The sequence below is a fragment of the Myotis yumanensis genome, unplaced genomic scaffold (genome assembly GCF_028538775.1).
Source record: "Myotis yumanensis isolate MYYU_CA2020_CCGP unplaced genomic scaffold, mMyoYum1.0.hap1 SCAF_17, whole genome shotgun sequence".
Classification (NCBI taxonomy): Eukaryota; Metazoa; Chordata; class Mammalia; order Chiroptera; family Vespertilionidae; genus Myotis; species Myotis yumanensis.
This window is the reverse complement of record NW_027223768.1, coordinates 22,177,004-22,299,099: the sequence shown is the minus strand read 5'-3', so window position 1 is coordinate 22,299,099 and position 122,096 is coordinate 22,177,004. Positions and strand designations below refer to the sequence as shown.

General features: G+C 39.8%; 3 protein-coding genes and 2 pseudogenes across 5 annotated transcripts; 3 read left to right on the top strand and 2 right to left on the bottom strand.

Annotated features, from left to right (window-relative positions):
• Nucleotides 1–4,694: 4,694 nt before the first annotated feature.
• On the bottom strand, nucleotides 4,695–46,766 carry TDRD5 (tudor domain containing 5). 2 transcript variants are annotated; one of them, XM_070396126.1, is made up of 18 exons: nucleotides 46,694–46,766; nucleotides 46,009–46,246; nucleotides 45,005–45,412; nucleotides 43,290–43,480; nucleotides 38,514–38,597; nucleotides 36,180–36,236; nucleotides 33,084–33,237; nucleotides 28,537–28,745; nucleotides 27,242–27,462; nucleotides 22,546–22,758; nucleotides 21,954–22,020; nucleotides 19,283–19,483; nucleotides 18,642–18,797; nucleotides 16,132–16,293; nucleotides 14,043–14,222; nucleotides 13,101–13,241; nucleotides 11,305–11,515; nucleotides 4,695–4,942 (listed from the first exon to the last, which is right to left on the bottom strand). In XM_070396126.1, the coding sequence occupies exons 2-18, from the start codon at nucleotides 46,238–46,240 to the stop codon at nucleotides 4,695–4,697; spliced, it is 3,135 nt and encodes a 1,044-aa protein (XP_070252227.1). In that variant the 5' UTR covers nucleotides 46,241–46,246; nucleotides 46,694–46,766. The 2 variants fall into 2 exon arrangements, with proteins under 2 accessions (XP_070252227.1, XP_070252228.1); XM_070396127.1 differs by lacking the exon at nucleotides 16,132–16,293.
• Nucleotides 46,767–54,055: 7,289 nt separating this feature from the next.
• On the top strand, nucleotides 54,056–68,862 carry NPHS2 (NPHS2 stomatin family member, podocin). Of its 2 annotated transcripts, XM_070396420.1 has the most exons (8): nucleotides 54,056–54,341; nucleotides 56,594–56,697; nucleotides 58,281–58,353; nucleotides 59,423–59,505; nucleotides 62,714–62,917; nucleotides 65,217–65,272; nucleotides 66,610–66,688; nucleotides 67,826–68,862. In XM_070396420.1, the coding sequence occupies exons 1-8, from the start codon at nucleotides 54,056–54,058 to the stop codon at nucleotides 68,102–68,104; spliced, it is 1,164 nt and encodes a 387-aa protein (XP_070252521.1). In that variant the 3' UTR covers nucleotides 68,105–68,862. The 2 variants fall into 2 exon arrangements, with proteins under 2 accessions (XP_070252521.1, XP_070252522.1); XM_070396421.1 differs by lacking the exon at nucleotides 62,714–62,917.
• A 3,034-nt stretch (nucleotides 68,863–71,896) lies between these two features.
• Nucleotides 71,897–121,565, bottom strand: AXDND1 (axonemal dynein light chain domain containing 1). Its single transcript, XM_070396356.1, has 25 exons — nucleotides 121,490–121,565; nucleotides 120,027–120,199; nucleotides 119,494–119,597; nucleotides 116,247–116,367; nucleotides 115,424–115,509; nucleotides 113,605–113,661; nucleotides 112,041–112,143; nucleotides 110,097–110,218; nucleotides 108,055–108,195; nucleotides 107,249–107,353; nucleotides 99,932–100,052; nucleotides 97,861–97,962; nucleotides 96,289–96,452; nucleotides 94,896–94,971; nucleotides 92,070–92,304; nucleotides 89,167–89,368; nucleotides 88,044–88,137; nucleotides 86,344–86,543; nucleotides 85,339–85,435; nucleotides 83,036–83,146; nucleotides 80,464–80,571; nucleotides 78,492–78,596; nucleotides 76,989–77,071; nucleotides 75,537–75,760; nucleotides 71,897–72,137 (listed from the first exon to the last, which is right to left on the bottom strand). Exons 1-25 carry the CDS (start codon nucleotides 121,563–121,565, stop codon nucleotides 72,052–72,054), a joined length of 3,096 nt encoding a protein of 1,031 aa, XP_070252457.1. The 3' UTR covers nucleotides 71,897–72,051.
• Nucleotides 81,058–82,303, top strand: LOC138996095 (mitochondrial import receptor subunit TOM40 homolog pseudogene; annotated as a pseudogene).
• On the top strand, nucleotides 90,471–90,952 carry LOC138996441 (small ribosomal subunit protein eS24 pseudogene; annotated as a pseudogene).
• Nucleotides 121,566–122,096: the final 531 nt, after the last annotated feature.

The window sequence follows — 122,096 nt, the reverse complement described above, 5'->3', positions numbered from 1 at the left end:
TCATTTCTGCAGAATCATCACAACAAAAAGCTAATTAAAAAACAAACAAACAGCCTAGACACTTTTGACAAAACAAATTCCAACTTCATAAATATTTAAATAAAGCAAGCAAAATGCTGTTACAAACGCCAAAGATTAGGTTAATAATAATTCCTTAATCCCAATAACGATCTGTTTGTTCTATAACAAAAGTTTAGAGAGCAGAGATTCATGAATTTGGTTTCCTCACCAATTTATCTAAATTGCATCAAGAATATTAAACACGTTGTTGTATGACCATTTTTCCATAAATTAAAAAATATTTTTAAAGACTGACTTGCCTCCAGTCACACTGCTTAAATTCCCATATCTGCTGACTCCCAGCTCAGTGCCTTCTCCACAGGAAAATACTTTTTAAAACATTTTAAACAATAATATAAAACAAAATTTAAAATAAAACAGAAAGCTAAAAGCATTTCCTGAAAACTATGTTTATAACCAAGAAAATTTAGCTGTGTATAAATTCTCTACTCAGTTTTGGGGCAGATCAAGTAATTTCATGTGAAAAGTGGCACACCAATCAGTCATGGTTCTAAATATCAGAGCAGTCCTTGACTGCGAAGTTAAAACAGTTTCTGTGTACGTGGTTCAAATAGCAGAGTTTACACATTCTGGTTCCAATTGGATGACTCCAAAAACTTAGTAGGCTGACTGGTGACTAACTGTATGAGACAAATGAATAGGGCTAAGTTCAAAGTAAACAGATTTAGTTGATATGCGCCTTGGAACACATCAAGATCTGAATGGCCTATTGGAAATGAAATTTTTAAATGTCTTAGTCAGTGGTTCTCAACCTTCTGGCCCTTTAAATACAGTTCCTCATGTTGTGACCAAACCATAAAATTATTTTCGTTGCTACTTCATAACTGTAATTTTGCTACTGTTATGAATCGTAATGTAAATATCTGATATGCAGGATGGTCTCAGGCGACCCCTGTCAAAGGGTCGTTCGACTGTCAAAGGGGTCGCGACCCACAGGTTGAGAACCGCTGGTTAGTGATGACTCCTGCAAAACTATGAATAATACTGTCTGTGGCACTGCATATATAAACATGACGAATTTAAGTCTGAAAAGACATGAGAAGTTTGTTAGAAAAGCCTTGCCACACAGTATAAACATTAATAGGAAGCTACAGGAAGATGGCTTTATAAGATGTTGGTTTCTCATCCCTTACAATGCCCCCTGCCAGGTTCTTTTTAAAAAAATACATTTTTATTGATTTCAGAGAAGAAGGGAGAGGAAGAAATAGAAACATCAATGATGAGAATCATCTATCAGCTGCCTCCTGCACGCCCCCTACTGGGGATGAGACACACAATCCAGGCATGTGCCCTGACCAGGAATCGACAGTGACCTCCTGGTTCATAGGTCGACACTCAACCACTGAGCCATGCCAGCCGGGCTCCTTCCAGGTTCTTCAGTAGAACTGGCCCACTGCTATTTAAGCTATCCATGTTCAAGAATGAGCTCTCAGCAAATCCACCCTGCCCTCCCTTCCAAAACCAGGGGTGTTTCTTCAGCTACCAGGACCACCTTTCTTCTGGATGTACCTTTGACACACTGTCTTCTAGCATCAAATCATTTCAACTTCACAAGAGAGTTACACTATTTTCCTGTGGAGAGGGCACTGAGCTAGGAGTCAGTAGACATGAGAATTTAAGCAGTGTGACTGGAGGCCAGTCTTTCTAGGCTTCAAATTTCCTCATCTAAGATCCCTTCTAGATCAAATTTCTATAATCCTAAATCTCTCAGACATAGTCTGACTGCAGGCTGAAGTCTCTAGTTACCCCCCTTGTAATGGACAACTGGCACCTCAATGTGTGAGACTCAGAGGGAAGAGGCATGGCTGGCAGTAGCTGGAATGACCCCTTTTTTTGATACTCCATGTGTTTTTAGAAGGAAGAGGGGTATTGGCGACAAGCTACTAGAGTCAAAATCTGAGGTCTATCAGTAAAGCCACTCCCTCTTCCATTCCTAAAGAGTTTATAACCAGGAATTTCCTGTACGTTCTCACCCCCATTCCCTCTCACATACCTCTGGCTCCTACTTCCCAGCCAACATTTCTTGGGGACCTCCATTATTTCTAATAGATCCTTAACATGAAATATGTGGGAAGGGGGGCCATTCTAAGTACAGTAAATGTCAACCCATCTTTCAACAATAAAATATAATTTAACCCTAAACCACGGAGCATCTACCTATCTTCTGAACAGTTCTTTGTGCTGTTTCAGTTAAACAGAGACCTATTTACTCGTCTTCAAATGACCTATTAAATTTGTTTCATGCTTTAACTACCAAACAAAGCCCACCTTTTGGGAGAAGACAGGTTAAACAGATAGGCAGATTGACTGTCCTAGTCAAAGCTAAGTGGTGAAAATATAAAGCCACTCAAAGGTACGTTCTTCACTCTGCTAACTCAAGCAGGATGTTAACTATTATTAAATGGGTTTCTAAGTGTGTTGACAGACAGTGTGAGATGGCACTGTCTAAATGGTTCTTCTCTATCAGGGCATTTGCAATTGGATAGGATTCTCAAAGAGCCTTCACACAGGGATTCCCTAATCCCTATCTAATTGGCAAAGTGTAACATTAGTCACTGACAGGTTACTCAGCATTGAAAGAGTTCCTGCTGGTAGCTGAATGATTTTCAGAGGAAAATGTAAATATTACTCAAAATGTAAATATTGCGTCTACCAAATTTACCTGGCCACACACCCAATGACTGCCCATCTGGAGAAGTGAAGTATGTTACTCAAACTTGGTGTCTTCTTTAAAGAAAGAATTCTAAGATAAATTTTCTTCTTTAGAAACAAATTTGTGAATAATTCCTAAACTTACAGGAAAAACAAAGCTTTTCCAGTCCATATGACAATATCACATATGCTATTTAACTGCCATATTGAACGTTTATTGACCCTCCATGTAACTCTTCAAATGTCTTCTCCAACAAAAAAATGTCTTTTTTAAAAAAATATATATTTTATTGATTTTCTACAGAGAGGAAAGGAGAGAGATAGAGAGTTAGAAACATCGATCAGCTGCCTCCTTCACATCTCCCACCGGGGATGTGCTCGCAACCCAGGTACATGCCCTTGACTGGAATTGAACCTGGGACCCTTCAGTCCGCAGGCCGACGCTCTATCCACTGAGCCAAACCAGTTTCGGCTATAAAAAATGTCTTGATATAAAATCACAAAAATCCAAATGAGTAACTGTTCTTTCCAGTGGGTCAATGATGTTTCCAGATTACTATTTTTTGGGTCAATTGTCATATCATCATTCTTTGAGATAACTCGAATGAAAGGTGAATCTAGATTTTTAAATTTTATTGCAGTACACGTTTTTTCTAAGGTCCTTAAACCAAAAACTATCAGCAGTTAGCAACTCTGGGTTTAACTTTGTTGTATGATTACTTACTTCTAAGAAATAAGTTTCAGCCAATAAGATTATAAATTTAAGTGCATTTCCGTATCCATTGTCATCTCACTCCCTTCCTCAGTGGACACTGTGCTGATTAAGTAGCCGAGAAGGAAAGAGGAGAGATTCCTTATTGTAGGAAGAGAGAAAGGAACTAGGGGGCAGCTCTGCTGTTTAATGTTAAAACAGGAGGCTGTAGGAGAGGGGCTAAGAAGGTGAGAACCTAGGTACATGCAGCATGCCAGTAACTCACACTTCTTTCTCTGACTTTATGTCTAAGAAATGCTTCTGTATAGGGTTTTTATATTTTGGGGATAAGTCTGGTATTTTACCACACAAAAAATGAGTATCATTCAGATTCTTTAATTTCACCTTTGTAAAGCTTTTCTTTCCTCTTGATGGTTTATACTATGAGCTTAATAGGTCATATAATATTTCACACAATTGGACTTCAGAGAACATTACGTTATATAAATGCTTAAATACCACGGTTGAACTACTGTGACATTAAGGCTCCTGGGAACTGTGATGACTAAAGAAATGGCTCAGCTCAGTTTCAACAGTCAGCCTCTAATTTAGTCATTTGTCTCCAAAGAATTGCCTATACTGAGAGACAGCTTAATTTTTTTAATGTAAAAGTATCTCCATGACCAAAGCTTCAGATGTGGATTTTCTTACTGATCCTAGTATTTCAAAGAAATACAGATGGTAAGAATTCAAGCCCTGAATTCTTTCTCTGATATAGAAGATTGCAAATGAATAGAAAAAGCAGCTTTAAGATTCAGACATCCTTTTTCGGGAGAAAGAGATGTGAGATAATTTTTATCTTACTAAATATGGATCACAAAACAGTTTTTCAGTTTTCATTTATCAGTCATGATATGTATAAGAAAAACATTTATATGTAGCAACATAAAGAAACAACAAATATAAAAACTCCATTAAACTACTACATTAAACAAAGGTGAACAAAACTATACAGAATAAAAAACAACATCAATGAAAACCTTAACAATAAATACCAATACTTACACAACAAAATGGACTATTAGCACAATAAAGATAACACACAGTCACACAGAGAGACAAAGGCCTCAACTACCAAAATACTATTTTGTCTCAATATGTCCTATTTTTGGCCTGGAAAATCACCAAACCCTAAGCAGTGGGTTTATTTTCTCCCCTTCTCCCTCCCTCCCTCCCTCCCTTCATCCTCCCTTCCTTCATCCTCCCTCCCTCACGCTTCCATCCTTTTCACACTGGGGTACCAGTGTAGGAAGCTCCTGGATGTGGCTAACCGGGCAGCAGCTCCTAAGGCAGCAGTGGCTGTACTTCGAGGAATGTAGAATTTCTGAGAAATCTGGTGCTCAGGAGACAAAATCAAAGAGAGCTGGTCCATGGCTCCATAGCTCTTATCTTTGAACACTGTGATAGCATGGCTACTAGAAAAATCTTCATTCTTTAGGCTCTCTGGAGAGCTTTCCACTGAAAAAGAAAGAAAGCACAAGTCTTTTCAAGGGATTCTCACACTACCTTCTCTCTCCTATTCTAGATCTCTACTGTGTGTTACAAACATCTTCTGTTAGGTGGTGATAAGAACCAATGGCAAATCAGAGAGGATCAGACTTAGAAACTAATCAACAAATGGAAAGGAAATGAGGATGAGGAATCACGCTTTGAGATCAAATAAACTCCTGTCTGGATGAGGGCAAAAAGAGAGAGTGAAAAAATGCACCCTGAACAAGGAAAGGAAATTTTCTTTCTAGGGCATCTCACATGAAACAGATTGGGTATAATTCCAATTCCAGGGAAGAGTCCTGAAGTGCTCCTATTTCCTTCCCTGGGCATTGTCTATTGCCAAAGCGGTCCCAATTCCAAGTCTGTGGCAGTGTAAAAATAAAACTGATCAAGATTGTGGTTGCTATGAAGTTCTAAAAACCAGTTATTAGCTGTAACATGAATTCTTTAGGAATTAGTATCAATTAAGAAGAAAGAACCTTTTTGGTGAAGGGATTAAGCAGTAAAAATTGGCAGTTGTAGACTAATCACACAGATGTGGATTGCAGCATGGAGAATATATCAATGATGGTGAGATAATGAGGTGAGGGGCCAGGCAGGTACTTAGGGCAGCAGGGACCACTCTGTAGAGTGCATGGTGTTCTGGCCACTTTGTGGTACATCTGACACTGGTGTGAAATGGTACTGAATGTAAACTGTGGTTGAAAATTATATATATCTATATATATAAAAGCCTAAGCAAGTGGCCGACCGGCTGACCATCCAGTAGCTATGACATGCACTGACCACCAGGGGGTAGACGCTCAACGCAGGAGCTGCTGAGCGACAGCAACTTTGCAGAATGCCCTCTCACACTCCTGGACCCCTCAGGGGATGTCAGACTGCTGGTTTCGGTCTGTGCACCGGACCTCCGACATCCCCCGAGGGGTCCCGAATTGCAAGAGGGCGCAGGCCAGGCCGAGGGACCCCACTGGTGCACAAGGGGGAAGGAAGGAAAGAAGGAAGGAAGGAAGGAAGGAAGGAAGGAAGGAAGGAAGGAAGGAAGGAAGGAAGGGCCTTTTGAATGAAATAAATTGCTGGGAACTCATATTTTTCAGAGTTCCAATATCCAAAAAAGGGAATGCTGGGCATTCCCACATGTGTACTCTAGACAGTTCTACTAAAAGTAGCTGCTCTATGAAGTACTTATCACTTGCCTACCATGAGAGAAGTAGCTTTTTCCAGCATTCTGCTTCCTTTAAGAAAGTCCTGCTTTAGAAAAATAAAAATCTACGTGAGCTAGACAAGGCTCTATTGTGCAGTCCACTATATAAACTTTTCACACACTGGCATCAGTATGCTGACTACATTTTGAAAGCACTGCTCTATACCTTAAAAACAGAGATTTTAAAAAAAATTCAGAGAAGCCCTGTTTACTCAGTGGATAGAGTGTCAGCCTGTGGAATGAAGGGTCCCAGGTTTGATTCCGGCCACAGGCACATGCCCAGGCTGCGGGCTTGATCCCTGGTGGGGGCATGCAGAAGGCAGCCAAACAATGATTCTATCTCATCATTGATGTTTCGATCTCTCTCTCCCTCTCCCTTCCTCACTGAAATCAATAAAGATATATTTTTAAAAATAATAATTTAAAAAATCAGAGAAAATAGCAGGTATAATTCAGTATTTTATTCACTTCTGCATCTTTAGCACTAGCTACAGTAGTAGCATGTGGTATATGTTCCATACATTTCTGATTAATTAATTATATTCAAGATTTGACATGTTATTCTAAAAAGTAAAACTGCAATCATTAAAACTATAATTGATGCCCACAAGAGAGGAAAAAGATGGTGTGTTCTAAAGCAAGAATGTGGCTTGACAGGAGGTCTTCGGTGAGCTCAGGTTTCCAAAAGTATAAAAATATCAAAGCAGGGTCACGTGATCAAAAATTTAAAAGAGCAGCAAAACTTCTGTTTCCAGACATGATGTTAATTTAACAAGGATTGAAATACAAACTTCCTGCTTTAAACAACTGGAGAACTGAACAAAATATAGGAAAAAACAGCTTTCGGACCTGAACAACAAATGTGCAGGACAGAGATCCTGAAGAGGAGGTGAAAAAACAAAGTGAGCCCAATAAGTGCCTCAGCTCACTGCAGACGGCTTCCAGGCTGCAGTACAGGAGGAAGAATCCACACTGAGGCTGGAGGTCTTACTGGGCTCAGAAGACTGAGTCTGGAATTTGGGAGGAAAGTATCAGAGATGGAGAGAGAAGCAGCTGGCAGCCTGCGAGAGGTCCCTTTGAGTCTTAGGCCAAGCAGTGATCTGGCCACAATGTAAAATTAATAGTGTCTACCATCCAATAAAAAATTACCAGTTATGCAAAGAAGCAGAAAAAATGACCTGGTATCAGGAGAAAAATCAACCAATAGAGGCTGATTAAAAAAATGACAGAGATGCCAGAATACAGAAATGATATATATGCTAGAATCGCAAGACAAGGGTATGACAATAGCTGTTATACGGAAATGCCAAGTTTTCAAGAAGGCAGAGGAAAAACATGACTATGATGAGGAGAAAAATGGAAGATATACAAAAGATCCAAACCAAACCTCTAGGGATGAAAAACATAGTTTCTCAGATGAAAAATATATTGAATGGGAAAAGAACATATAACACATGGAACAAGAAAAAGTTAGTACACTTGAAGACATAGTAATACAATCTATCCAAAATGAAACACAGAAAGGAAAGACTGGGGAAAAAGAAAGTGTATTAGTGAGCTGTGGAACAACATCAAGTGGTCTATCACAAGTGTAATGTGAAAACGGAGTAAAAGAAGGGGGGAGGGTGATTGAAAAAACATTTAAAGTAGTAATGATTTAAATTCTTCCAAATTTAATAGAAACTATAAACTTACAGACCAAGAAGCTCAATGAACCCCAGGCAGAAGAAATAGGAAGAGAACCACACCAAGGCACCTCATAATCAGATTGCTGCAATAATGAGAGGAAAATCTCAAAGCATCCAGAGAAAATACCACATTACAGTAGTGTCCCCCCTTAACCATGAAGGATATGTCCCAAGAACTCCAGTGGATGCCTGAAACCACAAATAGTACTGAACACTATATATGTGTGTGTGTATGTGTGTGCGCGTGTGTGTGTATAATTATGACAAAGTTTGATTTATAAATTAGGCACATTAAGAGATCAACAACAAGAAATAATAAAATAGAATAATACTAACAACATACTATAATAAACGTTATGTGAATGTGGTGTGTGTGTGTGTCTTCCTCTATCTCATAACGGATCTGATAACGCAGATGGCTACTAAGTCATTAAAGGGTGGTTAATGCATACAGTGTGACTGTGCTGGAAAAGAGATGATTCATATCTTGGGCATGAAGAACCAGGATGGCATAGGATTTCATCATGCTACTCAGAACAACATGCAATTTAAAACTTATGAATTATCTCTGGATAACTGAAATCATAGAAAGCAAAACCACGAATAAGGGAAGACTATTATACAGAGGAACAAAAATAAGAACAACAGACTTCTTGTTAGAAACAGTGACAAGCAGAGTGACATCTTTTAATGCACTGAAAATTTGTCCACCTATAACTTTATATCCAGAAAAATAATCTTAAAGAAATTAAGGAAAAATAAAGACTTTTTGTAATGTATGAAAGCTGAGGGAATACACCAGTAGCAGACCTGTACTACAAGAAAATTTAAAGTTCTTCAAGCAAAAAAAAAAGAAAAACAAAAACGGATGGAAAGTTGGATTTACAACAAGCATTGGCAAACTACAGCCGGTGGGCCAACACCAGCCTATCACTTGTTTTTTTAAATAAAGTTTTATTGGAACACAGCTATGCTCATTTATTTGCATATTACCTATGGCTTCTTTGGGGCTATATTACAACATAGTCCATATGGTCTATGTAAATATGGTCTATTTACTTTCTGGCTCTTTACAGAATAGGGTTGCTTTAAAAATCAAATATCCTAATTTACACAATAAAATAGAGAATACTAGATATAACAGACAAATGAATGAACAAAAAAGAATTTTCTCATTTTCAATTTTTTAAAAAAGAAAATTGTAGCAAAAACAGTAAGAATGGAGTTTGAGACTTACAATATATGAAGAAGTAAAATATATAACAATAGGTCAAAGGCTGGGATGGGAAAAATGGAAGTATGCTATTATAGTGTTTTCATACTATTCACATGATAATAGACACTGATCCTTATATCACACCATTTGCAAAAAATCAATGAATTGGATCACAGACCTAAATGGAAGGTCTAAAATTATAGAACTTTTCTAAGAAAATATAAGAGAAAACCTTACTTGGGTTAGCAAAGATTTCTACAGAGAATGAAAAAAAAAACTCAAAACTTTAAAGAAAAATAAATCAACAAATCTGACTTCACCAAAATGAAAGCTTTTGTTCTTCCCAAGATGCTAATAAGGAAATTAAAAGGCAAGCCACAAACTGGGAGACAATATTTCCCATATTATATTTGACAAAGGATTTATGTCTACAATAAAGAATATTTTACAAATCAAAAAAAAGGAGATAGCCGAAACCGGTTTGGCTCAGTGGATAGAGCGTCGGCCTGCGGACTGAAAGGTCCCAGGTTCGATTCCGGTCTAGGGCATGTACCTGGGTTGCGGGCACATCCCTGGTGGGAGATGTGCAGGAGGCAGCTGATCGATGTTTCTTTCTCATCGATGTTTCTAACTCTCTATCCCTCTCCCTTCCTTTCTGTAAAAAATCAATAAAATATATTTAAAAAAAAAAAAAGGAGATAGTCCAATAAAAATTAGCCAAGCCCTGGCTGGTGTTGCTCAGTGGTTGGAGTGTTGGACAGCACACCAAAATGTTTTGGGTTCGATTCCCAGTCAAAGGCACATGCCTGGGTTGCGGGTTTGCTCCCTGCCCTGATCAGGGTGCATGTGGGAGGCAACCAGTTGATGTGTCTCTCTCACATCCATGTTTCTCCTTCTCTTTCCCCTTCCTCCAGTCTCCCTTCCTTTTCTTCACTCCCTCCCTCCCTCCCTCCCACTCTCTCTGAAAAGCAATGGAAAAATATTCTCATGTGAGGATTAACAACAAAAAAAAAAATCAGCCAATACTTGAACAGGTAATCCACTAAAGGAGATATACAGATGGCACATAAGCACATGAAAAAATTGTCAAAATCATTGGCAAATAGGGAAATGTATATTCAAACCACAATAAGATACCACTACACACCTACTAAAATGGCAAAATTTAAAAAGATTGATGATATCATGTGTTGGCAAGGATGTGGAACAATCACAACTTTCATACGTTGCTGGTATAAATACAAAAGGTACAGCCACTTTGGAAAACATTTGGCAGTTTTTAAAAAGAATGCAGTGACCATATGTAGTGGAATGGTGCAGCTTGACCACTCTGAAATATGTACTAAAAAGAAATAAAAAACATTATATCTACACAAAGAGCTGTATGTGAATTTCACAGCTGCTTTATTCATAATGGCACAAACCCTGAAACAACCTAAATGGCTATCATCTGGGGAAGAGATAAACAACCTATAGTATATCCAACACACTTGGTTACTATTCAGCGATAAACAGAAACACACTTTTGACACTAGTAACAACTTGAATGAATCTCTAAAACAGTGGTTCTCAACTGTGGCTGCACATTAGAATCACCTGGGAATCTTTTTAAAATCCTGATGTCTGGGCCTCATCCTCCAGAAATTCTGTTTCTTTGTTACTAATGTTGTGGCCCCACCCCATAAGAAAGAAACAGAATTTCTGGAGGATGAGGCCCAGACATCAGGATTTTAAAAAGATTCCCAGGTGATTCTAATGTGCAGCCAAGGTTGAGAACCACTGCTCTAAAACATTTTGCTAAATGAAAGAAGTCACTTTCTTCTTCTTCACACATGAAAATTATAAACTTGATGAAATTCTAGAAAAGGAAAAGTAACATGCCAGAAGCCAGCAAGGAGGGGGCGGGAATGACTGCACAGAAACACGACAAAACTTTCACATTGATGTAAACATCCCATATCACAATTGTGGTGGCAGTTATGAGACTGTATACATTTGTCAAAATTCACAGAATTGTATAAATCAGAAAATTTTACTGTACATAAACCTGACACCTCCCGAACTGCAGGAAGAAAAGAAGAATGGCAAAGTGAAAGGGAACAACTGAGCCCAGGACTTGAGACAAATGCTAAAGTCAGCATTTTCCAATTCATGTTCTGGGACAGATACTTTTTTTTTAGCAACGTGGTGAGTCACATTTGTCAGTTTTATGTAAACCTACCTGAACCAGAGTGTTTTTCTGGGGAATCCACCATGGTCGGGGGGGAGTCGAGTGCTGCTGCGGAGAGCTGAGCCTGCTGTGGCTGCGTTTGGACGCTGTGCAGCTCGCCCGGGCTCCCTTCTGCTGACTGCTGGGGCTGGATAAGAGAGATGTAGAACTCTTCCAACTTGGGCAATGGGGAAGAAGAAGAAGAACCTTCTGAATTTGGTTGCTGCAGAATGGGAAAAAGGACGCAAAACCATGGAAAGTAACTGTTAATATAATGGAAGGATTAAGCCTGTTTTGTTTCCTTATAAATAAAAAATAAATATTTTTATATCATAAATTTTAAAAATCATTTTTAAGAATCTAGATACTTTCTGGAAAAAACAAGTCCACTAACTTAGTGACCATCAAAACATTCACTGAACATATATTCTGAGCAAACATGGCACCTACCAAGCACTGCCATACACAGCTAAGGAAGAATGGCAGGGAACAAGAGGCAGTGCTAGGTTATTTGCAAATGTTTCTTCATTTCAACATCGCAATGACCACTTTTTGGTTAGGTGTTATGTGTTTGTATTACAGAGAGCTAGAGTAAGTTATCCAATGTCAATCAATAAATGACAAGACAGAGATTTGAACTCAGTCCAGTGTGTGCTCTCTGTGCTCAATCACATCACTTTCCAGGAAGATGTAATCCTAAGGAGCTCACAGTCCTGTTAGGGAAACGGTGTGTGCTGCAGCTAGCCATGAAGATGCATTAACTGCAACACAAAGCAGTTAAACGGAGGGCTCCTCAGAAGAAGTGACACAATGGAATATTAAGAAACCATGGCTTCCAGAAACACCAATCAGAAAGGATATATGCACCCCTATGTTCATAGCAGCACAATTTACCATAGCTAAGATTTAGAAATAGCCTAAGTGCCCATCAGCAGATGAGTGGATTAAAAAACTGCGGTACATCTACACAATGGAATACTATGCCGCTATAAAAAAGAAGAAACTTTTACCATTTGCAACATCATGGATGGACCTGCAGAGCATTATGCTAAGCGAAATAAGCCAGTCAGAGAAAGATAAAAATCACATGATCTCACCCATATGTGGGATATAATGATCAACATAAACTGATGAACAAAAATAGATCCAGAGACAAATGGCAGGGGTTGGGGGTGAGGGTTAGAGATCAACCAAAGGACTTGTACACATGCATATTAGCATAACCAATGGACACAGACATTGCGGCAGTGGGGGCTTGCCCTTGGGGGTGGGAGGGAGGGGGAGGCCAATGGGGGGGAAGGAGACATATGTAAAACTTTAGAAAAAAAACAAACCATGTCTTAAGAGAAAAAGACGAATGTCCCAAAGAGAGACTGAATTTGGGCTAAGTGAATGGAGTACCAAATTTTCACATACAAAACCACAAATTGTCCTGCTGTTTTCAGGAAGCTCAAAACATAGTTGAGAAACAAATGTATTTTGTTCCGGGGTTAGTGCGCCTGCCAAACAACATGAAAGAAAACAGGCCTAAATAACAGGACAGATATAGAGCTTAAAATTTACAGCTAAGTTATTAAAAATACCTGTTTATGTATCCCTAACATAGATGCTTAATCAATCTTAATTTTAGGCTCAGGATTTTCTTCTTAAGTATTAAGTTCACTGAATTTTTAAAATCAACATACATTGTATATATATGTATTCTATAAAATGCTAAGGGAGGGATCATTAACCAGAATTTTACTTTCTAAAAATGAAAGCACTTTCCTCATGCAAACCTGTGAAAATAACATTCACTAGACATTTACCTTTTGAGTGCTGGTTGTCCCAGTATTTTTTTCCTGAGCACCCAGTCCTTCTTGTTTTTGAGCTTCTACTTGCATTCCATTCACAAGGCCTAAAGGCTGACATGAATCATCCCATGTGTCTTGTGTAGAAAAACACCAATCCTACAGAGAAAAAATTGCAACAATAAACTGAGAAATAGTGACACATGGCCCAGACAGAGGATAACTTGGGCAAAGTAAAAACAAGGAGTCAATGTATATTAAACAAGAAAAGGTACTTATTAATTTTCTGTATCAGTATGACTTTTTCTCCTTTCATTATTGATTGATCCATACCCAGTATCCTGAATTCCTCTGAATACACAGATCTCATAAACACAAATGAGTTATTTGCAGTATTTTCCTCAATACTGTTTTCATGGCTAGATGATTTTTCATGATCATATATTACTGAAATGGCATAAATTAGAAGGAGCACCTTAACTGCAGATATTCTTTTTCATAACCGGTGGGAAATAAATGAAAATTTAAATATCTAGTTACGACCAATATTAGCAAATGTTCTCTCACTGCTGACATCCAGAAGTTAAGTCTAATTCAGCAAAAACAAAATTAGGGAAAACAGTTTACTTATAGACCCTAAGGCCCTAACCAGATGCCAATGATGAAACAAAAATCATGACTGAAAGGGCAGATAGGCACAATAAGTCCATGGTTTATTCGTCCCTACTTCATTCTATCCCCCTTCCTACCATAACTAACTACCAGGACAGGGCATCAAAAGAAAGTCAATTTTATTGTATGCTGGATTAAAAAAAAACTGTGTAAAAGAAACTTTATTTTTTTAAATTATCTTCTGATAAATCATTTTGAATTGAAGAATGTATGGCTTTCTTGAGGTGTGAGCAGTTGAGTTTACATGTGCTTTTTCAATGATTCACTTTGTTTTCTCAAGGATCTAACCTTCTCTGGCATTTCTTTACATGACAGGTATGGCTTCTTTCCACCACGGCTGGAGGTAAATAAGTGGGAGGCATCACCCTCTTTTCCCATTTTAGCTCGCAAAGGTAACCAGTTTTCATCCCAAATATCATCACCTATGGTCACTGACTCCAGGCATGGCATTCCAGTGGGGATCTCATCCTAGAAAGTATCGGAAGACAGAAAAGCTTTAATTTATAATTCCTATATGAGCACATTTTAAAATTTAGGTTTATAATTTTTTCTGATTCCAGGTAAAGATGGCAGTTTGAATACACAATTTATTACTCTCTCCCTCCTGAAATATCACCAAAATAAAATAAAGAAATTTAAGGTATAAACTCATGGTCAAAGGGAAAAAAAGAACAGAAAATACCATCTACATTCTAGATACAGGAAAGCAGACAAGTGACAGCTGATCAGCAGTCCTGAGACAGTAGAACCCTGAGCTTGCAGTGGAAAAACTAAGAATAAACCCAAATTTATACCACTGATACCACAAAAGTGCAGGAATTGGCACACAAGTTTTTTTTTAAAGGGGGTAATGTGGAAAAGAAACAAAAGCACTGGTTGAAAAATCTGAGTAAGAAGCAATTAGATTCAAACAAAACTGAAACAGACTCATAGACACAGAGATCTGACTTGTGGTTGCCAGGTAGTCTGGAGTGTGAAAAAGATGAAGGGATTAAGATTACAAATTGGTAGTTACAAAACAGTCATGGGGATATAAAGTACAGCACAGGGAATATAGTCAATATTATTGCTATAACTATGTATGGTGCCAGGTGGGTACTGGAAATATCAGGGGTACCACTCTGAAAAGGATATGACTGTATAACCCAGCGGTTCTCAACCTGTGGGTCGAGACCCCTTGAGGGGTTGAATGACCCTTTCACAGGGGTCGCCTAAGACCATCGGAAAACACATATATAATTACATATTGTTTTTAATCACTGTGCTTTAATTATGTTCAATTTGTAACAATGAAATTGGGGGTCACAACATGAGGAACTATATAAAAGGGTCGCGGCATTAGGAAGGTTGAGAACCACTGGTCTAACCATTATGCTGTACACCTGAAACAAATGCAAGACAATACTGAAAGTAAACTGTGATTAAAAAATGAAAAACGCAAAAAAAAAAAAAAAAAGCGGTAGTAGTTAGAGCACCAGATTCAAGGACCCCCATCTCAAGGACCCAGAAAGCTACAAGTCTTCCTCCCTCTGGAAGGCCAGAGGGTCTTCAAGAGTAAAACTGCGGATGGAGCACAAAACTATACATGTGTTAAAATCGACAGGACAGGGCATCAAAAGAAAGTCAATTTTATTGTATGTTGGGTTAAAAAGAAACATTAACACAAGAAAATAGAAGCTATGCAGGGAAGGAAAAGTTGCCATAACAAACTACTTGGCTGTGAACAGCATTTACAGAGTCATAACTGTAAATAATGAATGGCCAGCTAACAGAAAGTTTGTTAACTGTATTAGTGAGATGGTGGGGGGAGGTAAAAAGGATATGGTTGTGTGTGGTCCATACACACACAGTTAACTGAAAAATCAATAAATAACATAAGCATGTTATGTAATGAAAGAAACAGAGGTAAATTCCAAAAGCAGCAGCTGAAAGAGATGAAAATGATTGCTCTGTGAAACAGGAAATGTAGGGGGAAGAGTTATGGGGGACTCGAAGCTGTGTGTTCATAAACATTTGACTAAAATAAATATGTCCTCCAAAAAAGTTACCAGCATTTTTTCCTGATGCGTTTTCCTAATACTGTTTCTCAACTCTAGTTTCTAATCACTACGTAATTCTTGAAGATTGCTCAAAGCTACGGGGTAGTGACGGACACACCAAAGCCAGATAAGGCCCTTTCTTTTTTGTGATCAAGACTATGTTGCTTCTACTTTGGTCTTGGTGACTGCTGAAGGGAGAATTTATAATTCATCTGTGGCAGATGCTCTGACTGCACTGAAAGCAACAGTAAGGTTTAAAGAGCTATTTCATTCCAGCCCCCTTCACTTATGGATTATTTGTATTACATTAATTACATTAAAAAAATCTTTCCTTCTACCTCATTTTCTTCCTTCAGATCCTTTAGCTTAGGGATAGAACACTTTGTATCTTCTTCATAGCTCTTATCTTGAGTTTTCAAAGAGCTGAATTCAGAATCCTTTAATGGCTTCTTTGACTCATATTCAAAGTCAATGACAGCCTTTCCATCATTAATATCTTGCTAGTAGATATGAAAGATAAATTATTATTATTTTTGTTAATCCACACCTGAGGATATTTTTCCCATTGCTTTTTGGAGAGAGTGGAAGGGAGGGAGGGAAAGGGGAGAGAGAGAAACATCAACATGAGAGACACTGGTTGCCTGCTGCACGTACTCTGACGGGGCAGAGAGCAACGCTCTAACCACTGAGCACACAAGTCAGGGTTATTTTATTTAATTTTTAAACTAATGCTGTTTCCAAAAGCTATTTGGGGAGGGGAGGAATATTTTGCTGTGGTTCACACAAATGCTACATTGTTTTCTAACTTTATTCATGACCCTTGGATTTCCCATCCTGCTAAACTAGTTCACGCCAATAAACATTTATTTAGTACATATTATGAAATGTGTACAAGGGAGCTCTGTGAATTTAAAGATGAGTGCAATAGGTTCCAGCTCTAAAAGAACTCAAATGTAGCAGGAAACACACAACTGGATAATCACAGTACAACCAATAGTGCAGATCCCTCTAAGTGCTAGAACTGAAGTATTATCAGGGAAGGGGGATGTTTTGAGAAGATGCAATAAAGAATTTAACACAAACTGTTGGAATCCTTAAAAGAAGAGAGGGAATTACAGGGAACTTGGTGTATGTGTGTAGCATAAAAGAGTATTAATATGTTAAAATATAGGCTGGATGGAATAGGGGAATTTTAAGACTTCTCTCTTTTGCAGAAAAGATGGCCTTATTTTATTTCTAGGGCTGAACTATGATTATTTGAAGACATAAACAGAGTGACGATAGTATATTCTACATATATTAGAGGTTGAATTCAATTCATTATTTAAGAATCAGGAAGTATAATTGTTCTAATCAAGTAATAATGACTAAGAAAACTTCAGGCTTAAGAAAAGTCAAACAAGCCCAATTAATTTTAACGTAAACTAGAAAGAAAAAAAAAAACACTTTATATTGCTTTAAACATGCAGCAATAGCCCTCGCTGGTTTGGCTCAGTGGATAGAGTGTCAGCCTGTAGACTGAAGGGTCCTAGTTTCAATTCCAGTCAAGGGCGCCTGCCTGGGTTGCGGCCTTGATCCCCAGTATGGGGCATGCAGAGGCAGCCAATCAATGATACTCTCTCATCACTGATGTTTCTATCTCTCTTCCCTCTCCCTTCCTGTCTGAAGTCAATAAAAATATATTTTAAAAAACATGCAGCAATAAACTTTCACACATATTTTTCAAAGCCAGTTAATCTCCCCAGTAGTCAAATTTGCTTTTTCTTTCTCTTTTTGCAATAACTAGTGTCTACTAAAAAATACAATCATAGCCCTAACTGGTTTGGCTCAGTGGATAGAGCTTCAACCTGTGGACTGAAGGGTCCCAGGTTCGATTCTGGTCAAGGGCATGTACCTTGGTTGCGGGCACATCCCCAGTAGGGGGTGTGCAGGAGGCAGCTGATCGATGTTTCTCTCTCATCAATGTTTCTAACTGTCCATCCCTATCCCTTCCTCTCTGTAAAAAATCAATAAAATATATTTTAAAAAATACAATCATATTAATAATTTTAAAGTCACAGATGTAAAACATACTAATATTTTCATATTTTATTAAATGAAAATAAGTCTATTATGTCTAGAAAACCACTTTTTTGGCGCTCCAATTTGAACACACCCTATATTCTTAGCCCAGTCCTTGCTGTCAGGAGGAATATAAGACTCAAAGGACATGTTTATTTGTTCACTGGTTGAAAATCATTTAAGTTCTTACTATGTGCTTCACTTATATGTAAAGGGGAGATATGAAGTACCAACCTGGTAAAGTGGTTTTAAAGATAAATTAACTAGTACATGTGAGTACTTACAACAGTGCCTACCACACAGTATGAGTTCAATAAATGTTGTTGTTTTATGTTATTACTGCTACTGGAATAATAATAATATTTGTATTGCTGTGGGTGGGAGCTGCACAAAGGTTTACAGAGAAATGAAAACATAAGAACACCCGAAGAAGCAGCTGAGGAGTGTCAGCATTTGGACTGGTGTAGGTGAAGTCACAATTGCACCAAGGCAGCAATGGAATTGAGTGGAGAATTCGTGCAGGAGGAAGCATTACTCAAGCAAAGGCTGAAACCAGAAATTTATGAAAAGTATCAGTAACTGTCTCTCACTAGGTATTTCCTAGGTTTGGAAAGCCTCAGTTTCCTTACCTATAAAATACGATTATTATAGTAACTACGTCACAGGGACTTTATGAAGATTAATATATCATACTTCAAGTTCTATATATAGTGTTTGGCATATAGTAAGCACTAATTAAATGTTAACAATAAAAATAATTATAATCATATTTGCAAAAACCTATTACCAGGGTATATAAATCACTCTCTTTTGACTGTGGACTTATCTCTCGGTCTTCATTAAAATAGTGGTTCTGGGAAGGACAACCAAGTGCTGTCAAGACATCCTCTGGCCCTTCACTGGATTTAGTGTATAAAGTTAAAGGATTGAGTTCGCTGAAACCCTAGGATAAAATAAAGAAGAAAGTGTTTAATTACTCAGAGAAAAGTGAAAAAGTTAGCACTTAATAATTTTCAATTGTTGTGTAAATGTATTATCTTCTAAAATTAATAGTTAAAAATAATGAAAGTTTTTCCTAGTCAGAAAAATTCTCAACATCAATATTAATGGTAATGCAAATATTGCTGTCGATAATTGCAAGATAAGAGAGTACTGTTCTTCTCTAAGTACACCTGAGAGAATTAATACTTCAGGGTAAATTCTCAATTATTTAAAATACAAGTATTCATAGTCTAAAGGACAGGAAGCTAACTGCAGTTGTTTGTGGTCATCTGAAAATGAAGAGAGTGCTCTGCATTGAGAAGGCAGGAATCTCACAGGTATCTAAGACTAGAGAATAAATCAAGTAACCTTCTGTATTAAATTGTCTTATAAATTCTCTCATACCTGTTGAGATTAAATAAAACAAATTACAAAATACTGCTCCACCTTAGAAGGGACATTTTCTCGGCATACAATAGCATGGCCCTCTGTTCTCAAGACATGATGGAAATAGACGTCTTCGTTTGAGGATGTATCACACAAAAAAATGTTAAGGATCCCATCTATGTATTCATCTACTACCCCAACTAATGGCTTCAAACCACACAACTTCTGGAACTGCAGAATGGCTCTGGATGTCCAACATTCCTGAAATAGAACCAAGATATGAAAATCACATGTTAAAATCAAACATGAATTACATATAGTAAGCATATGCAAAAGTGAATTCCCAATGAACTAGTTTTTCTTTTTTGTCTCATACCTTGAGGTCCCCGTCAAGCCCCGCCGGGCAGGGGGTGTGGCCTGAGGTACCCCAGCCTGGTGCCAGGGCAGGGGGCACAGCCTGAGGTCCCCGTCAAGCCCCGCCGGGCAGGGGGTGTGGCCTGAGGTACCCCAGCCTGGTGCCAGGGCAGGGGGCACGGCCTGAGGTCCCCTGTCAAGCCCCACCAGGCCGGGGGCACAGACTCAGGTCCCCTGCCCCGGCCCAGCGCCACGCAGCTTCAGGTCCCTGCTGATTGCTCATGAAAGCTCGTTACGGGAACTCGGCCTCCGCTGTGGGCGTAGCCATCTTGTGTTATGGAATCCCTGCCTCCGATGTGAACGCAGCCATCTTGACCGTTATGGCATGATGGTCAATTTGCATATTCACTCTTTATTAGATAAGACTAGAGGCCAGTTGCACGAAGAGATTTATGAAATAGGCCTTCCCTTCCCCTGGCTGCCAGCACCGGTTTTCCTCTGGCACCCAGGACCCAGGCCTTCGCTCCGGCCGGAGCCTTCAGTCTTCGCTCCGCCACTTCGTGCCTACGTATGCAAATTAACCGCCATATTTGTTGGGTTAATTTGCATACTCTCCCGATTGGCTGGTGAGCGTAGCGGAGGGATGGTCAATTTACATGTTTGTCTATTATTAGATAAGATTTACTAAGCACAAATCATGTTCCAAGCATTGATCTATGCACTGGTGAACTAGTGAACAAGATAATTTCCCTGACCTCAGGAGCTCACACTTTTGTATGTGAACAAATAATACCAGATAGTGTTATGAAGATAAAATGAAGTCACCATGAATGATGGAAGTGGAAAGGTGCACTTTAAATTGGCGGGTCAAGGAAGTCCTTCTTGGGGAAATAACATTTGGGCTTAAAACTGAACTTTTAAGCTTTAAACTTTAAAGTTTTAAAGTTTAAAACTTTTTGTTGACAAAAAGGAGCCAACCATGAGAATTCTTTGCATAAACTATTCCATTGATCAGAAAGGGCAAATCCCTAAGGCCAGAAGCCCTAAGTTCAGGAAAGAAATAAGAAAACAAAGCAAAGAGAATCAGTAATGGTAGTGATCTGGCAGATATGAGAGTAATGAACATTGGCTACAAGTGGGTCACGAATTTAGTGCTGAGCTTCATGATGTAAGTCAGGGCTACAATGCACCCTTAGAAAACAATCCTGAATATTGACTTGCACAAAAACCATACACTGCATACATCATTTGTAATACTAAAATATCAGAAACAGATTGAATGTCTAACAATAAAGGGATACACAGGCCATGATGCACATTTACCTAACAGATTACTGTGAGTCTATTAAAATTGAGAATTATGGTAACATCAACATATTTATGCTATCATACAGAGTGAAAACATGAATTATGAAATAACAGGACTACTATTTTATGAAACGCTCAAGACTACAAAAGTCCTCACCACAACAACCAATAAGCTAACCTGAAAGAAACATACACCAAATTTCTAAATTTAATGTGTTTAGTGGTAAAATTATACATAATTTTTTTTCCTTTTTCTTTCCTCTTTACTGTGTTTTTTGGATTAAAAAGAATTTTAAAGGGAAAAATCCATGTATATGTAAGCAACTGATAGACAAATATAGTATAATAATATGTATGATATGTACAACTAAGAGTTCCGAGGGAAAAACATATATAAGGTACATAAATATAACTATATAACAGTTAACAAATTTAACTACCTGGGTGAAAATGCCTCCTGCTTCCATCCCACTACAATCGTTCCCACAAAGATATTACTAGAGAACCTTTAAAAAACATAGATTGACTGTGGCAGTTCGCCATGGATACCCTTTAGCTGCTCCCCAGCATTAAAGGACAATGTCCAGATTCCTGAACAGGAATATGGATCCCCCTTAGGTTTCTGTCTATTTCTCTGACCATCATTTGCCATGCCCCAACTCCAGCTCATTCCATATTACGTTGCCAAACAGAACCACTTCAAACTTCTCCAATTTGAGATGTTTTGTGCTGTTCTCATTTTGCCTGGAATGTCTTCTCTTTTTTGTCCAGTTATAGTCTTAATCTTCCTTCATAATTCCACTCAAACACCACCTATATTATGGGGCCTTCCCTAATTACCTTGAACAGAGATGTATATTCTTCCTCATACACCTCTACCATACACAGCAGAAATCTCTATAGCAAATATGGCACAGTACAATTATTTTTATCTACACATCTGTCCTCTATATTTTCTACAATGATTTATTTGAGGGCTTATTCCATGTTTTATTTTTGTATCCTGAGAAACTAAATCTGTTCTTGGCATCACATGTTTTCTGATTAAGAGGAAAACAAGCAAACATACCTCTACTGGTCTTACCCAAGCCAAAGAACAAGGGATAGCCTGAGCTGGAAGCTTTGTGTAGCAGCATCTGCAATTGATAATCAAATATATTAATATTTAATCATGTTTTTATACTGCATGCTATGGAATTTCTAAGCCATTTCTTGATTTTAGCTATTCACACCATTTCAGAGTATTTTATTCAGGCATTTTAAAATTAATGTCTTCTACTTTAAAGCACTCTAAGAAATACTAGTAAAATCATTAAATATAGTTTTTAAAAACCATGCAAATTGGTAGGAAGAGGAAATCTTCATGCTATATAAATGCAACTCTTAGCATAACTCAAAGAAACATTTTCTTAATAGGAGGTTGAAATTCAATCTCATAGTTCAGTCAGATTCACAGTCATGTGAAAAAAGACACAAGAGATTATAATCCAACTGTGAACCTAAATGACCATTTGCCAAGTCTGCACTGAGAAGAAAGAGGGATGGTAAGCAAGGAAGGCTAGAGAGAGGAAGGCAAAAGAAAACAGAGGTCTCTTAACCACACAAAGCTTTGGCATTGTGATTCAAAAATTGAGTTGTCCTCCTTAAATATGTTAACTCACTTGAGGAACCTCAAGGAGGACTTCTGAACAGTTCCAATATTTCCAAAGTCTGGGTAGAACACTTCAACTTCCTGTTTCCCAAGAACTCGATGGATAATGACTCGATACCACCACTTATCCTCAGAAATCTTTACACAACAGAGATGTCCTGGTTGGATAAAATATTCTGGCATTGCATATCGATCAGAAACCAGTTGATTAGAATAACAGCGCCTGTGGAATTCCGTAACATGGGAACATAGGGGGAGAACAATTTTTATTAGTGTATCAAGAGCAAGGAAGTCTGGGCAAAAAGCAAAGGAAAACATCCTCATTTTTTCTGATTTGTTAATGTGTTATTAATACCAATTAGTTTAATTTTCCTTTTTCTTTTCTAAATCCCTTCTCTTCTTCAACAAATATCTTTTTTTTAAAAAATATATTTTATTGATTTTTTACAGAGAGGAAGGGAGAGAGATAGAGAACTAGAAACATCGATGAGAGAGAAACATCGATCAGCTGCCTCCTGCACATCTCCTACGGGGGATGTGCCCGCAACCAAGGTACATGCCCCTGACCGGAATCGAACCTGGGACCTTTCAGTCCGCAGGCCGACGCTCTATCCACTGAGCCAAACCGGTTTCAGCAAATATCTTTTTAAATAGGAAACTCATACACTCATTTTGCCTCACATTCTCTGCTGAAGAATGCAATCTAACTCCAGTCCCCAGAACTTCCTAAAATGGACATTGTAAAAATATCAATGGTCTGTTAATTCCCAAATCCAATAGCCTTTCTCCTCAGCTTTCAATATACTTGCTCTCTCTGCAGAATGGCCCTGATCCTTTCCTCTTTCAAATTCTATCCTACTTAGTTTCCAAGACACTCTTTTCTCCTACTATCTCCTTGTCCATAATTATTCCCTTAGTGGCTCTGTAATTGCCTTAAAAGTTTGGGTTCCTCTGGGGGCTTATCTTTAAGGCCTGTAACATACTAAAAGCTCAGGCTCTGAAACCAGGAACCTGGGTTCACACCCATCATTTACCAGCTGTGTGATGATTTTATCTTCCTGTGCTTCCGCTTACTTGCTGAAGATGGGGATGGGGATAATAAAGCCTTACTTACAATATGTGAATGTTCAGCAAATCCAAATATAGTAACACCCAAATATTAACTATTTATTATTACCCCTGCTGTATAACATCTCATCCATTTTTTAAATTTTTTGGTTTTTTTTACTGCCTCATCCATTTTCATACCTTATACTACTACTGATAAATTGATGATTCTCCATTTCTATGTTTAGACTCTGCATCCCTTCTGCACTTTATTTTTTTAAAATATATTTTATTGATTTTTTACAGAGAGGAAGGGAGAGAGAGGGATAGAGTTAGAAACATTGATTCAGCTGCCTCTTGCACGCCCCCTACTGGGGATGTGCCCGCAACCGGGGTACATGCCCTTGACTGGAATCAAACCTGGGACCCTTCAGTCCACAGGGAGATGCTCTATCCTCTGAGCCAAACCGGTTAGGGCCCTTCTGCACTTTAAAACTTTACTTCCAACTGTATGAAAAAGATGCTAGTTGTTGCCAATTTCCATTCTCCTCTTTTTTTTTTTTTTTGTAGGAATAGCATCCCTATTTTTTTTTTAAATTATTATTTATCCTCACTGGATGACATGTTTCACTGATTTCTATTTTTCATTTTAAAAAATTATTAATTTTTTATTGATTTCAGAAAGGGAGAGAGAGATAGAAACATCAATGAGAAGAGAGAATCATTGATCGGCTGCCTCCTACATGCCCCACACTGGGATTGAGCATGTGCCCTGACCGGGAATTGAACTGAACCATGACCTCCTGGTTCACTAATCAACGCTCAATCACTGAGCCATGGCGGTCGGGCTGTTTCATTGATTTTTAGAGAGAGAGGGAGAGATAGAGAAACACTGATGTGAGAGAGAAACACTGATCAGCTGCTTCCCATACATGCCTAGGTATGTGTCCTCCAGGGAATTGAACCCATAACTTTTTGGTGTATGGGATGGCATTCCAACCGAGTCACCTGGCCAGGCAATAGAATCCCTATTTTTAATTGATTTCCCAGACTCCCTTTCATCTAAATGTGTCTATGTGAATACTAAGTTCTGGACAATAGGATGTGAGATTGTGAATTAATGTGTGTTTTACCACAATTTTTTAAAAAGTAAAGTGTGAAAATCCACCTTGTGTCTTTCAAAGAAAAAGGGATGTCTCCAACCCTCTACCTCCCCCACTCTTCCTTCCTACTGGCTGGAATGAGAATCTGGTGGTGAGCTACATCCTGGACCATGTGGGTGGGCCAATAATTATCTTGGGCAGCAAGACAGAAAACACTGTTGTCCCTAACACCTGGAGCTATCCTACCGGCATGTATTACTTATACACGAACTATTATGAGAAGAAGAAATAAACTTTTATCTTCATGCTACTACAGCTAACTTAGGTCTTTGTAACACTGGCTAAACCCTAATCCTAATATTACCCACTCAACATTACCAATTCAGTATCTCATGATCACCTTAGATTCACTATTTGTAAACTTCTAATTCCAAGTCCAGCTGAAACCTACCTAATCTCTAAAGTCAGCACAGTTTTCATATTTTCCTTTTCTCTCATCCTTTTCAACCACATTCTTGTTATCAAGACTTGACAATTCTATTTTCCTAATTTCTCTCCTCCTTTCCACTCTCTCTCTCATCAACACTAGCCTATAATGGATCTTTTCCCCTTCACTCCATCCATCCTCCACACTGCAACTAGAGTTAGCCTTCTAAAATACAAACCTTGCCCTGACCGGTTTGGCTCAGTGGATAGAGTGTCAGCCTGCGGACTGAAGGGTCCCAGGTTCGATTCCGGTCAAGGGCATGTACCTTGGTTGCGGGCATATCCTCAGTGGAGGGTGTGCAGGAGGCAGCTGATCGATGTTTCTCTCTCATCAATGTTTCTAACTCTCTATCCCTCTCCCTTTCTCTCTGTAAAAAATCCATAAAATATATTTAAAAAAATAAAATAAAATACAAACCTGATGTTCTTTCTTTCTTAAAACCTTTAGAGGTCCCTCACTGTATCCAGAAGAAATAAAATTCCCTTCCCATAGTGTCCATACTCTAGCTCTTCCCTAGCCTTCCAGTTTCACATCCAGTCATTGTCCCCCCAACCTCACCCAGTGGTGACTTCAATTTCCTATTTGTTGTTCTCAGAGCACAGGGCTCACTCCTTTGTAATGTTGGCCTTGGTGCCAGTGACTGGACCTGTACCCATCCACTCACACCTCCTTGTCTGGAAAATTGTTACTTATATTTGAGGCCTAGCTCAAGTGAATCCTTATGAAGCTCTCCTCCACCTTGCCCAGGCACAACTTCTGCCTCACACAATATCCCCCTTATCCCTCATCTATTTTCCTAGCTAATCATAGTATCACAAAGGCAAAGACCATGACCCTCTTCTCCTTGTACAGCCAGTGCCTCAACATCCCAACACCAAGGAACAGCAGATACAGTATTAACAATAGCAGCCAACATTTGAGCTAGACTCTATTCTAAGTACTTCCACATTCACAACTGGTGAGTTAAGTACTATCATTATCCCTATTTTGTAGATTAGAAGACCAGACACAGAGAAGTAAAGTAACTTCGAAGTCACAGAACCAGTAAGTGTGCTTTAAAATATAGGCACACTAGCCCTAACCGGTTTAGCTCAGTGGATAGAGCGTCGGCCTGCAGACTGAAGGGTCCCAGGTTCAATTCTGGTCAAGGGCATGTACCTTGGTTGCGGGCACATACCCAGGAGGGATGTGCAAGAGGCAGCTGATCGATGTTTCTCTCTCGTCGATGTTTCTAACTCACTATCCCTCTCCCTTCCTCTCTGTAAAAAAATCAATAAAATATAAAAAAAAAAATAAAATAAAATATAGGCACACTAAAATGGACTACACAAGAATATATTTACCAAGTGATTATTATGTGACTTACATTATTACAGGTATTCTTGGGTGGGGCAAGTACACAATGTAAAATTAGAAAAAAACATTAAGTGCTTTTGAAGAGAGACAAAATAAATAACAAAAAAAACACTTGTATGTGACACTAATATAAAAATTAGACATTACTGTTCATGAATAAATCTAAAGTGATTGAAAATGTATACATTTACATGATGTTTATTAATAAAGAACATTTTTCAGTAGAGAGAAGAGATAACTTAGAGCAGTAGTTCTCGAAGTATAGTTCATGACCCCTGGAATCCTGTTAATATCCTTCAGGAAGTCCATAAGAGCAATGCTATTTTAGTATTATTATGAAAATAGTTATTTTCCCTTTTCACTGTGTTAATATCTCAACCAAAACAACATATCTCAAAACAGAAGCAGATATTAAAAAATCCAAGTTTCTTCTCTTAAGCTAGATATTAAAGAGATCTGCAAAAAAATGTAAACCATGCCACTCTTCTAATTTACAAAAATATTTTCAAAAAATGTTATTTATATTCACACAATTGGATTTACTAAATTTTTAAACAAAAGATATTTTTAAAATCTTGTCATTTTAATTTCTATATGATGAATATAAATAAATGAAAGCTCTCATGGGTCCTTAATTTTTAAGAGTCCTGAAGCCAAAAGATGTGAGAAGTGCTGATTTAGAATGAGATACACTAAAAACAAGAGACTCCTACCGCATTTCAATCATCATGTCTTCAAGTAACTCTGATGAATCCCTGCTATAGATCTGGATGTAGAATTGACTAGGAGAGATGATATTCTCCACAAAGACTCCCACGAGGGTACTGGTATCCAATGGCGGCAGTCTGCATAATTTCTTGTCCCAGGCAGCATCTGGTGGGATATCATGATTTGCCATTGCCTGACTGAGCTGTGATTTATCAATTTCTACTTGCTACAAGTTAAAAAAGAAATCAAAGAAGCCACAATAAATCTTCGGGTGACATTTCAAACTTCATGACAACATTTCTCCAAGTATATTTCATGAATCCCTTTAAAAGAATCACCTGGGAAATTATAAAAATGAAGATTCTTGGGCTTTAGTGCACACTTACTAATTCAGAATACCTGGAAGTGGGGCCCACAAGTATGCATTAAAAAGAATTCCCTAGGTGATTCTTACCTATGGTAAAATATGAAAACCTACTGCCTTATGATATTAGTTAAAGAGTTAAAAGTGTATTGCTCAACTACCCTATACAACACTAAACATGGTACTTCAAATGTTCAGGTTGATCCTCATCTTACCCAACCTTACCAACAAAGGTAACCTGAAAGGTATTTCAAACTAGTCTTATAATAAAAAATAGGGTTTCTCAAACACTCATTCTAAAATATATTATTTTCTTTAGGCCTTCCTATTGTCCTCTAGAAAACACAGCAGACTCTCCTAAAACAATGTTTTCCTTCCATGAAAGAAGCAGGGATAGAGGGTAGAAAGGAAGGAGCGTAAGTAATTAATTCCTTAATAACAACAGAATAAGTAATAGGAGATGAGAACACAAAAGGGGAAAATTTGTGCAGAGATGTAATGAAGGAGAAAAAAGAAAAGCTCCCTATAACTGAGTATAGGTTGGGGTAGTCTGCAGCAGCTGTTGAGGCATACAGCTAACACAAAGCTTCTCAAGTCTTCCTTTCTAAAGCAGTCCAGGGTTTTCAAGCTTACATTTTGAAAAACCTGGACAGAGAATCAGCAATGTCATCTTAAGAGAACTGTCATATCTTCAAAGCCATCTGAAAACTTGAAAATGAGACTTGAGGGAAAGCTAGTAAAAAAAAAAAAAAAAGGTTGAAAACCAGAATAAATGCTGCATAAAGTGACTTTAGACCAAAGCTCTAGTCTCTTCCAAGAAATCAAATACCCAGAAATAAGACTTTCTAAAACAGAATTTTGGTTTAAGGAAGCAGTCATCCAGTTACCCTCCATAATGCTGAATCTCCAGTGAACAAGTCTGTAGACCTCACTCACCAGCTGTAAAGGCTTCACCACCAGATTAGGCTTCTTGTAAATTCTCTGTTCTGGCTCTTTATGATTTTTAAAAGACCAAATCCATGGGGTTTCCTTAATAGTAGCAGTAGACAATGCATTTGTAAGAGGACTGGAGACATAAGTTTTGGCTTCTATTTTCTTATCTGATTGAACTAAATATGAACTTCTTACTGATGAAACAGCTCCATCTGAAATGAACAACAGAGTAGCTTAAGTATATCTGTTAAAATATTTTTATAACTGCTATTTAGCACATTCTATGTGCCAGGCACTGGGTAGATAGTGCTGAATAAGAGATATGAACCTGTCTTTACAGAAGTTTTCAGTATGGAGACATATAAGGGAAGTTCTAGATGGGAACAAATCTTAATTATGTTGGGGAAAGAGGTTAATTCTGATAAGGCTTCTTAAACTTTGGTGGAAGGTTTTTTAACTTTCAACATTTTTATTTCAATTTATTTCTCCTTCAACTTTAGCAGTGAACATTCATTGTTGCTTCATGTAGCATGTCTGTGACTACTTAATAGTCCATAATACGATGCCTTAATTTTTAGGGAATTCCCAAATCAATCACATATTTTGTTGAAGTTTACATGTGTATGATGATTCAGGAGTTTGGCACATTAAAACAGACCCCAGATACATCTAAAACCATAGTGACTCCTAAAAAATAAAATAAGTGCAAAAATAAATACAATATTTATCACTGTAGTTTTTCATAATTGACATGTCCATTAATAGGAGATTAGTTAAGTGAATTATAATATAGTCACATAAAAGAATTATATGTAGTTAAAAAGAATGAAATCAACCTGTATGTGCTGACATGGGAAAACATTCACAATATATGAAGCATAAAAAACAAGGACTAATACAATATTTATATATATTGTCTTGTGTAAGAAAAGTTTACATACATTATATAACTACTAGAGGCCCAATGCACAAAATTCATGCAAGAGTAGGCCTTCCTTCCCCCAGTGCTGGCACCAGCTTCCCACCAGCACCGGCTTCCCTCCTGCACCCGGGCTTCCCTCCGGCTGCCGGCAGGCACCCGGGACCCAGGCTTCTCTCACAGCCCGGGCTTCGTCCAGAAGGTCGTCTGGTCTAATTAGCATAATATGCTAATATTATTATAGAGAGGCCCGGTGCACAAATTCGTGCATGGGTGGGGTTCGGCTGGCCCAATCCGATCAGGGCCGATCGCGTCAGGCTGGCTTGGTAGAGGGGCCGTGGGCAGTTGGCCAGGAGGCCCCGCCCCCTGGTTGAACTCCTGGTCCAAGGGACAATTTGCATATCAGCCTTTTATTATACAGGATGTTATACAGAAGAAGTCCATAAGTAGACCCTCTAAAACTACTAACACTAGTTACCACCTCTGCATTGTTGGAAATGTTTAAAGAAGCAAACATTATTTTTGTAATATTTTCAAAATCTAGCTATGCTTACATATACGTTGAAAAAAGTCTGGCCCTACCTGGTTTGGCTCAGTGGCTAGAGCTTCAGACCGAAGACTAAAGGTTCCTGGGTTCGATTCTGGTGAAGTGCACATACCTTAGTTGCAGGCTTGATCCCTAGCCTGTCAGGGCACATTCGCGAGGTAAGCAATTGATGTTCTCTCTCACAATGATGTTCCTCTCTCCCTCTCTGTCTCTCCTCCCTCCCTTCCACACTTTAAAATTCAATGGAAAAAATATCCTCAGATGAGGATTAATAAAAAACAACAACAAAAAGGTCTGGAAGGCTATACAAAAATTCTAATAGCACTTCAGTGGGGGTAAAATGATGAGAAATGTTCACTTTCAACTTTCTACTCATCTGTGCTAGATGAATTTTTTAGAATGATCATGGGTTATTTTAATCAGAAAAATGTACAAAGAAACATTGATACTTTGGAAAAAAATAGCTGTCCATTGTAACCATTTGCAGAAACTTATCTCTATATAAAAGGCTAATATGCTAAGTGTCCTTCCCACTGTCCGACCAGTTGCTATGATGTGCACTGACCACCAGGGGGCAGATGCTCAACGCAGGAGCTGCCATGATGCACACTTGCCATTTACAGAGAAACAGCAGCAAGGACCTGGCCAACAAAGAAACACTTGGCTTTCCCCAAGGGGGACACAGGCCCCACCACCATCCCAGAGTGACAGCCCACCAAATTGCAGCCAACACTGCGGAGATCCCATGGCCAGCCCAGAAACAGTCACTGTGGGCGCCAGGTAATGACGTCACATAGCAACACCTGGCTTCCTCTCCCTAGCGACTAGCCTCCTTGGAATTTTTTCAGCCAGGAACACTACTTGCTTTATACCCAGGTGGAAACATTTACACTTTAACCAAATGTCTGTGAAGCATTTTCCCATGCCTCGTCTCATTTGATCCTCACAGAAGTCCTAGAGTAGGTAGACAGGAGACTTGGTAGAATCCTATTTTCTTTTCATTAGCCAGAAAACGGAGATTTAGAAAGCTTAGAAACTTGACCCAACTGAAAAGAAGTAAGAAATGGTGGACCTTGAAAATGACTTCAGGTTTTCTCACTGCACGGAATATAGTCAAACACTGCACACTGCTGCAGTTAAATATTTTACCCTTTGTTCTCCCTGCATGATCTACAATAATAATCTGCTTCCTGTTGATATTTACTGCTGTGTTGCTGACAATTACCTGAAAGAGAACTGGGGTGCTTCACTGGGCTGGAAGAAGTTCAGCTAAGTCAGAAAGTAGGTCTAATTAAGCAAGTTTATTCTATATCTATAAAAGGCTAAGTTGACGCGCATGCACAATACATATAAAGCTCTCACTGGTGCCAATCACACGTGTGTGTTTCCATCTGTCATTGTTGATTGTGAATTTGGTTGACACTACTATTATAGAGAAAGGGCAGATAGCAATATTAATACATTGCGGACGGATCACATGAATTCTCATGTTTTCTGTTCTGAGGTTTGTGACCAATCATGAGAATTCTTTAAAAAGATATTAGCTTGTAAGAACATGTAATAAATAACTTCCAAATGCAATGGGTATTTAATTTTAAAACATGCCTTTAACATTTATGTAAAACGTTTTTTGTACTCATTCAAAAGAAACTTATCTGGCCACTGGGTAAAGCTAGCAATAAAACTACTGGTCCGCAATGTGTTAAAATATTTCTTCTAATTAATTTCCTTCCAATGTGCAGGAATTCATACATCAGGCCACTAGTAAAAATATAAGTACGATATTGTACTATTGGTTGGAAAGACATTACCAATGTTGGAACTGAGGAAAGAGTACATGGGATCTGCCTGTATTAGTTCTTAATAAGTGTATCTGAATCTACAGTAATGTCAATAAAAATTCCAAAAGAAAAATATTAAGCCATATTAAAAACAAGAATAAAACAAACAAAAACCAAGTGCCTTAATTGCAATGTGGTGTCCTGAAGTGGATAGAAAAATAGAAAAAGAACAATTTTTGAAAACTGGCAAAATCAGAATAAACTCTGAAGTTCAGTTAATGTAATGTACCAATGCTAATTTATTAGTTTTAATAAATGTATCATGGTAATGTAAGATGTTACTATTAGGAGACACTGGATGAAGGGCATATGGGAACCCTGTACTATCTTTGCAACTTTTCTGTAAACCTAAAATTATCACAAAATAAAATGTTCATTTTTAGAAAAGCACAAGTGCTGGATGCCAAGGCACATCCATTTATTCTGATTTCCATGTACTTCTTTTTTTAAAAAAAATAAGTTAATTGATTTTAGAGGAAGAAGCAGAGAGAGGGAGAGATAGAAACATCAATGAGAGAGAAACATCAACATCTATCGGCTACTGAGGATTGAGCCTTCAACCCCAAATCGAACCAGTGCCCTTTTGGAGCAGGGGCTGATGCTCAACTACTGAGCCACACCGGGTGGGCTGAATCGCCATGTATTTCTAAATAGCTTTCGATATACAGCCAGAGTTAAGAACTACCTAGTGCTTCCCCATCAGATCACTGTTTCAGAAAACCGTTTTCTTCAGAATCAACCAAAAATCTGGACAATGAAGAAAGTAAATTTTTTAAAATTTATATATATATATATATATAATAAATTTATATATATATAATAAAATTGGGTAATATAAATTGGGTAATATAAGTGTATCTGAATCTACAGTAATGTCAATAAAAATTCCAAAAGAAAAATATTAAGCCATATTAAAAACAAGAATAAAACAAACAAAAACCAAGTGCCTTAATTGCAATGTGGTGTCCTGAAGTGGATAGAAAAATAGAAAAAGACCAATTTTTGAAAACTGGCAAAATCAGAATATTACTATTCAGATAATCTTGAATAGTAATACCGGCTAGCCTATTATAACAAATATCACCAGAAATAAGGTCATTATATATAAAACATTTTCAAGGCTAATGTGTGATCTGCTTGGTTATAACAAAGAATCTTAAACATACAAATAATGCTTTCTTTTTCCTTGTCCTTACAGGGACAACTAAAAATCAGGTTTGCTTCATATTGTAATTAAACTCACCACGTGGTAGAGGCTTCATATCAGCATCAAACACCAGTAAGTCTTGCTCTCCTTCCCTGAACTCCACATGGAGAATGTCACTGAGAGCTCCAACGAGTTCTATCACATTTAAGAAGCCCAATTTTTTTGGTGAAAGTTGTTCTTTAAAAATTAACTGTCATACATACATATACACACACACATACAAAAAAAAAAAAACAGGAACAACATGAAACAGCAATGTTAGATAACAGGAATATAATATCTATAGATACCTTGGACAGTGCTTTAATTTGGATTTAGCCAAGCTAACTCTGTAAGGATCAGTGAACTCAGGTACCACAGTAAAGGCTTGCTTCCATACAAGTCTAATACAAACCAAGAGACCTATATAATCCCTCACTATAAAACCTATAGGCCAATTATGAATATCCCAAGAAATAAAGAATTGGTTGAGGACACAGGAAGGGTGGTGGTGAATTAAATTTAGTATCTTTACTTCTTTGTACCTTACATATGTATTATGGTTTCTTTCCCTTTTATGTTCATTAGTTACTTTAATGGTTTCTCTACCTTCTCTGTAGGTACCTAGTACTATGAAAATGCAATTCAGTAAGCAAAAGGCTAGTTTACAAAGAATTTTTTATTTATTTTATTTATTTATTTTAATATATTTTATTGATTTTTTACAGAGAGGAAGGGAGAGGGATAGAGAGTTAGAAACATCGATGAGAGAGAAACATCGACCAGCTGCCTACTGCACACCCCCACTGGGGATGTGCCCGCAACCAAGGCACATGCTCTTGACCGGAATCGAACCCAGGACCCCTCAGTCCACAGGCCGACGCTCCATCCACTGAGCCAAACCGGTTTGGCTACAAAGAATTTTTTAATATGAATTCTTTAAATAAATGATATTCAAAAGTCTCAGAAAGCTACAGAGCAAAAAACAGTCTCCATCCCACTCCCATGCACCAGTCACCCAAGAGATCACCTCCTGGGATGTAACCCTTTTCACCAGTTTCTTGTGCAATTTAAATTACCCAATTTTATTATATATATTGTCTGTGAATTTTTGGTTTTGCTATCTGGTTTCTCTCTTCATCTTTCTGTGGAGCTGCAGGAAGATCCCAAAACTGCACTGCTGATATATTATCTTCTCTTCAATTAGCAATTTAACAAGGGATGTTGAAAGAATGGCAGAGTGTTGACCAGGTAGTTCAAGAGAAAAAAAAATCATACAGGTAGCTTTTATATCATGTTGGATAAAATAAAGAGAAGGGTTGGCAGTGTTTCCACAATTTAGAATAAAAGTTAAATTAAATCTATACTCACTATATATTTATAATCATAAAATTGAATTTCTGCCTAAGTCTATTTATTAAGAAAGGCAAAGAGCTTCCCTGAAACATTAAGCGACTTATTTTAATTTCTCCTTAACTTTTATAATCTTAACACCCTGAACTTTTATTACACGAAGTACATTTGCTAAAATGTTTGTGGTAGAAAACTACTCACTCTGAGCTGTGAGTCTGGCACAGAAGGTTGATTTTACCCATAAATTTTATATTACTCTCTGACTTTATTCTGTAATTTCACTGATAAGTGACTGTACTTGTTAATCCAAAACACATCAGAGCCTTTGTTTTAGCTTCTCCCTTTGGCCTACTTGAAAAACACTTTGTGGTTCTAGAAGATACATTTCTTTAAAACAAGATGAATTTAAATTTCCTCCATCTCTATCCTGAGGGAGGATATGTATTTTTTCTAAGTTTTCTTCTTTTAACATTTACTGAATAATTACTATATGGCAGGCACTGATCTAAGTACTTCATTTTTTTATTTTTTAAAATATATTTTATTGATTTTTCACAGAGAGGAAGGGAGAGAGATAGAGAGTTAGAAACACCGATAAGAGAGAAACATCGATCAGCTGCCTCCTGCACATTCCCCCACTGGGGACATGCCTGCAACCCAGGTACATGCCCTTGACCGGAATCGAACCTGGGACCCTTCAGTCCGCAGGCCGACGCTCTATCCACTGAGCCAAACCGGTTTCGGCTAAGTACTTTATTTTTAAGTCATTTAAACTTCACCAAACTATAGTATTAGGTAATATTATCCTGACTTTACATATCATCCATAAAATAGGACAAAGCGATGTATCTTACCCGTTATGCTATAGTATCTCGCAATATCTGTATTCATATCTATAAATGTATGTCAGTTTCTATGGCATGGTAGTTAAAAGGTAGGATTCTGAAACCAGACTGTCTGGGGTTCAAATTTTGACTCCTCCATACTCGCTATCTGGCCCTTAGGCAAGTTACTTCTTTGTGTTTCAGTTTGTTGTAAAAATCTAATGAGAGACATTCAGAACAGAGTGCTGCACACAGCTAACATATGTATAGGTCTTAACCATTTTTTAAAATTGGCTATATGGCAGTATCTGAACTATCATTCTTCAACTTGATTTTTTTTTCACCAAACATGATGGTTCCAAAAATGTTCCAGGTTTCAGAACAAGTCTACTTCATTTATCTTATCTACTACATATTATTGCATTGTATAAATGTCAATCCAAAATTATTTATCCATTCTCCTATTGATGGTCATGTAATCTGTTCCCAATTTTTTTACTATACTGCAATGTGCATATGCCTTACGAATGTCTTCATGTACACGTGTGTAAGAGTTTTCTCTAAAGGGCGTGTGTAGAGTGTAGCTGTTGGATCAGTGGGTGTGTATCTCAAGCTTTATTTGGTACTGCCAAAACACTCTCCAAAGGGGATTTGTCACACAAGCAGCATAGAGGTATTTTGTATCTCTACAACCTCTCTGCTTACTTGGTATTATCAGATATGAAAAATAACGTTTTTTTCTAATAATATTGTAACAATAAACAGTAAAAATATCCTTCCTATGCATCATGAATTATTTATTAAAAATCATATTCTTAACTCTTTTAGTAAAGAAAAGGAAATCAGAAATCAAAACAAGATGTTTAAGCTCTAGAGCATAGACTTGGAGGGTCCAAGTAGCAGCAACAAAATTTCTATCAATCAGGAAAACATAAGCTATAAAAAAACTATGGTTGATGAAAAAGGAAACACTCACCTCAAACTCTCTAAGCAGTTTAGAAATAAGTAAACCCTCTGGAAACCTGGACACAACCTAATAAATAGAAAATGAAATATAATATAAATAGTTACCATTGGAGTGTTGGGTGATAAAATATAAGACAGTATAAATGTAAATATTAACAAAGATAAAAGCAGCATGTTATTGAGTGAATGAAATAGTCACAATATTTTTCAGTTTCCAGTTTTAAAAAACATTATAACAACAAAAAGCAGTGACTTCCAACATTTCCAGAGTTGAGAAATCATTCTTACACAACATTGCAATTCCACAGCTCTCCACAAATTCCTATCAGTTCTTTAGCTAGATAGCATACCATTAGTTCACATTTTGAAAAAAAATCTAAAAAAAAATTCCATAGCATAAGTTCAAGCATTTTAAATGGTAGAAAAGAAATACAATGGTCATTATAAAAAACTTTGAAAAATACAGTACAGAGAAAATATCCAGTTAGCCATTATTGTCTATGTACATATAAAATACCTATATTTAACATAAAATAGGTCATTATTTCTATAATCAGTTTGTAAATATCAAACCAAACACATCTTACCATGTCAGTAAATATGCATCAACATGTTTCTGGCTTGAGTTTTCAAAATATTCAATACACTTAAATTTGTTTGCTCAATCCCCTAGAGCTATTTCCTATTTTTCATAACCACAAACACTGAAGTAGTTATCCTCATAGTTGCACCTTATGCACTTGTCCAGTTATTTTTTTAGGATAAATTCCTAGAAATGGATTCAGTCTATCCCAATAAAGTATAAAAAGTTTTGCACTGGCCATGGCCAGGTAGCTCAGTTGGTTAGTGTTGTCCTGATACTCCAAGAATTCAGGTTTGATCCCCGGTCAGGGCATATACAAGAATCAATCAATGAATGCATAAATCCTGATACTCCAAGATTTCGGGTTTGATCCCCGGTCAGGGCATATACAAGAATCAATCAATGAATGCATAAATAAGTGGAAGAGCAAATAAATGCTTCTCTCTATATATATCTTTCATCTCTCTCTTTAAAAAATCAATAAAATTTTTTAAAGCTTTGGATTTTCCTAGATTTTTCAAGATACTATATATTTTATTTAAATTTTTAATTCAAGTTTCAGAAAAATGCAAAGTAGAAATGATTATAAAATCCTATGATTCAGAGATAGTTGTTGATGCATTTCAGAAACCAACTTATGCAAAAACATATTCACATTGTTTATGATTTACATTAAAGGATAACACTAAACATGTCACTCTATAAAATCTGTTTTTAGAGTCCAACAATATGTCAAGGAGATAATTCCATGTAAATTAACTGAGATACACATAAAAACTTTCTTATGAGCCACATGATATTCCCTAGTTTGGGTGGATAATTTAACCAATCCTTTATCAATGAATGCTTACTATTTCCCTAATATTTTGTTACCATAAAAAAGTCATATTGAACAAATGTCCAAACAAGAAGACAGGGCCTCAATGCCCAAAAGTTTTTGCATTTCTCCTAGTAAAACCACACAGCTCAAACGAAAGTAAAGCAGAAAGGCACTCTGACTATTCAAATTACATTTAACAGCTACCACCAAAATTTTAAGTGCACAAAGAACTTTTACGAGTTAATAAGGAGAAACAGTAAATTAGGCCAAAGACATAAGAAATATAAATGACTACTAAGCATATGAAAACATGCTCAATGTAAAAATCAAGAGATATAAGTTAAAACAACATAATTAGACAGTAACATTTCACTGTCAGTAGGAATGAAAATCTGTTCAAACCTTTTAGAGGGAAAAGTAGTAATATTTATCAAACTTAATCAATACCTCTGTCAATTCCACTTCTAGATAAATGTTCAGACATTAACTACAGCATTTTTTTAATAGCCAAGGCTAGAAATAACCCAAATGTTAATCAATAATAAATCTCATTAAGTGAAATATTGTATACCAACACGATGGGATACCATACACAATTTAGAATAATATTTGACATAAATATATAGAAAACTGATATTGGAAAGAACTTGACAATGATTCATTAGGGTAAGGGCAAGAAAACTGGGAAGAAAGCACATTTATGAAGGAACTTAACATTTTCTAAAGAATTTTTTTAAAAATTTTAAGACTCTGTAATTTATTTAGTTTTTTTCTGATCTTAAATGAATAGCCACTCTATTTGCAATATATTTGAAAAGATCAGGCATAAATATAAATATAAAATTAATAAATACTCTTAAGAAAATTAGCTTGGCCACAAATGATATCTAATTGTATAATCAAGTATTCTTATCCATTTTCCAGAAACAGAAAATACTTACAAATTTTATTTTATGCTTTAGTTCTGGATTAATAGTCCCACCAGGTCCAATCTGTGCAATAACTGACTTGAAGGTGTTCTCCAACTATGAAAAAGAAATAAAAGTTCAAATTATAGGAGATCGAAGATGGCGGCATAGGTAAACACCGGAGATTGCCGCTGTAAACAACTACTTCAAAAATACAACTAAAAGTCGGAACGGACATCAACCAGAACCACAGGAAGGCTGGCTGAGGAGAGACTCTTCAACTAGAAGCAAAAACAACAGCATTCCGACACTCAGAGGAGGCGTAGTGTGGAAAATTTAAAGGTACGGTGGTGCGGTGGTGAGGTGGTGCGCGCGCAAAGCGGGCTGGCGGCTGAGGGCGCGGTTGTCGTTTTCAATCAGGAGTGAGTCTCAGACTCTGGGCTACAGATCCGGGCGAGTCTCTAGGGACCCAGACTCAAACGGGAGAAGCGGGACTGTCTGGCTACGGCCCCTCCGAGGTTTGCAGCGGTTGCTGGGACAGAGAGGCAGAACCCCTGGGGACGAACTGAGAGCGGCCATAGCGGCTCCCTCCCCCCGCCCTGTTGATCCCGCCCGCCCAAGCCCTGCGCACAGCCATTTGCCGATCGCCTCAGGCAAAGGCTGGATTAGCGCCTCCCCAGAAGACAGACGTTTTCCGCACAGCTGATTCCTACAGCAAGTCGGCCTGGTGGTCAAATCCCTCTAGTGTTAACTACAACAATTAAGGCTTGGCTAGAACAAGACTGCGCACAGAGACCACAAGGGGGTGCACCAAGAAAGCATAAAAGATGCGGAGACAAAAAAACATGACAGAAATGGAGGATATGGAGCTAAGAATCGCAATTTTGAGGGCTTGCCATAAATTTGTGCAGAGCCTCACGAAAACTAATGAGACCCTCGATGCTACGATAAAGAAATTAGAAAGTGCCAAAACCGGTTTGGCTCAATGGATAGAGCGTCGGCCTGCGGACTGAAAGGTCCCAGGTTCGATTCCGGTCAAGGGCATGTACCTGGGTTGCGGGCACATCCCCAGTAGGAGATGTGCAGGAGGCAGCTGATCGATGTCTCTCTCTCATCGATGTTTCTAACTCTCTATCTCTCTCCCTTCCTCTCTGTAAAAAATCAATAAAATATATATTTAAAAAAAAAAAAAAAAAAAAAAAAAAAAAGAAATTAGAAAGTAAGCATACACGGACTGAAATAAAGAATATTATACCCAATAGCAGACCAGAGGAGCTCAAGAATCAAACCAAAGATTTGACAAAAAACACCCAATTGGAAAAGCAAAATGAAAAAAGAATCCGAAAGTGTGAAGATAGTGTAAGGAGCCTCTGGGACAGCTTTAAGCGGACTAATATCAGAGTCATTGGAGTGCCAGAAGATGAGAGACAGCAAGATATTGAAAACCTATTTCAAGAAATAATGGCAGAAAACTTCCCCCACCTGGAGAAAGAAATGGACTTACAGGTTCAAGAAGTGCAGAGAACCCCAAACAAAAGGAATCCAAAGAGGACCACACCAAGACACATCATCATTAAAATGCCAAGAGCAAAAGACAAAGAGAAAATCTTAAAAGCAGCAAGAGAAAGAGGCTCAATTACCTACAAGGGAATACCCATACGACTGTCAGCTGATTTCTCAACAGAAACTTTGCAGGCCAGAAGGGAATGGCAAGAAATATTCAAAGTGCTGAATACCAAGAACCTACAACCAAGATTACTTTATCCAGCAAAGCTATCATTCAGAATTGAAGGTCAGATAAAGAGCTTCACAGATAAGGAAAAGCTAAAGGAGTTTACCACCGCCAAACCAGTATTATATGAAATGCTGAAAGGTATCCTTTAAGAAGAGGAAGAAGAAGAAAAAGGTAAAGATACAAATTATGAACAACAAATATGCATCTATCAACAAATGAATCTAAGAATCAAGTGAATAAATAACCTGATGTACAGAATGAACTGGGGATTATAATAGAATCAGGGACATAGAAAGGGAATGGACTAACTATTCTTGGGGGGAAAAGGGGTGTGGGAGATGCGGGAAGTGACTGGACAAAAATCATGCACCTATGGATGAACACAGTGGGTGGGGAGTGAGGGTGGAGGGTGGGGTGGGAGCTGGAAGGAGGGGAGTTATGGGGGGAAAAAAGAGGAACAAATGTAATAATCTGAATAAAGATTTAAAAAAAAAAAAAGTTCAAATTATAGTAAAAAAAAAAAGTCAAAGATAAATCTGAATAATATGCAAAGGAAGTATCTATCAAAGGAAATGTATTTCAATCAAATGGATAAAAAACTGTTCTCCAGAGTCACTGTAATATTTCATACATACAAAATACATTTATAGTAGGTAAAATATTTATTAAAATTAAATATTCTTAAACTTTCCAGAGAATTAACATTCTCTATAACAATTAGATTCTAGAGCAGGGGTGGGCAAACTTTTTGACTTGAGGGCCACAATGGGTTCTTAAACTGGACCGGAGGGCCGGAACAAAAGCATGGATAGAGTGTTTGTGTGAACTAATATAAATTCAAAGTAAACATCATTACATAAAAGGGTACGGTCCTTTTTTTTTTTAGTTTTATTCATTTCAAACGGGCCGGATCCAGCCCGTGGGCCGTAGTTTGCCCACGGCTGTTCTAGAGTCTTCAATTACTCAATCCCATACTCTTATCCAGAAGAAAAATTTGTTACCAATTTTCTTCTCTTTATAAAAGTATTCAATGTTTATTAAACACACACTTAGTGTTTGCCTAATGCAGGGAAGAGATGGGATGGTGAAAGGTCCCTGGGAGGCAGGATTCAGTGTGAGCCAGGGCACTGGTGGAATGACTGGCCATAAAGGGCAGAAGGAAAAGCTCTTCTGCTGAAATAGAAATGAAGGAGGAAAGAACCAATAGGGATGCAGAAAGATCTGGGAATGTGGGGTCAGAAAATAGAGTTACTATCTAGTGTATTCTGAGTTTAGAAGCAAGGCTCCCTAAGGAAAGAGGGAAAGGGGAGGAAGTTCACAAAGTTGAGCAAGTGGAAAAATAATGTTAAGGAAATAACGGATGATTATCTGAACTCAACAGATAGAGAGTAAAGACAGGAGCGGCCCAAGTTAAGACAGCAGGGATCTGAGGATTTTGGCAGAGAAGCCAATGGCAAAGGGAAACCCCAATAAAGTAAAAAAATGAAGAGACTATTGCAGAGAAGTGGTAGAGAGGGCAATGAAGGTAGAAGGAACTTCATGAACAAAGAAAAAAGAATAGTTTTCCTGAAGGCATTAGAAAAGTAGTAGAAGAGGAAACTGAAAAAGGTAGACTCAAGTCATATTACAGAATATGCCAAATGAAGTTTTTCAAAAATACAGACTTTTCCACAAAAATCAGATTAAAGAAATGAAGAGACAAGCATAGACCAAAGAAAATATTTCTCTGATAAAGGACTATGTCTAGATTATATAAATAATTCTTCCAACTCAATACAAAGACTACTTAATTTTTAAGAATGAGCAAAAATATGAATAGACACTTCAAAGAAGATATACAAATGGAAAATAGTCGTATAAAAATATGCCCAACATTTTTCATCATTAGAGAAATTTCAATTAAAACTAATGAGATCCCATCATACACCCACTGAAATGGCTAATAGTTTAAAAACTGACAATATCAAATGTTAACAAAGCTGCAATGTAGCTCATGAGAAAGTAAAATTGTACAGACAATTTAGAAAACAGTTTGGCAATTTCTTATAAAGTTCTTAAACACACACTTAGTGTATGACCCAACAATCCTACTCCCAGGTATTTACTCAAGAGAAATGAAGTCTATATTCATACAAAGTGTATGTAAATGTTCATAGCAGATTTATTCATAATACCCCCAAATAGGAAATAACATCTAATTGAAGTATGTCAATACAGTGGAATGACATTCAGCAAGAGAAAGGAACAAACGACTGATATATGCTGGATGAATTTCAAAAGCATCATGCTAAGTTAAAGAAGATAAACACTAAAGGCTAGATGTTATTTAATTCCATTTATATGAAACTCCTGGGAAGTCAAAATTACAGTTATAGAAAGCAGTAATTGTCTGTAGCTGCAGGCGGAAAAAGAGATTAATTACAAAGTGGCATGAAGGAACTTTGGGGGGGATGATGGAAATGTTCTGTTTCTTGATTTTTATGGTTCTTGCATGACTAGATACAGTTGTCAAAACTCAAACTGTCCATTTAAAATGTGTAAATTTTATTATATATGTTACTAAAGCTAGTATTTTAGTTATAAAAATAAGGCACTTTTATGTTTCAAATTTAATTTCCATGTGCTTATTTTGAGCTCAACTTGTTATCTTGCTAACTTAACCAGGCCTTTGTTGATTATATTTTAATAGTTTTTATTCAAAGTCCTTCAGCATTATAGTCACACAAAAATACCAGGATTGTAGTGCTCAGGGGCCAGCCATTCAGGTAAAAATATTCCTGAGGTAAGTTGTAAATATGCTTCTATAACTTTGGTGAGAAGCTGGAACTAGAGATACAGATCTGGGAATCATCTGCAGAAAATAGTAGAAACCCTGGAGTTGACAAAATTGTACTCTTTTCTTACTGTCACTTCTCATTTCTTATAATCCAGAGAACCATAGAAAATGCTTAAGTTACATCTGAAATTAGTGAATGACTTGAATTTTAAAAGACCAGCTTTTCCATCAGACATAATAACCACTGAATTTAAACACATTTTCAGTGTATTTATATCTCCAAACTCCAGTATCTCACCTGGTTTAATTTTTCAGTGTGATTCAGCCTTGAAGTCTCCACTACATTTGACTTAGTCTTTTCCATGTTCCATATTTGCTTCAATGGCTCCATGTTTGAAGTGGGTCGTGAAAAGCGTGTCTTTGCTATTGGGAAACTTGGAGAGTATGATCCTTCTTGTTTCATTCTAAAAGGCTGAGTGAAAATTTTACCTTTTGTGAATAAAAGGAGAGAAAAATTGTCACTAGAAATTTCTAGTTTATCTTCTGGTGGTTATATACGAGGCTACCATGAGCTAAATTGCCCTCAATTTAGAACTAAAAATTAATGCAAGTAAGCTTACATTTTAAACATTAAGTCAATAAAATGTACATGTAATGGAAGTGATTAGTCATCAATAGAAGAAAACCAAGAGATCCTAAGTGTGTTACTGAAAAAAGGGACATCTAAAACTCCACTTAAGGCAGTGGCTCTCAACCTGTGGGTTGCCAACCTGTAGGTCGAGACCCCTTTGGGGGTCAAACGACCCTTTCACAGGGGTCGCCTAAGACCATCGGAAAACACATAAATAATTATATATTGTTTTTGTGATTAATCACTATGCTTTAATTATGTTCAATTTGTAACAATGAAAATACATCCTGCATATCAGATATTTACATTACGATTCATGACAGTAGGAAAATTACAGTTATGAAGTAGCAACGAAAATAATTTTATGGTTGGGGGTCACCACAACATGAGGAACTGTATTAAAGGATCGCGGCATTAGGAAGGTTGAGAACCACTGGTCTAGAGAAACACTATACAAATGATTATACTGGTTTCTGAGCCTTTGAGAATGACAGTGATTGGGAAGGAGAAACAATGAAGGAGCAGTAATAAGAACTGGGTGTCTAACTTGGCTCTACCACTTTTCCAACCATGTGACTTTGGAAAAGTCATTTGGCTTTCCTGAACTTTGGTATCCATATCTATAAGACAGGGATACTCACACTACTCGTCTATGGTATGGCAATGACAACCCAAGGTCAAATGCTATACAAATAAGGTGGTTATCATTACACTACATAAATTAATGCGGTGCCTGCTATGACATCAAAGATCAATGACGGCAAAGATCAGATGGCAAATACTACTAACTAGTATGATTTTTAAAACTTCATTTTCCATGTTCCATCTTCCTTACATGAACACATAGAACTAATGTTCATTTACAGTGAGAGAGCTAATTTTGTGTTTTTAAGATAGACTAGAGGCCCAATGCATGAAATTTGTGCAAGAGTAGGCCTTCCTTCCCCTGGCTGCTAGCACCGGCTTCTCTCTGGCACCCGGGACCCGAGCTTCCCTCTGGCCACCTGCAGGCGCCTAGGACCCGGGCTTTCCTCTGGCCCTGGCTTCATCGGGAAGGATGTCCAGTCTAATTAGCATATTACCCTTTTATTATTATAGACACTACTTCTCATGACCTTACTAAATGCCAGGCACTTTACAGACCTCATCTCATTTCATCCTCAGCACAATTCCAAGGTGCAAGTATTATTGCTTCTAGAGATGAGGAAACTAATGCTTAGATGTTTTAAGTAACATGCTTGACATCACCCAGCTAGTGAATGACAGAGCCAACATTTAACTTCAACAAATTGGTGGAGCTTAGCCATTACGTGCCTCTCTCTCTGTCACAAGTGCTCCGAAATTTGTTCACCCACAATAGTTAGCAATGCTAACGTGCATACCTGCTGGCCACCCTCTCTGCTTTTCTTCTGATATGCTCTTCTTTAACGTCAACAAAGAACCTGCTCTGGTCTGCTCTACAGAAATAACATCCGAAGCCGCATTCAGCACTTCAAACATGGACAGGAACCCATATTGCATGTACTGGAATGATCGTCCAAATCGCTTGGCAAATGCCTTTTCGAAATCAGACAGGAGAACAGGCGATAACGCCAGGAGGTCCTTCAACTCACTCTTCACAACAGCTGGAAGGATAGGGGGCACCCTTCCTCGGTAAGGCACTCGCCGGTGAAAGCTTGACCCAGAGCAAACACTGGCCCTTCCCTTCTGCATGGAGTTTCGGACCTTATGACTGCTCCTCTGTTTTGCAACTAAACTTGCGATTCCTCTGGTGGATTCATCTGGAATGGCTGAAAGGACGAACAAAGAAATCATATGTAGGTGAAAACTTACTCCCTTCGTTACCCTTTGTATCTGTGGTTGTGTAGTCATTCTTTTAACTCTCCGTGTAGATGTGTCTCTGGATAGCATGATAAATATGAACCCCTGGTTCTTTTAAGTTTTTGCATTTTGGACAACAGCTGATTAGTTCCTCTACCAGAGGATGAGGAGAGAAAGGTAAAATCCAGTATGTCATTATTACTGCTAACTGACTCCTTGAAAGGTTTGAAAATCTTGAGATGAACAACAAACTTCCCCTCGATTTTGTGTGTATGTGTGCCATGTGGAATGAAAAAATATGATTTTATAATAAAAGTCCCATTGCTATGCTTCTCCCAACGGAAGGTGCCATCATCTGAAATCATATGCAAAAATGCAGTTTTTGTCAATGTACATTTTGGGAGGGGGGGGGTCTTAATTTTGCGAAAGCTCTAACTTAGCCCACAACCTCAAAGGTAGTTGCCTATAATCACTCCTCCCTGCCCCCCCAAAATGAAAACACCCTGCCTAAGGTGCAAGATAACGGCTAAAACTTTACGACGTGGTTACTGATCACCGAGTTTACCTTTCAGTATGACAGTCCCATCCCCGCAGGGGCAGACACTGACAACATCAGGCATGTCCAACACCAGCTCCATCGTGGACCGGTACCCAAGGACTCGGAGGGGCAAGTGGTTGCCAACCATCAGCAGGTACTCCTTCTCCAGCTGCTGTGGGGTCAAGCCGTCTTTGGTGGAAATGAGAAGCGACCTTATCTCTTTCCTCAGGCATTCCAGGATGCGCTCCTGCTCAGACATGGCACCCTTCGGGATTTAAGCCAGAAACACGGCCCTTAAGCTTAAAACGACCAACAAGTGAAATACAAACAAGGGAGTTTTAAAAGTGTCGAAGGCAGCCGTGACCGGTTTGGCTCGGTGGCTAGAGCGTCGGCCTGCGGACTCCAGGGTCCCAGGTTCGATTCTGGTCAAGGGCATGTGCCTTGGTTGCGGGCACATCCCCAGTGGGGGGTGTGCAGGAGGCAGCTGATCCGGTGTTTCTCTCTCATCGATGTTTCTAACTCTCTATCCCTCTCCCTTCCTCTCTGTAAAAAATCAATAAAATATATATATATTTAAAAAATTGTCGAAGGCAGAGGCAACATCATGGGACTCCTCTGAAACTTGCGCTTCACCAAGCCCAGGCTCCCCTCCCCCACCTGCAACTCAAACTCAAAGTCTCAATAAACCTCCAACAGGGTTGATGTCACCCACGTGTGTCTCCGGGCATCCCTGCCAGTGGCTCCTGTGTGCGAGGTCCGAGTTCTGCAGCCTTAACGCGGGTCTCCCTAGAGTCCATCCACTCGGAATGGACGCTGGGAACCGGGACTGGGAACGAGGCCCACGCCACGCCGCCTGCCCTCGGGGTAAAGACACTCTCACGCCGGACACTTCCTCCAGCCCAGACCCTCCAGGGGCTCCCGCTGCCTCTCACCGAGTCCCGGGCGCCCGCCCCGTCCCAATCCGCGGGGTGAGCGGGCCCCTTCCCCGCCCCCCAACGTCTCACCGACCCTGGCGCGCGGGCAGCGCTCCTTCCAGCTGTCCGGGGCTGCGCACCACCAGGGCGCAGAGGCCCCGGGAAGGGCAGGAGGACCCCGCTTCGCTGCCCGGCCTCGAGTGGCCGCCACTCACCCGTCCGGCCCCGGCGCTGCCGCCGTTGTGGGCGCGGAGGGTCTGAGGCGCTCGGTTCCGAAGAGCTGCTACGGAAGAGCGCGCTGGAGGCGGCCCGCGCGCTGCGCCTGCGCACCGCAGCCCCACGGACGCCGGCGCCACGTGCCGGCCCGAGGGCGCGCGCCCCGGGGACGGTTGGGCAGGGCTGACCGCTCCGGGGTCCAGTCCGGGGCCTGCCCCAGAGGCGGGGCCGCTAGGGCCGACTCCCAGGAGCGTCGTGGCTGCCTTCTGGGGTGGCCGGGGCCTACCTTCTTGGACGTGGTTGCTAGATGCAAGGTGGGGATGAGAACCTCTCCAACCGCCGCCATCCTGCCCTGGGGTCGGGCAGCCGGGAGGAGAAGGTGCAGAGGTTCTAACCCTGGGTGGGCCTCAGAGTCACCGGTGGGGCTTAAGAGGGACGGGGAGTGCGGGGGGGGGGGGGGGGGTGACGGGGGGAGGGGGTGTGTGGGGAAGACATCCGGGTCTGATCAGCAGATGCTGATTCGGTGGGTGCGGGTCTGTTAGGGATAATCGCAGGCAATTCTGATGCTTCCGGGAGAATCGCTGCAGAGCTAGAGGAATGCCCGGGGTGAGGAGGGCTTCCTGAATGAGGGGACATTCCAGGTGCCACTGGGGATAAAGGAGCTGGGAAACTAAAGATGAGGCTGTACTTGGGAAACTAACCTAGGGATGTATTTATTGGATAGGTGGAATGAGCCAGATTTACTAGTATAAGGTCCTTGAAAACCAGAAAAGAGTAGAATAGAGAGGCATAACCTATTACCTTAAAATGTAAAGATAACCAAGGAATTTGAATCAAGAAGGAAATCTGAGCACATACATGTACCTTACCTTCTATCTAAAATTCCAGAGCATAATAAATCCAAAAGAAACCCCAGAGAACAAAATGTTCCAGGAATGAGCCAGGAATATTGAAGAATCCCTTAAAGACAGAAAATAGGAATGATGAAATGATGAGCTGGTATACAGCAGAATGGATAGAGCTAAATAGCAAATAAAACGAAAAATGATGAGATGGGAAGAATGGATCCAGACATTCCAACATCTGAATGACAGGTGTTACAGAAACAACAAAGAATGGTGGTGAGGGTTGGGGGTTTAAAAAGAAGAAAATGTTCCAGATTTGAAGAAAAAGACAAATTTTCAAATTAAAAGGACCCACTAAGTCCTTGGAATACTAGTAACTAATGAAATAGGTTACCTACAAAGCAATGGAAATTAGATTGCCATTGGGTTTCTCAAATGACACAATATTTTCAAAGCTGAAACTGGAATCCTATACCCAGCCAACTCCATATTGAAGTGGGAGAAAAGACATTCTCAGCTATGCAAGGATTCAGAAAGTTTAACATCTCACCGGAGAATGACTACTGCGAAATGAATCGGGAAAAACAACATTATCCCAGATTCTCATCCCCAATCATCTGAGATAATAGGTAACACATATCGAACATTTACTACATGCTCTTTACATAAAAAAATTACCTAATTTCCCAATTACACTGTGGGAAGATACAATTATGATCCCCATTTGAAAGTGAAGAGACCGATGTACAGACATAAACAAGGATATAACAAAAAGTGATAGGCAATAAACTTATCTTGAAAAAAGAAGTTTTTTCAAACTTATGCTTGAAAAAAAAGAGGATTTTCAAAAAAAGATATTCTGGAGCTAAATCCCAGATCAATAACTGCAAACCAAGTGTCAGGGGTAGTTTGGGTTGCTTCAATAAGAAGACCCCATTTGGAAGAGGCGCTGCAATTGGAGCCCTCACATGTGTTTACCATAGTGTACTACCATTCATTCTCCATGACCGGCAGTCTTTTGTGGTGACTGACCCGGGAAATGAATGGGAATGAGGTGGGAACGGTCACACCGGCATCTTTCACACCGTTGATGGTCACACTCACCTCTGCAATTCTTCAGGTATGTGGTAATGCTTTTGGTGTATTATTTTGACACTCCGGTTGGCATTTTCTACCAGAATAGCCCTTACCCAATGAGTGAACTCAGCAATGAAGAAATTCTGTCAGTTGCTAAGATGACCTATTCCAGCTATTCACTTGTCAAGTAGGGTACATAACCATAAGATGCATTCAGTACCACCAGCCCTACCCAAAGGTGAACTTGGGCCAGAATTCAGTTATTTATCACCTAATCCCTATATAAGCTCAGAATGTGGATGGCAAACCATGACATTTTGGCACCAGAAATTAGTGATAGTCTGTGAGCAGTTTGGGTACTTTCTTTTCTCCAAAGCAGTTATCCATAAGGGATCACACAAGGTCTTTGGGGAAAGGCTGGGACAAAAGTTTGTAGTACTGAGGTGTTTTAGCAACATCCTTCTTTAAGAATATCTGGGCTACGCTCAAGAGGCTCTGGGTCTGGGATCTGAGTTAGCTCTGTGAATGGGGTGACAAGTCATGTCGCTCACTCTTGAGATGCCTCGGTTCCCAGACCTAGAATTGTGTTTTCTTGGTTTTTTGCTTTTTGTTGTTACACTGAGTTGTTAAGTTCATTCCTTGGATCCTACAATTAATTAACCACAACCAGAGAGCTCTGTGAGTCAAGACCAGGGGGGGGGCAAACTTTTTGACTCGAGGGCCACAATGGGTTCTTAAACTGGACCGGAGGGCCGGAACAAAAGCATGGATGGAGTGTTTGTGTGAACTAATATAAATTCAAAGTAAACATCATTACATAAAAGGGTACGGTCCTTTTTTTTTTAGTTTTATTCATTTCAAACGGGCCGGATCCGGCCCGCGGGCCGTAGTTTGCCCACGGCTGGTCAAGACCAACGTGTTTCCCACCCTGCTGCCTATATGATGACTAGAGCCCATTTTCTTCTGGTAATTAACTATCTCCACCTGGTCTCCTCCCATCCCTGCTTGCATAGGGGAGTATATTTCAACTGCAGCTGCTCCTACCAACATTCCTGCCTTAGAAAACAGCCAGTGAGGAGAGAGAGTGTATGTGTGTGTGTTTAAGCTTCTGAAGCTTTAATATATGACTTATTACAAGAATGAGAGACTCTTTTGAAAAACCTAATGAGGATTAAAAAAAAACACACAAAAAACACATTGCCGCATCCACCTGCTCTGGAACCACATGTTGAGAAACCAATGTCATAGAGGTTAAACAAAAGTGTTATTCCTATACTCCATTTAAAGCAGCCCCTTGTCACTCCCTTACTCTGGTTGATTATTCTTAAGAGCACTTGGCCTTACTTGATATTATGTATTACATACAATTTTAATGTCAATTATACCTCAATAAAGTGGGTAAATAAATAAGTAAATTAAAAATTTTTTAATTGTGTGAACATATTTCTCATCAACAGTAACAAAAATTTAAAGAGCTTATCATTAAAAATCCTTGATTAGACATTTCATGTAGCCATTTCAAACATGAAATTATTTTTGTGGAAGCTCAATATTTTTCCCTCATTTAAAGTGTAATTTTTGACTTATGTAACATTAATGTCAGGTGAACAACATAAGGATTCGATATTTGCAAATATTGCAAAATGATCACCACAGTAAATCTAGTTAACATCCACCCCCATACATAGTTACAAAAATGTTTTTTTTGTAATGAGGACTTTTAAGATCTCTCTCAGCAACTTTCAAATATGCAACCCAGATGCTTGAGGTCAGTACAATTAGGGAAACTGGCTCTGCCAGAGCTCTGCAGTTATAACCAACTGCTCTGCCTATAAAGGTAGCAATTTCCATCAAGTCCTCACCCCACCTCCCATGACCTCAATTAGTCACCAAATTCTATTGATTCTCCATCCTATCTAATAAAAGGGTAATATGCAAATTAACCATCACTCCATCACAAACATGGCCGTGCCCATAGCCACAAGATGGCGGCGCCCAGTCCCCTCAGTAGTGCCAGAGTCCCTCAGTCTTAGGGGGGCGGCCACTGAGAGCAGGCAGCGTGAGCAGCCTGGCGGAATGCTTGCTTCGTCACCACGGCGATGATGCAAGCGTCCCGCTGCGGCTGCAGAGGGCCTCTGGGCCGCGGAGAGCCTCTGGGCAGTGGGTGCAGAGTGGCCAGGCCCCGCAGAGAGCAGAAAACCATGGGGAGTGGGTCTAAGCCGTCACAGCTCCCAGATTGGAGAGGGTGCAGGTCCGGCTGAGGGACCTACCCCTCATGCACGAATTTTGTGCACCAGGCCTCTAGTCTCAGAGATATTTCCTAAATCCAAGCCATCTCCACTCGGACCCAGCTCTCATCGGTATCAGTTTCCTGGGCCACTTCTGTGCACTCCTGGTTGGTCTCTTTGCCATCTACAAATCGAGAAAGTCAAATTTAAGTCTCCTTAGTTTCTTACAGCTCTAAAATAAGATTTGCAATTTTATCTAGTGACAATAAATTCCAGCCTTTTCATTAAGTAATTCATATAAATCAATATTCACTCCTTTATTTTTCCAAAAGGATATAACATTTCAAAACAATAAGTGAAATAAATATAATTTTTAAAGCCTTGAAATATTTGATGACCTTTTGTCTCAGAAACAAACCCAAAAGTCAACAAATTTAATTGTTCCTCCCCTTCTTCTAATAACCCCATTTGCACATACGTCAGTCTCTTGACAAATCCAAACAAGAAGGAAAGTATTGAGTTTAAAAATGTCAACATTTAATATTTTCAACAAAGGGATGACCAACATTAATTAAAAAGGAATCTGAAAGAAAACAGCAACATCATAAGAGTAGATGAGGCCAGCCAGCTAGACTCATGTTGCTGCCTCAGCACTCCCCACCTCCCGCACCTCTCAGAGATGCTGTGCTGACCTTTTTACCATGGAATGTGATGCGCTTTCTCAGCATCATTGTCATGTATAATCCCAACAGGCCTGTGTTATAAGCAGGTGCTTGTATCGATTGCTGCTAATATAAGGATATAAAAAAATGAAGAAATGATTACGCACCTTGTTAGTGGTCCTACAGCACAAGAGACTGAGAACAAAGACCCAATGCAGGGCCTTTTCTCACCAGTTTTTCTTCTGCAAGAAACCCCTCTATCTTATTGGGAGATGGTACAATTTTGAGAGCATTATTTATCCAGATACCTTGCCAATTCTTGGGAGTAAACATTGAGGTGAAATTTTGGTTCAAGAGTTTAGGACTCTAGATCAAATTAATTTGTAACAATCAAAGGCTGAGAAAAAAATATCAGTAAATGCTACCAACAGTTTCATACTTTTTCACACGGGGAAATCTTTACAGGATGATAAACTAGCTATGTACAATGGCAGCTATGAATTTGAGCGAATACTAAATAATCATGATACTTTTCCCTCTGTGGGCCAAATGCAGCCTCAGAATTTTTCTCATTGTGCTGCTCTCGGCAGGAGCATTCATTGAGGCAGGCACATGAGAGGAAACATTTGTCCTCCCTTAGGGAGCCCAGGCAATAAAAAGGGTTAGAGAGTAAAAACCACAACTTGCTTTATTACTAATCTTTTAATTACTCTATTCCCAGTAGCCTAAACTTGGAATATATGGAAGAAAGTAGTGGCATGGTTTTTCCAAACCCTTTGGTGTTACTTTAGGTTCTCATTCTCCAGTAAGGTTTTTGAGAGAGGAAAAAAGCTAGTACTGCTGTGTGAACTCAAATATTGAAAAAGATAAGTGAACATTAGCCCAACCTCGAATTCAGTGTGGAACAGATTATGAATAGAGAGTAAAAGAGAAGCTTATTCATTGTTTCAAGTTCCTGGGCAGAGAGTGTGTGTCGGCTCCCGGGTCTGCTGCCCGATGGAGCACTGCCAGGGAACCTTGGAAACGCAAAACTCCTGCCTTCAGCAAGGAAGCAGGAGAACAGGCCTCGTCAAGGACAAAAGTGTCCCTCCCCTAAAAACAAGTTTAATCAGATCTCTTCCCTCCTAAGGCCCTTCAAGAAGCATGACACCATCAACAGGCTCAAGCCCTAGTAAAGATAATCCTATATAATAAAAGGGTAATATGCAAATTGACCCTAAAGGCAGAACCACTGGGAATGACTGGTTGCTATGACGTGCACTGACCACCAGGGGGCAGAAGCTTAATGCAGGAGCTGCCCCTGGTGGTCAGTGCACTCCCAGAGGGGGAGCTTAGGCTCAGCCACAAGCCGGACTGATGTGGGAGCCTCTCCCGCCTCCTTGGCAGCGCTAAGGCTGTCTGTGGCTTAAGCTGGCAGGTGGACATCCCCCAGGTGTCCCGGACTGTGAAAGGGCTCAGGCTGGGCTGAGGGACCCCCTAAGTGCACCTAAGTGCATGAATTTTTGTGCACCAGGCCTCTAGTAAATTAATAAAAATAAAACATAGTGTGTGTGTGAGAGAGGATAGAGATTCAAAAGACTTCCTTTCCCCCTTTAAAATCTAAATCCTCCCAAGAGTAGTGCCAACACCATTACCAGGCAAAACATTCGCAGAAAGAGCAGGGCCAGGACGTGAAATACCAAATTAGGGGGCGGGGACGGAGTTGGGGAGGACCCCAAGGGGGAGTCAGGACGGCCTGGGGAGAAGTTTCTAACTTTACCTTCAAGTTACCCCACTTGGACGGCTTTTCTGTTCCCTCAAGCTCGCCAGCCATGCCTGCCGAGGCCCCTAAGCAGAAGCCTTCACGGCCCCGCGCCGGCATTTCAGGTGCATCGTCCACAGGAAACACATTTTAAACACCGCGACCCGGCTCACGGGCTTCGCACACTCACTGTGGAAAGTCACACCCGTCGGCGGGCGCGTCCATAGCTCCTCTGAGCAGCCGCTGCCCCGGGTCACCGGAGCAAAGCCCCCGCCCGGCGACCCGCCCCGCCCGGCCCCCGCCCCCCCCCCCACCCCCGTTCAAGACCGTCCCCCTGGGACACCCCGCAGGCGACTCTGCAGGGACCGCGCTCCCGCCGGCCGCTCGGAGGATGGAAAGGAGGGCGCGGAGCTCCTCCAGAGAGGCCCGGGGGAGTGGCGGCGGGGCCCCCCACAAGGAGAGCCGGAGGGCGAAGGCCGAGAGGGGCGGTGGAGGCCGCGGGCGCCGGGATGCGGGGCGCGAGCGGCGGGACGTCGGGCGGGAAGGGAGCCCCCGGGAGACCCGCGCGCCCGCAGCCGCCGTGGCAGCCACCGTGGTGGACGTGGATGAGGTGCGGGGCTCCGGCGAGGAGGGCACCGAGGTGATGGCGCCGCTGGAGAGCGAGCGGCCCGAGGAAGGTACGGCGGGCAGGTTGGGGGTCCGGGGGGGAGAGCGGCCTTTCCAAGTGGCAGCCGAGGGGTGTCAGATACAGGGGAAAGCGTCGCCGTGCCCGGAGCCACCGAGGCCAGCCCCTGGTAGACACCCCCCACCAGGGGCAGCTGCCAAATGCATCCGAAGAAATACAAGTAACATCAACTAAATGCCGTGGATCTCAAGAATGGGGAGGTGGGAGGGAGTGTGGTCTGGATTCGGGACCAATGCGCACGGCAAAGAAACCCTGCCGCTGGGTTTATGGCCACGGAAGAGTATACGGGCACCTCATCTAAGTGAAGACGTGCATGAGCTGGTGGCTCCGGGCAACTATGCAACTTATTTTTCCGTCCTCACTCCCACCCTTCAATCCTACGGAAACGCATGCTGAAGTCTCTTTGGGATGATCACTTTTCTAAAAGTAGAGGAAGCAGAGCCAAGTAGAGAAGAGCCAGACCCGAGTTTAAATCTCAGCTCCGCCGCTGGCTACCCATGTGCTCATTCATAGGCACCCGGGATGGCGGCAGGACCTGGCTCAGAGGGTAGCTGTGAGGATGAAAGGAGATGAGGCACCGTGCACAAAGCCTGGATCAAGGAACACATTCCGTTAAAACAGGATCCCTGCAAGCTGCAGGAGAGCAAAGTCAGACCGAAGGCGGGAATCACAGGGAAAGTTGTCTGTTTGGCTTCTGTGGGGGTGAAGCAACCCTTAGGAACAAATGTATCTGCTTCCAATTTTTTTTTTTTTTTTAATGAACAAAAGAAAAACTATTCCACTTTAAGTGTAGATAAAGCTTAAAGGAAATCAAATAAGGAATAGTTGTATTATATTGTTTTCTGCTGGCTAGGAAGTTGTAACATTTCCTAGTTACCAGCAATGCAGTACATGCTGGAGCATTGAAACCTATGATTCGAGCACGATTCGTGCAGCCAGGACCATGGTAACGTTTTGCCCACTCGATGCCCTTTCATCAGCCAGAAACGTCCGGTCACTAAATGCTTGTTGAGTCCACTGCTATAGTATTGCTGAGAGTAGAGGTCTTGTATGTGCTTCAGGCCACAACGGAGAGGGAGCCAAGGAAGGAACCCTAGGTGTTTTACTTAGTGTCATTCCCATCTCACAGATGAGGGAAAATGCTGAGGACGTGGTAACTTGCCCAAGACCTGCAGCTGGGCGGTGGAGATGCCGGAATTCTAGAGTAAGACAGTCTGATGGGAAAGCTCCTCCTTGCCCGCGCTGCCCCTGATTTCTGGTCATGGTCCCAGCCTTGCCACCGACCAGCTGTGGCCTTGGGCAAGTAGTTTCTCTGTGTGGACTTCATTCAAGTGAGTAGAGCCTGGGGCCCTACGCAGTGGATGAGAAGTCTCATTGAGGTTGCGGAGGCCTTGCTGAGCCCTTGTCGGGGAGGTTTCGGTGGCTCCCAGGGGGAAGGGGAGCAAGAGGCAGCAACAGGCACTCCTCTGCCTCACTTAGCCCACCTACCCCTTCCAGGCTACTTAAGATTTAGGAGAAACGAAAAGGCGCGTCCCTTTACTAAAATGCTGGGGATTCTCGGGCTACGTCTTATCTAAAGGCTCTTCCTACTTTAACATTTAATGGTTCACTTAAATCAAACAAATCGGATATTCAAGGAACTGATTCCAAGAGAATATTTTGTGAGCAAATCTTTAAGTTAGGTTTTGGGTATAGATACTAGTATTAGTTTTCTGTTCATATCCTTAATTACTGTGTGAAGAAATTTTGAGGCCTTTCTTTACTTATAAAATTTTGTCTGTATGTGCATTTGTTTGTTTTTACTTGGCATGGTTATCACTGTAAGTGAAATGTTTTTATTTACTAATTAAACATGGTGATAACACTGTTATTGCTCTTAAGGGAGAATAAGAAAAAAAAAAAAAGGCTAGCATGATGTTAATGGAGCAGCATTTTCCAAAGCAGATTACATGAGAAATAAACTCCATAGAAGATAATTTCCTTGGAGAAAACATTGCCTGGTCAAATGTTTGGGAAACACACTTCTGCCTTTTCAGGGCCTGCTCCACCTTCCATAGACCCACATGGCCCTTCACACAGACAGTAGCCTAGCCCTGTGAACTGACTTCTCTGATACCCAGCTTATTCTAATAGTCCCACGGAAGTCTACAAACTGTTCTGACCCTAATACCAAGGTCTGGACAACACATGCTAGTCAGTGAAGATGGTGAAGTTTTAATATACTCCTTCTTCTTCTTTTTTAAGGTACCAAGTCTTCTGGGTTAGGGGCCTGTGAGTGGCTTCTTGTCCTCACATCCCTGCTCATCATCATCGTGACCTTCCCTTTTTCTGTCTGGTTCTGCATAAAGGTGAGATCCTTTAATTTCCTGGAGCCTCTCACTAACCACAACATGCCCACTTTTACTTCTGTGTTTTGATAAGGGCTGTCTGCTCCGCATGGAATGCCCTCTCCACTCACCTTCTGGGAGAGCACCTACTCCTTTAAGACGTTGCAAGAATTCCTTGACTTCCCCAGACTGTCGTTCCCTTCCTCGTGCTCTGGTGTCACTCTGCTTCGACATCCATTCTAGCACTTACCACATGTATAATATTTGTTGACACCCCATCTCTCTGATTAGATGGAGAGCCCCTTCAACACAGGGGCTACACCTAGGTCATCTGCCCTCTGTAACACAAATGATGCCATTGTAATAACCTGGCTATTATTTAACAGGAAAGGAAAAACGGGAAGACTAGATAGACTACATATAATAGGCATGCCATTTATACAGCTTTGCCAACAAGCTGCCTTTAACATTGTCCAAGTCTGTTCCCCACTGATTGATGGGGGATGGGACTAGACCAAGGCAGTTTAGATACATGCCCAGTAAGGTCTGAGTGACGTGGGAGGGTGCCTGCCCGTCTGCCAGTCATACTTGGGAACAAATTAATGGCCAGGATGGGGGAGAATTTGTGACTAACTGGCATTACTTTTTCTTTAAACGCTTGGCAGAATTCCCTAGTGAAGCCATCTAATCATGGATTTTTCTTAGTGTGAAATTTTTAAACTACTAATTTAATCTTTTCTAGTTCTTTTCAGTTTTTGTTTTTCTCTCTGAGTCAGTTTTGGTAGTTTGTGTATCTGTAGGATTTTGTCAATTGTATCTAAGTTATCTAATTTGTTGGTGTATAGTTCATAGTATTTTTTCATATAATATTTTTTTATTTCTTTAAGGATAGTAGTGATGTCCCTGTATCATTCCTCTTTGATTCCTGGTTTTAGCAATTTGAGTCTTCTTTTTTTATTGGTCAGTCTAGATAAATATTGGTCAATTTTGTTGATGTTTTCAAAGAACCAACTTTTGGTTCTGCTGATTTTCTCTATCGGTTTTCTCTTCTCTATTGCATTTATTTCCACTTTAATCTTCATTAACTTCTTTCTTCTTGCTTTAGGTTTAGTTTGCTCTTCTATTTCCAGTGTCCTAAGGTAGACGATTCAGGTATTATTTTGTGATACTTCTCACAGTTTGAAACAAAATATACTCACTCTTTCTGTTAAATAACTGTTAATTGATACATATAAAAGCTAATCATACAGAAGTCACAGAAAAATACAAGATTGAACATGCTGTGGAAAACATGCTCTGATTTCTTTGAGTTAGGGACTATCGAACATTAGTGGAAGTATTATTATTATTATTAGATAATCATGGCTCTTTAATAAAAACTCTGTTCGCAGGCTCAAAAATGAACATGGCCAATATAGGTTTTTTTATTGGTTTCTGAAATTCTACACTTACTAAATGTAGATTTTGGAAACCTACATATCTAGTTTTTTCTTGGTTCTCAAAACCAAAGATTCCTGATACTTAGCATTACTCTCATGTGAAGGCCTTTGAAGACTCTCTTTTTCTTTCTTGGCGTGATTCAAAAGTATTAAATTTGCTTTTAGGTTGTACAAGAATATGAGAGAGTAATTATATTCCGACTGGGACATCTGCTTCCTGGGAGAGCCAAAGGCCCTGGTAAGGAACATTTTTTAACCCCCTGTAGACTTGCCAGTTTCTTCAATCCATGCACATTTGTAATATCGACCTAAGATTACATGAAATAACTTGATTCGTGGTATCTCCACTTTCCAATCTGGTACTTGTAACAAGGTTTATTAAGAAATTCTTCAGAGGGAGTTACTACCAGGTCACAATAACCAAGAGAGAAGATGGGTGCAGAGAACTAAATGCCAGGGCCAGGCTGGCCAGAGTAACAGGTAGGCTTAGAACCCATGTCCAGGCACCAGTTTTAGTAGAATGTGTGTATGGTCAGAGTTCTGTGAATTCTCAGAGCAAAGCTAAGCTAATTCAAAGTCGAGAGGGTCAGACCGAACTATGGGAAACAGGCAAAGTTCAGCGTCCAGGTAACAAAGTGGTCTTTAGTTGGTGGAACTGAAGAAAAACAGATTGAGCACTTCTTATATTTCAGATACTGTATAACTACCAGAGATATAAATATGAATGAGACATGGTTTCCGAATTCTAGGACCTTAAAGTCTAGTGGAGCTGATGTTCAGAGGTCCAAGCTGATAATGGGCACTGATAGAAGCATGGTTAGTCTGAAAGGTCTAGCAGTTGGGATTTGGATAGCCAAGCGAGCCAGGAAGGCATGAAAAGGAGCAAAGTCCCACGGTGCATATATTGGAAAGGGTCCAAATTCCAAGCCAGCTCTACAGAAGAAGGTAGAGAATAGAGACCAGACTAGATACATAAATCAGAGTTTGAAGATTCATAATCAACAGACCAAGGTGATCATACAGCCTATTTTGCCAAAGATAATCTCTATTTATGCCTGTTGTCCTGGAGTAGGTTGTAACAGTGCTCTCTTTTCACTCTCAAAGGTGTTCCAGATTGAACAACAAATTATACAGTAACCTTAGCAACAACAGACACTACAGGGATAGTGGTGGGATCACCCAATGGCCTGTGTGTAGTTGTAGGCTAAGAAAAGCAATGAAATGTGCAGCCTGACCCCCCAAAAGTGAACCCCAAACAGTCTCCATGCTAGCCATTCACCTGTAACTTTCTCCTTCCCCTCTCCTAGGTCTTTTCTTCTTCTTGCCCTGCCTGGACACCTACCACAAGGTTGACCTTCGTCTCCAAACCTTGGAGATACCCTTTCATGAGGTAAGCCAAATGATGGATGTTGCTTTCTCTATATTTTACAAAGCTAATCGAGGGCAAAATGACTACTTAAGATCAAAAGTAGAAAAGGGAACTAGAGATATGGACTACATCAAAATGAAAAAAATCCAGAACATCAAAGGACACAATCGACAGAATGAACAGGTATTCTATGGGTGGAAGAAAAAGGGTTAATATCTAAGATAAATAAAGACATCTTACAACTCAACAAGAAAGCAAGCAAACAAACAAACAAAAAGGATTTGTCATAGTTAGTTTTTATGTATCAACTTGACTAAGTTATGGTCAGGAACATCTGGATGTTGCTGTGAAAGTACTTTCAGATAAGATTAATATTAAATCAGTAGACTTTGAGTAAGGCAGATTACATTCTATGATGTGGCTGGGCCTCACCAATCAGTTAGAGGCTTCAAGAGAAAGACTGCCCTCCCCTCGAAGAGGAGAGAATTCTGCCAGAAGACTGCTCTCAGGCTGGAGCAGCAACATCAACTTTTCCTTGAGTCTCCTTGTTGACCTCTCCTGAAGATTTTGGACACACCAGCTGGGCTAGCATGACTTCTTTTCAGCCTCTACAATTGTGTAAGCCAATTCCTTAAAATCTCTTTCTCTCTCTTTCTAGTCAGTCTCTCTCTCTCTCTCTCTCTCTCTCTCTCTCTCTCTCTCTTTCTCTGGAGAGACCTGGCTAATACAGACTTGAATAGCACGTCTCCAAAGAAAATATACAAATTCTCAACAAACACATGAACAAATGTTCAAAATCACTAATCATTAGAAAAATGCAAATCAAAACCACAATGAGATACCACCTCACATCTATTAGGATGGCCACCAAAGAGAAGGAAAAGAAAGCCAGGAAATAACAAGTGCAGGCATTGCAACCCTTGTGTACTATTAGTGAGTATGTGAAACGGTACCGCTGCAGTGGAAAACAGTACAGCAGTTCCTCAAAAAATTTAAAACAGAATTGCCATTTGGTCCAGCAATTCCACTTCTGGGTATATACCCCAAGGAACTGAAAGCAAAATTTTGAAGAGGTATTTATATACCTATGTTCATGGCAATATTAGTTACAATGGCCAAGAGGTGAAAGAAACCCAAGTGTCCATCAATGGCTGAATAAACAAAATGTGGTATATATCTATCATGGAAAATTATTCAACCTTGTAAAGGAAGGAAATTCAGACACTTACTACATCATGGATGAACCTGAAGAACATTAAGCTAAGTCAGTGGTTCTCAACCTGTGGGTCACAACCTCTGAAAATACATCCTGCATATCAGATATTTTTTTAAAAATATATATATTTTATTGATTTTTTACAGAGAGGAAGGGAGAGGGATAAAGAGTTAGAAACATCGATGAGAGAGAAACATCGATCAGCTGCCTCCTGCACACCTCCTACTGGGGATATGCCCGCAACCAAGGTACATGCCCTTGACCGGAATCGAACCTGGGACCCTTGAGTCCGCAGGCCGACGCTCTATCCACTGAGCCAAACTGGTTAGGGCCATATCAGATATTTACATTATGATTCATAACAGTAGCAAAATTACAGTTATGAAGTAGCAACGAAAATAATTTTATGGTTGGGGGTCACCACAACATGAGGAACTGTATTAAAGGGTCGTGGCATTAGGAAGGTTGAGAACCACTGAAAACCAGTCATGAAAAGAGAATATTGTATGATTCCACTTATATGAGGTACCTAGAGTAGTCAAACTCATAGAGACAGAAAGTAGAGTGGGGGTTTCAGGGGTTGGGGAGAGGAATGGAAAGTTCTTGCTTAATGGGTTTCAGTTTTACAAGATGAAAAGAGTTCTGGAGATTGGGTATACAACAATATGAATGTACTTAACACTAATGAACTGTACACTTAAAAATGGTTAAGATGGTAAATTTGATGTTATGTGTATTTTACAAATAAGAAATTTAAAAAGTAGAGATAACACCTAGATTTTTCTATTAGTACTTTAGATTGATAAGCCTTTCCTAACTGTTCCCCACTTTCAGTTTGAAGATCTTATGCTTTCTTTTGTTAAATAAAAACAGAAATTATATATATTTAAAGGCTTATTTCAGATAATAAAATGTAAAAAAGAAATAAAATTCACCCCTAATCCTATTACCTATAGACAGATGTAGATATTTTAGAGTGTATCCTTTCAGACTTATCTGTGTGTGTGGTTATATTTACAGACAGGAATATAGTATATCAAACCATACATTTCATAGTAGCATGACTTATTTTATTTTTAATTGATTTCTTTTAGAGAGAGAGGAAAGGAGAGGGTGGGGGGAAGGGAGAGAAACATCAATGACAGAAAAACATCAACATCAATCAGCTGCCTCCTGCACCCTCCCTACTGGAGATCGAGCTCACAACTTTGACTGGAATTGAATCCTTACCTCTTTTTTTTTTTTTTTTTTTTTCCGAATTGTTACCTTTTGGTTCCTGGGTTGACACTTAACCACTAAGCCATACCAGATGGCCTACCATGACTTTTTTTTTTTTTACCCAAAATTTTTGTGATCATCTTTTCATATATTAGCTATGTTTCTACCCTTTTATTTTACATGAACACAAAGCATTCTAGTGTATGGACATATGTACCACAATTTATAATTCCCTATTGTTGTTATTAGGTTGTTTCCAATTTCTTATTACAGTAAGCAATACTGTGAATAACATCCTTGCAGCTAAATCCTTATAATATGTCCTTGTGAAGGGTCTGAACACGGACATGCTGAGCACATGCGTCTGCGAGGGCACTGGGCGTGCATTACCAGCCTGCCCTCTCGTGTACATCCAGCACACAGAGCATGCACGTGCTTGCTTCCCAGACCGTGCTTCTTTTGAGCACATTTTTGGGGGCATCAGTTAAAAAAACCTGATAAACAACTGGTTTTTTCATGTAAGAAAATTCTTCCTGATTTTTTTTAACAAAAATATTTACAACAGGACTCCCTTACATTGTAAATGCTTTGGCGTAGTTAATAAAAACTCCTTAATCTTCAGAAACACGTCTATTTTGAATAATGGGTAGGCCAACTCCTCTTTGGTTTTTTTCTTGCTAAAATCTTCCTTTGAGAAAATTCCCCTTGAACGCATTTAGTTCCAGTTCCTTTAATCCCAAATGGGAAAGGAGTCCAAGAATCAGGCCTGACAGCCACACTCTCTTTTCTGCGTAGGTTGTGACCAAAGACATGTTTATAATGGAGATAGATGCCATCTGCTACTACCGAATAGAAAATGCCTCTCTTCTCCTAAGCAGTCTTGCTCATGTGCCCAAAACTATTCAGTTCCTCGTGCAAACCACCATGAAGCGTCTGCTAGCACATCGGTCCCTCACTGAAATTCTTCTAGAGAGGAAGAGCATCGCCCAAGATGTAAAGGTACTTCAATAAATTTAACATTGAATGTGTGGAAATATATCTTTATCTTTTATTCATTTCCTTCATTGATCGTTTATTGAATCTGCCATGTGCCAGGCCTTCACTGTTGAAGGTGCTACCCCTTAAGAAACTGATAGCTAGCCGGAACCGGTTTGGCTCAGTGGATAGAGCGTCGGCCTGTGGACTGGAGGGTCCCAGGTTCGGTTCCGGTCAAGGGCATGTGCCTGGGTTGCGGGCACATCCCCAGTGGGAGGTGTGCAGGAGGCAGCTGGTCGATGTTTCTCTCTCATCGATGTTTCTAACTCTCTATCTCTCTCTCTTCCTCTCTGTAAAAAATCAATAAAATATATTAAAAAAAAAATAGAAACTGATAGCTAAGTAAAAGATTATCTCATTGATCCTCAGCCAATCACAGTCACCAGTGTGGTGCAGGTTAGGCAGTCATTGCCATAGATTTTGCTCTCAACCCTACTCCAGCAGCTTCAGACTCATTGTAAAGTGCCCACATAGCACACAAAGTGGTGGGAGTCAGGGCTGGCGGGGTGAGGATGGGGGCTGGATGGGAGAGGTTGGTGGCATACCAAGATGATAAGGAATGTCTCCTGGGAGCTGTCTAGTTGGGGAAACAAAGTTAAACAATGAAAAGTTCAAATCAGACTTTCAGATAAAAAGTTGTCACAGACCCTTACATGATTAATTCCCAATCACCTCGATTTAACTGATTTGGAATTGGGGGAGGGAGAGAAGAGCCAGAACTGTCTCTCAAGATTGGCAAAGGCATTAAGAAGAGAAGCAAGAACAAAGCAGGACTCCAGAAAACTGCCCAGTCAAGTGGTAGTTACCTCCAGTGACAGAGCCTGTCATGAGGCCATGGGGCACAGAACTGAGTTAGGGGGTGACGAGTCATGACTAGCTAAAAGGGGGACCTCCAACAGGAGGACCTAAGGACCAAAGGCATTGATAATAATCGTGCTGATGGGGCCTGAGCGGACACTAATCTGAGAAAATGAAGAACCCAAATGTTTGTGAGTTGTCCCACTTGCTACTGATAAAACAGTGATTAGCATCCTGGTTGTAAATAAAGGGAAGAATTCAGTAAACAAGAGAAGCTAAAAAGAGGAAAAGTTTTAACAAGAGGGACACAGGAGAGTTGTTGCTCTGGAATGTAAAAACCATCCAAGTGTGCCCCCCCTCGGCCCCCGTTCATCCGCTCTTCCTGTTCTTCCCTCCCCATTAAAAGATAAAGTCCAGACTCTTGACATTGAAGCTTGCCTTGTTACACTGAATTATACTTTATGTATTTTCACATTTGTCTTCCGGGTTGTGAACTCCGTATGGCAGGGGCCGTATGTTGTTCCTCTCTCTGTCTCAGGGCCTGGCTCAGGGCGACCACACAGCAGCCTCATAGTGCTCTTTGGCTGAGTGAAGAAACAGCCCAGCTGTTGCAGCCTCACTTCTTGCTGTCCTTCCCCCGTGTGTCCGATACTCCAGCCTCCTTAGCATTCCGCCGGCTCCTTGCCTCCTCTTAGGCTGCCTCCTCCGCATGGAATACTTCCCTTTCTCCACAGGCAAAATCCTATTTGTTCTTTAAGATGCCACCTCCTCTGTGACGGCTTTTTCAACACTCCTTCCTCTCACCAAACTCCCAAACTAGTCAATCTTCTCAGGTTTCTCAATGCACTAAGCTTATTAGTTATCTGACAACTAAGAAATAATTAAGAAGGAAAAGAATATGAGCCCACATGTGGAGCTCCATGCCTTGTCCACTTTTCTCCAGAATCCACAGTTCATTTTCTCCCGCCTCCCGGGACTGGACGTGGGGGAAACGGATGCCACCGACAGGAAGGCCGTGCAGGCACCTGTCAGTGAAAGCACCTGTTATTTGGGAGAGAAACTACAGACTCTGGGTTTCTAATAAATGCATTTTAAAACAGATTTAACAAATACGCCGTCTGTAGCATTTCCCTTTGCTTTTATGACAAATTGCCACAAGGCTGGTGGCTTAAAACCACATCAATTTCATCTTTAACAGTTTTGAAGGCCAGAAGTCGAGTTAGTTTCACTGGGCCAAAGTCCAGGTGTCAGCAGGGCTGGTGCCTAATGGAGGTTCTGAAAGGACCTTGCCTATTTCAGCTTCTAGCGGCCGCCTGCATTTCTTAGCTCGCGGCCCTTGCTCCATCATCAAAGTACACCACTCCGCTGTCTGCTTCCGTCACCACATCGCCTTCTCTTCTGTAGTCAGATCTCCCTCTGCACCACCTGGAGGTTGTCACTGACATCTCGACTCTTCCCTCTGCAGGTCGCCTTGGATTCAGTGACCTGTATTTGGGGAATCAAAGTGGAGAGAACAGAAATGTGGGTAGGAAATGAACTGGGAAGGACAATATGATAAATGGAAATATTTTGGTTTTATTAAAAAAAATTTTATTTGATAAGTTATTTTCATTGCATGAGTATGACTATAGCCATAATAGCATAAATTTGGGGGAGAAAAGAGAAAAAACACCTATACCTATTATCTCATAAACATAACATAATCATTGTGACATTTGGGCAAATTACTTTCATTTTCTCTGTATGAATTAAAAAAATTTTTTGAGATAAAATCACATAACATAAAACTCATCTTTTAAACCACTTTAAAGTACAATGCAGTGGTTTTTAGTATATTCACAAAGTGGTACAACCGTCACTACCAACTAATTCTGGAATATTTTCATCACCTCATAAAGAAAGCCTGCGCCCTTAGCAGAAACTCCTCATTTTCCCTCCTCCCCAAGGCCCTGATAACCCCTCTCTCTCTGGATTTGCCTGTTCTGGCCATTGTATATAAAGGCAATTATACAATATGTGGCCTCTGTGTCTGGCTTCTTTCACGTAGCATAATGTTTTCAAAGTTCACCCATGCTGTAGCATGAATTAGTACGTCATTCCTTTTTATGGTCGAATATTATTCCATTGTGTGACTAGACCACATTTTGTTTATCTTCTCATCGACGGATGGACATTGGGTTGTTTCCACGTTGGGGCTATTATGAATAATGCTGCAATGAACATTCACGTGCAAGTTTTTATGTGAACATGTTTTCAATTCTCTTGGGTAGATACCTAGGAGTGGAATTACTGGGTCATATGGTAACTCCATATTTAACTTTCTGAGGAACTGCCAGACTGTTTTCTATCCATGTATTTTTCATTATTGCATTCAGGGTAAAAGTAAAATTTTGTATCTTTTTTGTAATACGTTAAGTATTGTTCTTATTCGGTCAGTTCTGTGCTTTTCAAAACAATTCTCTTGTATAAACTGAGATAACTTCCCTCATTCTTATTATTAATAACGAGGCTCTTCAAGGTTTTTTTCATTGTTCTAATTTAATAGAACAATGGGATTTAGATTAAACTAAGTGGAGGGAAAAGGAACATAATCCATCAACACAAAATTTGTTCTCTATGGAAAGAGAAAACCATAGCTCTTCTGTAGCATCAGTGATAAAAAAAATCTGCGTAAGGCACTGACCCTTGAGACACACCCTTGGCCGACTGTCTGCCCAGGGATCTAAGGATGGCACTCTGTTCATCAGAATTTTCTGTGCATCGTGAAAAACAGTAGGGAAGGGGGTCAGACTGTACGGAAGCTCTGCCTGCTGAGAGCAGTGCCGCAAACCTACCTGGCCACGTTCTTTCTCTTTCAGTAAGGACGTGAGGCTGCCGGCTGGGCTTCAGCACTCCCTGGCTGTGGAAGCCGAAGCGCAAAGACAGGCCCGGGTGCGGGTGAGCCAGCACTGAGTAGGCCATCTGCCCTCCGAGAAGCACCGGAGAATCCAAAAGGCCTGCTCATGCAGAGCATTTCCCCTTTGCTTCCTCACCTCCCATTCGTCCAGGCACTGGGAGGAATCTGGCTTGTGCCCCCGCTTCCAACCAACTCTATTAAAATTGCTAGTGTGCTAGTAGCTCCTAAATGACTAATGCAACATCTCCTCCCGCTACTCCCTCTCTCTGAGGCCATTGGTAACAGTGACCATCTCCTCCAGCTTGAGTCTTGTCTTCATTCTCTCTCCCTAAAGGCCTCTCACCATACTTCATCCTTCTTCTCTTGTATTGGCATCTGTCCTGGGTAATATCAGTCACCTATCACCTATAGGTTAATGATACCCAGACCTGTCTCCCTAGCTCTGCGCAAGCTCTGGAGAGACAACCATGCTCAGGGGCCAGTTTCCTCAACACCAGAGCCAAGAGAAGGCTGTGCAACCCATAGCCTCTACTCAGACATGCCAGTGAGAAGCAAGGATGTGGCTGCCAGCAACTCCTGACTTGTGTGGGTGGAATGGGGTGATGGGAAGAGGAAAATGAGGACTGAAGGGGAGGCAGATTTCTTTTAAGGAACAGGAAGTAGGTGGAAAAACCCCTAACCACATAGAAGGTTGATGACTGAGGGGAAGTGGAGGAGGATGGGAGGAAGATGGTCTTCAGGGCAGAGTGGCATCTAACCCTCTCTGCCCACTTTAAAGTGGCATTCAGGTGGTGAGATTGGTGTTTTTCCTTCTGAAAGGCTTTCCCATTCATTTTGCTTGAGTTGGGAATTACCCTTTCAGGATTCCATGTTTTTGCCTGGAATATTGGCCAACCTTTTCTCTATATGGCAAAATCCTTTTAATCTTTCAAAGCCCACTAGACATAACGCCCAAACCCTTCACTATACTTGCCATTTGTGGCCTCAACAAATTCTGCCCCAAATTACAATTAATGGTGTAATCTGTCTTCCCTAGAGCAAGATCCTTGAAAATGAAGACCATCTGTTCTATGCTTCACAGCACCTGCCACATAATAGATGCTTGCTGAATAGTGATTAAAACTGTCCAGGAACGAAGAAGGGAACTCACTTTGCTTTTCTTCACGTCTGTTCTCTAGATGATCGCTGCAGAAGGGGAGAGAGCCACCTCCGAGTCCCTGAGAATGGCAGCTGAGGTTCTATCAGGCACTCCAGCTGCCGTTCAGCTTCGATACCTCCACACGCTTCAATCCTTGTTCACAGACAAACCGTCCACCGTGGTTATACCTTTGCCATTTGACATGTTAAATTTCGTGTCTTCTCCCAGCAACAGAACTCAAGGAAGCATCCCCTTCCCAAACCCTTCCAAACCTGTTGAACCACTGAATCCTAAAAGGAAAGACTCTCCCATGTTATAAGAGGGGCGAAGGATGCTATGTGGGAGCCTGCCATGTAACAGCCACACCCCCGAGTGTTCTCACTTCCTGCCCTTTCTTTTGGGTGCCAGACAGAATGCCCTTGGAATGTATGAAGTTGCAATGCGGCAACCTACCTACATGAGAAGACAGTGAAATCATATAATGACCAAGAAGAGATACAACAAGTTTAAGTAGATCATCTAGTCAGAGTAATTATGGGAAAGAGTTTTAGCCAAAATTCTACTTTGGAAAGAATTTTGAGTCCATATATGGCTAAACTTAGATGTGGTTCAGATGTCCTTTTTTGCTGTGTGCCCTCAGGCCCCTTTGGCAAGGTCTTTGCTGCTCCCACGGCCCTTTCTACATGTGCTGATCATTGTGTTTATCACACTGTGTTGTATAATCCTGTACTTAAGATGCAGGCTTCTCTCCAACTATACTATGAACTCCTCAAAGGTACATCTTAGTCATTCTCCCCTGACCACACTCAACCTTGCACACTCCACTCCAGAGTCCTCACACCTAATCCTGATACCTGCACCACAGTGGCACTTAAATGTCTGAGTGAATGAGAGTGAAAGAGATAGTTGGGCTAAATATAAATAAAGAATTTAAAAGGAATTATAAAGTTCCTTTTTTATAAAGACTCCTTTTTGAAATATAGAAATAAAAGGACAAAAACATTTATCTGATACATGTTGCTTAAAATCGGAGGAAGCATCACTATAAATATGGGGCCAATGTATTTTCAGTATAGAATGGACCAGTTTGCGTATTTTTCAAACAGTAACATTATGTGATCTATACATACTTTGAAGTATTCTTTTCTTGTATGTATTCCCTAATACGAATACATTTATATAATATAATTGGCCTTATTTTTTATTAACTTGCCTTATACAATTAGAAATATATATCTATGGAAAAAAATTAGTCACATAAATAAGAATACTGACATATATATGTAGTGAATCTTCTTATAAACTTAAAAAAATCAATAACATTATAAAACATTACTAACACGACAAAAACATGACTAAAAATCATTATGAAGAGACATATGATAGAGATGACCCTGGGATTTTCCATGTTGCTGTAGCAGAAAGAAATGGTGATGTCTACCCCTAGTGCTCACTAGTTGGTGATTTCTCTCCGTCAAAGTGCCTCTTCACTCTTCATGTTATCTGATGTTATTATTGGAGATGTCTTCCTGCTAGCCCATGAGAACTTTAAATATTCGGCATAAAAACATTGGTAAAGGATTTCTGTTTATGAATGTTATCCCATAAAACCCTGTTGAACATTATTTCAGAGAGAAATGTATTCTGAGCTCCTAACAGTGGACCTAGAAATTTTGTTAGTACTTTATCTGTTGAAGACAGGTTGTTTTCCCACTATGTTTAAATAACAGAGACAAGGCCCCAAACCAAGAGTGCTTTGCCCATCCTGTTCTCTCTCAATCACTCCAATACTCCTTCCCTCTGCCATCCTCCTGCCCTCTACAAAAAGAACAAACACTCCTTAGCAGTCTAATATAGCAGTGCATCGTGAGGCCAACCTCAGGGTCATCTCTGTCATATGTCTCTCGGCCATCTCATCACCTCCAGCCACACTGGGATAACCACACATTCTATCTAGCCCAACCTTGCTGTGCCCTTTGACTTGAGCGAAGCAATGAATCTTCCTAAGATTATGCAGGATTATTAGATTATTTCAGAACCTACATATGCATACTGCCATGCCAAATTCACTTATTAATATGACCATTGGCTTATGAGGTTACTATATAATGAGATGATAAATTTTCAATTTTGTTTCAAAAAGCTATTTCATCCAGTTCTGGAAAATGTTTCCGAATGTTGTTAAGAGAATCTCCCTAGTCCCTGCTCCCAAGGACCAGGCTTGGTTGTGGCAGAAAGCCAGAGATCGAACAGTCTCTGGGGCAATGGGAGATTCTGAAGCAGGAAAAGCTCTAAACCATGTTCAAGTGCCAAAATAGAAAGTGTGGAATCCAAAAGGCGGTCAAATCCAAGTAGGCCAAAGCAGGTAATGAAATCTGCCAAGCCAGGAGTATGGCGCCAACGAGAGGAAAGCAAGCACGAATGAGGCAGACAGAATGGGGAAGGGGAAACTCCTGGGTGATTCCCTAGAATGTCTAATCCATTAGGCTTTGCAGTTGGTTTTTGTGCACCCGCCAGGGCACCGTCATAGGTGGCCCAGCCCATTTAAAGGGCCAATGGCAATCCGAGCATTCCTGAAGCGAGAAACATTTTTCATTACCACTGTGTTGGCCTGTACCCATCCCAGTGTACTGTTGATTGAAGTTAGGATGACATCAAGAGTTGTTGGTCACTTTTCACCCCCTATAGATGTTCTTGATATTGGGCTGGCAGATGTTGGAATGACTAATGAAAGAAAGGAGGTAGGGTCAGGCTGCTTCAGGTAAAACCAGAGCCAGGAACAGAACAGTGAGAAGTGAATGCCAGGATGACAGTGTAACAATGGCTTGTATGAACCTTTAATAATTCCTAAGGTCCCTGACGTTAACAAAAAGTATTCGGAAAAACTTATTAAGAATTCTTTGTTGCCATGTTGAAAATGCGAATTCCTCCTCCATATTTTTGTGAATCCCAAAGTCTGAATAAAGTTTACTATGTCTTCAAAAAAAAAAAATCTTAAGTTCCACGTAAAAGCCCCTAAATTTCTTAGTGACATCCAAGATCTGTTTGGGAAAGCAAAAGGGTACAGCTGGGTATGCCCAGCAGGTGGTAACGGTGCGTGTGAATCTCAGCCTTGGCTTTCATTTAACCATGAACACAGCCAACTGTCTGAAAAATTTTATGTTTTCTGCCCCCAGATCTAAAGAACCGTCCAGTAGGCTCAGCATTTTTGAAACCCATCCCATATACACTTTGATGACGGCCAGGGGCAGGTCTGGCCAGGGGTTTGGCTTAAATAAGGCTGGGGTTCTAGAGTCGGGGTGAGGGTGTCTGAGATTTAAGGAACAGGCAAAGGTCTAAAATTTCAGGAGATAAACCCAAAGGAACACCAAATCTGTGAGCCAAAGCAGGTGCAGAAATCTCACCACAGTGTTTGGAGCCAGAGAGATAAGAGCAAATCCAGGTGACCCAGGAGCAGAGAAATAGGAAGGAGCTCTTGCTATGTGACTGCCTAGAACGTGCATTTGTCATTTGCAATTTATTTTTGCAGGTTAGTCCACCTCTAGTGCCTAGGAGAATCCACGGTCACAAACAGAACAGACAAATAAGGCAATAAAAGCAGAGAATGAAGATTCTGGGTGAACCTTCAGCAACACCGGCCTCTGTGAAGGAAACCGTCTGAACATTGATGGCCCACGGCCATTGTCAAGCAATCTAGACACCCGTTCAGCAAGCTGGGGGCTCTGACACCGATCAGCTCAGTCACCTAGGGAGAGGCTTATAACCATTTTGGGCTTCAGTTTCATCTTCTGAGAAATGAGGACAACGGTATGACCCCACCTACTTTATAGGGTTCTTGTGAAAATCAGAGAAACCATAAGAATGCCTGAAACCAGAAGAAATTTGAAAATACTGCAGAAACCTAAGAGTAATATCAGGATCTTCTCTTTTAAATGGAAAAATAATGCTTTTTATTTGTCATTCTTCTCTTCAAAAAGCATTATTTTCTTAACAGAAACAGACACTTTTCACAGACCTCTGGTAGGAAATAATTGAGGAGGCGAGCAAACTTTTGCACAAGCTCTTTTTAATCTGGAAAGTAAGCTAATGTACTGATTCCCTACAGCGTCACTGTGACTTTTAAAGGAGATGTTTTTGTGTGGTATGTTGTGGCTTTTCTCAGAGCTATTGCAATGGAAGTCCTTCAGTTGAGGCACAGAGTCAGCTCAACAGCACAGAGATACCTGGGTGCATTCAGGTAGGAGAGCCACGGTGAGGCCCAGCACGCTATGGACGTGGCTTTGGTTTGCCCTTACTGGATTTAATCCGGGTTTTGGATTTGCTGCCCACAGTACTCTCCTTGCTTCGTGGCTCTGAAAGACAAAAGCAATTAGAATGTTACACTAACATGATCTCATTATTTACTAAAGACTTTTTACTTTATAAAGCATTTTTTTTTGTAACTTACACCTTTACCTGAGGGTACTTTTTCCATTGATCTTTAGAGAGAATGGAAGGGAGAAAGAGAGGAAGAGAGAGAAAGAGAAACATCGATGTGAAAGTAACACATCGAATGGTTGCCTCCCGCACACAGCCTGACCAGAACCAGGAATAGAACCTGCAACCCAGGTATGTACCCTTGACTAGGAATCGAACACATGACCCTCCAGTGTGTGGTGCTAACCACTGAGCAACCAGCCAGGGCTACAAAGCAATTTTAAAATTCTATTCTGCCTGAGTAACTGCTAAGCTACCAACACATTCTGTGCCAAAAATTTGACTCTAAATTTGATATTGGGATTCAGAATGGATTTTCCTGAAGTTTAAGTGTAGTCAGTTAGCCTGAAGTCTGGGTCCCGGAAGGGGACCATGTGGTCAAGGAGAGAAGAGAAAGATGAAGAACATTTTCTTCTTCCATCTTGTACACACCCCAAGCTTGGTGAGAAAATATTCAAATAGAGCTAGTAGTATCCAGAATCCTGCTAGATCCATCCCTGCACCCCTGTTCTTTCTCTCCAGCCTCCTGAACACAGACCCTACACAAGCCCTACCCTTGGGATGAGTACAGGAGGCCTTCCGCTATCACACCTGCTGTGTCTGGCTGCTCCATGACACAAACTTCGTAATCTGAATCCTTCTGACTGGCTGCTGCCACCTCCATCCCACACTTGGTCACCTTGTTCGCGACCTTGTCTGGCTTTTAAATGTATCTTCCCACTCCTAATCGTGGGCCTCACTAAGATCAGATTTAGCTTCGTAAACGCCCCTCTCGATTCCTTTCTTTGTTCATAGCTGAGAGCAAAATTATTAAAAATATTGATATAAGCCCTAGCCTGTTTGGCTCAGTGTATAGAGCGTCGGCCTGGGGACTGAAGAGTCCCGGGTTCGATTCCAGGCAAGGGCATGTACCTTGGTTGCAGCCACATCCCCGGTAGGGGGTGTGCAGGAGGCAGCTGATCGATGCTTCTCTTTCATCGATGTTTCTGACTCTCTATCCCTCTCCCTTCCTCTCTGTAAAAAAACCAATAAAATATTTTTAAAAAATTTTAAAAAAATATTGATATAAAACAAAAATAAATATCTCTTCCTACTCTGCCCAGATTTTCTCTTTACTTGGCACGCACCAGGCTCCTTCCTTTACCGTATAGAATCTTCCATTCTTTCACTGCACAACTCTCAGGAGAAGAGTGGTCTGCCTGCACTAACTCGTACAAATATGATATTGTGTATGCCATATGGGTATCACATTGCTCCAGAGCTGTCTGCTAACTCAAAGGAATGTCTAACTTGGGATTTTCCAGAGAAAATGTTCCGGTCACCTGCATAGCATGGGGACTGCCTTACACAGGAGCCAATTCCCCTAAACTTTTCAGAGCTTCCCATCCGTTGTCCTGGGAACAGACCACAGGTTGAAGATGACAGCAGAAGTAAAAAAAACAGTCTCCAATGTTGGAGATATTGAGAACTGCTCGAGGGAATATTAGAGGTAAGAAAATAAAGAACTGGGGGGTCGTGTGGGGGGGCAATGGGGAGATAAGGACACATATGTACTACCTTAATCAATAAAAAAAAGAAAAGAAACAAAAGAAAGTACTAAATGCCAAGCCCTAGCTGGTTTGGCTCAGTGGATAGAGCATTGGTCTGCAGACTGAAGGGTCCCGGGTTCAATTCTAGTCAAGGGCACATGCCCAGGTTGCAGGCTCGATCCCCACTAGGGAGCGTGCAGGAGATAGCTGATCAATGATTCTCATTATTGATGTTTCTATCTCTCTCTCCCTCTCCCTTCCTCTCTGCAATCAATAAAAATTTATATTTTTTAAAAAGAACTAAATGCCTTTTCCATTTCGTGTAATAAAGGAGATATTTTCATCTCAGAGAATCCAACAAGTACAAAAAAATAAAGACAAAATTTCCCATAAAATTTCATCAACCAGAAATAATGTCTGTCGGTATTTGGACATATTTACTTCTGGCCTTTTTTCTAGCTTTAAAAAATAGTATTGTATGCATGCATATTAGCATAACCAATGGACACAGATGCTGGGGCAGTGGGGGCTTGCCCAGGGTGGGAATGGCTGGGGAGGAAGGGGGGTTAACCAGGGAAAAAGGAGACATATGTAAAACAATAAATAAATAAATAAATTAATTAATTAAATAGTATTATAATTTATTTCTTGTGTTTGATATGTTAACACAAGAATTTGTCATGTCTTATAAACTCCTTGTAAGCATCATTTTACTGTATTCAGGTATATTAATGTAGCATAACTTATTTTTCTTCCATACTTGGAGAGATTATTTCTATTTTTTTCCTATTATATATAATGATGCACTGAACATCTTTATGCATTAAGTTTTTTTTCTGTATTTACGATGATTTCCTTAGATTCCCAAGTGAAATTATTAGGTCAAAGTATATGTTGCTTTTAAAGGCATATCCACACATACTCTCAAGTTATTTTTGTCTGTCAACCAACAAGTTTTCTGTAAAACTAACTACTCTGCCCCTCTGGCCAGCAGTGTATTCTTTCATTTTAAACAATCTTTGCCAGTTTTATAAGTCAAATCTGTGTCTCAAGTTAGTTTTCGAGTCTACAATTGTTAGGCATTTGGTTTTCCTTTTTGTGTTTTCTGAATAAGAGAAGTTATATGATTAAATGTATATGCAATCCTATGAGAAGGAGAAGATCAACACTAAATTTATTGATATTCTTCTAAAATATCTACGACCCTTGCCCTGGCCAGTGCTGCTCAATGGTTTGAGTGTTGGCTCACACACCAAGGGTCTCAGGTTGGATGCCCAGTTCAGGGCACATACCTGGGTGTTTTTTTAAACAAAGGGATACTGTTGGATTTGGTTTGTTGGATCACATCAATGAGGAGAAGCCAAAATTAACTTCTGAAAGGGGGTTCCTTGGGTATTGATGGAGACTTCCAAATACCCAAAATCAGATTTCATTAAGAAATGATAAGTATGTTCTTAAATGACTGCAATTCTGACATTATCATTCCAGGTTGGAATGCATGCAGGAGGCATCCAATTGACGTGTCTCTCTTATATCCATGCTTCTCTCTCTCTCTCTCTCATTCTCTCTCTCTCCTCCTCCATCCCTCCCACTCTCTAAAAAAAAAAAGAAAAGAAAAAAAGAAAAGAAAAAATATCCTCAGGTGAGGATTAACGAAGAAATATATAAAATAAAATATCTGGGACCCAATCCAGTTTTCTTTCATAAATACAACCAAAATCAAGCAAATCAGAAAGCAAGCCTCACCTCTCTGTAAAGGTTTTACGGAACTGCCTGCTGAAATGTCCTCCTCTTCTTCTTTTTCTTCTTCTGCTGCTCTTTCTCCTTCATTTTCTTCTTCTCCTTCAAGCTCCTTCTTCCTAGACGTCACTATTTCCTCCAGTTCTTTATTTCTTATAAGGGTAAAATGAAGTTTTTCATTTGTATTATCAAACTTCTCCTCTGCTTGTCTGGCTCGGTTTTCAAGCTCTCTGATGTGGACAAAGTCCAGAGAAACACAACAAAATGGAAAGGTTCAAAAAAGTATCATTCATATATAAAAACTCATTGCCTAAAGAAGGCAGTAGAATGAGGTAAATGTATTTAATGATGAAGGGTGCAAATAAGGGAAGCAGCAGCATCAATGATTAGCCAAGAGTTGGAGGCCTGGGAGCTACTCTGGGTGATAGTGTCAGAATTGCAGTCATTTAAGAACATACTTATTGTTTCTTAATGAAATCTGATTTTGGGTATTTGGAAGTCTCCATCAATACCCAAGGAACCCTCTTTCAGAAGTTAATTTTGGCTTCTCCTCATTGATGTGATCCAACAAACCAAATCCAACAGTATGCCTTCGTTAAAAAAAAAAAAACAAAACCAAAAATAATTCCTAAGCATAAGTGCCCAGAAACACAGTCTCCCCCCCCGCCCCCCATTCCTTTCTTTTTCAGCACCTTTAAAACCAAATTTTACAATCAAGAAAACCAGCTTGAGATGTGCTTCTTAATTACTACAGCACATAACTTATGTGGCTATGCTTCCGTTTTGGCATTCTCAGCCATTTTAACTATATTGTTCCTCCTACTTTTGGGGTTTTGTAAATTTGTTGTTGTTGTTGTTAATCCTCACCTGAGGATATTTTTTCCATTGATTTCTAGAGAGAGTGGAAGAGAGGAAGGGATGAGGAGGGAGGAAGGGAGAGAGGGAGGTAGGGAGGGAGGAACATCTATGTGAGAGAGACACATCGATTGGTTGCCTCTCGCATGTGCCCCAGGGCTAGAGATCAAACCTGCAACCCAGGTACATGCCCTTGACCAGTAATCAAACCCATGACCTTCCAGTGCTCGGGCTGATGCTCCAAGCACTGAGCAACAGCAGAAAGCGCTACATTCCTTCTTATACACAGTAGTTTCTCCCTGTTACATCTATTTATCTAGTTCATGTATTAAAACATTCTGAATTGGATCACTTCTAATTCCCCCTCTCCCTCCCTGCCCCAGCTTTGACTTCCTCCATCTCTACTGTGAGTGAGGACAGCTATTCCTTCTACAGCATGTAGTTCACTGACTCTAGCAGAAGATTTGGAGATACCCTTCCCACTAGTGAAGATGGGAAGAAGCGCAGGAGAACCAAAGTCAGCCAGGAAGTGTGGATTTCTCAGCCTAACCTCCTGGCCAGCATCTTCATCTTCATCTTACCATTGCGGTGCCTCATACTTACATTAACTTCTCCTGCATGTGTTCAATTACAGATATTGCTTCACGATACTTTGAGGCCAATGTACCTTCATTAGCTGCTTCTCTCTGACAAAGAAAATATGTGCGATGAATAAACTGAAAGTCCCACCAGTTGATACTGTATTTCCTCAGGATGTTCTGGGCCAAGCCTTTCCGAATATGTTTTCTACTGTCCATACTTACACAGTAGATAATTAAGCCCACTCTTAATAACAACAAAAATAGGGGATTTCCTGTGGCCAAACAGCATCCCAGCTTTCAAATTATTTATGCTGCGTATGGATATATATTTGATTAGAGTTGTAAAGGAGAAGCAGAGGAAAAAATATCAACAGAAAGAAACAGGGAAGGAAGAAAAGACTTAAAAATAAATAAAGGGTAAACATGTTACTCTATCAAATCAAGTTAAATATCAAGGAAATTATCTATATTTATCTTAATAACTTACTTTACACTAAGCACATAACATTGCAAAATCCAATAAGATCTTTTAGTCTGATATGGAACTTCATAAATATCAAGGCAGTAAAAATATGGGGCGGGGGAATACCTTTATTTTTTATTTTTTTAAAAATATATTTTATTAATTTTTTACAGAGAGGAAGGGAGAGGGATAGAGAGTCAGAAACATCGATGAGAGAGAGAAACATCGATCAGCTGCCACCTGCACACTCCCCACTGGGTATGTGTCGGCAACCAAGGTACATGCCCCTGCCCGGAATCGAACCTGGGACCCTTGCGTCCGCAGGCCAACGCTCTATCGACTGAGCCAAACCGGTCAGGGCAGAACACCTTTATAATGGTCCTAGAACTTTGTGGAGGAATTTTAAATCTGTTTTTCTGCTGAGTTTCTGTAGCCACTGTCTAAAAGTTTCTAGTTTCCCAGTAATTGTTATGGTTGGAGGTATGTGCTTATCATAGGTCTCAATAGAAACTGCTTAGTAGATTTATTTAAAAATTGGTCAAAAATTGACCAATAAATTGTTAAATTAAGGAAAGGATGCTTATTTTAAAATAAGGTTTACACCCAACAGGTATGGCCCAGTGGTTGAGCGACGAACTATGAACCAGAAGGTCACGGTTCAATTCCCGGTCAGGGCATGTGCCCAGGTTGTGAGATCAATCCCCAGTGGGTGCAGGAGGCAACCAGTCAATGATTCTCTCCCATCATTGACGTTTCCATCTCTCTCTCTCCCTATCTCTTCCTCTCTAAAATCAATAAAATATATATATATATAAAATAAATAAAGTAAGGTTTACAGAAGAGAATAAGAAGTGTTTGTTGTTGTGTTGCTTGATTGAGAGTTTTCTAGGGATGATGCTGGGAAGGATTTAAAACAGGATCTGGAAAATATATTACTTAGAAGCCCTTGGCCCTCTTGGGGAGATAAAAGTTATGTTGGAGCTGTACCACCTTTATATCATGTTAAGTTTCCTAGCTTTTCTCTCTAGCTTTGAATTTCCTAGTTGGGTTTCAGATACATACCCAGGAAGATAACCTATTTGCTCCAGATAGAGGTCTGGAATAAACGTTTTCATCTTCTCCAATGAATCGAATGAGTTTTTCATCCTCCGTAGATGTTGAAGGTTCCTAGGGCACAGGAATACCACAGACCTGTCAGTGAGCTCGTGTGTGACCCAGTGACACAGTGGCATGGCAATTGCCTGGCGCCATGTCTAAGCTTTCGTTTTTCCATTTGCTTTAATCATTTAACAAGCATTTTTGGAAGACTTACAGCAAATACCGTGCGATAATTTAGTGTGGATGGGGAAGTACTGTCGGACAAAGGGAGATACTGTGAGAAAAACAAAGCGGATTTCTTCTAGACCTCAGGAACTTATAGCACAGTAGGAGAGATAGACAATAAAATAATTATGGTATACATGATTACTGCTAGCATAGAGGCATATTCCAAGAGCTGTGTATACCCAGAAAAGGGCCCTCCATTCTGCCTAGACACACAGAGAAGTTTCTACAGAGAAAATGATCTTTGAAGGCTAAATAGGAGATTGTAAAATAGAGAAAAAATGGCCTGATATAAGGCCACAGAAGAAGGAAAGGGAAAAAGGAGGTGATGCTCTATAGCAGTGGGTCTCAACCTTGTCTGCACATTAGAATCACCTGGGAATATTTTTAAAATCCTGATTTCTGGGCCTCATCCTCCGGAAATTCTGTTTCTTTGTTACTAATGTTGTGGCCCCACCCCATAACAAAGAAACAGATTTCTGGAGGATGAGGCCCAGAAATCAGGATTTTAAAAAGATTCCCAGGTGATTCTAATGTGCAGCCAAGGTTAAGAACCGCTGCTCTATAGATTTAAAAGGTATGACAGAGTTTAGTGGCCAAATAATAATATTTTCCATTTATCTTGCACCTTCTATATGCAAGAACTGTATCATAAATAGAACAGAAAATGCTGGTCCAAAGAGGCTAGAGTGTTGTATAATATTTTTGTTCTGTTGTCCTGCATATACAGCAGTAGAGGACCTAGGTCATGAGCCTGGGTCATGCCAACATTTAAACGATTTGCAGAGAAGAAACGTCAGGGAAGTAAAGTAAGACAGTATAAAGAATGTTAGATAATCATGATGAGTTCTGAAAGCCAAAGATGGCATTCATTCTAGGAATTAACCAGGACTTATCTGGGTTTGAATGCTGGTTGTGCTACTTAGAGTCATATGACTTCTGATTTTCAGTTTTCTTATCTGTAAAATGGGGGTGGCAATATTTACTTTGAAATCATGTTGTGTAGATAAAAGATAACATGTGCAAAGTATGTAGCTCATGCTAGGCATCAGTTATTGGTAACTATCATTATATTTCTGTTATTATTACAAGTGCCCCAGGAAAGGTTATTACTACGAATGCCTCAACAGGGGTGGAGACAGGGTAAGGAACAGAGAGAGGTGGAGATGGGCTTGGGAGGAGAGGGGAAGGCAGCTCAGAGTGGGAGCTGGGGAAGTGGAAAAATGAAGTTTACACTATTTAAAGAATTTGGCGCCTGGCTGGTGCTCAGCGGTTGGGCATCAACCCATAAACCACGAGGTCACACTTCGATGCTCAGGTTTCAGGCTGGATCCCTGATAGGGGGCGTGCAGGAGGCAGCTGAGTGATATTGGTGTTTCTCTCTCCCTTCCTCTCTGAAATCAATAAAAACATATTTTTTTAAAAAAGAATTTGGCAATGAAAGAATAAAGAAACAGCATCAGGGTGAGAGACTGATTATTCAGTTAGTAGGAATATAGGTGTGAATGAGGCTAATGGAAACGGCTGGATTTGAAATGATAGGAAAAGGGACACTTGTTCAGAAAATGAAGAGGTAAGTTGTCTTCAGATATGGCTGCATCTACATGAGGAAAGGCACTTTGTTGACATTGAAGAGTTTACTCCAGATGATGTTTTTATTTTCAACAGTACATATAGAAGTTCTTTAAAAAATGATATTAAATAATCTTACTTCTGCTTTCTCCTTTTCTTTCTTCTCAAATTTATCCTCTGTACCTTCTTCTTTATCCTCTTTAAAAGGCATGTCTACTTTAGTCTGGATTAATTCTTTTATAATGTCCTGTGAGATAAAACAATAACATAATTACTTAGTATAGCTTAATATATATTTATATCTTAGTGCTATATTAGCAATTATTAATTAAAAAAATATTTAAAGGGCACTAATCCTGTGACTGGGCCCTGTGCTAAGGATAAGGATACAAAAGTTAGTAAGAATGGTCTCTGCCCTCAAGATGCTTACAATTTAGTGTACAAGGAAATGCTATGGATTCATAAATTACAGTCAAATACGAGAAATACCCCATCTTGCTCTGGGAGAGTACAGGGGTCAAAGAAAGGGTTGGTCAGGGAGGTTTCCTGAAGCAGATAATGTCTGAGTTTGGTCCTGAAGGATGAGTAAAAGAAAAACAGATGGCACAAGGGAGAGGATACTAATATGCACATAACTGGCTCTGAGAACAGAAGTACTGCAGTTCAATAGGGCAGGCTCTTAGGAGACAAGGGCACAATCACAGTCTGCCACGCAAGAAGACTGGGTGTTATCATGAAGGCCATGAGACACAAAAGGGAGAGGACAATGGGCATGGGAGGAGGGTGCGTGTGCAGAAGCAGTGAGTCTGAGGATTTGCCTCTGGAAGCGGCAGGCTGCTTTCCACTGAAAGCCATCCTTTCCTTTCTGATGAGGGAGACAACCACCTTCACCAAGAATGTGGAGAGAGGGCGGCGGCAGCAGTGGGTTCGGTTGCGCGTGGCGCCCGGGGTGGGAGCGGAGGCCAGGCCGGGAACAGGCACTGCCGCCATCGGCCCTGGGGAACGTGCTGGCCGCTAGCTCGCCGCCCACGCCCGCCTTTGAGAGGCTGCCGCCGCCTCCTCCACCTGCTCCTTCCGGGCGGCCTGGGCGCTGGGGCTGGCGCACGGGCGATGGGGCCTGAGGCTGCCTTCCCAAGTCGGGCGCGTTCGGGAGAGACACCGTTTGGGAGAGACACCGCGAGTGCAAGGAGCTGTTTCCTATTCAGATGGAAGGTGTCCAGCTCACGGTCAACAAAAGCTTGAGTAACCATTTCCCGGTGAACCACACAGTAGCCCTGGGCACAATCGGGGAGTCCAACTACCATTTCAGGGTCACATATGTGGGGACAGAGCAGCTGAGTCCCACGGAGGCATTCCCCGCGCTGGTGGGTGACATGGACAATAGTGGCAGCCTCAACGCTCAGGTCATTCACCAGCTGGGTCCCGATCAGGTCCAAGACGGCCATCCAGACCCAGCAGTCAGTTTGTGAACTGGCAGGTGGACGCGGAGTATGGGGTTCTAACTTCACAGCAGCTGTCGCTCTCAGGAACCCAGCCGTCAGGTGGGTCCAGGAATCCTCCCGGCCCATGACCTCCAAAGCATCCGCCGGGGTGGAGAGCTGGGGCGGAGGGTACCGTCATGTCTCCAGCTGGGAAATACATGTGGAACTGGTTGGCGACAGTAACGTTGAGCCAGGCGGGCATGCACAGGACATACTACCACAAAGCCAGTGACCAGCTGCACGTAGGCGTGGAGTTTGAGGCCAGTACAAGGATGCAAGACACGAGTGTCTCCTTCGGGTACCAGCTGGACTTGCCCAAGGCCAACCCCTTTTCAAAGACTCCGTGGACAGCAACTGGATCATGGGTGCCACGCCGGAAAAGAACCTCCCGCCCCTGCCCCTGACGCCGGGCCCCTGCCCCTGACGCTGGAACCTCGGGCCTTCCTGAATCACCGAAAGGACCAGTTCCAGTGTGGCTTTGGCCTCACCTTCAGCTGAGCCCCTCCTGGCTCCTGCCTCCCACTCCCTCCCTCCTTGAGATTCCCCCTGCTCCTCCCCCATAGGGAGGGGAGACCTAGCGCCCCTCCTTCTCCCTTCCCTCCCTCCTTGGTGGTGGTGGGGGGGGAGACAGCAAAAATGAGGGGACCATCACCCCAGCAGCTGAGTGGGGAATTCTAGAACCACGCGTGCTTCAGGATTTGGAGCACCAGGAGATGTGTGTCCAGTGGACCTGGGGCCCAGAAGGGGTTCTGGAATCGAGGGGCACGCCAGATTCTGAGCACCAGGGACAGAGGCTTCCAGACAACCTCAGGGAGGTGTTGGGGCATCTCCGCCGCCAGCCCCCCCCCCCCCCAAGAAAGATCTTGGGGCCCCACTCCAAGGGGGCAGCAAGAGGAGCTTCCCCATCCAGAGTCTGCCCCCACCCACTTTCCCATTCACTCCTCACTATAAATCATGTTTATAAGTTATGGAAGAACCAGGACATTTTACAGAAAAAAAATTATATATATATATATATATATATATATGAACAAAAAAAAAGTGAGGAGAGATGTTTGGGTGGATAACTCTCTCCCTGAGAAGGGAGAAGAGCTGCCAATGTTCTTGGTTGGAGCTGAAATTCTCTTCTGACAGAGTAAGTGAATGAGGAGGATTCGGAACATTGATTGCGAAAAGTCGCTGACCCCTTATCTATAAAGATACTGGAAAAACCTGAATACTGACAAATACCTCTTCTTCCATCAGGTGGTCCTCTTCTTCATCTGTCAATAACTTTATTTTTCTGCCTTTGATCCCAGAGAGGAGTTGAGAGCATGTGGTGATCCACTCACAACATTCCTTCTGAGAAGAGATAAAAAGATCATTACTAACCAGGAAAAAATCAGAGTACACCAACTCATTTATTCATTCACTCCTACTGAGGAGCTGTTAAATACAACCCTCTAAATATAACGTCAGTTAACATTGTATCACTTCGGTTCATTGATTTGTGCAGAAGTGTTTTTCTATAAAGAGACCTAAAACCCCATTGTTTGCTTATTGACATCATTATAATGGGATAAAAAGTAGTGAAGTGTCATAAAATTAGATGCAGAAACATTGTTGGATTTACCATGGGCAAGCAGTCTGTCCCAACAAATATACACCTGACCAGTTCACACTCTGGCTGGTGTTGCTCAGTTGTTAGAGCACTGGCCCATGCACCAAAGGGTCGTGGGTTCAACTCCCGGTCAAGGGCATGTACCTGGGTTGCAGTTTCGATCCCTGGTCCTGGTTAGGGCATGTGTGGGAGACAACTGTTACTGTTTAGATGTCTCAACTATTAACTAACCAAAATAGAAGGAAATTGAATTTTGTGTGTGTTTTTTTTCGAGTTTTATTGATATAAGCAACATATAACATTGTATGTAATTTTAAGATATATGACATAATGATCTGATAAATATATATATCAAAATGATTACATTAAATTTAGTTAATATCCATCACCTCACATATTTCAGTTATTTTCTTGTGATGAAAACTTTTAAGATCTATTCTCTTTAGCAACATTAAAATATACATTTCATCAAAGGACATATACAGATGACAAATAATCCCATGAAAAGATGTTCAACATCAATGGTCATTAAGGAAATGCAAATTAAAACCATGATGGCATAACACTACCCACTACCACCTATTAGAATGTCTAAACTTGAAAAGACTGATCATTATCAAGTGCTGGTGAGGATGTAAAGCAACTAGAACTCTCAGATACTACTGACAGGTGTATAAAATGTCTTAACTAAAGGGTGCCCCAAAATCCACGCAAGAAGTAATTTTGATAGAAAACACAGGTTTATAATTAAAAATGGTAAATTTTTTATTGATTCATAAAGTATACAGTATAGGGTTATGTATGGAATAGCATATTGGGTAAATGGCCTCCATGGCTTTGCTGGCACATACGCAGTCTTTTGTTGAAATTTTCCATGACCGTTTTTGCATAAATGTGGCTGAATTTCGATGAGGCTCATTCTCATCTTGATGGCTTGGTTAATCGACAAAATTGTCGAATTTGGGGTTCAGAAAATCCACGAGTGATTGTTGAGAAACAAATGCATCCACAACGTGTCACTGTTTGGTGCGGATTTTTGGCTGGAGGCATCATCGGACCATTCTTCTTCGAAAATGCAGCTGCTCAGGCAGTACCAGTTAATGGTGCTTGCTATCGCGACATGATAATCCAGTTTTTATGTAAGCTATTCCATACATAACCCTATACTGTATACTTGATGAATCAATAAAAAATCTATAATTTTTTATTATAAACCTGTGTTTTCTATCAAAATTACTTCTTGCGTGAATTCTGGGGCACTCTTTACTTTGGAAGACAGTTTGACAGTTTCTTAAAAAGTTAAACGTACACATGCCATATGACTCAGCCACTCCATTCCTAGATAATTTACTTAACCAGTTAACTGCCACGATATTTTGAATTTAATTAAAAAAGGTTGGCCGCGTGCGTCTATAGACGCTTACGGCATACAAATGGTTAAGAGAAATGAAAACAATGCACGTGTACATAAATATGCATTGAAGTTTTATTTATTATAATTGAGAAGTGGGAACAATTCAAATGCCCACCAACAGAAAATGGGTAAATCGTGTATATCCATACAATGAATACTACTCAGCACGAAAAAACATAAAATATGCTTTATGATAAAAGCAACAATATGTGTGAACCTCAAAAAAAATTTGCTTAGTTGAAGAGGTCAGACCAAAAGCATACATTTTATATGATTCCATTTACATAAATTGTAGAATATGAAAAATCATCTTTGGTGTTAGAAAGGTGATCAGACATTGGCTGGGATGAGGATGGTGTACAAGGAAACATTTCTTTTCTTATCACAGTAATGATTTTATGGGTGTATGCACATTTTAGAAATTATCAAATTGCACACTTTAAATATGTGTCGTTTGTTGTAAATCCATTAAACCTAAAATGTCTGCTCAGAACAAACAAAACAAAAGCAAGTGGTTACCTTCATGTTATTCAGTTCATGAAGTTCCTTAGCAGGATTTTTTTGTAGGTTGCCGGCTATACTCAGCGCTATAGCTGTTACTATTCCTTTGCAACAACTGGGGGGAAAGCACACACACACAGAGCATGACCTATTAGTATTGGTTCCCCTAAGTGTTTTAAATCCAAGTACAGTGGAAGTTTACCATTAACAATTAAGCTACTGACTCACCAAAGAGTATAATTTGTCTCTTTCTCATTTTTTACCCCTGTCTTCTTCACTCCCTTCCATTCCTCTCACTTTTGAGCATTGAATGGAAATGAAGTGGGTAATTGGCTAGATTTTAAATGTTACTTGCCAAATTTGAAGTAATCAGAGACAGTATACTTACTAGTTAACAGTTTACAATTTTCCAGACTTCATCTTTATTTAGTGGGAATCCTCTAGCTTTCCAGACATAAGGTTTTTAGAAAGAGATGTTTTGGTTGGTGTTTATTGAAATATAAAAAAGTATACATTCAGCTTTGCATGGAATTACACAGGACACTATAAGCTTCTTCATAAATGCCCCAGCCTGAGCAAAAGTGCGAAATGTTTCTTACTTACGCAAGTTAAGTGAGTCTTTTTGTTTTGTTACTAATTGTCACTCCCACAACTATAATAATAAAAGCGTAATATACTAATTTGACCAGATGTCCTTCTGGACGTCCTTCCGGATGACCTTCCAGATGAAGCCGGGGCTGTGAGGGCCAAGCCCCTTGCACGAATTTCGTGCATCAGGCCTCTCGTCTGTACATACATCCCATCCTGCCCATGCTAACATTGTTTTCAAACGAATTCTAAAGCCTTTGGGAAAACACCAAATCTCATATTCCAACTGGGCAGTGTCAAAGCTAATTTAGTGAAGAACTGGTGCTTCTTTCCAGGTTTCAGAACAATTCCTTATTGCTGCCCTTCTCTCCTGTGCTTTATGTCACATTTAATCTTCAAAGGGGCAGAAATAAAAAGAAAAATAGATCGTTTTACCTGTTCAAATAACTGGAGTATCGGGACAGATTTTTGGCCAGTGCAATTGCGTCTAGCTCTAACTGTGCAACTCCTATATCATATTTTTCATCACTTTCCTTCTCCAACTCTGGGAGACTGTCTCGGTCAGTAAAGTCAGGTACCATTAATATCAGCAAATTTACCATCCACTTGGTCATAGATATATGCAATTCATCCATCTGTTAAAAAACAGTTATAATACAAATGACCCATTTTAAATAAATCAAACAGGAAAAACCATGCCAAATTTAAAAACAGATGATCATACCTGCATCCAATTTTTAGCAATGCTATCATTACTATGCAGCTGATATAACCATACATATATATATTTTTTCTTGCTCACTATACTACATTAAACTCTTCTTTAGCTTGGTCAAGGGTATTAAAACTACAGTTACCAAATTGTTCACCAAGGCATCCTAGGGCTCCACAGTGAACTCTTTAGGATGCCATGGGATTTTAAATTCTTGAGGGAAATAACAGTGATATTTGACATCTGTCAGACATAGCATGAACCTGACATAGTTCACACACTCAACATCAGATGCACTATTACCACTTTTGCAAAGCTGATTTTATTGGTGGTGTGGTAAAAACAAGCTCTGTGTGAGCCCTGGCTAGTGTGTCTTGGTGGTTAGAGCATCGGGCTGCACACTGGAGGGTGGAGGGCTTGATTCCTGGTCAAGGGCATGTCCCTTGGTTGCAGGTTCCATGCCCAGCCCCAATGGGAGGCAGGGTTCATGTGGGAGGCAACCAATCGATGTATCTCTCTCACATTGATGTTTCTCTCTGCACCGCCCCACCCCCCTCCAAAAATCATTGGAAAAAATATTCTCTAGTGAAGATTAAAAAAAAAACAAGTACTGTGTGGAAATCTAAGTGGAACAGGAAGTAAAGGTGGCAACATTCAATATGATTCCAAGGTTAGAAAAGTTGTACATTGCCCCAGTACATACATCCCTTAGTAATTTTGATGGAGAATAAAAGTTTTTTTCCCAATGTTTATATATGTAAAAAGGTAAACTGAGACATTAAATTTTACAAAGTTTATTTCAGCAAAAAACAATTTCAATTGGGCAATGCCAAACCTGGAAAATGGTTAGGGGTGCTCTGTGGGCAGGGGGAAGGGCAGAGATGTTTATAATTGGCTATAATTATTTACATGTTTGCCTTATTTGGGAAAATTTAGTTATTTGGCTGTTATGATCATTGTTCTTCCAAATCACAGAAATTTCCCCCAACCCTGGATCCATACTTCCAGTCTTAATATATTTGCTCCTCAACTCTTGGTTCTATATATTTATAAGGTGTTGTCATATACTGTAATGTGATGATTCATAAGTAGTATTCCCATATAACTGATGAGCTCTGCTTTTCAAATTCCTAATTTAAGTAATATTAAAATGAATTAAGTTCATTTTATCATATTAAGTTTACTTATAATAATTTTTTTTCAATGTAAATTTAGATTATAATGATGAGGTGAGAGTAAATGTAATAAACTAAGACACCCTCTAGAAATTACTTCATGTTGTGCTGGCTAAGAAGTCAATGTAAGTTCCCATTTTGCCCTCACAATCTCCTGCTTTAATTGCATAGGCATGACCTGATTTTTCCTTAAAGAAAACTCTCAGCCAAGGCAAAATTAACCTCACAAATCCCTATTAAGTACATACGTGGCGCTGAAGTTCAATGTTACTATTAGCAATCTCATTGCCTATCTCCACGTGCCAATGTTTAATCATGCTATATATATGTGCTGCAAGTGCCCTGAAGGAAAAATTAAGTAAAATAAAGATAAGTGACTTACTTAGAATATAAAAGTAACTATCAGTTAAAGGAAAGGGTTTTATTTGGGTGGGCCTAGCTAGTATACTTAGTGTTGACAAATATTTGAGAATTCAAGGAAAGGTGAATGAAAACTTTGAATTATCAGTTATATTGGCTAACATCCACAGCAATCAGCAGGATGCACCTTGGACAATGTAGATCTTACCTTCCGTGCTAGCTCTCTGCTGTAAAAACTCACACTCACATGCTTTATATTCACTCTTAGACCAATGAGAGCAAAAGGGGAGAATGAATTTTTAAATTCTCTCAGATCAGCTTCCAGCATGACAGCGTGAGGAGCAAAGCTGACCCATTTTCTCAGTAAAATTGTTGAGAATTATTTCTTAAAAAAAAAAAAAAAAATCGAGCCCTGGCTCGTTTGGCTCAGTGGATAGAGTGTCAGCCTGCGGACAGAAGGGTCCCGGGTTCGATTCCAGTCAAGGGCACATACCTTGGTTGCAGGCACCTCCCCGGCCGGGGCCCAGATCAGGGCGCATGCAAGAGGCAACCAATTGATGTGTTTCTCTCACATCGATTTTCTCTCTGTCTTTCCCTCTCTCTTACACTCTCTCTTTATAAAAATCAATGGGAAAATATCGTTGGGTGAGGATAAAAAAAAAAAAAAAAAAAATCAAAAGCCTCTAGAAATGGTCCCAAGAACAAAGAGCCACTGAAGAGACATCTCTTTGAGACAGTCTATGAAGATTCAGTGAGAAAGACCAGAATCTATGAGATCTGAACCACGATTACCCCCACTCTTCCCCTTCCCAGCTCAGTGAGGCAGAAACTCCACCGTGGACCACTGCAGTCATGAACACAGGACTCCCTCACCCTCCTGCTCCCAGTCAGATGGACTTTCTTCCTGGGAGGAACAGGATTTTAAGGTTTGTCATCTGACCCCAGCTCCCTGTGGCTGAGGCTAGGTACTGGGACAATGCAATGGAGAAGCAGAGAGCTGTGGGAACTTACGAGCCAGAATCTGCGTCAAGGTTCTGTGGAACAGTACCAACAGTGTTTAACAAGATATCCACCTGAGCTGCCATTTCATTAATTTTTTCAGTAAGTGCCTCCCATTCATCGAGAAGCACTTCAGGAAAATCCAGATGCTTTTCAATCTTGAAAGAGTAGAAGTCAAGAGTACTAATCAAACTTAAAAGAATTTTAGAGATACCTAGAAAAGTGAGAAAAGCATGAATTGTTAGAAGTATTTGTAAGTTTACTATTTCTTTTTTTAAAAATATGTATTTTTATTAATTTCAGACAGGGAGGGGGAGAGAGAGAGAGAAACATCAATGATGGGAGAGAATCATTGATTGGCTGCCTCTTGCATGTTCCCTGTTGGGGATCGAGCTTGCAACCCAGTCATGTGCCCTTGACTGGAATCGAACCTGGGACCCTTCAGTCCGCAGGCTGATGCTCTAGCCACTGAGCCAAACCAACTAGGGCTAAGTTTACTATTTCAATAATAAATTATAAAATACTAATGGGCAGGGGCATATCTTTTTTCACCCTTTTTATTATCCTATAGCTTGCTTAGCAAAAATCTTATAAAGAGCAGTTCCTAGATAAATGTTTAGTGAATACTGTATAATTAGTGCTTTTCTGACTGATAGACTATTTATTTGATGGCAACCTATACTCTAAGTTTCTTATCTTCTCAGCTGAGAACCAAATACATTAAACCCAGAAACTATGAACTACAGTTATCTGAAAAAGGCATTAATTCACCGAGTCCTTCTGTTAAGAAGACAGTGGTGATAAACAGGTTCTTCATAATGATAGGACAGTTAATAAGATAAATGAAATATAGTTCTTGAGTTATTTTTAAGTCATTGTTCAGGTTTTCATGAAGCTCATAGTTTTAGTCTGAACCAGAATCAAATATGGATCCTAGTCTTTGAATTGATTCACGTGAGATCATGGCAAAATAACCACTTTATACCTCTGTCTTATCTCATTTGCAAAGTAAGAAATACAAATGCTCTCATCTCAGAGATATATAAAGAGAAATAATTTAAAAGCAAACTTTTTCTTATCCTTGATGAAAATATTTTCAATGCCTTCATCAGTAAACTTTGACCACCAAGGAGTATTCAAAGTGATCTGTTAATTTCACTATCACTCTTCATTTTGACTCTCATTATTGTAAACCATTTACTAAATCATTTTTGTCTGCCCACAAAAGGAATATTCTCATAGATAAGTATTGCCATTTTATCTGTAATTACATTACTGCTGTAACAGATCATTAAGATTGTGTTTCCCCGAACCTTCATCATGAATGACAGTAACCATCCGGACCAGGAAGTTCATGACCAACAGACTGCTTCAGCGGAAGCAAATGGTCATTGATGTCCTTCACCCTGGGAAGGCAACAGTACCCAAGACAGAAATCCGGGAAAAACTAGCCAAAATGTATAAGACCACACCTGATGTCATCTTTGTGTTTGGATTCAGAACCCACTTTGGTGGTGGCAAGACTACTGGCTTTGGCATGATTTATGACTCCTTGGATTACGCAAAGAAAAATGAACCCAAACACAGACTTGCAAGACATGGCCTATATGAGAAGAAGAAGACCTCAAGAAAACAGAGAAAGGAACGCAAGAACAGAATGAAGAAAGTCAGGGGGACTGCAAAGGCCAACGTTGGTGCTGGCAAAAAGAAGGAGTAAAGATTCTTCGGTGACTTTATCTGTGATGGTTGTGCAGATTTTTCATGAGAGGATTAATAAACTATAAACTTTAAAAAAAAAAAAAAAAAAAGATTGTGTTTCCCCATCTAGAGTAGTTTGATGTTGAACAACAGTGGTAGTCAATGCATCAGAGTTGCCTGGAACACTTTACAGAGAAGGACTGACTCTTAGGTAACATATGACATAGTGATTAAAAGTGTTCTGATGGGTTTTTAATGTCTCTCATGGGTTTTGGAGGGCGAATTTTCAATATGTCTCAAGGAAAACTGGGATATTAGGTCACCCCACTGGGGAAATAAATTGAAGTTCAAAATCTGCTAAGGGGTAGAGGCCCTGGTAAATGCACCAGGCTTTCACTTGGGACCCCTGAATCCCTGAAGGGCTACACCTTAGAAGTAAGGGTAGAATAGAATAGACTGGTTCTTGCAAAGCCTGGAGCCACACTTCATCTCAGCTCAGTCCCTTTTTGGATTAAAATGATCTACTCCTATCCTAAATAACCTGCCAGAATAAAAACTAAAATCATTCTTTTGAAATATAGCATCATCCAGAGTCTTATTTCTAGAATTTATCACACATGATGTCCAACATCAATCAGAAACAACTAGGAATATGAAAAGAATAGACTCAAAACCAAGACAAATTACAGACAATAAAAAAGACCTAAGCAAAAAAGAAGAGAGAGAGAGAGAGAGAGAGAGAGAGAGAGAGAGAGAGAGAAAACACTATGGACACATAAAACAGTGTGGTGATTGTGGAGTGGGGGGAGGTGGAGATGGAAGAGGGTATAGGGGGGATAAATGGTGATGGAAAAAAAATTAAAAAAGACTTAGTATACCTGAAACTAAGATAATATCATGTCAACTGTAATTTTAAAAATGAAAAAAAAAAGACCTATAGGAGAATTAGATATCATCCAATTATCTAAAACTGACTGTACTGATGGTGGCACACATCTGTGAATAATCTAAACATAATCAAATTGTACACTTTACACAGGTAAACTGTATTGTATAAGAATTACATCTCAACAAAGTGATGCTCAATGGTTTATATATTTTGCTTTATTTCTAAAACTATTCAAGTACTATCTTGATTTTTAACTATTAATTGTATTGAAAATAATTATTAAAATCCTTTATGTTGATCAATTTAATTATCATTGTTTTTTTCTTACCATTATCCCCAGTTGCCCTTAATTTAAATTCTTTGTAGAGTCTGTCTGTGTTTTTTATAATTTCCTCCATGTGTTGGAGCTCTGCTGGCATTACCCCCTCCATACTTTTATGGCGATGAAATATCCCAAATCCAACATCTGTCCAGTTTTCCTGTAAATATTTAATAATCCTGAGAGAATCATATTTTGACACTAGAGAACTCCCAGTAAACTTCTCTTTATCTTCATTCAGTATCTAGAGAGTAAAAGGGAGGTAATGAAATTAGCACATTATCCACTAATGATTTCATTAAAGTCGAACCAGATCTTTATTTCAATTATTTTGGAGTTAAATATCCTATTATTATTTGTTCATACCATTTTTTCACCTGACATACATTTTATTTTCAAAATTAAAGTAAATTTAAATTAATTTGCTATCTTATAAGATTACCCATCATTTACCAGGATGAAAATAATTATATTAATCTATATGGGTAAAAGTTGGTGATAGGCAATTAAGTACCAGAGAGCTAAGCATGTTTAATTGCTATATGCTTTGGAAAGGATATAATACATTTGTTTACATGATCCCCACTAGACTGGGAAAGTTCCTAGAATGTAATGGTTGTGTTTTATTCATACTTTATTTATCTGTCTAACCCCAAGTCCAAAACATGACATATCAATAAATATTCATAGAAGAAATAAAGTACTATCCTATATAATAAAGAGGTAATATGCAAACTGACCATCACTTCAACACACAAGATGTGGTCAAAGATGGCCTCCACAAGATGGCCAGCAGGAGAGAGCAGTTAGGGGGGACCCAGGCCTGCAGGGGAGGGCATTTGGGGGCGACCAGGCCTGCAGGGGAGGGCAGTTGGGGGCAACCAGGTTGGCAGGGGAGGGCAGTTGGGGAGGACCAGGCCTGCAGGGAAGGGCAGTTGGGGGCGGGGGGAGCAGGCCGGCAGGAGAGGACAGTTAGGGGCAATTGGGCCAGCAGGGGAGCAGTTAGGCGTAGATCAGGCTGGCAGGGGAGTGGTTAGGGGGTGATCAAAGTGGCAGGCAGAAGCGTTTAGGGGCAATCTGGCAGGCAGGCAGGCAAGTGGGTGGGAGCCAGCAGTCCTAGATTGTAAGAGGGTGCAGGCTGGGCTGAGGGATACACACCCCTGTGCACGAATTTCGTGCACCAGGCCTCTAGTTTATATATAAAGTTTGCCATTACCTGTGATTCAGATAATGAAATCAAATCATCCACGCTTCAATAAGAATGACCATTATTGGGAAGGCTTGTTGCAGAGCATTAAATGTAGGAATTTTGGAGTTGGAGAGACATGGACTCAAACTCTGATTCAGCCACTTGCCATTTATAGATAACTTAGGCAAGTTACTTAACATTTCTGTGAGATGGGGATTATAAAACCTGCATCATGTGGCTGCCATGAAGAATAAAATCACATATGAAAATCACCATTAGCCTAGCAGAGTGTTTAATGAATGAGTTATTATTATTCCTACTAAATGAAGAAGCATGGATTATTTCAATTTTATCTAAGCAATGCCAAAATTTCCAGAAAAACAGTTTAAAAAACAACCACCAGGTCACTAAACCAACTATAGTGTATAAGACAACAAACCTTCAATTCAGAGAATATCCTGCTCAAGTCATTCCAAAAGAAGAGAAAATGGCTCCCTGGGATCTGGATCACATTTTATCAAGTCACAAGTTTGATATTCACTTTGGAGGAATTTCAGTATTTTATGTACTTTCCTCTGTCAAACTACTATAACATGACAGTAATTTGATTAATGAAACCTATTTCCATAGTTCAAACACTTTTTAAAAGAGGTTACTAATAAACAAAATGTGGATGATACAGACCATGGACAGAAAGGAAATTTGACACATGCTACGACATGAATAAACATTAAGAACATTATGCTGAAGGAAGGCCGTCAGTCACAAAGGCCAAATCTGAATGATTCCACTTATATGAGGTGCCCAGAGTGGTCAAATTCAGAGAGACAGAAAATAAGAGTGGTGGTTGCCAGGAACTAGGGCAGGAGGAAATGGGCAGTTAGTGTTTAATGGGTGGGTAGAGTTTCAATTTGGGAAGATGAAAGAAGTTTTAGAGATGGATGGCGGTGATGTTTGCACAACAATGTAAATGTACTTAATGCCACTGAACCATACCCTTAAATTGGTAAATTTTATGTTTATGTATATTTTACCACAATTTTAAAAATGATGTTAGTGATCTTAAAAGTCCAATTTGTCCTTAAGACAAAAGCCAGGTATAGGAAAGGCACAAATGTTATATCTTACAGTTAGAGAACTGTAATTGAAAAAAAGAAAAAAAGAAAGAAAAGAAAAAAACCTATAGGAGAATCAGATATCTCCTCCCTGCCTTTTTTTCTGGCAGCTTAACTTATTTGACCCAAAAATCTAAAATAGAACTGAAAATAAAATAGTTAAGCATATTTTTAAAAGCCCCTGTAGTCTTGTTGTTTTCCTTGTCTTACCCAAAACTTAGTATGGCATTTTATTTTTTTATTTATTTATTTATTTATTTATTTATTTATTTTAAATATATTTTATTGATTTTTTTACAGAGAGGAAGGGAGAGTGATAGAGAGTTAGAAACATCGATCAGCTGCCTCCTGCACACTCCCCACTGGAGATGTGCCCACAACCAAGGTACATGCCCTTGACCGGAATTGAACCTGGGACCCCTCAGTCCGCAGGCCGACGCTCTATCCACTGAGCCAAATTGGTTATGGCTAGTATGGCATTTTAAAGATTGAGATGTGACTCAGCTGGAGGCGAGGAGTGGCAAGTCTTACCTTTAGCCAGTACTTGAAGTCTGGAAGAATTGATTCAAATATATTTCCTTTACTAAGGGTTAAAATGTCTTCTACGCTGAATGAAGGAAAAAGAGCAAGGTCTCAGAACAGGGTATAAAGAAAGAAAATCATGAATCCATACACCATATGACAATATTATGTTTCTCCTTAATGATTTTCGAGCATACCTTCCAGGTTCGCCCCCCTCCCTTCCGTAGGCGTTCATCTTTAAATTTACAAATAAAAACATAAATTCAGATTCTTCTCAGGCCTGAATAACCAAGTTACAGGGTCAGAGGCCACAGTAGTATTAAAAAGGTCATTTCGCCCTAGCCGGTTTGGCTTCCTGTGGACTGAAGGGTCTCGGGTTTGAGTCCGGTCAAGGACACGCACCTTAGGCTGCAGCTCAGTACCTGGCCCTGGTTGGGGCGCATGCAGGAGGCAACCAATCAATGTGTCTCTCTTATATTGATGTTCCTGTCTCTCCCTCTCCCCTCCATTCTCTCTAAAAATCAACGGAAAAATACCCTCAGATGAGGATTTTTTTTTAAATATATTTTATTGATTTTTTACAGAGAGGAAGGGAGAGGGACAGAGAGTTAGAAACATCAATGAGAGAGAAACATCAATCAGCTGCCTCCTGCACACCCCCCACTGGGGATGTGCCCGCAACCAAGGTACATGCCCTTGACCGGAATCGAACCTGGGACCCTTCACCCCGCAGGCCGATGCTCTATCCACTGAGCCAAACCGGTTAGGGCTGAGGATTTTTTTTTTTTTTTTTTTTTTTAAAAAGGTGATCTCTGGGTCTTCTGCATCCAAAATTAGATTGCCATAGAATAATTCCTGTTGAATACAGCTGTCAAAACAACAGGTAAATAGAAAGGAAGCCTAATGAATAATTAAGGCCAGGAGCCCCAAATTCTGGTAGGAAAGTTTCCTGTCATATCTCTAAAGTCTCACAAGAAGAAAGAAGTCGCTAGAGAGAAAGGGAGGGGAGAACCACTGCCATCTGTGCTCCCCTCCCAGCTAGGGCTCAACAAATGGGAGTGGCGGCAGCAACCAGCCTGGATATGTACCAGCTTCAACTTCCAGAATTCCACATCTCGGAACTGGGAAACCTCTCAGAGGATATGAAAAAAACTGAAACCACCGTTCTCAATTTGAAATGCAAATGGTACTTCAATGTGTTGAGTCTAGCCTGCATTCAAAGTATAGATGCCCACTAACTTTGGCTGTGATCCAGCCCAGACTTAACTGCTTGATAGACAGCCTCTTCCAGGGTCAGATTTTTCTAACTGTTATACCATACTAGAGGCCTGTTGCACGAAGAGATTCGTGCAATAGGCCATGGCGGAGTATAATCAGAAACACAAGATTCTTAGAGGCTCACTTGTTAGTTCTGAAGAACGTCTGCCATTTGATAAGGCCATCCTTAATTACGAGCAATTTCTGCCTTGTAGAATCTTCGTTTTCTTCCACTTCCTGTTTAAATTTATTCACTAAGCTTTTCCATTTCTGTGTCAACTTCTGCAACAATGCAAGGTCCGAAGTGTCCTAGATAAAAAGGCATGGAATCAAACCACTTTTTCATTTATTAATGTAACAAATAGTTATTAGCATACACCAAGCCATTGTTAATATTGTAATACCAGAGAAATCCATAGAAAATGGATTACAAAATTAAAAAGATATTCCTCTTTCAAAATATCATCAGTGACACTACTAAACAGTCGCTTCAGTGGTAGATTTTCTGTGGCACTAAGTATTGGAGGCAAAATTTTTTTCCTTTGCAACAAGAGCCCAATTTCCCCATGAAACTTTCATGGGAGGTAGTGCAGTACACTGGAAAGAACAGAAATTCAAAGCTAAACAGAACCAAATGTGAATCCTAGACATTTAACTGGCTGTGTAACCTGAGGGAATGTTATTTAATCTATTTGAGATTAATTTTTCTTATCCATTATAATAGGACTGGAGGCCCGGTACACGAAAATTTGTGCACTGGAGGAGGGGTCCCTCAGCTCGGCCTGCCCCGTCTCACAATCCGGGAGCTGTGAGATGTCCTACTGATGGCTTAGGCCGGCTCCCCATGCCTAAGCTGCAGTCTGGCCACCCTCTGCAGGAGGTGACTGGGCCAATCAGGGGAAGGCACCGCCCTCATCATCCCGCTGCTGCTGCCACTGCCAGCCCTCACAGCCACAGAGGCTGCCAGCCCTCCTCGGCCCTCCTCAGCCCTCACAGCCGCTGCGGCTTTGTCTGGAAGGACGTCCGGAAGATATCCAGTCTAATTAGCATATTACCCTTTTATTAGTATAGATCAGTGGTCGGCAAACTGCAGCTTGCGAGCCACATGAGGCTCTTTGGCCCCTTGAGTGTGGCTCTTCCACAAAATACTGACTTCTCTGCATGGGCCACGAAGGGCCACGAAGTTTCAATCGCACTGTACGTGCGCGCCTGCACGTGGTATTTTGTAGAAGAGCCACACTCAAGGGGCCAAAGAGCCGCATGTGGCTCACGGGCCGCGGTTTGCCGACCACTGGTATAGATTGCCAAAAGAATTAAGGAAATGACTAGGGTAAATGGTTTGACTCTAGAAACACTAGGTACCACTTTCCTCCTTTGTAACCTAGTGTGCTCAGTGAATTTCCCCATTAAATTGCAGAGAATGCATCGATAATACAACTATTTCAATAAACACAGCTCATCACAACTTTTTTAGTTTAATAAATAGAGTAACTATAAACAACATTTACAGTGTTATTAACTCAGATAAACTGCTTAACTTGCTTTACTTAGAAGACCTTTATTCACCTTTCCTTCGATTTTTCATTCTGCCACAATAAAGCACAAATGTAAAACTATATTTAAAATTTAATCTATAAATTTAGCAAAAGCCTCTTACAGTCTCAACCCTCAACAGTTGGAGTCTCTTTTTCCATAAGTTACGTGAACTGAGGTTTACCTTCGTTGACAGCAGTATGATGAAATGCTTAGCATATTTATTCCAGGCTTTTTCATTGAGGTAAAGGTTTTTAGCCAAAATGACTCTATTTTTTTGAATTACCTATATTAAAAAAGAACTGAAATTAAGATCCTAAATCATTAAGAAACCACTTTAATTTATTAAACTCAAACCACTTTTACATTGAACTATGAACTCAATCACAATGACTTATATAAATCATGAATTAGTTTGAATCACAAATTTATATTTTCTAAAGCTACTAAACTAGAACCAAATTGATAAAGAAGTTCCTAGAGAGAAAGGGAGAAAAGTGGGGGGAATGTTATTTAATCTATTTGAGATTAATTTTTCTTATCCGTTATAATAGGACTGGAGGCCCGGTACATGAAAATTTGTGCATAGTATGTAGCAGAAATTCTCACACAATTTGATACCAAATACCCATTATAGCCCTAGCCGGTTTGGCTCAGTGGATAGAGCGTCGGCCTGCAGACAGAAGGGTCCTGGGTTTGATTCTGATCAAGGGCATATGCCCAGGTTGTGGGCTCGATCCCCAGTGTGGGGTGTGCAGGAGGCAGCCAATCAGTGATTTTTCTCATCATTGATGTTTCTATTTCTCCCTCTCTGATATCAATAAAAAATATATTAAAACACACACACACACACACAAAAGTCAAACTCTTAATAATTATTGAAAACTTCAAAGAGCTTTTCTATAAATGATTTTATCTATTGATATTTACTATATTGCAAGTTAAAACTGAAATTATTAAAAATCCATGTTAATTCACTAAAATGTAACATTAATAAATTAACATACATTAAAATAACATTTTTATGAAAAAATAATTTTGTTTTCCAAAACAAAAAAAATTGGAGAAAAGATTACCACTTTCACATTTAAAAAAATCTCTTTAATAGAATAGAGCGGAATTTTCATATTTGCTTTTGCATTCAATTTGTTGCAATATTCCATATCATGTAACGTCAAAAAAAAAATCCACTACGCTCATGTGAGAATGACAGTGAAAAAGGCAAATAACATCCCAGCATTAAGATGAAAGTAGTTTTTAAAGAAAGAAAGGAAGAAAGAAAGAAAGAGAAAAGATGAAAGTTGTTTTGACCTCATGAAAAGGTCTCATAGACTCCCCCAAGAGGTCATACTTTGAGAACCACTGATACACCGAATCAATGACCAGTAGTATATAGTCATTCAATGAATGACTGTTCTAGACACTGTCCATGTAGCTGTAAACAAAAGAAAGTCATTTCCAGGGAGTGGACATGCTAGCTGTCGTTTCCCGTTGGAAGGAACTTTAGGGGTGATCGAACACAAAGCCCCATCAATTCAAGGCATTCTTTTACAGAACCCTCTGTCAGCGGTCAGTTCTCTACTGTTCAAATACTTCCGGAGCGAGGGACCTCATTTGTCTTCTTTATTTTTCCTACTGAAAATGCCTAGCTCCTGGATTTGTTTCTTATACATTTACTGTCATGACTATTCCCTCTGGGCATGACAATGTCCCTTTTAAATTCTGGATCAGGATAGAACAATGTGTCCTTGATAAGTTCTGACTATTCCAGAGGAAAATGGGACAAAAATCTGAATCTGTTCCAGGTCATAATTTGCTATTAATTTTCTAAGTCCCAGATGTGAGAATAGGCAAACTTCACAGCACACACTTAACACTTCAGAAAAACAGAAGATTCTTGCTCATACTTCATAGATTCTGGTGGAAAAAAAAAAAGAACCCTTTTTGTGGGCAATAGCCAGGCACCCAATAGTTAAGAAACAAACAAAAAATATAACTTTCCCTTCCCAGGGTTCATAACATCTACCTTATTCATCAATTAAATATGCATCTTCATGTTTCTATTTGACTCTTCTTTTTTAAAAATTTATTTTTATTGTCGAGAGTATTATAAATGTTCCCTGTTTTTACCCCTTTGCCCTCCTCTCCTTGACTCCCACCCATCTTTTTTTAACTGTTTGTCCAATTGAAATTTGTAAAATGAAATTTTATTCAAACAAAAAAGAAGTTCAATTTATGATTCCTGATGAACCAACCTTTAGGGCCAATTCATATGTGGCTGTACTCCAGATATCTCTTTCTGCCATTAATTGTTTAATATCATTCTCCAACCTTCCTCTTTGTAACATATATAGGTCATGGTACTCTTGTACAATTCTAAAAGAAAAATTAAGAAACAGCTATATAGGACATTTTTTAAAAGAACTTTTTTTTTAAAAAAAAGCAAGTTGTCCCTTTAAAACTGATCATAAGGTAATTATAGTATAACTGCTGGATATTTTGATAATAGAAACAGAAGAAAAATATTCATAATTCATTACAAAATCTCACAAAAGTTAAAGTAAAAAGTTCAATATACTGTTTCCTGTTCAAAATATTTTTCATTATATTCTTCTAACAGAATTTTCACAACATGGTATTCCAATAATAGAACACTCTATCTGATAACAATTTTAGAAAACAAGTAGCAATAATACTGTAGTGTTATTGTTAAGCTTGTATTTCTCATAGACTCAGGATTCTTTACTAAAGTCATAAAGCCCAATCGTTGTGAGACATTACATTTTAAAATTACATGTAATTAGTATAAGATTTAAAGAAATTCACTTGCCGTGAAAAGAAATTCTCTACCAAACAACCAAAAGTTAAGTATAATTAAGTACCTTCTTCTTAAATATGTTTCCTTTGTGTTTACGAGAACATACCTTTTCCTGCTAACCTACACTGAAGCTTCTCTTAGAATTAAAAGCCCTTCTGAGATTAAATACAAATGCAGAAGTAGTAAAATGGATAGACGCATCTGATAAACCTTTTAAAACACATCCTCCTGAGGAATATTAACTTCGCTACATGAATTAAAAGCCAGCAAAGCAGAATTCTTTCCATTTTGCTGAAAGTCAGGGGTCACTGGCATCAGTTCCTGAAGCCTCATTCTATTTGGAGGCTCCCATTTTTCAATTACCTGAGAAAAATATTAACCACCCGAGGTGTCACACAGATGAATACAAATATAGAAATTCCACAAGCTGTACCCTTAAGATTTGTGCACTTTACTATCTGAAAGTTATACCTCTATTTTAAAAAGAGAATTATTGACCCTTGTTTAAAATAGCAAAACAAAAAAATTGAGAAACAACCTCAAAGTCCAACAATGAGGGATTGGCAAAATAAAATATGATGTAGCTTTGTGATAAAAAATACTCTGTAGTTAAAGGTCATGTTCTTAATACTTTGGTACTTGGAAAATATTTGAGAAAATCAAATGGCTTAGTGGGTAGAGCATCAGCCTGCAGACTGATAGGTCCCGGGTTTGATTCCAGTCAAGGGCATATGCCGGGTTTTCGGGCTCAATCCCCACTAAGGGGTGTGCAGGAGGCAGCTAATCAATGATTTTCTCTCATCATTGATGTTTCTATCTCTCTCTCCTGTAGAAGGCCCCCTGCCAGGGAAGGCGCTGGCTTTCTTTTAAATTCATGTCCACTGAACCCATGATGAAGGCAGAGCCTTATCTTGGGGATATATCCAGCCAAGAGGTGGGAATGCCTCAGTTGACCTTCAAAGCCAGGTGCTGGGAGATAGGTTCTTATCTACATCTAGTCAAGCACCAGGAATGAATGCGATTCGGACCCACCCGGAGGTGACTGTTCACGAGGAAGTTACAAGAATGCACACATTCCCCCTTTTATTTACCCTTTGTAAAACCTCCTGGTATTTGGCTATAAATAAAGGTGGCTGTGCTGGCTCTGGGCCCTGTTCATCTATCAGAGAGCAGACGCCACACCTGGTCCGTCCCAGCTTTCCTCTATTTCTGTCTCAGTCTTGTTTAATTCAATTTTCCTTAACCTCGTCAAGTTCTATTCAAGATTTTCATCAACCCCCAAGTTCTCTCTCTCTGCGCTGGTCGCAAGAAGAGAGAACACCATCCCCCCATATCTGGCACCCGAACAGGGACCCCCATACTCTCCCTCTCCCTTCCTCTCTGAAATCAAGAAAAATATATTTTAAAAAATCAAATAAAATAATAAAATGAGAAAATCCAAATGATAAAATTATACATTTTGACCTCATTTTTATAAAAAGTACATAGAAAAAATATATCAAAATATTAATAGTAATTAACTCTAAGAAAAAGAATTATGAATGTTCTTTATATCCTTATTTATGTTTCTGTATTTTCCAAATTTTCAATAAAGTAATCAATTACCAGCAAAAAGTATTATTATTCTGTTTGGTAATCCTCACCCGAGGATATTTTTCCATTGATTTTTCAGAGTGTGGAAGGGGGTGGGGGGGAGGGAAAGAGAGAAAAACATCACTATGAAAGCAACACATTGGTTGGTTGCCTCCCGCACCAGTATATATCCATTCATCAGTATATGAGAGTTGCCTTTTGCCCTTATCTTATTAATTGGATAGGTATGAAAATACATCTGGTTTTTGTTTGCATTTTCGTAATTAGTAGTGTAAGCTGAGATTTTTTGGAGGGGATTTTAGTGAATCTACTATAAGGGCAAAGGTTTTTTTGTTTTGTTTAGTTTTGAACACTACCTGGCATATATTAAACAGGTATTTGCTGAATGAATAAACAAATAAACTAGAACTTCCTTTGTGCTAATGTCCATTATAAGAACAAAATATCTTCTAAAACTAGAAAGAAGGGGAAGGAAAGGACGAAATAAATTTTATCTTTCTTTTTTATTTGTATTTTTTATTGATTTTTCACAGAGAGGAAGGGAGAGGGATAGAGAGCCAGAAACATCGATGAGAGAGACACATCGATCAGCTGCCTCTTGCACGCCCCCTACTGGGGATGTGCCCGCAACCAAGGTACATGCCCTTGACTGGAATCGAACCTGGGACCCTTGAGTCTGCAGGTCGACGCTCGATCCACTGAGCCAAACTGGTCAGGGCAAATTTTATCTTTTTAATGGGGATAATGATAGCATGTAATTAATGTATCTTATGAAGCTAATCAGGCAGAGAGGGAAAAGTTAATGATACAAGAGAAACAGGGAATATTGGCTGAAAATATATCAAGTAGGTAAGAGGTTGATATAATAAGACACAAATGGAGGTTGGCCTTAGAAAGGATGAACTGTGTTCATCCACAGTTAAGAGAAGGGAAGATAGACTAGTAATGTATGAGCACAGATGCAGGTAGGTGGATAGATGTAGGGGTGAGCGTTTGAGTTATCTTCTGTTTGCTTCTACTTTTTTTTAAAGTACAATTTACATTCATTATTATCTTGTATTAGTTTCAGGTGTACAGTTTCAGGTTAGACAATCATGTACCTTACAAAATGTTCCCCCTGGTATTTCCAGTACCCACCTGGTTCCTTTTACTTTTTATAAAGCAAGGTCATCAGCTCAGAAAGAGGATGGAGAGACAGTATTAGAAGTATGAGGACAGAAGACAAAGTATAGTACAGTTATCTACTAAGATAAGAAGGCTAAATCCACTATTCTAAATAGTAGAGCATTCAGTGGGCAAAAAATGATCCAGGCACCCCTTCTCATCCTAGTAAAAAATAAATTAGAATAAAAGAATCTTTTTAAATTCAGATTTTATATATATCTGTGTTTTTCTTTTTTTTTCTTTTTTTAATATATTGTATTGATTTTTTACAGAGAGGAAGGGAGAGGGATAGAGTTAGAAACATCGATGAGAGAGAAACATCGATCAGCTGCCTCCTGCACACTCCCTACTGGGTATGTGCCCGAAACCAAGGTACATGCCCTTGACCGGAATCGAACCTGGGACCCTTGAGTCCGCAGGCCAATGCTCTATCCACGGGGCCAAACCAGTCAGGGCTCTGTGTTTTTCTTAACATTTAAAAAATATAGTCACACTTCAACAAGTTCAAAAAAAAAATCAGAGGACTATGCTGGATTAAAAGGGACATAAAACAAGATGCAAGGTGTGGTCTTAGATTGAATACAGGTTTGTACAACCAAATGCAAAATATATTTTGGCAATAATCAGGAAAAGTTCAATATGACCTGGGCAATTTATGAAGTGAAAATTTATTGAAATAGGTAGAGACTGTTGACTAAAAAAATCCTATATAATAAAAGGCTAATATGCAAATAGACTGAATGGCAGAACAACGGGAACTGAACAACCAGTCATTATGACATGTGCTGACCACCAGGTGGCGTGTGTGGAACATGGTGGGCATCAGCCACGACGGGATAGTGGAGCAGGTGAGTGGCCAGACCAAGGCGGGGCGCCAGTTACTGCCACCGGGGTGAGCCTCTGGTGGTTACTGAAAATTCTTTGCTCCTGTGTGCTGCAGTCTTGTCCCAGCACTTGCACGTGCTGCCGGCGCTAGCCTTGCTCGCACCACTACTGGTGCCAGAGCCACCTCTTGCACCCACTGTAGGCGCCCAGCACTGGCCCGATCGCTTGGTGCCATCAGCGGGTGCGAGTGGCAGCTATGGCCCCAATCACCCCTTAGGGCTTCTCCACCTCCCCCTGCTCCTGAGGGGAGATTGGGGCCAGCAGCTGCCGCTTGCACCCACTGCCGGTGAAGGCCCATTTGGGCCTGAAGAAGGTTAGACAATCATGTACCTTACAAAATGTTCCCCCTGGTATTTTCAGTACCCACCTGGTTCCTTCTACTTTTTATAAAGCAAGGTCATCAGCTCAGAAAGAGGATGGAGAGACAGTATTAGAAGTATGAGGACAGAAGACAAAGTATAGTACAGTTATCTACTAAGATAAGAAGGCTAAATCCACTATTCTAAATAGTAGAGCATTCAGTGAGCAAAAAATGATCCAGGCACCCCTTCTCATCCTAGTAAAAAATAAATTAGAATAAAAGAATCTTTTTAAATTCAGATTTTATATATATCTGTTTTTCTTTCTTTTTCTTTTTTTTTAATATATTGTATTGATTTTTTACAGAGAGGAAGGGAGAGGGATAGAGAGTTAGAAACATCGATGAGAGAGAAACATTGATCAGCTGCCTCCTGCACACTCCCTACTGGCTGGCACCGACTCCAATCACTCCACACTTTTAGCAGGTGCAAGTGGGGCCCGCAAAGTCAATGCATGGGAGCGGCAGCGGTGGGAGCGGAGCTGCCAGCAGACAGGGGATCAGGGGTTGCAGCTAGAAGGGCCGGGCCAGGGCACAGAGGATGGGCTGAGACCCACCCCATGCCTACTGTAGCCTCGAGGCCCACAGTTCCTTTCAAGGTGCACGAATTTGTGCACTGGGCCCCTAGTCTATATATTAAAAGCCTAAGCGACCATTACAGCAGAATGACCAAAATGACCAGTCACTATGATGTGCACTGACCACCAGGGGGCAGACGCTCAATGCAGGAGCTGCTCCCTGGTGGTCAGTGCACTCCCACAGTGGGAGGGCCGCTCAGCCAGAAGCTGGGCTCACAGCTGGCAAGTGCAGCGGCGGTGGTGGGAGCAGCAATCCAAGAGGTAAGGAGCAGCGCGCAAGCAGTCAGACATCCCCTGAGGGGTCCCAGATTGTGAAAGGTTGCAGGCGGGGTTATGAGACTCCAGCTTGCCCCCCTACCCCTCCAGTGCATGAATTTCGTGCACTGGGCTATTTAGCCCAGTAGGCTATTTAATAGTATATACATTACCACTTTTGGTTTTTAAAAATCCATGTGTTTACATGTACATAGAAAAAGTGTCCACAACAATATACATCAAGATATTTACAGCAATAATCTATGGGTGGTAATGATGCTGGAGGAATTCATGGGCCACATTTCCCAGACATGAGTAGGAATGAGGTGGAGGTTGTTAGCGTGCCACTGAAATAAGTATCTGCAGAAGCCCCTACAGGAGGATGAGATGTGGACGATTTTATTGGCATAGAGTTATATTTCTCGGGTTTCAAAGTCCCCTGCACCTTAAGCCAGCCCCGGGAAAGGTGCAGCTGGGGTTTCAGCAGAGCCAGAACTAAGGCCAGTGTCCAGTTTCCATCCATGTTGCAGGGGGTTTGGTTCAGCATCCAAGCTAATTAAAGTCCATTAGTCCACGTGGGTACACGGGATCGCGCCCTGCAACAGGAGTCACAGGAGCCAGGCCAAGAGAGCGAGAGGGAACTTCCTTGGTTGGGAAGTTTATATATTTAGCTTTCTCGAGCTTGCAATGGTCACACCCATCCTGGCCAATTACCTGTTTCAGGTGTGACTGATGAGCAAGCACCTTCCCATGTCCCTCGGACCTTTACTGGGCATGTGTCTAAATCGCCTTTGTTTAGCCCCTTCCTCCATCAATCAGTGGGGAACAGACTCGGAGAATGTTAAATGCAGCTTTTGGCAAAGCTGAATAAATGGCATGCCTGTGTCTAGACTTCCCTTTCCTTCTTTCCTGTTAAATAATAACCAGGTTATTACAACAGAGTCAGTCAGATCGTAATATTGTTTTATTCATTTTTGCTTGTTTGTGTTTTCTAATGTTCTTATAAGGTATATGTACTGCTTCTATGTTAATAAAATATTTTAAGTCAACTAAATAAAAATTTAAAAATGCAATTAGACATATCTTTTGATATATTCCCAAGTGCTTCTAGTAATTAGAATTCTAACAGAAAATGAAATTAAATAGAGGTCAGCAATCTATGGCCTGTGGGTTAAATCTGGTCCACTACTTGTTTCTTGTATAGTACATGAGCTAAGAACTTTACATATTTAATTTTACTTTTTATATTTTTCAATAGTTAAAAAAATAGAAGAATACATCACTGACACATGAAAGTTTTACAAATTCAAATAAAGTTTTACTGGAACACAGCCATGTTTTGTTATTGAACCCTGGCTGCTTTCAAACTACAATGGCACATTACAGAGGCAGAATTGATTAATTGTATCAGAAACCATATCTCACCATTTGACCCTTTACAGAAAAAAAACTGCTAACCCCAAATAGAGAATAAAACATTAAGACCATAGTAGAATCACTAAAATCCTCCCCCCAAAACTAGACTCACACTATTCATTACGAAAATGCAAACAAAAACCAAATATCTTTTCATACCTATGCAATTAATAAGATATGGGCAAAAGGCAACTCTCCCGTCCTGATGCGTGGACATATACCGGTGCAACTACTTTGTGGAATATTTGGCAACATCTAGCAAGACAAGGCTATGCACATCATATGACGCAGTAATTCCACTTCCAGGTATACACCCCTGGAAGACTATCACTCAAGAAGGCATTACACATCTACCAGATGTGCATTACAACAGTGCCTGGAGGAGTTAATATACGTAATAAACTTTACGCTGTTGTAATTTTTAAAAACCTCCAAATGTTTCTAGAAAATTTTGAAATACAGTGTGAAGCAAGTATGACATAATGACAAACATTTGGTAACTCACTTGGCATTCTTTTCAGCATCTAAAAGAGCTTGTGCCAAATCCTGGTGGGTTTTCTCTGCATCCTTTGTTAACTTTATATCATGTGCCCGAACCAAACACAGCTCCCTGAAATAAAGCAGAGACATTTTATAATCGTAAAGATTTCCAAAACTCTCTACCCAGGAAAATCAGATTACACTCAGGACTCTTCACAGTTATCACTGTACATCTCTTCCTAGTTTGTCCACCTTACAAACCAAATCAATAAACCTAGTGTACATCTGGATAGAATCTTGCCAGGTTTGTCAATGGAATCAGGCTGGCTAGAAAAGGCAGAAAGAAAATGTGGGGGTATCCTCTAGAATGGGGTGAAGGTAGGTGCTGACAGGCCAGGCCTCCAGGCTGCTCCGTCCTTCCCTCAGACCTGCCTATCCCACCCTCTTCATCCTTGCCACTAATATCTTGCTATGAGTTTAGGTGATCACTCACTTTGATTGCTATATGATGCTTGTTCTCTTGGGCATCTGAACCTTAACATCCATAATCAAGGCACTGCTCTGTAAACCTGGTAAACATCTCTATCTTAGACGGGAGAAGCAGATCTTTTCCCTACTGAATACACACAGAGCCCTAGTTTTGTGGTAACCTGTGTAACCCATGTCTATATATCTATATCTACATCTACATCTATATCCAATCCTTTCTGTTCTATTGCTAAACATGAAAACAAAAGTCCTCACCTTTAACCATTCTACTTTCCCTGAATATTCCTGACACACTTTAGAGACATGGCTTTGACTTTTGTGTTTAAGATAATCAGTTTTTACCTGGACAGTTCCTCAATAACACTCCTAAAATTGTACAATTCTTGCAAAATGCGCTGATCCATCAGTCGCTGAGTTACCAAGTCCTTGTAGAAGTCAATCATCTGCCGGGCAATTTCGTCAAGCATTTGTACATACCGTTCTCTGCATGATAAAGAAGGAAACCAAGACATCATGCAGAAGAAAAGGAAAAAGGAGCGAAAATATGAGAGACAAAGTAATGTTAGAGAAACGCTGGACAGACACAAATACAGAAAAAGAAAGGGATTCAGGCTGTGTATTCCTACTATGCTCACACACATGAATGAGCCTTGAAGAATTTTAACCAGTCACAATTGGAACATCTGAGATGCAAAACAAAACAGGACGTGTTTCTTTCCCTTCTTCTAAAGTATACACTCTATCAGGGTAAGAACCATGTCTTCCATATTTATAACATCTAACCGAGTGCCTTGAATATAGTGGAATTTTTACAAATAGTTGAATCTGTGAATAAAACAATTTTCCTCAAACTGACCAAAATGTAACCACTATTTAAAAAGAAAAAAGGTCCTGCCCTTGCCAGTTTGCTCAGTGGTTATCATCTGTAATCATAGACCGAAGGGTCTCAGGTTCGATTCCTGGACAAGGGAATGTACCGAGAGCAGGTACCCAATAGGAGGTGTGCAGGAGGCAGCTGATCGATGTTTCTAACTCTCTATCCCTCTCCCTTACTTTCTATTAAAAAATCAATAAAATATATTTTAAAAAAATAAAAATAAAATAGGCAAACATTTTAAACATTTCACAAAAAGGACACATCCTCAATAAGCTCATGAAAAAGTGCTCAACATAATCAGTTGGCAGGGAAATGCAAGTTAAAACCATAATAACATACTATTACACACCCACTGGAATTGTCAAAAATAGAAAGACTTGCAAAACCAAATGTGAGCAAAATATGGAGTAACCTTTTCTTAAAGGGCTTTGGCTTGCCTGCCTGTCTCTTTCTATTTAGACTTCCTGGGATAGAACCCCACCCTATTTTGGCCTCTAGAAGCTAACTCCTAAAGTCAGCGAGAAGATTCCTGCTTACATCAACTCCTCAGAAGGGGAAGGTTTGGATACACTGTAGGTCATCTAGTTCCTTTGCCAGGATTCCTCACCTATCCCTCCTGGCTTTGTTCTTAGGTTGACACCTCAGACTTCAGTTGTCCCTGTCCTCATTCTAATTTGGCATTCTCCAGCTCTTGGTGATGTTTCAACAACTTACTCCTTAGTATCTAATCTTGATCATCTCTTATTAATGGCTTTGCTTCTAGTGTCTCAGCACTGTCAGACAGGGGAGCTCAGCTTCCACAAATCATAGTGGACAAATAGGGCAAATTTATATTATTAATGCCCATTCAGGAGAAACAATATGACTCTATAGCAAGTAAGCTGCAGAATCCAGTATTTTAATTCTCCTGTTTCTTTCAGCTTTTGGAAAGTACCAGTGTGGTGAGGAGGATTATAATAATAATAATAATAATAATAATAGTATTTATTATCATCATCTATAACAATTATATTTATTGAGTACCTAATTCTGTGCTTTCATTTAAACCTCACCACAATCCTATGAAGCATCTTAATGCTTGGCAGAGTAGACAATCAATAAATATTACTGACTGAGTAATGATGAAATAAACAAATGAAAATTTTCATAGTAGCTATTTTCTTCATTTACAGATGAGAAAAATAAGGCTCAGACTTTTACCTAGGTCACAAACAGATGATAATTTGAAACCAGATCAGTCTAGCTTCAGAATCTATACTTTTTCCACCATTTCACATAGCAGTTCACTCCCAATCATAAAAGAACATGATGTCAAACATCTCACCAGAAATCACCTTAAGGAAGTTCTCAACTATTATATTTTTATTATAGAAAATATAATAAAAATGTAATGAGGCTCCTTCTTATCAAAAGGACAGAGAAGTGTACTTTTGTGATTTTCTCAAATGCAGAGATAAAAACAGAATTCTAATATAAAATTCTGGAATACTCCAATAACAGCTCTCACCTGATTTTGGACAGTAGTTCTCCTCTATCTGCACAGTCCACACTGACTTGTCGAATAAGTTCATGAAATACTGTATTATAAATGGTCTGTTCCTTCTTCAATGTATGTAGCAGTTTGTGCATCTGGCAGAAGTTAATTAGCATTTATTATGGTCTTGTCAGTAAAAACGTTTTAGGATTTAACCACCCTGAATGTGAACTAAGTTTTAGAAACACCTTGATTTATTTCACTTACATTTTCTGTTATAAATACTTATATGTAAAAATGACTTCTTACTTTTTAAAATCTGTGTCTAATCATTGAACCTCTTTATATGATGCACTGAGGTCACAATATCACTTTTATGTTATTTCTGCCAAAATACAAAACCTGAATCTAATTATGACTACACATCAGACAAACCAAAATTGAGGGACATTCTACAGAATAACTGGCCTGTGCTCTCCTAAATATCAAGATCAAGAAACGCTAAGAACTCTTTCAGATTATAGTTGTCTAAAGAAAATTGACAGCCTGGCCGGTGTGGCTCAGAGGTTGAGTGTTGACCTATGAACCAGGAAGTCACTATTAGATACCTAGTTCGGGCACATTCCCAGGTTGCGGGCTTGATCCCCAGTGGCGGGGGGGGGTGGGGGGGGAGGTTTGCAGGAGGCAGCTAATCAATGATTCTCTCTCATCATTGATGTTTCTATCTCTCCCTCTCCCTTCCTCTCTAAAACCCATAAAAATATATATTTTTTTAAAAGAAAGATGACCAGTAAAAGCACTGTGTGATCCTGGGATCCTGAAAGAGTGGGAAAAATAGTGATGAAAGTCATTATAGGGACAATTGATAAATTTGAATTTCGATCATCACATCAATGTTAAATTTCCTGATTTTGAAAACTGTATTTCAAATATGTAAGAGAATGTCCTCTTCCATAAGAAATATACCCTGAATTGTGTTTGGTGATAAAAAGGCATGATGTTCTCAGCTTACTCTAAAATGGTTCAGAAAAAAACTATACTTATAGAGAGATACGCAGAGAAGGAGAGAGAATGACAAAGCGTATAGGGCACAACGTAAACAATTGGTGAATCTGGGTAAAGGTTACATAAGAGTGTCTTATTTTGAACTATGTTTCCAATTCTATAAAAATAAAGATTTATAAAACAAAAAATAGCCTTCAGAAAACATCTATATCTATGTAAGATTGAAAGAGCCCTTTCATTAAGCACAAAATAAAAATTACAAGTGGTAAGAAAGCACAACTTAATTGGCAGTGCTTTTTATTGGTATGTAAAATAATCTATAGTGCTTAATATTCAATGAAATACAATAATAATAATAATAATAATACAGTTGACCCTGGAACGATGCAGGGGTTAGGAGCAGCAACCCCCATGCAGTCAAAAGTCCATGGACAACTTGTGACTTCCCTAAAACATAACTACTAATAGTCTACTCTTGACCGGGAGCCTCGCCAATAACATAAACAGTCGATTAACACATATTTTGTATGTTATATGTATTATATACTATATTCTTACAATAAAGTAATCTAAAGAAAAGAAAATATTATTAAGAAAATCATAAGGGAGAGAATATATGTTACATTATTTACTGAAAAAAAAATGCACATATAAATGGACGGCATAGCTCAAACCCCTGTTGCTCAAGGGTCAACTGTACTAACAATTAATTATACAAGGTTTACCACATGCCAAGCACTGTTCTCAGTCCTTTACATTCATTATGTCATTAATCTCCACAACAACTCTATGAAGTAAATATCATTATCATCTCTAATTTACAGGCGAGGAAAACGAGGCACAAATACATTAAATGACTTGCCCAGGGTCACCAGCCAATAAATGGCAGGATCAGGATCCCATACAGGCATTCTACCATCCAGAGTGTATGCCTGTAACCACTAACCAGGTCACACAGCTCTTTACCATTACCTGGGTTGGCCCTGTATACTCCTGATTGTCCACGCCAGCCCTCTCTAGCATAGCATCCATCACATCATTCAGTTGGATCACTTCTACTCTTTTATTAGGTTTCCTAAAAGATTGAGGTGGCAGACTTAGTAATTAGTGTTACAATAGGTCATCCTCAAATCACAAAAAAAATATATAATATGTATAAATAAAATGTATATACTAAGGAATATTAATGGTATATTAAAGCATTAGACCTGTAAGTATTGATCTAATGGGCATATCAGTAATACTTTTTTAAATAAAGAATGCAAGTAATATGATCCTCTCTTTCATAAAAGAAAATAATGCTCCCTCCCCCCAAAATTCAATTCACCTGTTGTGTATGATTGTAAGAACATAGAAAAAAATGTGGAGAGATAAACACATTATATTTCACAATATAAGACAGGAAAAGGGAAAAGAAGAAGAGGGGAGAAAAAAAAGACTGTATCAGGCCAGCTGGCATGGCTCAGTGATTGATCATCGGCCCACGAACCAAGAGATCATGGTACAATTCCGGGTCAGGGCACATACCTGGGTTGTGGGCTCGATCCCCAGTTGGGGGCATGCAGGAGGCAGCTGATCAATGATTCTCTCTCATCATTGATGTTTCCATCTCTCTCTCCCTCTCACTTCCTCTCTGAAATCAATAAAAATATTTTTTTTAAAAGACTAGTAAAATGGAGAAATACTAATGGTTAAATGCAGCATATAAAAGTATTGTGTATTTTATATGCTTTATTATATATGATCCCGCAATCCCACTTCTGAGTATTCATCCAAAAGAATTGAAATCAGGATCTCAGAGAGATTATTAGCACCCCCATATTCACTGCAACACTAGTCACAACATGGAGAAACAGCATAGATGTCCATTGATGAAGGAATGGATAGAGAAAAAGTGATATATACAGGCACTGAAATATTATTCAGACTTAAAAAACAAGGAAATTCTGCTACATACAACAACGTGTATGAACCTGGAGGATATGACACAAAGTGAAATAAGCCAGTTACAGAAGGACAATACTGCATGATTACACTCACATGAAGCATCTAAAATAGTCAAACTCATAGAATTATGGATTGGAATTGTGGTTTCCAGGGGCTGGCAGGAGAGGGAAACAGGAACTTGCTAATTAGCAGGCATGAAGTTTCTGTTATGCAAGGTAAGTGCTGCAGGTTTTCTGTAGCACTATACTTAGAGTTAACACTGTATTGCACAAACATTTGTTAAGAGAGTAGATCTCACGTTATGTTCTTACCACAATAAAAAAAAATTTAAAAACAATCAAAAGAATTTTAAAACTGTCAGGAAGCATTTTATAGTACTTAAACATGATAAATATGTAAAAACTGAATATTCAATTGGACAAATGAAAACACTGATTAGATAACAGAATTGTGGGCAATTATTATCTAGGGTTTCTGCTGTCATTTTAATATTTTTATGTAACAAAGTACCAAGAAAACTGTATATTTTATATACAGTATATATAGTTATCCTTTCTAAGAAACACTTTCAAAAATAAATTGTACTTACATGGATGGGAAGAGCAATAGCCTGTTTTCACTATCTTTGAGGAGAGTTGTATATTTGCTGCAATAAATAAGACAGGTAATGTTACTGTGAGAAATTTATCCCCTATCACAACATGATCAACAACTTCAGACCTCAAGGAACTGAGAAGCTGAACGGTAATCAGAGAGATCCGCCATCTTGCACACAACATCATGCCTAAATAGTCTCAGACATCTACAGATACAGGTGTAATGACATTTATCATATTTGGAGCTTTTTTTTAAACAAAGGAGCTTTAATCATATTCCTTAATATATCACAATATGAAAATTTCCTATATTCACTTAAAAAACAGCCTTTTTGAAGAATCAGGAAAGGAAAAAAATGGTGGCAGAGTAAGTGGATGCTGCACGGACATGCTCCCAGGAACAAACTGGAATTACAAGTAAAAAACAGCCTTTTCAAAGTGGAAGGATTTTCTAAGAACACTGACGTAAGCAGTTAAGTGACTAAACAGAACCCAGTTTTCCTGACTCCCAGCCTGATCTGTCCTCTGGGAGTGCTTGTTTAGAGCTAGATGAGTATCGTGAGGAGAATGATCTGGTAATCCTTTAAACTCATTATTATTTATACATCCTTTCTCCTCCCCCTAGTTAATAAGCATTTCCTTTGGTTCTTCCCCCCTACTGGAACACAGTTGGTTAATAAAGTCCATTTTCAGAATGTAGATCAGTGAACAATCTCCAGGGAATATAAAGACTCAGTTTAAAAAATGAGTATGGGAGGAGATACCCCAGGGGCAATGAGCACACCTCGCACCCAGAACTTGCTTTCTAAATATCATTCACCACTAAACGGAATCAGTACTCCTTGGAGAAGTGACTCAGAGCTTATTCCAGAGCTGAAGTTGTGAAATACAAGGTGAACCTAGAAATCTTATCGAGGTCAGAAAATAAGAGAACATTCAAAGGCTTTTGGGGACACGCTTAAAGAACACAAGAGCTAGCTCAAAGGAGCTGACAGTGGCCAAATCTGAACATTTTTGAACATCGAAATAAATATCATAGTGAAGAATTATAACCTATTGAAAACAAAAAGAAATCCATGAGTCCATACGGTAAAATGCAAACTAATAAATACAGAAGAAATGATGGAGTTAAAAAGTCATAAAAAGATCTATAACTAGTGGGTTGCTAGGAAATATAAAATAAGTATTTTTGGTAAAGGGTCATGATGTCTCCAACTTACTCTTGAATAGTGTGTGTGCGTGTGTGTGTGTGTGTCTGTCTGTAAAGCAAATGAAGTATTCGGTGAGTCAGGACAGAGCGTCCTATTTTTGTAACTTGTTAATAATTTTAACTATATAAAAATTAAAAGTTACCCCAAAAATCAGTTCTATTTAGTTACTTGGCAAAATATTATCCTAAAACCCATCATCACAAGGAAATGCCATATAACATATGTACTAGATAAGGTAAAAAGAGTGAGACATTCTGGATATCTATAATAATAAAAGTGTAATATGGAAATTAGACCAGATGTCCTTCCAGACAACCTTCCAGATGAAGCCGGGGCTGCAAGGGAAGCCCAGGTCCCGGGTGCTTGCTGGTGGCCGGAGGGAAGCCGGTGCCAGCAGTTGGGGGCAGGAAGGCCCACTCTTGCACGAAATTCGTGCATTGGGCTTCTAGTTTCATTATAAAACATTAATCCAGTTCTAGTTTGTTGTTGTTGTTAATCCTCACCCAAGGATATGTTTTCCATTGATTTTTTTTTTTTTTTAGAGTGGAAGGGAGGGTGCGAGAGGGAGAGGAAGATATTCAGTATATAACACAGTACTCACTCATCATAGCACTCCAAACCTGAAACTCCTGTACTTGACACAATGTGAAATTCTTCAGGAATCAAAGTATCTGTTAGTTTCTTTGGCTTAAGAAGAATGACAAGAATGAAACCATTAGATTTTTTTTTAAAAAAGAATTGCCCAAATCCTCATTCCTGTCCCAAAAGGATGCTATTTATTAAGAGATTTTGATTAGAAAAATAATATTAGTAATACGGGACATGGCAAGTAGTAAAAAAAAAAAAAAATTGGCAGAGCATGTCTTTTAAAAAAACTTGAATTACATAATAACTTTGGTCTATTAGTTACAGGTGTCCCATATACTATTCAGAAATCCACTGACTTTAAAATTAAATAGGAATTTAAAATTCACCTTAGCAATATCCCCCAAATAAGAATTCTACAACTTTAAACTGTGGATTCTAAAAAAAAAAAATTAATCTCCTAAATTGCATTTTCTAGATTAAAGTGAATAACAGTAGTTTGGAAAATGGCTTAAAATAAGATACTTTTGCTCTTTTCTCACTAAACACCATTTTCTAGAAATAACTAAAAGCACTAAGAAAACTGGTAAGCAATGCAGATCGTAGTTATAGTACAACATTGCTTTAGATTTTGGGAAAATCTTCTTTTTAAGTAAAGAGAGGAAGATGAAATTATTTATCAAATTCCTTTTTTCCTTTTCTTCCAAAGCCAGTCCCGAAAGGCAGAGCTTAGCCCCCCAACAGGTGAAGCCAGTCCCAAAGGGTGAAGCCTAACCCCGAAGAGCCTAGCAAAGAACCTCTTAGTTGTAGTCCCAACAGGGCTCAAATTCTCTCTTTACCTTATGAGGCACAATGGCACCGTCATTTGACTGTAGTGAAGATTTTGAACGTGGGGGGCAAAGTACACCCTCCCTCGGCTCTCCTTTAACATATTTAACATCGTACAGAAAAGAAATATCCCTGAAAAGTAAGAAAAATATATTTATAAAGTCGACTTTCAGTCTGGGAGCTGGATGAGAGTTGGTAAGACCCACACAGCCTTCTCATGGGTAGAAAGGGGCACAAAACTGGTCTCCTCATACTTACCAGGGCTGAGGCTTTAGACATGAGAAGAATATGGGTTCTTCTCTCCTCCACCTTCTCACTCACATCACAAATTCCTGTCCTTCCATCTCAGTTTAAGATATATTCCCTTTCTCAGGATTATTTCCTCCACTTATGTCCTTGATTTCATCTTTGCCCACATCCTTGAGGCTCTCATTTCACCAATCATAACCTCTGTGTATCTCCCCCCTCTATTGGAACATTCTCCTTGGCCTATAACTGAAGTCTTTCCCTCTTCTAAAAATCTGCCCTGACCAGGCATCGTCATTTTACCACGATCGATCGGTTGATCCATCCATGGATCTATCATCTATCTCTCATTTTCAGTTAAACATCCAACTTCTTGAAATTTCCCCAAAATCTGATTTCTATCTTCGTCTCTGTTCTGAAACTATTCTCCAGGAAGCCCCGACAATGACTTTCCACTGCTAAGTTATCAGTTCTTATCTCCCGCTACTTCCCTGGATTTTTTCCAGGGTTGGTCACCTCTCTTTTTTTTTTTTTTTTTAAATATATTTTATTGATTTTTTACAGAGAGGAAGGGAGAGAGATAGAGAGTTAGAAACATCAATGAGAGAGAAACATCGACCAGCTGCCTCCTGCACATCTCCTACTGAGGATGTGCCCGCAACCCAGGTACATGCCCTTGACCGGAATCGAACCCGGGACCTTTCAGTCCGCAGGCCGACGCTCTATCCACTGAGCCAAACCGGTTCCAGCGGTCACCTCTCTTTTTAAAGGCACTCTCCTCTGTCCTGTGTTGCTGGACTCCCTGGTTCTTCCATCCTCTCTAACTGCTACTCCTTGGACTTCTCCGTGACCTCCTGGCTATTGAACGGAAATGCTCCACCACACTCTGTCCTCATCCCTCTGTTCTTTACCTACATGTTTTCCCTTGTCAATGTCATCAAATCTCACTTATCACATTTGTTACCTCCTGGCACAGCTGGTATCTTCCTCCATTCTAACGTTCATCCTCCAACATTCACTAATTCTGTCAGTTAGCACCACCACTCTACTCATCAAAATCTCGGCATCTGTAATGGATTGCTTCCCATCCTTAGCCCTCGAGATCCACCTATCACTAACACATTCATTTTATAGCCACCCTTCTATCATTCCATTGATTGGTCCTCTTGTCTTTTGCCAATGCCAAAATCACTCCTCCGAGTTGTCGTTATTTTTGTGTGCATTCTCAAGTTTGGTAGTCTACATGCTTCTACTAGATTTATCTCCCTACGGAGGTTATAATCATGTGACTTACTGCACATAATTTTCAGAAGTCTCTGTCCCTCCCCCCAATTTTAATTGGTATAGTCATTATGGAATACAGTCTATTGGTTCCCCTGGATGGTTGTCAGCTGAAGGCCATTCCCAGCTTCTAGTGGCCAAGGACAATTCTCAGCTTGTCTTCTCGCTTCCTCCATCCTCGAAGCCAGCAATGGCAGGCTGAATCCCTCTTAGATTTCAAATCTGTCATCCTTCTTCTCCTGTCTCATCTCTCCAACCCATTCCACTGCCTTCCTTTTCCACTTTTAAAGACTTGGGCAATTAATTTGGGCCCATCCTGATAATCCAGGATAATCTTTCCATCTCAAGGTCCTTAACCTTAATCTCATCTGACAAGCCCTTTTGCCATGAAAGCTTCCGAGGGTTACAGTGAGAACATTTTGGGGAAGCCATTATCCTGTCTACCACAAAACAGATCTTCACATTAAAAACATTCCAAGTCAGAAGTCTTTTGACATTGAAGCTTTAATGTCAGTTAATTGCCATATTCAGATATAGCTAATTATTTTTCAAAGTACTTCAAACATCTCATAACTACTGATTATTACTATTAATAACTATAGCCATGATCTGATGGCATAAAATACACTTTATGACACTTAGACCCCAGGACACAAAAGTCAATGGCCCAAGTTTCTGCCACCTTTTCTAACACTGATATAGCTAACACCTCATATTTAAAGAGCACTGTGTAGTTTTACAAGTGCTCTTCCATTCATCATTGCATTTGTTGTTCTATATCCCTGGGAGGTGCACAAAATGGAGCCTGTCTATTATTCTCTTTTCATAAATGAGAAAACAGAACTCAGAAAGACTGAATAACCTACCCAAGTACCAGTAAACATTTGTTTTTTTCAGATGAAGTGATATTTCGGTAAGAAGCAAACAGAGAGTGACGCTGACAAATGGGCCATGCACAGAAAATGAGCAGGTCACAATCTTTCACAGGAAAATGTTGACATTTAGAATATTTTTAGGAATGATATAAAAACAACAAAGAGTATTTACAGATTTGATCTGAAACAGTGTAAAGGTTAAGGGTTCACTTTGAGGAAAACCAGGGTTTAAGCACTTATTTGTCAAGGTTTTCCACATCTTGAAGCTATGTTACCCAGCATTCCTCAGATATACAAAAACAAGAGGGACTAGAGGCGTTCTGCCTGTATGATCTTGTCCCTTTTACTAGGGCACAAGGAATAGGCAAGTAAGGGGACAAATAAAGAAAGGCATGCAAAAAGAATATTTACAGACTGTTGGACCTCAGGGAAGGCAGGGGAGGGTGGATGGGAAGAGATCAAGCAATGAACTTGTATGCATATATGCATAACTCGTGGACACGGACAATGGAATGGTGAGGGCCTGGGGAGGCGGGTGACAGCAGGCTAGAAGTGGTTAATGGAGAAAAAAGGAGGACCTATGTAATACTTTCAACAATAAAGATTTTTTTAAAAAGAAATATATACGAAAAAATTTTTTAAACAAACTAAAAGTACAGTTAGCACCTATTGCCATCCTACTGATAAGGTGGAGGGAGGTCCCTCTTCAGATTGTATTGTGATTCATCAAAGATACTGAAAGCTTCAAAATGTTTGATTATGATTTTTCCAATGCTGTCCCTCCCAAGGAAATCATAAGAAATAAGAAAAAAACAAATGTTCATCTGCATCTATCCCTACTATCTTCCTTTTTTACCTTCCAGCTCCCGTTAGGGAAACAGGATTGTCAATCAGATATTTGAACTTATTCCTTCGAATAGGGTGATGCCAGACGTGATCAACAGCGCGCGGAAGGGTACCCTGGTAAAGAACAAAAACGTGAATACACAGCAGAGGGCGCACTAGTCAAAGAAAACACATTAACCATTTTGAGAATTTACATTAAGGGCATTTGTTTATTCTACATAAAAAAAAAAAGAGAGAGCAAAATTTTTATTCAATATTAGGAGGAAAGACTGAAACTTGAACAATTCTTCAATATGAAAGAAAAATATCAAGACTAAGAGCAGTAGTGATCATTTAGGTAAATCACACAAAAACAAGTTAATGGCAATACTCAAGTATTTCCTTAGAAACATCCATGCAAAAGACTTTAGATTTCAATATAGGAAAATAATGTAAACATACTTTTTAAGACACTCTGGAATACATAACATATGCTCAATAAATAATGAACTGGATACCAAAAAGCTAAGTTTTCCAAAGTACTTTATACATGTATATACACACCTTTGGGGCTTTAGTTTTCTTAAGAGGCAGTAAGTTTTCAGGACAAGAACCAGCATTGGCTGCAGAGGTCAGAGAAAGAAGAACTTCCTGAGGGATGAACTCACTCTGAAGGGGAGTTGGACAGGGTTTTGAGCGATCCACCATATTTTTTCTCTGTCTTATTTCAGGAAGTCCTAGGAAAGCAACGGGGAAAAAAGCGTATTGTGGTTTTTTTGGAGTTAGTTGGCAGTTCCCAGGCTGTCTCACCAATCCCATTTTATATGTTTCTAACAGAAGAAACACTGCATCTGGTTGCCAAGAATATTTAAAATACTCAACAGCATCTGATCAAAAAAAGCAACTCATATTGCCTGCCCTACTTACACTTCCATCAGACACAGGTTCAAAAACTCATTATTCCATTACTCCAAATTCAAAGTTGAAAAATAAATTCACTTCACTTGCTCAGTTAACGTGGACAGCCTTAAGATGATGAGAATGTCTATTTTCCCGTTGATGTGAAAAATGACAAAAGAAGCCTCCTGTTCTCAAAACTGTCAAATTATTTTGTATATTTTTTCTATGTGAGTTCCAAGGCGGAAATAATTACAGTAAATTGGGCATTTATAGAGTGGATGGGATGTGGATTAGGTTTAAAAGTAAAAGTAGAATTGGGATTTTTGGAAATGAAGAGAGTGGACTAATCTGAGCAAATTGTTAAGAGGAAGAATAGTACAAAGAGTGTCCTACCCAGCTTGACAAGGGCGGAGGGGGTATAAAGGTAGGGCTAATACAGGAAAAAGTCTACTATAAGGTCAGTCAAGGAAAGTTAGGCTGTCACTCTTACAGAACTCTCCACTAGTTTCTGCCCCTCACTTAGTATGGCTTGTGTTAATTTCTATAAGGAGGTATCATGCTTTGATCATCATCAAAACCTCTAAAGTTCACATTATCAAATCTGTTTCTTGAAAGTTTGGGGTGGTATCGGAGTTATCAGAGGAAATAGAAAAAAAAAAGTTCAGATGTGGCTTTAGCACAACCTCTCCTACAAATGAAGAATGAGCCCAGCTGATTCTTATTCTAATACAGATTTGCATTTATCTGTATAGGAATGAATATCTTATATAAGGTATTATTTTCATTTAGAATAATTACAAAAGTCTGATACAAATTGGTTCCTCACTAAGTACCAAAAAAAAAGGTACTGTTTCATACAATTATTGGTATTTAAAATAGGATGAATTTAAAACAATATAAAGTAATCAGCCTTTGAAAATAAATTACACAGGTGGAACAGTGAAACAGCAGCCTGACTCAAAAATACTATAAAGAGAATGGCTTTTATTGCAACAAGTGTATTGAAAAAAAACGAAGCTAATTAAGGTATCCTGAACTCTCAGATGAAAGAAAACGGTGGACAGATCATGATTTCTGTCTATGGCCGTGTGATTATTTACGTCTGTAGGACCCGTGAAGAACTTTACCTGTCTCTTCCTTGGATGCAGAGACGTTTAATTTTTTGCCCTCGAGAGATGTGGAGGGCGTTTTCGGGTGAGCCATAATAAACAATGCCTCAAATCACTCTCCTTAGTAATTTGAAATATCCTTCCAGAAAGCTAATCTAGAAACAAATCAGCATGTTAGGCAGGGCTGCCAGTGACCTGCAGGCAAAAAAAAAAAAAGAGGGAGAGACCCGTTATGAGCTTATGTTAAATGTCGGAGTTAACAATTCGTCTATCATGGGTTTGCCTTCGTTAGGGAGACTTCTTCGTTCCCGGCCCAACGCGACTAAGAAGCCTGTGGTGGGTCAGGGTCAGCGTCCGAGTCGGGAAGGACACGCTGGCCCCACCGACCGCTGGCAGCCCTGTCGGCCCGGTCTCCGGCTACCCACAGGCAGCGCCCTCGCACGCCAGCTCCACAGGCTCGGGTCGGGCACCGTTCGCACCGTTTCTGTCTCAGACTTCCAGGGAAACGGACACTTGCTACCCGTATTCGTAATCACATTTCCCGCCAGACATCTTGCGTTCCGCCTTTTCTTGGAACGCCTACGTGTCGTCATAGCAACCTAGGACCCCGGCCCTCAGCCGCTCT

Coding starts and splice junctions, on each gene's coding strand:
- TDRD5 (XM_070396126.1), bottom strand. CDS start 46,240: ATGTCTGAGCAGGAGCGCATCCTGGAATGCCTGAGGAAAGAGATAAGG. Junction 43,481..45,004: donor GCAGAGAGGGTGGCCAGCAG/GTATGCACGTTA, acceptor TATTCACAAAAG/GTAAAATTTTCACTCAGCCT. Junction 16,294..18,641: donor AGAGTGATTTATATACCCTG/GTAATAGGTTTT, acceptor CATATCTACTAG/CAAGATATTAATGATGGAAA.
- NPHS2 (XM_070396420.1), top strand. CDS start 54,056: ATGGAAAGGAGGGCGCGGAGCTCCTCCAGAGAGGCCCGGGGGAGTGGC. Junction 54,342..56,593: donor GAGCGAGCGGCCCGAGGAAG/GTACGGCGGGCA, acceptor TTCTTTTTTAAG/GTACCAAGTCTTCTGGGTTA. Junction 56,698..58,280: donor CTGTCTGGTTCTGCATAAAG/GTGAGATCCTTT, acceptor ATTTGCTTTTAG/GTTGTACAAGAATATGAGAG.
- AXDND1 (XM_070396356.1), bottom strand. CDS start 121,565: ATGGCTCACCCGAAAACGCCCTCCACATCTCTCGAGGGCAAAAAATTA. Junction 115,510..116,246: donor GTGCCATTGTGCCTCATAAG/GTAAAGAGAGAA, acceptor ATTCTTCTTAAG/CCAAAGAAACTAACAGATAC. Junction 108,196..110,096: donor GAACTACTGTCCAAAATCAG/GTGAGAGCTGTT, acceptor TTTATCATGCAG/AGAACGGTATGTACAAATGC.